The sequence below is a fragment of the Papilio xuthus genome, unplaced genomic scaffold, assembly GCF_000836235.2.
Source record: "Papilio xuthus unplaced genomic scaffold, Pxut_1.1 DF827597.1, whole genome shotgun sequence".
NCBI classification, from domain to species: Eukaryota; Metazoa; Arthropoda; class Insecta; order Lepidoptera; family Papilionidae; genus Papilio; species Papilio xuthus.
The window spans coordinates 1,053,264-1,196,951 of record NW_013531052.1 but is presented as its reverse complement, the minus strand read 5'-3'; the positions used below and the strand labels follow the sequence as shown (position 1 = coordinate 1,196,951).

General features: G+C 34.2%; 17 protein-coding genes and 1 long non-coding RNA gene across 20 annotated transcripts; 8 read left to right on the top strand and 10 right to left on the bottom strand.

Annotated features, from left to right (window-relative positions):
• Positions 1 to 29,246: 29,246 nt before the first annotated feature.
• On the bottom strand, positions 29,247 to 30,160 carry LOC106118190 (uncharacterized). The gene is made up of 2 exons (XM_013312753.1): positions 29,852 to 30,160; positions 29,247 to 29,479 (listed from the first exon to the last, which is right to left on the bottom strand). Exons 1-2 carry the CDS (start codon positions 30,085 to 30,087, stop codon positions 29,248 to 29,250), a joined length of 468 nt encoding a protein of 155 aa, XP_013168207.1. The 5' UTR covers positions 30,088 to 30,160; the 3' UTR covers position 29,247.
• Positions 30,161 to 34,291: 4,131 nt separating this feature from the next.
• Snx21 (Sorting nexin 21) lies at positions 34,292 to 37,121 on the bottom strand. The gene is made up of 4 exons (XM_013313049.1): positions 36,741 to 37,121; positions 36,303 to 36,524; positions 35,194 to 35,387; positions 34,292 to 34,850 (listed from the first exon to the last, which is right to left on the bottom strand). Exons 1-4 carry the CDS (start codon positions 36,963 to 36,965, stop codon positions 34,727 to 34,729), a joined length of 765 nt encoding a protein of 254 aa, XP_013168503.1. The 5' UTR covers positions 36,966 to 37,121; the 3' UTR covers positions 34,292 to 34,726.
• Positions 37,122 to 37,449: 328 nt separating this feature from the next.
• On the bottom strand, positions 37,450 to 38,962 carry LOC106118160 (NADH-ubiquinone oxidoreductase 49 kDa subunit). Its single transcript, XM_013312722.1, has one exon. It carries the CDS (start codon positions 38,949 to 38,951, stop codon positions 37,584 to 37,586), a length of 1,368 nt encoding a protein of 455 aa, XP_013168176.1. The 5' UTR covers positions 38,952 to 38,962; the 3' UTR covers positions 37,450 to 37,583.
• Positions 38,963 to 40,167: 1,205 nt separating this feature from the next.
• Positions 40,168 to 55,896, bottom strand: JhI-21 (Juvenile hormone Inducible-21). Its single transcript, XM_013313045.1, has 7 exons — positions 55,460 to 55,896; positions 53,355 to 53,653; positions 48,256 to 48,381; positions 47,604 to 47,745; positions 42,705 to 42,828; positions 41,473 to 41,673; positions 40,168 to 40,903 (listed from the first exon to the last, which is right to left on the bottom strand). Exons 1-7 carry the CDS (start codon positions 55,600 to 55,602, stop codon positions 40,502 to 40,504), a joined length of 1,437 nt encoding a protein of 478 aa, XP_013168499.1. The 5' UTR covers positions 55,603 to 55,896; the 3' UTR covers positions 40,168 to 40,501.
• A 1,758-nt stretch (positions 55,897 to 57,654) lies between these two features.
• LOC106118140 (homeobox protein TGIF2LX) lies at positions 57,655 to 60,543 on the top strand. Its single transcript, XM_013312698.1, has 4 exons — positions 57,655 to 57,825; positions 58,277 to 58,555; positions 58,746 to 58,905; positions 59,590 to 60,543. The coding sequence occupies exons 2-4, from the start codon at positions 58,443 to 58,445 to the stop codon at positions 60,145 to 60,147; spliced, it is 831 nt and encodes a 276-aa protein (XP_013168152.1). The 5' UTR covers positions 57,655 to 57,825; positions 58,277 to 58,442; the 3' UTR covers positions 60,148 to 60,543.
• A 252-nt stretch (positions 60,544 to 60,795) lies between these two features.
• On the bottom strand, positions 60,796 to 62,042 carry mRpL10 (mitochondrial ribosomal protein L10). The gene is made up of 3 exons (XM_013312980.1): positions 62,008 to 62,042; positions 61,429 to 61,935; positions 60,796 to 61,132 (listed from the first exon to the last, which is right to left on the bottom strand). The coding sequence occupies exons 1-3, from the start codon at positions 62,024 to 62,026 to the stop codon at positions 60,930 to 60,932; spliced, it is 729 nt and encodes a 242-aa protein (XP_013168434.1). The 5' UTR covers positions 62,027 to 62,042; the 3' UTR covers positions 60,796 to 60,929.
• Positions 62,043 to 62,358: 316 nt separating this feature from the next.
• LOC106118333 (angio-associated migratory cell protein) lies at positions 62,359 to 65,202 on the top strand. Its single transcript, XM_013312979.1, has 5 exons — positions 62,359 to 62,463; positions 62,782 to 63,371; positions 63,969 to 64,143; positions 64,547 to 64,660; positions 64,775 to 65,202. The coding sequence occupies exons 1-5, from the start codon at positions 62,424 to 62,426 to the stop codon at positions 65,092 to 65,094; spliced, it is 1,239 nt and encodes a 412-aa protein (XP_013168433.1). The 5' UTR covers positions 62,359 to 62,423; the 3' UTR covers positions 65,095 to 65,202.
• A 1,398-nt stretch (positions 65,203 to 66,600) lies between these two features.
• On the top strand, positions 66,601 to 75,604 carry mnd (L-type amino acid transporter minidiscs). Its single transcript, XM_013312983.1, has 5 exons — positions 66,601 to 67,393; positions 69,623 to 69,841; positions 73,585 to 73,855; positions 74,200 to 74,524; positions 75,024 to 75,604. Exons 1-5 carry the CDS (start codon positions 67,114 to 67,116, stop codon positions 75,414 to 75,416), a joined length of 1,488 nt encoding a protein of 495 aa, XP_013168437.1. The 5' UTR covers positions 66,601 to 67,113; the 3' UTR covers positions 75,417 to 75,604.
• A 6,541-nt stretch (positions 75,605 to 82,145) lies between these two features.
• On the top strand, positions 82,146 to 95,475 carry Zip71B (Zinc/iron regulated transporter-related protein 71B). Its single transcript, XM_013312988.1, has 5 exons — positions 82,146 to 82,186; positions 82,432 to 82,928; positions 88,034 to 88,175; positions 92,692 to 92,886; positions 93,122 to 95,475. The coding sequence occupies exons 2-5, from the start codon at positions 82,761 to 82,763 to the stop codon at positions 94,042 to 94,044; spliced, it is 1,428 nt and encodes a 475-aa protein (XP_013168442.1). The 5' UTR covers positions 82,146 to 82,186; positions 82,432 to 82,760; the 3' UTR covers positions 94,045 to 95,475.
• A 714-nt stretch (positions 95,476 to 96,189) lies between these two features.
• Positions 96,190 to 98,561, top strand: LOC106118314 (uncharacterized). The gene is made up of 3 exons (XR_001227915.1): positions 96,190 to 96,358; positions 97,338 to 97,391; positions 98,341 to 98,561. It is a non-coding gene; the product is annotated as an uncharacterized LOC106118314 (long non-coding RNA).
• EMC4 (ER membrane protein complex subunit 4) lies at positions 98,480 to 99,277 on the bottom strand. The gene is made up of 2 exons (XM_013312951.1): positions 99,109 to 99,277; positions 98,480 to 99,037 (listed from the first exon to the last, which is right to left on the bottom strand). The coding sequence occupies exons 1-2, from the start codon at positions 99,162 to 99,164 to the stop codon at positions 98,575 to 98,577; spliced, it is 519 nt and encodes a 172-aa protein (XP_013168405.1). The 5' UTR covers positions 99,165 to 99,277; the 3' UTR covers positions 98,480 to 98,574.
• A 544-nt stretch (positions 99,278 to 99,821) lies between these two features.
• Positions 99,822 to 104,250, bottom strand: Tat (Tyrosine aminotransferase). The gene is given in 5 exon segments (NM_001312469.1): positions 99,822 to 100,020; positions 100,110 to 100,292; positions 100,536 to 101,009; positions 102,144 to 102,472; positions 104,025 to 104,250. Coding segments are annotated over 5 exon segments (1,314 nt in total). The 5' UTR covers positions 104,170 to 104,250; the 3' UTR covers positions 99,822 to 99,837.
• Positions 104,251 to 104,328: 78 nt separating this feature from the next.
• sicily (NADH dehydrogenase (ubiquinone) complex I, assembly factor 6 homolog sicily) lies at positions 104,329 to 108,952 on the top strand (the record flags this gene model as incomplete). The annotated part of the gene is made up of 5 exons (XM_013312650.1): positions 104,329 to 104,458; positions 107,111 to 107,352; positions 107,687 to 107,919; positions 108,321 to 108,483; positions 108,773 to 108,952. Coding segments are annotated over 5 exons (948 nt in total), but the record flags the coding sequence as incomplete, so codon positions are not given.
• A 1,574-nt stretch (positions 108,953 to 110,526) lies between these two features.
• On the bottom strand, positions 110,527 to 111,778 carry Paf-AHalpha (Platelet-activating factor acetylhydrolase alpha). The gene is made up of 5 exons (XM_013312689.1): positions 111,739 to 111,778; positions 111,582 to 111,665; positions 111,207 to 111,413; positions 111,009 to 111,131; positions 110,527 to 110,944 (listed from the first exon to the last, which is right to left on the bottom strand). Exons 2-5 carry the CDS (start codon positions 111,645 to 111,647, stop codon positions 110,663 to 110,665), a joined length of 678 nt encoding a protein of 225 aa, XP_013168143.1. The 5' UTR covers positions 111,648 to 111,665; positions 111,739 to 111,778; the 3' UTR covers positions 110,527 to 110,662.
• Positions 111,779 to 112,045: 267 nt separating this feature from the next.
• LOC106118297 (OTU domain-containing protein 6B) lies at positions 112,046 to 113,248 on the top strand. Its single transcript, XM_013312926.1, has one exon. The coding sequence runs from the start codon at positions 112,221 to 112,223 to the stop codon at positions 113,085 to 113,087; it is 867 nt and encodes a 288-aa protein (XP_013168380.1). The 5' UTR covers positions 112,046 to 112,220; the 3' UTR covers positions 113,088 to 113,248.
• A 33-nt stretch (positions 113,249 to 113,281) lies between these two features.
• Positions 113,282 to 116,876, bottom strand: LysRS (Lysyl-tRNA synthetase). 2 transcript variants are annotated; one of them, XM_013312922.1, is made up of 8 exons: positions 116,587 to 116,710; positions 116,145 to 116,517; positions 115,787 to 116,038; positions 114,979 to 115,371; positions 114,449 to 114,631; positions 113,958 to 114,118; positions 113,598 to 113,838; positions 113,282 to 113,469 (listed from the first exon to the last, which is right to left on the bottom strand). In XM_013312922.1, exons 1-8 carry the CDS (start codon positions 116,688 to 116,690, stop codon positions 113,371 to 113,373), a joined length of 1,806 nt encoding a protein of 601 aa, XP_013168376.1. In that variant the 5' UTR covers positions 116,691 to 116,710; the 3' UTR covers positions 113,282 to 113,370. The 2 variants fall into 2 exon arrangements, with proteins under 2 accessions (XP_013168376.1, XP_013168377.1); XM_013312923.1 differs by lacking the exon at positions 116,587 to 116,710 and adding an exon at positions 116,717 to 116,876 and having other exon boundaries at positions 113,284 to 113,469.
• A 174-nt stretch (positions 116,877 to 117,050) lies between these two features.
• On the top strand, positions 117,051 to 121,320 carry Mo25 (calcium binding protein Mo25). 2 transcript variants are annotated; one of them, XM_013312925.1, is made up of 7 exons: positions 117,051 to 117,154; positions 117,380 to 117,564; positions 117,644 to 117,760; positions 117,843 to 117,985; positions 118,914 to 119,082; positions 119,766 to 120,035; positions 120,375 to 121,320. In XM_013312925.1, the coding sequence occupies exons 2-7, from the start codon at positions 117,436 to 117,438 to the stop codon at positions 120,552 to 120,554; spliced, it is 1,008 nt and encodes a 335-aa protein (XP_013168379.1). In that variant the 5' UTR covers positions 117,051 to 117,154; positions 117,380 to 117,435; the 3' UTR covers positions 120,555 to 121,320. The 2 variants fall into 2 exon arrangements, with proteins under 2 accessions (XP_013168379.1, XP_013168378.1); XM_013312924.1 differs by having other exon boundaries at positions 117,079 to 117,189.
• A 4,862-nt stretch (positions 121,321 to 126,182) lies between these two features.
• LOC106118094 (uncharacterized) lies at positions 126,183 to 137,668 on the bottom strand. The gene is made up of 13 exons (XM_013312649.1): positions 137,496 to 137,668; positions 136,586 to 136,782; positions 135,997 to 136,055; positions 135,231 to 135,417; positions 134,768 to 134,940; positions 134,001 to 134,415; positions 133,689 to 133,770; positions 132,988 to 133,108; positions 129,750 to 132,915; positions 129,234 to 129,516; positions 128,943 to 129,071; positions 128,486 to 128,677; positions 126,183 to 128,323 (listed from the first exon to the last, which is right to left on the bottom strand). Exons 2-13 carry the CDS (start codon positions 136,775 to 136,777, stop codon positions 128,169 to 128,171), a joined length of 5,154 nt encoding a protein of 1,717 aa, XP_013168103.1. The 5' UTR covers positions 136,778 to 136,782; positions 137,496 to 137,668; the 3' UTR covers positions 126,183 to 128,168.
• Between the last annotated feature and the right edge of the window lie 6,020 nt (positions 137,669 to 143,688).

The window sequence follows — 143,688 nt, the reverse complement described above, 5'->3', positions numbered from 1 at the left end:
TATCGACGTAAATTGATTCAATTTTAATCATTCGATGGCTTCGCGGGACGCAGGCTCAGGTTACCTGGGTAATAACCCGTCCGGTATCATTCTTGCTGTTTTTTTATATAGTCGTAAATGTTAAATGATCAATTTTAACATAAACTCCATTTGCAATAATGTAAAAATTATTATATTCAATGAGTTAGATGCTTGACATTCTCCATCATTGCGATCAATGTAAATATTTAAGAAACTGATTCTTTTAAGCGTATCAAATTTAGTAATAGTAAAGTCAAAGAAATATCCAATCGTATACTAGCAAGGTATCAATACAAATACAATAAAAAGAACGCTGCCGCAGCGAAACCAAAACAGACGGATTTAAGTAAAGGCGGGGGTAAGCGGCGGGCGTGCGGGGAGCGGAGTGCAGGGGGTGAGATAGCGCAACCCGAGAGCCCCGCGCCCATCTGATAGCGAGCACTACGACGACAATTCGCAACCTCCCGCTTCACTGATACAAAACGAACAGAAGTACAACCGCTCCCTCTATGCACGCCTGGTAGTTACAATCTGTTTTGTTAAAGAACCATTTTATAGTAACAAGCTAACAAGTATTAGGTACCAATAACCAGTATATGAAGAAGAGTTACACTAAAAAATTAGGTAATGGATTGGGAATTTCATCTTATTCTTCAAACGGTCACGCAACGCGCTCTTTTCTCAAACCTACATAATATTAACCTACTGTTTTTGTAATCTCGCGTAATAATTCCATTTGTTTCAAAATATTAATAATCGTAGGTACAAAACTTAAACATACAATATCTTTAAAATATGAGTAAACGATGTAACAAACTGATACCAAAAGTGCATTAACCAACTTTGTGTAACGACAACATCAAACAATAATTTAGAGAAAAGCAATTATCATTATACAGATAGAAGGGTCGGAGTTGGAGGCGATCGCGTTAACATCATAAAAGGGGGGCGAAGTTGTCTGCGCCCCGGGGACAGCCGCCGCGGCCGAGACAGTTACATATTACGCAATAAAGAGCTGTTCTCGCGAAAGGAAGTGTGAAAATGAACAACATCAAGGGGTTATCTTGAATTACTCACTAAAAACTTATTGCCTGAACTCGTCGGGCCTTCCGGGGTATGTGCGGGGTGCGAGCAGGGGGTCCCGGGGTGGCGGATTTGCCGCGAACAGATAAGGGCGCGCTATTGGGATCGCGTCGTTCTCATCCAATTACACGGTCGAGCGAGCTCCGCGGCGCGCAGATAAAAAGCGAACTCGCCCCGCTGTCTCCGCCGGGATTGTCGCGCGCCTAACGTTTTCACCTACGAACCCCTCGACTACGGTCATGCTGTTTTCCCTTTCGACTTTTTAATACAAACTTGATATGAGTACTATCAACACACTGCTTTTTTTCTGGGTTGACAACAGCTTCGAATTTGATCACTACTGAAAGGAACCATGCTAAACGTATATGTTAGTCCCTACGTATACAGTAACTTACTTTTGTGTTATAAACTTCGTCTCTAGTTGCCATATATCTTTATGAATGGATGGGCATTCTTCAATCTTGATTTTTATGATTGACTCTACAGTAACAAGTTTTCTACCCAACTCTATTTCCTTTCATTTCAACTATTCTTTTCTTACTTTATTAATTGTAATCATAATAATTTTGAACACCACGTAGCTTGTCGAGTAAATTCCATCTATAAGTGTTAATCTAGTTAGCGCAGAAATCCCGCTGTGCTATTTAACGTAATGATTGACGTCAAATAAAGTCACGGTTATAATTATTTCGCTGTAGCATATCATTATTATCTCCGTTACAAGATAACAGAGACACAATTTTCAAATGACTGCGAAAAGCAATCTAAGTCGAGGTGCTAAGGGAATTACCAACCGCGGGCGAGAGTAGGAGCGCCAGCGCGCGAGCTTCCGATTCAATTAGAACGATCGTCACGGGAATCCGTCTGCACTGAGGCAGCGACTATCTCCTTATAACAACGAGTTATCCATCGCGCTTGAAAATGCAAGCCGTGGTGAATAGATAAAAAATACAATTCGTTTTCCATTCCAACTTTGATCTAAACGCCGGACCATAATTCTCGTCTTAGGCTTAATAGTAGTGTAACCTAATAAATAACGGCGACATTTGTTTTGGGTAGCAAGCCCCACCCTCTGTGGCGCGGAACCCAATCCGACCGCGCGGCCGCCGGCGTATGTAAATAGTTTACCGAAAGTCGCCGCTCGTCCATCACGCGTTGTCACATAAATTATGCCGCGGCGAATCCGCGCCCGAATCATTGTTTGACTTTTATCTTATTACGTATCTCTCCCGATTTTGTTCGCGTCATATTTCTTCCGACTTATCGGCTTTTATCTATCGTTTTGTGGCGAGTAACGCTATCGATCACGCGGCGCGCTCGCAGCCGACAAATGTGTCCCCGTATGTTTTGAGTGGATTAGGCGGTCTGCCGCTGCGCCCGGTACTGCGCCCGGTACTGTGCCCAGCACTGCACCCGCCGCAGTGACTGATGCCCCTTCTGGCTTATTTGGAGCGCGTATCTACTTATTGTCGCTTATCAGATGATGAGTCTCCACTCGCGCTCTGTGGTCATCGAGACGCGAAGTCCGCATCGCGAGCCGTCCCAGTATGACGGATAGCCGATCACGAGAAACCTCACAGAAATATTCCCCGCTGATCGCTGCAATAAATTAAGTCACGCGTTTGACTTCTAAGAAATGGTTTTAGATTTAATATGTAAATCCTCATGACGTATCCATATTCCAAAACGTTGCACATATTTTCTAAATGTCAAAATGTATCTGACAAAACATTCATTAATTTGTAAACTAGAAAAATGTCCAAAAAAAGTTATAAAAATGTTGTCAAGAAATGTAAACGGTAGTAGCGATAAACACGCGTTCCTATCGGGAGATCTAGTAGGTGCACACACCCGCAACAGACACCATGGTGGCATCACCGAATCCAAGTTAAATTAATGAAAACATCCATCCATAAACAGCCGAACGCCTCTACCTTCTTATGAATGAAATACCAACCTGCGCACCTTGGAATCCTTTTTTATTATGATCATAAATTAAACGACCAATTTCCAGCGAGTGTCACAGCGCGGATAAAGGAATCATTTTTATAATGCCCTCGGCGCTTAACAAGGGTACAAATAATGCCCACGCGTATTCACGCGCCCATAACTCTGGATCGGGCGAAGTGGCCACTGACTGCTAAACTGTTAATATAAATAATGAACTGCCTTACGAGCGGACTACCTACGTCGTCCGTTGACTAACTGGCTTTTTGTTGGCGATCATAATGTGGTCCCGCCATTGTGCCCAGTCCGACTCCGAGACGTCCGGACTCTGGAGAACTCCGTGCGCGGATTATCCGCCACTTCCCTTCACTCACGACGCTGATAAATCTCGATGCCTTGAAGATACCATATCACATATCAAAATCCTTAAAAATAATCCTTTATTCAATAAAAAATTTAAACCCAAATTCATCAAAGCTTTCTTTTTATTTTGTTTTATTATACATAAATGACATTTAGTAAAGGTATAAAAAATATAAATCTACCGCTTCTTTTTAATTAACATAATTATGTTTACTTCTGTACGTGTGTTTATACTGTTACAGTTAAAATCATTTATAAACCATAATTGACATTAATTTAATGGATATTATTTATTATTCAATTGACGTGTAAAATTATTTGTCAATTTGATACCACTTGAACAAAACTTGACTTTTCTGATGGAAGGTCAAGTGGTATAAAAGCATAAATAAAAAAAACAATCACCGACAGATAATAAGCAACTCTAATAAATATAATTCAAATAATTCGTGTGACAGATTGTAGACAATTCAAGGAGGATTAAATAGGGAAAATATTTCCATTTAAAACGCAAATCGATTTTAGTGATTGCAAAAATGTTGTCAATCAATTGAAGATTTATATTTGTGCTTTAACACCATCAATAGCAGTTTTTTAATTCAATTAGTCACTGTTTACTTATTATTACATGTTGATCGTTAGTATAATTATATTTCTAGAAATGTGTTACCACTAACAAACCATGAAATTAAATTTGACATAAACCAAAACAAATTTTGACACATGTCATTCAAAACTAACTTAAAAGAATACGTGTATTTAAAAGGATCTTTTCGACAGATTTATAACACGCGAGATGTAACGCAATACAGGAGCGAGAAAAGTCTAGATCAGAGATTCTCAAACTTTTCTCTTGAAGACCTATTTAAAAATTTTACCTCGTTCTCAGCTTACAAATGTCCTAACCGAAGGGCTCAGAGCCTACCCAAGTTAGTGGTGATTAGGCTTTCGTCAACCTTATTGCCCCAGAGCGGATTGGTTGACTTCGGCATATTTTTGAATTTCTGCGCAGATTGCATCACGAGGTTTTCCTTCACAGTAAAAACGTCAGATAAATTGTAAAACATATGAAATTTAAAAATTGAAAAACACACCCGGCGAAGATCGAAGCTGGACGTGTAGGACGTTTGGTTCAGTTAGATATCGCTTCTAGAAACGTGTAAAATCAGCCACGTTATGTCCAAACAAGTGATAAAAAATACTGTTAGTTCCATAGACTTTTGCTTTTCGATTTAGGACATCGCTAATGGTATGTATGTTTAGGGGGTCTGGACCACTTTGGGAATCTTTGGTCTAGACTGTCGGGTCTCCGGCTCCCGGGCTACACGAGGCGGTCGCGACCGGCCTGACTACACTGCAATTTATTACCGCACCTCCGTCAGCTGGCTGACTTATGCCCACTCCCGCACTGCCACTGTCCTTTGCCCATTTATGTATTTACATTTCAATGTTAACCCTTTATCATTTTGCGGTAGACCATAAACATAAATGTTACGTTATTTATTTAAAATTATTAATTTATTATTTTTCAAATAAAGTAAAAAGTTCAGTGGCATGTTTAGAAATGTGAAATATTAATGAATCATTACAACAGTTGATACTGGCTGATATAGTATCAACTTATTACTAACTTAAGGTATTTTGCTTTAAAACAATTCAGAAGTTATTATACTAAAGAATATTGATTATTCGTGACATAGTCTGTCAAACTATAAGTTAAAAAAATTCTAGCAGATAAAGCAATAAAATGGTAAAATTTTACTGTCATTCAATACCCTGGAATTTACCATGACTTTCATAGCATCTGCCTGAAAGTACAACCAAAATTATAGAGCTGGCAACAATTTCCATTTACAGTCTATATATTATTCCGGGGGACATTATGAGCGACAGGGAATAGTAAGGCCTACCCTGTAGGACACTATAAAATGTCCGGGAAAATGATTAAGTGCTAAGTTACGAGAGTGTGTGCGCCCGCGCAGCGTGGCTCCAGACGGCCCATTGACTGCACCGGATAACATTACCGGCCGCCGAAAATATCAAATCGACAGGCCGAGATGTTATCTCAACGAAAATGTTATAAAATTGAATATTTTCATATACTTTAAGTACATCAAACTGTTGGTGTTTCCGACGCGGACGCGAGCCCACCGAACATTTTTATGACAAAGTTTTATTATGAATAGAGATGTTATTTAATATCGTTGTTAACGTTCCTAAGAAATTCGAACAGGTTTTTTTTTTGCTGAGTGCGTTTACCTTGTGCGAGTTTATGAGCCACTATAAATAGTGAACAATAAGAAAAACATAACACTGTGCGTCACTATTTTATACCGCAGCCTGCGGTTACGCTGCCCTGGCTTTGGACAATCATAAATTTTCAAATAACTCGTTAAAATTCGTTACCGTAAAATTCAACACTAGAACTATTTACAAAAATATAGTAATACTTTATTTTCTTCTGACATTTTAACAACAGCTGTTGGGACGTAAAATTTTGTCACTGATACAACAAAATTGACAAATATATGTACGAACATTATCTTTCAAATATTATAAATGCTAATAATAAGATGGATGGATGGATCTTTGAAGGTATCTCCGGAACAGCTGCATGAATTTAGCTGAAATTTGGAATAGAGTTAGAACATAGTTTGGAAGAACACATTGGCTACGTATTAAGTTTATTTTTGATTCCGCGAGGATACAGTCGCGAGCGACACCTAGTATTATATAAGTTACTTAGGTATTAAGATTTTATGCATCAAGTAAATTAAATAAAACATAAAAGACATACTTAAAAATCATTATCTAAAATCCTAAGTCTGATAAAATTATAAAGCGTTGTGCACCCTGTAGATGACGGTACGAGCGAGCTCACTAATTTGCTGTAAACAAAAAAAAACTTACCTACTGATTCGATTCAAAGCGTAGTATCAAAGTATCTGGACAAACCCGCAATGGGTTTATAGACACTTTAATTTTTAATTTGTATATTGTTCCTAGTTTATATAAATATTTTTTTTTTTTGTAATTCTTAAGAAAACCCGATTGACAAGTCATCAATATTTATATATTGTATATTCGGCCATCAGTACTGCGATGCATTACAAAACATATAAGTAAGGTTAACACACTGTTAAATGTCTGACGGGATGTTGTTAATATAAACGTCAAGAGGCTGTAACAATATTTGAACATTTTATAAATTCACAAATTATTACGGTATTGGATGTCACCACTAAAACCGTTCGGAGTTTCGAAAATAAGGAGTTCTTTAAATCTGTTATTTATTCATAAAAAAATTGTAGTATTCATTCAAGTACAGTGTGGAGCTAATCTTACTAATATTATAAATACGAATGTTTGGATGGATGGATACATGTTTGTTTAAAGGTATGTATCTCCAGAATGTCTAAACGAAACTTGATGAAATTTGACTCAGATGTACATCATAGTCTGGAAGAACACATAGGCTACTAATTAAGTTTTCTTTTAATATCGCGCGAACGGAGTCTCGGGCGACAGATAGTTAAATATATTTAGAATAAAATAAAACGTAGTTTTTAGCTATTTCAGCAATTTGTTATTAAAAACAAAACTGACTACTTAGAAAATAAAACAACTTAGTAAGATAATAAGACTCACTACATTAATTCCCAATCACAGCTGAATGTTAATTAAGACATTTCAAATCGTAATTCTAGTATCCAAAAATAGGTAAAAACTCAAAGTTCGCGTTTATTACGTTGTAAACGTCGTGCAACGATTTACCGGCGCAGCATGACCGTGTGAAAAAGGAATCACAAATTGATAGAACAGTTAATTGCAGACATTTATAAGACAGCGTCTAGCGGGTAGCGGGCGAATAGGCGCCATAAAGCTGAATTGTAGGCGCGTCGGAATCATTATCGCCACAGGAGACGAGGTAGTTAGCATGCTTAATTGATTCCGGCGCCTACGTACGGATAGACTCGCTTTTAACACAATAAAGCGCGAATGTGTCGTACGATTTTATTCGCGCAAAGGGTTATATGAATGGGTGTGTGCGTGTCGCGGCGAATATCAATTAATAGTCAGCGGAGCGCGATGCGCTGTAAAAGTGTAAAGTGCAGTGAGGCGGGGGGCGTTATGTAAATCAACCGGCGACCGCGCCCGCGCTTTCGATAGTGCATCGCGCTTTTATCATACAAACCGATATACTCCGACCATACGAACTTTATACTCTGATCCGTATGCATACATAAAGTATCTTGAAAAGAACAAAAAACAAAGGAACGTTGAACTAGTGTGTTGTTACGACTGACAATTAAAATCATGTGGTCAAACATTGGTATATTTTATTAAAAATCACTACAGAGAATAAGCTTTGCTGTAACCTACATTCAACTTTCAAAGAAAACAAGGGATTTCATTTAAAGGAGTTTTACGGCACACTACTCGTAAATACACTATCGAATATTTCAGGTAACTTTTGCGATATCCCAAGGAATACCGAATAAACCTCTAGGATAACAAAAAAAGAAATCTAAAAATGGAGCAACTGCATTTGGCACTGGCCGGCGTGAAAAAGTGCCGTAGTACGGACACGACGTAAAGAACACCGCGGGCGAGAGCCGGCACCCACGCGCCCATCGCGCCCCTCGCGCCCTCGCGCCCATAGCGCAGCACGGCGCATGGCACTTGAAAATTATTGCCGTTCGAATTTTTCGAAAGCATTAATGCAAATTTATCGAGCCGCGCAGCGCTAATTGCGAGCGACGCGCTCTCGCTGATTGTTTTCTCGTCCGATTTATGGCAACACCTATTGCAGATTTAAAGCTTTAATTGTATACGATTCACGTGTTTTATTGGATAGTCGGCTGCCAGTATTTATTCGAGCGGCCGCATTTGGTGTGGTTTCCTTTATTGATTTTACAATGGCAGTTTGTGTGCGTATCTCTATATGAACAATCACATTATTACAGATTTTATTATTGAAAAATACCACTATGCAAAACAATTGTGAAATCAACAGATACAGAATCATCTACATATATGTTCCTCTCGCCGAAGCTTAATAGACGCAGAGGTCGTATGGTTAGAGTACGGTCTGTGAGACCACTAAGGTCGACAACTTAAGCCAATAATTAATCACATAGTATAACTTAAAACTTTTTAAGTTTGTATTTTAGATAATTAAAGATTAAAACTAAATAAATTAAGTACAAAAATATAAGTAAAGCGGAGAGAAATCTGAAAAAGTGTCGTTTAGAGGTGAAATTATTCTCTCAGCGATGTTAGGGAGGTGTTAATAAATTAAGTGACGTCACATCCCGCAGGTTAAGCAAAGTGCGACTACGGGAGACGGGCGACGGGCGAGCGGAGATTTTTTTCTGAAAGTTCCCGCGCCTCCGGCACCGGAAGTTCCGCCATTATTATTTGACGCGGGCAACAAGCGGCGCGATAATATCCCGCGCCCGCTACCGTGCGCCTTTAATGGCCGAACGTGTCTTCTTACTTTCCGTTTAATAGGTGTAATAACTTAGGCAAAAAACGTAAGATCTCAAATTAAAGTCGGGCCCGTTTCGCATCCGTGACTGGTCGGAATTAAGGCGAAATTTATCTCAGATTATCTCTACCTCCTCAAAACCTTCGAAACGACTATAATTGGCGTTATCGTTCCTTTATTTTAACTAATGAATTGTAAAATAATACGAATTATAGCATCGATAAACGAGTTACGACAATTTCTTGGTTATTTAACCTTCAAATTCGGCATCACGAAATCCAATCCGGAACAATGCAAGTTAATTAGAATTTTTCCTTAAACGGTCAACACTAAAGTAAAGTAAAATATAAACTCGACAATTAAATATATTTATTCGTTTTAGCAATTTAAGTAGGAGTAGAGTTTCAATTGTTATTATTGTAAAACATTTAGCGCGATTTGGACATGTTATGCAGAAGGATGATGATGAAATAAGCAACGTGGATGGTTACAAAGGTAGAGGAAGACCCAAGAAAGTATGCATGGATTATGTGAAAGAGGTTATGCGTAGGAAGGGGGTAGATTCAGATATGACGGTTGATAGAGATGTATGGAGGAGTACATACTGTGCCGACCCTCCGTAGGGACAAGGGCAGGTTGATAATTATTATAAAATAGTTAAAAAAATACAATAAGTCGTTATATTAAAAATTATTACATACTGTTTTTTTTGTCTTTCATATTTTTATGATATCTATCTTTAATATTACTCTATGTTGTCTATTACTTGACTCTACATATTTGTCTTCTTAAATACTAACCCAACGAACTTGCCCTTTTGAAAAATTTAATTCCACGTCAAAGTAAACGAAGTATTTAATTTCCATCATCAATAACTTTTGTAAATAATATTAGTTAACAGAATAAGTTATTACTTATAACTCATTGTTAGAGAAAGAATAAAAGTTAATTATGTGTAAAATTGACCTACGAGTACACCTGACCTAAATGTTACAATGGTTGATCATTTCCGTTCTCGATGTCTTTTTATTTTAAAACACACTCCATTCATTATATTAAAGAACGACATTAATTTTTGAGAGGAAAATATTGAGTTATTAATATATTTAGCCTCTCGAACTCTAATTATTGAAAAATCCAATAACTATGAACAAAGAAACTTTTTATAATCAAATATATAACTAATCAGCAAAGGCAAATTAAAGCATTACAAATGTATTTCTTTAGTATTTCCTCCTAATTTCGAGTGCATCTCAATTAGAAAAAATCTGCAAAAAAATAGTAAAATGTGAATCAGTGGTCTCTCTCTATCCCTTTTAGGTTAAGAGCGTTGCTGTTCTTGTTTACATATTATATATAAAATGGAAAATGTCAATAAGAATTTACTTCGTCTTTTCAAAAACGGAGCATTTAAACAACAATCTAAAAGCAATTAGGTTGGCCAAACGACGCCATGTCGTGGCAGCTATACTGTAATAGAATAAAATAGTTGACAGTCCATTGTCCGTTAAATTATTCACGAATATAACTCGTCTGCTACAAATCTACGATGAGAACGTGCGATATGGGGCATTACGCACCACTTGCCGTTGTTTCCACTGCTGCAAAATTCATACAAAAATACTTTGTCATCCCTTTCATTCTTTTCGATAAAACAGAGATAACGAGATTTTTTTCTATTGATGCTTTGACAGTGTAAATCTACGGTTACATTTTACATAGCGAGTGAAATCACCCCGATGACAATCGTGACAACATTGTATCGAGTTTTGTTCTTTATTTAACTTTAATGATACCAATATGAATATGTTACATAAATTAAAAAAAGTAGGGATACTGCTTTCGTTTCCACTAGAAAAATAGCTGAGTAATTACATCGTCTTAAGGTAACATGTCTAAGTATGAAAGTAAGGTTCGTCTTAAGCAAGGAAACGTACGTCTTCCAAAGTAATATTGTATGTTTAGGTCGCGAGTACTCGATACCACGCACTCCTTACACTCAACGTTGAATTGTCGACCGGAGTCGTCTATTTGGCGACTACTTTTCTCACCACATCCTTGACACAAAATTAACAAACAGGTAGCAAGCGATTTGCTTTGGCGACGAAATAACAATATTTTGACGAACCTGATTGCCTGTGTACGCTTAGCGAATAAAATCACTAAATTTCGAAGATTTACATACTATTTGTTACAATGCTATTATAAATATTATCATTCTATATTTGGCTCTACTTGAGAATGTTTCTTAGTAGAGCGAAAGTTATCCGCAAGAGTTTGGAATAGACCAAGTAGTTACATATTAACGAATACCGTAATTATGGTCAATAATAACAGATAATTTTCATTATAAACTGTGTGCGGACATCTGCGATTCAGAGCATACATTAAAGGCGAGTCTCATTTGTAGTAATTATTCAAATGTACGATCAACAATCAAAAAAACTGTTATTACTCGAATGCCTATAGATTTGTGTCTACAAAGTTACGGAGCAATTACAGTAGCTTGAAGGCAGCGGGGGCGTGCAGGGAAGCGGGGGCTATTAAAAATTAATCGCACGCTTTCATTGATATGTAGATAATTCAAGAGCTCGCATCCGCCGCGGCCGAACTCACTCATTACGACACCGACAATTCAATTCGACACATCTTCGGGGTTTCACCTCGCCCAATAATTACTCAGCACTATCATTAAGCGAGCACAACAAAACGTAATAATGTTGCAATTAGACGGTGGCCGTCATTAGAACGTAATAGAGTTTCGTACAACGATTTGTGAGCGGAATCGTCAAGCGTGTCACATTACCCCGCGCCCATTAGGCCGTTTACACAACGGAATTGAAACCGAGCGGGCGGCGTGGCGCGGCGGCGTAGCTACAGATTATCCTGATAGACAAACAGACCGCTTTGTCTCGATAATAACCACAGCTACAGGATGCTCCCACATACACACATCTTTGGGTACTATTCTCACAAATGACAACTTACAATGCCGACAATTGCTGACATAATACAAACATTCTTTTCGATTTTACGATAAATCGTAACAAACTTTTCTTAAAAATTACGATACATTATAAAAACCTTCAAACTAGTTGAATATTTAAAATAAAACTATGAGTTTTAATTAGTAATTAATCAGTTGTTTTAAACACGCTGTATAAGAGAATAGTAAAGGCGAACATATGCCGGCTATCCGCGTATCCGGCCGATTTCGGCAGGTAGCACGATAATATCCACACATCGGGAATTAGGATCGGTGCGATAAGATCGTATCGCCCCGACATTAAATAACATGTTTCCTGCAATCAACGCGGTCATTTTAATATAATAATCACTATTTTCGTGCGTCGGCTTTTCAGCGCCTGTAATAATGTACGCCGACGCAAACAGACCAACAATTAGGACAATAAGCTGTAACTAATGATAATTGTACTGCTTACAATTTGTTCTTTGTTAACATGCAAGCTTACACGTGAGAGTATTTAAGACAAACCTGCTCATTTCTATGTATATGTCGGTTGATAACATACTTTTTAGAAATTGTAATTAAAACACATAAATGCTTTTTTGCTCGTATAAAACATAAGTTATTTTTTAAAAGTGATTTATATTTAAAACTAGCTGTCAACCGCGACTCCGTCCGCGTTTAATTAAAAAAAAATATTAGTTCCCGGCAATTATTCCAAAGTTTCTCACCTTTTAAACCTTCCCTAGAACATTTCAAGACCAAGATAAGATAAATTCGTTCAGCTGTTCTCGAGTCTTAGCGAGACTAACGAACAGCAATTGATTTTTATATATATATAGATAAATAGATGTACGTACTTTAATAATTATTTTAAGTTCAAACGGTTCAATTCTATGTAATCAAAACCATTGACTTAATTTAATTCATATTTATACTTAAACTAGCTGTGGTCCGGGACTCCGTTCGCGCTGAATTAAAAAAACCTAATTAGTGGCCTGTATTATTCCAGACTATGATCCATGCCGCCGTTCTCGGCATACCCTGTAACAACCATTCAACCATCCAAATTCGCATTTTAAACATTAGTAAGATATATAATAGAACCTCCTTTTAAAATAAATCTCTTTTAAAATCAGAAACAATTTTGAAATCCTCTCAAAATTTTATCTGAACGCGTTAGTAACGGCAACTGAGCACATAACTAACTTGAAAATTATTAATTAACTATTTGATTGCCGGTTTAATTTTTTTAAACGTTCTTGCATATGGTGTTATAATGATTAAGCTCCGTGGTAAATTCTATCGTTAATTTTTATTATACATAATGTTGAATCCACGAAATTGGTAATTATATTTCTTTTTATAATTTGGAAGAACTCATTAGGCTAAAATTAATTTTAAATTCTATATAACTATAGTATTTTATCTTAGTATATAATCGTAATCTTATTACTTTATTAATATTATAAACGCGAAAGTTTAAATGGATGGATGTTTGTTACAAGATGTTTGTTATCTCCAAAACGGCTGAACAAATCTCCATGAAACTTTGCATAGATGTTGAACATAGTCTGGTAATAATATCTTAAGGCCAGAGTCGCAGGCGACAGCTAGTCTATTATAAAAAGTTTAAATTATTGTAAACTCCTTGACAATATTGGGTATCAAATTTTAAAATACTTAAGCATAAATATCATTAACAGCAGTTTATAAAGGATCTTGGTGGTATAAACATGCAATATCCTTTAAAACTTTGTCTTGTCTAGCTTTTATATCCAGCTGCAAAGCATTGTATCTTGCATACTACAAGGATATTTTTATACAAGCAGCTATAAAAATAAATTACATATTTTATGTTAACCGCTGTACGTGTTACCTAGCTCTAATTGCACGTTATCTGGCCGCTCAATCTGTGTAGTAATAAACATCGTAATATCGTCACATTAAGAAGGTAAAACCGGTAATACGCAACCGACGCGCCGACGTTGCCTAATGACGGTATCAACTTATTGTTTTAAATCGTTGCCGCCCTCTAATTCTGTGCATCGTTTGTAATTAAGGTCTAACGTGCCGATGAAAAAAAAACATCAAATTCACCCCTTCGTGCTTCATCTGCGGCTGATGGACGGAGCAAAATAACGGTTTTCGGAATACAAATTAAGAGCTACTCTAATTTGTTCGCGCACAGATCCTAGTAACTTCACAGATGTGACTTGAATTAAAATTTCTTTTTCTTTATCGACGTTGCGTAAACGGTCAGAGGGAAACTTCGTAACGACCAATTAGTTTAAGAATCTACACAGAAGCGCTCTTCTTCGACCCTAAATTTTTCCGCAATTAAATGCAAAACTCTAGTCGACGCACCGCCCGGCGGTTATATAAAAATTTAAAGTCCACACAATTCGCGCTACACAAATTTTTATTACCTACGCCCTATGAGTAAGTAAACAAAAGGAACAAATTAGCCGGAGCGTCGGGAGTGGCGAGCGCAAGACGCGGCTACATCCCGTCGAGACACAAGGGTGTAAAAAGTAAAACAATAAGGATTCCGCGCGGCTGCGGGGGGATATTTATTGTTAATGAAAATGGCGGGATTTGAACTAACGTCTTGTAACTAAATACCCTCTCACGGTTAAAGCGAGCACTAATTTGGTTTTTATAGCGCGTCCTTAATTTGATTTGGCGGCATCGCGCGCGCCACTATTGCCAGTAGGAGCAATTAATTCGGTCGGATTATATTTTTTCAGGGCTGCGTCGCGGGGACGCGCGGCCGCTAGCGCTCTCGCGCCGACCGACGGGGAAAAAATAAAATAAAACTTAAGCCCCGTTTAATTTGAAGGGTGGTTCTGGGCTATTAAAGTAACACGCTTATGTATTGCAAATTATATTGAAATTTGTCTTCCATTACCGAGCGCCTTCCTCACACAAATGTTGCCCGCATTACGAGCGGTAGATTTTTATTCCGCGCCGCGCCCACCCTTGTCTCCCGCTTTTTTACGTCGAAACTTTTGTGGTGCCTTTTTTCTCGCTAATTAAAACTCTTCCGCGCTGTTTCCTCCGGGAAACGAGATCCAATCAATTAATTTTTTGGGCGGCGTAAGCCGTTCCGAAATTTACTGGCCGAGTAAAACGATGTACTTCAAAAAAGAATCGGTTAGGGTAATTGATTGAAAAAAGTTTACGCCACTTTCAGGTAGCCCTTTGACGTGAAATAGAAGTATCCAATCTGTAATTTTATAATCAAATTAAACTAAAGTTTCGTAACGGCGATGTAACTGCGATATAATGGCTTTTTCTGAACAAAATTGAATTGTATTAAGTCCGTTAAGTTGTGGGTAGCGGTGGCGATGCTGGCAAGACTCGCGGGCGCTGGCGGGGCTCGAGAGCGCTCGGGTGCTCGGGGCGGACACCTCTCCATTGTGATAGAGTCACGCGCCGCATTGTCTCCGCGTCCAACCACTCGCCTTCTATTACAATTCTTAAGCACGAAGACAATTACTAATGGTTATTCATATTACTACTGTTCCAATCTTACGTCTTATTTTCAGTAGTCACAAAACAATAACTGATTATGATTACTGTATGATTATTACTACGTGATTCCCAGTCTAGATTATACTAATGTCATACAGTTTTTATTATTTAAGAAATTAATATCGAAACGCCAGACTACACTTTTTAAAACGGAATGTAGGTAGAGTAGGTAGGTAGAGGTAGGTAGTAGGTATATGTAGGTGAGAAGCGATACAACTATGTTCTTCTTTAATTTTGATTAACCAAACGAAGTATAACAATCGTAAAGGATTGTTTGGCTTCGTCTTTATACGGCATCTTTCTAATCTTAAAAAACAAAGATGGCGGCGGAAGCGGATTGGACGGCAACAGAGATGTGTTGTCGACAGCACGCGCCGAGTTAAATGGAAATCGATAGGAATGGAGCGCGTGACCCACGAGCCCTCGACCCCTACGCTAGTCTCAGATGTATTAACCACTTACATTCATCAGTAGAGAAAGCAAATATATCTCGTTCCAATTAAAAGTCTAAACCTTGGTTTCTGAGAATAAAATATCTTTGACAAAACAAAGAAGACAAGATGTTTAAAACAGGATTTTGGTCTCAGAAACACGCGGTAAATGAATTATAGAAATGTCAAAGTCCATATTCGGTCACAACGTTATTTCAGTTTTTTAGTTAGTTTGTGAAATTGACAGATATATTGACGTCAAATTATAAAATGTAAATCGATCACCCAAACACTATATGGAAGAAAAATAATATTATTAAATAATTTAAAAATTATTGAATCTACCAACAACATTGTATAACATTTAAAATTACAAAACTCCGCATCGGAAAATTGATTGTCGGTTCCATATTGTTTCTTGTACAAATTACAGATAAATAAAATGTTATTCCGTACTGTTGGTGGGTTTAAATTACTATGTGCGCATTAAGTCGTCCGCGCGGCGAGCGGTGAGTACGGGAGTCCGAACATAGAAACAATTCCTGTTGAAATCACCACTCTCCATCACAATGACGGAATCAATCCAAATCGCCGACGATTACTTCTAGTCATAGATTAATAGAATAACCAGACATGCAATGATCTCTTTTTTCAGATTTAGACTCACAAGTTTAACCTTTAAATAAAACATTTATTAAAGTACTTATCATACTATGTGCGAAGTTCATAGAATAAGTTATTGTCTCATGGAACTTGGATATCCGTAACAAAGTTTAAAGTTTCTCTTGCAAAAAACTGTTCCATTAATTGGGGTTAAGACAGTTTCTACAATTATACGTATAAGCTCATACATCATTGTTATAGTTATAAAAAAGAATTCACTGTAGAATACATTAATAAAGTCGCTTCTGCAATATTTAGTCTTTGCGACAGTAGCAGAGTGTTGGGTACCACCGCACACGTCCGCAGACAATGCGCCCCCGCCTCAGATATAGGGCTGACAATTTACAATCCACGTAGACCACTGGCAGAGAAAAAGAGACTACAAGCGTATTTATTACTCAGTAACTCAGACCCATAGATATCGATGTCTAAACACACATGCTTGTGCCGAAAAATTCAGGTCAAACCCGAAGTGGTGGTAGCCCTAGCGGAGAATAGCACTTCCTTCGAATGTCGGTGATCTATGATTGATCATTGCATTAGAAAGGCGACCTTAATTGTACCAATTTGCTGCATTTATTTAGACTGGTCACAGGACCAGCAGTCTTAGGTAAGTATGCTCCTAATTCTAACATAATATAATACATAATATGGGTTTAAGTAAATTTCCCCAATTTAACACAACACATTTTGGATGTTGGCTGAAACATGGGAATGTTTGGCTTTGTGTGGACCAATCCAACAATTATCAAGAATCGAATACGTACGAGTATATTAAGTTATATTTCCACATCTAGTTCCTTAAAAAAATGAATTAATTAAATACTCTATGGTGGTTCCATACATGTTGTAAATGATATGGAAATAGGCTGTTCAAAATGACAACTCGACGTAGCTAAACGGGCACCATCCAGTACATTCATAGATTTATAGAACCAAACTGCCCTTATAGTCAAATTATATAAAAACAAGGCATCCTTACTTAGAGTAGGGTTAGTTCCTATCATTCTTCACCAAACTGCATTTATATTCGACCGCTTACGTCTGACCTAAAGCAATATCCGCAAAAGGACAAAATATCGCTGCAAATAAACATTTAACTTTATGGACTCGAAAGATATTACCGATTCGTGATCTTCTTTTTCTTTAGTTTCGAGTTGGGAGCGAGCAGCCATCTTGGCGACATGTGGCGGGAGATTTAGGCGGGAAACGTGTCCCGCCATATTAGATTATGTTGAAATGAATTGAGCGCTACTATTGGATATGTTATTGACGTAGATTTGCGATCGTAGCAACGAACTGATATTTGGTATTGTTATTAAAGGCGCGCCTCCGCCGGACGTGCGCCGCCTGCCAAGCGCCTTCGCCCCGCGCCCACCCGATCCACCGTAGCCGTATGCCGCCCTCATGGACCTATCGTTTAGGCTTTTTATATTTTTCTTATGTAAATACATTCTCATATCCGATGAGCTTTATTTATGTGGGAATCGTTTTAGCGAGATAAGTCTTTCTCTCGTACCGACGGCCACGTTCATATATTGTAACGAATGTAGCTTTCTATTCTTGTTTTTATTTATTTTCACTTCTTTATCTAACGACTATTTTCATCTTAAAACTTCATTCTAATATGTATATAAAATTACAAAGTTATTCGTTCCTTTTTGGTAGAGAAAGCGGTTAAAATTATACAGATTATTGATTTTTCCTTTATCGCTCCGCTCTACTTTTTCACTACTTTAACTTATGAATCAATACAGATGTTAGAATTTGAAAATTACAATTTCGTCTAATGTTAAAATTATCTACAAAAATCACTAAACAATAAAATAACTTAAGTATTTAAAGTGGTGTATGTAAAATAATTTTTCATAGAAGCAAGTGTCTTTTTTATAAAAAGCAATACACTACGGCGGGTCCCAGTTCAAAGAACTGGATATATGAAGTGTCGCTCGACATCAAAGATGTGCGCCTGCGCCGGAGTGCTGTTCAAACGTCTTCAAGGGTTTCAGCGCGGTAAACAGTAGCCAAATGTTTGGTGTAAATCATAACATGGTAGCGATAAACAATTGTCAAAGAGTTTTCTAAGAAATACAATGTTGTTTGTATTAGAATAATACCAAATAGATATCATGGAGTCGGAATGGAACACATAAACAAGCTTTAACGGAAAGTGGCCACCGAATAAAGTACGTCATAAAATAAAATCACGTACATATTTTTTGTTTCACTATTTCAGCGTCTACGAATAATATTACTCTACTTGACATAATCAATATCATAATAAGTGTGTCTAATTTTATTAAGATGGAGCAAAAAATAACAGATATTCGTAATATAATTAAAGTTTATAACTTGTACCACGCTGTTAGAGAGGCGCACGCGCATGGCGGTCTCCTTTGATGTTGCGAGGGTAGTTATGAAAATTAATAAAGCAACGTGTAATTGCTTCCGATAAGATGCTACGCGCAGTGAGGCAGCGCACGCTTTTTTGTCAAACGCATTTAAGATTTAACAGGAACCAAGAGCCCTGTTAGTTTAGATTGTTACTGTACTTTCAAGGACTCGAAGTATCTTCTAATGCATATCTAACCGCATTTTATATAATTTAAAAGTCAATCTTGCAACAGTTTTTTCTACAGAAATAATATATTGATGTGAAAATGAAGCATTGTTGGAGAATTAGCCTTTTGACAGGACGATTTAAAGAGCTGCGACCGTGATAAGGTAGGAGTTTATTAAAATTTCCACTAAAGGTACGCGTCCATTAGCCGTACCGCACGCATGTATTCAACGGATTTTCTTTATCTTTTCTGCCGGCGCAGATGATGGACCCAGCGCTATGTTATCATAGAAATCAAACTAAAATCCATTGCGGGTTTTGCGTGCGGTGCGTTCGGCGTGGGCCAATGGACGCGTACTTTAAATAGCACAATCGAACTATAAACATAAAGTTAGTTATGAATGTACAACCAGATTACGTAATACTCTACATATGTTGTAGACATTAAGCTACTGTAAATCTCAGTAGCTTATGTGCTGTATTTAAATAGTTTAAATTAAGAACTCAAATATGAAGCGCCACCTGTCGATATACGATAGCATTATCTGTCAGTGTACAACGCAAGTCGCGTCGGCGGCACCATTAAAGTTGCGCCCACACTTAGCTACCTTACTTAGTTAAGCGTCGCTCACTTAGCCTGGCGCCACACTCACCGCACCAGCTCTACTGTCTATTATTAGAACTTTATCACTTTAAAAACACTGTTTAAACAAGTGTATACTGCTACTTAAAAATTAATAAAAGTTAAAGTTCTCAGCAATACAAACATTAAACGCAAGGGCTGTTCTTAAAATGGAATGGCCAGAGAAGAAAAACTTATTCAAATCACCAATATAAACTTTATATTAGCAATAGAATTGAAAAATACGCGATGAAAAAGAAATTTATCGCGATGCAATCAACCAGTAATGCCATCTAGTAAACCATTTTAAAACAAATATAGCTAAGACTATCCCTAATATATCTATTCCTATAAATCTGCAAAGCCCTTATAGGTTAGTGGTCCCTTGAGAGAGTATTTGACCTTGTATCATCCTTTAATCTAAACCATCGTGAGAAATGTATTTTTCCTGTATAAAATAAAAGCAATGTTCGAAATGATTACGAATAATTCTCAGGCGTTGCACAAAGACGGCTGACATGCCAACACGCCAATCACATTCAGATGAATCATTACGTATTCCCTCAGAACACTTCGACCCGTCTCCAGAATAATATTAAAAGGAGCCTATCAATAAAACCGAACTTAACGTGTCCCGAAATAAAACACTTTGTTATTAAGTTGACAAGCAACCGTAAAAATGTTCCTTTAAAATGTAAAATAAACAGATCAATCATGTTAAAGCGATCCCACCGGGCTCGAGCGATCCCCGAAAAGAAGCCTACGTAAGCGTCTATTATAACGCACAGATGTTGCCATAAGACCGATTCAGTGCTGCGTCCCTGTCACACGCATTACATATGTTACATGAAAAGGGACAGAAAATAAAAGTGATACGTATTTTTTTTATTCTTTTTCGAAATAAGAATTGTTCTACATTCGAGAGAGTGATTGACACGCGGTCGCCGGCGGCTCCACCTCCCCATGACGCCACAAGATGGCTCTAACAGCATTATCATTTTATAATTTATTACATTAATTACGGAAAGTCCGTATTAAAAATGAAACAAAAGTCCATTTCTGCGCTTAAAAAGTCCGCGGACGTATCGCCATACCGTTTCAGGCAAATAAATCTAGGAAGGCGCATCAATCAAGTTGTCGGACGGACGGAAGTCCCGCGTCGTGTTATTATGTAGATCCCTGATTAAAGCTGTTTAAAAAGTAACACACGCGGCTCGCGGCTTTAATATTAACAGAACGGTATATGTGACACCAAGTCGGGGTTAACATGTCCCCCTTTTTAACAGACGTTATATCGATATTTTATTCTCATTTAAACACCCCTTACTTTTATCAAACTGATTCTATTCGCACAGTTTCTAAAAAAATCTATCTGAAAAGCCGTAGCAAAGAAATTATAATTAACAGATAATTTTAGTCGTAAAGTTATTAAAGTTTTATCTAGTCTTTGATAACATTAAACGTCTTGAAGAAAAAGAAGTTATAACAACTGTAAATATATCAATATTTTGACATCCCTATATCTCTAGGGTTGTCAAACGTGTTCACTTATGTATTCATGTGAGGCAATATAGCAATAACATGTATCGGTGCGTTGTAATTGAACCCCGCGCGGGACGACGTGAGAAGACTGGACATCTGCTAATCTTCAGACCTTGCTTCGCCCGCATACAATACGATGTTTCACGAGATAACACTAACCAATTAAAGACTACCATGTAAAACAAAGACCCACATAAATCTAATATCAATACGGGATCATAATTCAATTATCATATGAATAAGATTTAAATAGATTTATAACACATTTGTTACTTTAAATATATTATATGATTTAGGACAATAATGTTAGTCCACTCGGAACGATCCCTTCTGTCAGGACTAGGGTAGAATCATAAGAAAACAAACAACAAAATTTAAATTTAATAACTGTAGTTAGTTTCAGTGGTTCTCAAAAACCCAAAAGAACAAAGATTCTTGCATTAATAACCGGCCATAAATCGTATGTATCACATCAAAATAATAGCGTCTAATGTACTACGTACATAAGTATAACAAAGCAAGTAACATCTAAGTTACTAAGCCACATTATCTCTTATTGCTAATCGAATAAGGGATTATCGTGGCTAACTTAGGCTCGTTCTCCAAACTCGGCCCATTTGGATCCATCGAGCGTGTGAATTTACAACCAACTTAACAAATATACTAAGGCAACATCCGTCGACTATCCTCCCCGGGAAACTTGAATGACTCTTGCCGAACAAACTTACTGCCACAGATCGCTCTCGACGTATACAAACGTTACGCCAGTTCAACAGTAGATAAGCTGGATTCTTCGGATTGAATTAGTCTGTGACGATCTTCGAGTTAAAGGTTGAACGCTCGGATATACCTATAGATCTGAGGATAAGTGAAATGGGGATTTGACGCGTATTTCGACGCGTTTCCTCGCGCTTCACTCGTGACAGTAATCCGTCGGCGTACTCGCAATTGAAACAAAGCCGACTCTAAAACATTGGCTTAGCGCTTCGCGCGTCGAACTCGAAAACCCCGTCTCTAACTTGTAATTTAAGACTTAGGCGCTGAAATAAGGCAAATTCTCGACTCGAATAGAAATCGACGAAGTTAACAAATCTACAGTTGTATAAAATTCGTGAAATTTTTCGAAGCCAAATTTGAACCTGTATGTTCGAGGGATATCACGATCAGTGTTTGAAGGATCGACGTCCTTCAACTGCCTCCTAAGGACGTGGTCACCGACGTAATCCTTATTTATGGTAAGACGCCTCACGACGCCGACGCCGTGCCGGACTGTCTATTTGTCAGCCGGCAGCGCACGAGCCGGTATCAATCTCCGGCCGAGCTTAGCGCGCCTCGACCGCCGCTCCCAACCGGCCATCCATTACACAACTCATACATCGTGCTTCCTTTATCGTTACAATTATTCTCTTTACATTACGACCGGCCCATACATCTGTAATAAAAGCACAATAACATTCGGACCATAAACTGACCACACGTAAACAAAACGGCCACCCCTCGAGTTTACACAAAACGATATCATTCGATGAACGATAGCCAGTTTGTCCGTTACGAGATCGCTCTAAATGCCGAATGACAATCGGCCATCTTTCATTATTACGACTCTATTTTGGCAAGTCATAACGAGGCGGGTGTGATCGTTACGGGCGGTCAGCGGTGACCATTATATGTCTATTACGCCCCTGGTCTTTTTTTCATCGGTCAGTACAGGCCGGCCCTCATGCGGGGTGTCGCGAGATAATATCGTAAATTATAACCCAATTCCGTGGCTGTTACAACTTGACAGATGAAAAGGCTTCAAGAGGAGATAGACCGCATGTCGTTAATATTACTTTAAATGAAACCCACTTAATATGAGGACATTTCAGTATATGACATTGCTTTCTATTAACTAATACATTTTAAAGGGGAATTTTAATTTAATGAGCTTTATAAATCATTAAGAATATGACATACAGGTTCTGTTCCGTTATAACTGTGTCTTTTACCATTGCGATATTAAAATTTCTAAAGATTAATAGGAAAGAGAAGTTAGAATACTGAATTTCAATTATATTAATCGTAAAATACTTCATTTCTACCTGATAACATGTAATTCTTATAAAAAGTTAGAAAAATAAACGTCGTATGAAAAATTCAGACAACTTATTTAAATTCGGCGCCAATAGTACAGGATGCTCAAAAACAAAAACTAAATATAACATCTCACGGCTTAAAACACGCCTTATCTTTCTTTAATTTGCATTCAGATTTCGAAAGCTTCTGTTGACAAATATTAACTATACTTTTGATTTTAAATCGCATTGAAATTTATCTAGTCCGTTTAAATGACGATTATTAAATTTAAGCAGACGCAGGGTGTCGCGCGCCGACCGCCCGCCGCGGCCATTCTCTACCCACAGCCTTTGTGACGTCAATAGTCTTGATATTTTATAATGTTAAAACCTTGTGTCACTACACGGAAGATTCATCAAATTAAAATACAGTTCACACCGTGAAATTGTTGACTATTTAGCAACCAAATTCTGAATTCATTTATCATATTTTGAGTATAGTGCCTACAATATAAAGCCTATGGTCTAAAAAGGCACTTTAAAAATCTTATATATAAAATTCTAGTGTCACAATTTTCGTTCCCATACTCCTCCGAAACGGCTTAACCGATTCTCATGAAATTTTGTGAGCATATTGAGTAGGTCTGAGAATCGGCCAACATCTATTTTTAATCCCGCGCGGACGGAGTCGCGGGCGACAGATAGTATTCTATAAAATCGTAAACTAATTAAAACGTTCAACTTAAGAACATAAGGTGTTTTGTAATATAGATCTATAGATCAAAATATGTCGGTCCTAGTATATTAGGGTGATAAGAAAACGTTTAACAACGGGCAGCGCCATCGTCAGTGGTCAAACAGTGCGTCACAATGCAGATGACCCTTTACTGTAACGTTCATCTGAATATGCAAATTAAAACTATTTTATACTTTTATTGTTTAAATCGTACAAAATGGTACAATTTATTTAAGAATCTCACTGTACTAATATTTTAGTTGCTTAATAAGACATGTTTTATTGTATTTTAAATTGTATAAATCAAATTAAAAAAAATAATAATGATAAAATAATTTTACTAATATTATAAATGCAAATATTCGATTAGATGGATGGATGGATGTTTGTAAGAATGTATCACTAGAACGGCTATATTAATCTCGCTGTAATTTGGCATAGATGTAGAACACAGCCTAAATAAACACCTAAGCTACTAATTAAGTTTAATTTTAATTCCGCATTAACAAAGTCACATGACGCAAAAACTATCAATTACTGGGTAATTTATATACTTATCGAAATTATTAGCGACACATGTAAATCTACATATGTAATAACATAAATACATTGTCGTCAAATTATACTTGACCAACAGTTGTCAGGAATAAATAATAGTGTAGTTAGAAATGGAAGTGAACCGATACCGTAACCTTAATACGTTTAGATAAAACCAGACGTCTGTGAGACTGAGCTGCGATATGCAAATTGCATTGCAAATTGCACTCTAATACGATCTTCGGCTTTCTCGACGCCATTTTTCTCTACAGCCGTTAATACATGAACGTTACAGCTATGAACAAGTAAGCTGCGAATGATTTATGTAAGAAATTACTTAGTGAGAAAAAATCGTACTATACCTACACATATACCTTATTTTTATGCATAACTAGCTATCGCCCGCAGCTCCGTACGCGCGGAATTAAAAAAAAAAAACTTAATAAGTAGCCTATGTGTTCCTCCAGATTATGTTCTACATGTGCGTCAAATTTCATAAAGATCCGTTTAGGTGTACCGTAGTTACCTTGTAAGAAACATCCATCCATCTAAACAATCGCATTTATAATATTAGTAAGAAGTAAGATTATAATATTAGTAAGATTTCTTTCTGTTATTTAAGTATTATAATTATTTTTCAAATAGAAAGGATTAAAACAGTTTAATTTTAAATGTATCCTCTCATCTAAGTTACCTTTACCAATACAAATCATTTTATTATTTAATCAATCAATCAAGTTCTTCGTAGAATCATTCGAGTGATAAATCACAAGCAAACATTGATTTTACGAGCTATGACAAATCCGAATTACAATCATAAGCTTTGTCCAGCGCATTCTCGACGCATTCGGCCCAATAAAATAACTCATGTCCAATTTATGTTAATACAATAAATAGACACATAAATAATTCTGAGTGAAGGCATAGCGGAAGGTTAAAATTTATGTTGATAATAGTATCTTAGACGGTAATGTAATAAGCTCTTTGAATAAGTTTAATATACGTACATATACAGTACAGTATCCGGCACAAAGTACATACAATTAGGAACATATTACAACATTGCTTTCTTATAATCTTTTATTCAAACACGAGGATTTGTTATATATAAAATTCTCGTGACAATTTTAGTTAACATACTCCTACGAAACGGCTTGACCGATTCTCATGAAATTTTGTGAGCATATTGAGTAGGTTTGAGAATCGGCCAACATCTATTTTCAATCCCGCGCTGACGGAGTCGCAGGCGACTGCTAGTGTTATGTATAAAATTCTCGTGACGCAATTTTAGTTAACATACTCCTGCGAAATGGCTTGATCGATTTTTATAAAATTTTAAATGTATATTCAGTAGGTCAGAGAATCGGCTACTAAATATTTTTTAATCCCGCGCGGACGGAATCGCAGATGACAGTTTGTATATAATATATACTATATAATGCATTTTATTTGAACCACAATTCTTGGGACTTCAAAATTCTTTGTGAAGAAAAACATATTGTGGTATTAAATTAAATAAGTAAAAATATGTCGCAATAATTCCCAACAATTTACATAACTCGAGGCGTCTTCGTTCGGAACGAAAGTGTTCCCCGGACAAACCCCGACCACAACAATAATGCAAATAATTGTATCAAAGTAGGGTTATTTGGAAGGAAAGAGCGACAAACCGACAGATGCTCGCGGCATCTTGCGGCGAGGAGCGTCGCGTGTGACGCTTCTGGGACGCTTTCGTGACGCTCCCGTGACGGTTTCGTCTTTCTGCGGTTGCAGTACCTCTTAAAATCAAATTTCGATTGAGGATGTCATACATGAAATTACAGAGTACATGTTCTGAAAGCTATAACTTACGTAGCACAAAGGTGCCAACGGATTAATAAGGGCGGGATAACAATGGCTCTCGCGTTCTTGTGGTTGAGAAATGCCATATAATTTGTCCCGTAACTTTCATCCACTATTTATTATTGGATTGTATCATTGGTTGGTTGTATATAAAATCAATACTTTAATACTACTTAGGATTGTTCATTAAAATAAGAACCTATAGAAGATGTAGATAAGTTAATCGTCATTCATCGCAATTTTACAGTGGCAGAGCCCGCTTTAACATCTTCGCACATATTGGCCCGGCTCGCCCGGTGAAATACCGCGACCACACAGAAGACAGGCGTCAAGTGGAAGTAATTCCGCGTTACGTTTGATGAGTGTGCGTCCCGGAGGCCTTATTTAGTCCTCTTTCCTACTTCCCACCCTTTTTCTTATACAGAAAGGATGGGAAGTGGAAGTGGACTTTCCGGGTGAGCGGATGCATGGAAAGGGAAAATATTTTCTTTCTGTGTATCCTCTCTTCCGTCGATTAAAGGTAGGCAACGCATATGCAATTGCGTATGTCTATGGGCAACGGTCGCTTCGCGATTTCAGGTGACCGCTCGCTAGTTTGCCACCTTATGATATAAAAAAAAATCTGTCACATCACTGTATGTCTGAGGATCAATATACTCTACATAATCAGTATTCTGAGTAGACCTTATGCCATAATCTAGAAAAAACATAATGGTTGCATCACAATGTTTTTCTTCATCGTAAGAACGTCGGATAAATGTACATATGCAAATCGGAAATCGAAAAACACATTTGTACATGGCGGGATTCGAACCCATGTCCTGCAGATTGCAAGTCAAATGCTTGACCCCTGAGCCACCGACGCTCTTAATATCATTCTAAATTGTAATTAATTTAAGAGTATCTTGCACGATGTTATTTCCGTATTAAAAATACAATCTCATTATTATGCGGAGTATACACTTATTAAAAAAAATGTTGTTCATTTATTACACGGTCTGTACAAGAAACAGCTGATGCCTTGTTTTTCAGTTTGAAAACAATCACTGAGTCCAATTTCTTTGCAGATAGGCGTTTTAACTTCGGATTGTAGGCGGAGCAGCGGAGTTTATTAATAGGGTATATTTCTGTGAGCATTTTTCTCGAAGGATGTCACCTCCATTAGTTTCCGGAGCGTCGTGATGAGGAATTAATCCGGGGTGGGCAGGTGCCAGCGCAGGTGGCGCGCCGATCTCGCAACGATCGACCTCGCCTAATACCCTAGTGCACGGTTGACAAAAGAAATGTTTTTAAAAGTCTTCAATGTCTATAACAATCATAACTTTGTAATGTTATAATATGTACTAACTGTTGCTAACTACTTCGGCCACGTGATGTAAATATAATATATTTATTTCATTACGTAAAAATTAAAAACAATACTATATCTCAATCTATACTAATATTATAAAGCGGAAGAGTTTGTTTGTTTGTTTAAACGCGCTAATCTCAGGAACTACTGGTCCGATATGAAAAATTCTTTTTTTGTGGAATAGTCCACTTATAGAAGAAGGTTTTAGGTTATATAACATTACGCTACAACTAATAGTTTTTTTTTATTCCTCGCGGACGGAGTCGCGGTCGACAGCTAGTTTTCTCTAAATTAAGTTACTTTTAAGTAAACACAATTGAATGTAGACGCAGGCGTAGGCATAGACGTTAACTTAAGCGCAACACTTATCCGTTTGGAAACATTTATGAATTACATATATTTAATAAGAAAAATGTTTTTATTAACTTAGATGTTACTTGCAAGAAATGTATTGGCCACATTAAATGCTGTAAGTCTTTGTACAGTATCTAGGAAGGTTCCGTATTGTTCATTGTGACAATTTCAAATTGTCATCTTGTTTATGTAAAGTGGTTTCAGCTGTGAAAGTCTGTAGAAGCGTCTGAGTCGGGCGACGGCGGCGGGCGGGCGGCGTGCGGTGGGCGGGCGAGCACCTAATCCGGACATATCTCGGTACATCGCTAGCGCGCCGCGGCGGGACTTAGCAGAAGCCCCGCGCAGATGCTTATCTCAATAACAGTTTTATTTATTTTTGCGACCGCCTGATCCTCTCTCGCTGCGAGATGAGAATGGAGGAAGACGCGCGGCAAACGGGAGCGCCGGCTGAGCGCGATCCACGTGTCAACTTGTATATCTTGAAATACCAGCTTAAACGAAAAAAAAAGATTCTGCAGTAAAAAAAGTATTAAATTTCTGTAATAAATACAGTAATAAAAAGAGAAATTTGTGCAACCCCATCTATGGTACAATTTAACTATGAAAGAAGTGCGATACCGTTCAATTTCGTAAGACTGGAAACGACTCGAGCGCACTGCACCGACATCTAATTAGGTCATTTGGCGTAATTGCCGGCTCTAGATTGGTTTTTTCGCGTCAACAACGTCCCACGAGGCAACGGAGACGTTTGGTCTAATGAACACGTCTGGCTCGAGGTTGAAATAAAAATTTTGCGGCCCGCTTCTCGCCCGCGCCCCCGCAGACCTCTTAATTACCTTTTGTGCCTTTTTACACTGATACACCAGGCGTAATTAACTAGAGGGTCGCAACAATGTCACCATTTAATTGGTGAAATAAAAGCACATGTTTTATCCGAAATTAACAAAAAAAACATGATCCAATTTTATGATCGAAACGGTTATCTTAGGCAAGAGATTCATAAAAAGATAAGAATCAAATGTAACTTAAATGAAGCATACGGAGAATCGTGTCAGAAGACATCTTGAAATGTAATTCGAATTTCAATTCAAATCGCCACAATTTTGGCTATTAATGAAAAAGGAATTAATAATATTTTTTTATTTTCAAAAATTAATTTCACTGGATTCGAGTTCTATAATGGGTGGATGATCCCGTCTCCTGTCTCTCTGTCTCAGCTCATCGTACAGAAGCACGAGGTTCTCGTAGTGATCACTGGAGGCGTCGAGCAGCTCCGCACAGGCCCTGATGGTGGCTGCCTGCCGATCGTTCTCCGCTTCCATCGTCCGGATGGTCGCCTGACGTACTGCGAACACTTCTTCAGTCATAGCGTCTAATCTGATGTCGAAAAGTAGAGTTTACGTTATTATAAGTACATACTTGTATCCACAAAGTATTTTTATATTATTTCCTTTTTTACGTATTATAAGATGTGTGTCTGTGAATGACGAACTTGGCTTTCATATCTAATAATATGGAAAATTATGTAAAACCAGAAACTTAATTGTCCATGTACAATAGTAAGACTGAAGTCAAACTGAATTTTAATACAGAAGATAAAGCACGCTATACACTAATAATCCCCACCTCCCATTTCTACAAAGATATAACTTCCCTTTAATAATTGGTCCCGTTAAATAAGTCCACGACTTTATGACGTTGACTTAGGTTTTATGTAATTCCACTTTATAAGATTGTTGAATTGCTTACATTCGTTTACGAAACTCCAGATAAAGACAGAACAGAACAACCACAGTGATAATCACAGCGCCATTGAGCACTGACCAAGTCAGATGTTGGCTTAGCAAGTGGAAACGTTGCACCCGGATCTTGGGAACTACGTCCCAGATCGAGAAGCCAGGGATGAGCAGTGCTAGAGGCAAACCGAACACCACTGCGGTGCACAGAATCACCGTGTAGTCGAACTCGGAAGTGCTGTTCGACATTCTTTGTTGTCTTATATCACATTGTACAAATTTTGAACCAACATCACACAACAAATGTCACAGATATGATTGACGCAAGTCAAATTGCGTAAATAATTCTTCTATCAAATGCAATAGATTATGTTAGTTTTCGCAGTCAAATAGAGTATCAAGATTTTACTTAAAAATTCAGAAAGGTCGACGCAGATTATGTGATATTAGGCGACGAAGAGGTGTAGAATAATAAGGGACGAGAAAATTAATAAGAACTAAGAGAAATTGAAAAATATACTTTTTAAGTTTTTGTTTCTACATAATATTATTACCCATAGGGTGTGGGTGTGAGTGTCCGAGTGTCCGTCACATGTGACGTAAGCACGGCCACTCGCGCGGCATATCAATTTCAACTCCGGTACACACAATAAAATCGTACGGTCTCCGGAGAGGGCTTAAACGATTCGCCGTTTTGTCTCGGCCCCAGCTGCGTAATGGCCGAAGCGGGAAAAAATTGTCAGCAAGAAAACGCGAGGGTAGTCCGGGTTTATGTGCGCGCGCCAGATGGCGGCACAAGCGACGCGCTCCTAACGGCCTCTGCTTACCTCGCAAAAGCCGCGCCAATTTTATTTATCGAAAATATAAAGCGATTTGCGGAGCGGCCTCGTAAAGTCCGCGCTCGATTTATGACCAGCGCAAGACGCGCTGTTACAACCTCGCCTCTCCTTAAAACTTGTCATCGTAGTCACTTTTGCTGCTTTAGTGTCGCTTGAAAGGTACGTTCCCATATATAAAATCTCATCGTCTTAAGAACTCACACCTTATGTACTAACCTAAAGGTTGATTTCTACAGCGACGTCTGTAGAAAAACGATAGACCAGCATAAAAAAAACTTTTGATATTCCTAGATATCGCTTAGTTAATAACTTAATAACAAGCTATAATAACTCAACGTAAAACGATGCCCTGAGGATTGTATAAAGTGCACCCACGTAGGTGATTCGAGGGCCGCGACATTGCGTGTCGAGGTTCGTTGCCCGTTGTTCGCGACTCTTAAGTATCAATCACTTTAGATAATTTGAACAATCAAATCATGTTGTTACCCTTGTCTAGACCTTTTACTTAAACATTACGGGTAATTTGCTTGTAAATAATTATAAAGCACGACACGTGCCAAAACTAAATGACCATTGGTTACAATGGAGAAAAAATCGACGATGGAAAGAGAGAAATAGAGTCAACTTCATTCGCAAAAACATAATTGGGACAAGTTCTTTTACTGCTTTTTCTCTAATTAGTTACATTTTACCTTTACGTTATACCCATAATGTGAAATCATTATCATCAGCTTACTATACGTCCCAACTAAGGAGCTCGGATCCTAACATAAAGTCTGAAGTGGCCATGCCAGTTTTGATACTGCGGTATAAATATGTATAAGGAAATTTGCCTGCTACATACTACGTGATAAAACTGCTCATAATGCTCTAATAAAGCCAATCGATTACCGCGTTAAGTAGCAACGAAATTAATTAGGTAATTACTAACCATATACCGATAAAAATTCAACGCAATCAACTGACAGTAGCCATATTAAGAAAACGCGATAGTTTCGATTCCATTATTGACGTAATTGGCGTCGAATTCATTACGTTTATGAAGGGCAAATTGTTTTGGTGAATCCCATATCAATTTACTTAATAGATTGCTTTTATGTTATCGACATACTTTTATGAGATTGCGCTCGTGTTTTTGTTGACTCAAATAAGCTAACGTTTGTTTAATGATGATTGAAAATTCGATTAAAGATTTGAGCAGTTAAAAATGTATTTGAAAAAGTATTGTTTAAATTAGGTTACTGCTGAATGTTGCTAGAAAGACGATTAAATCAAAGGTAAAAGAAATTAATCCTAATAATATTATAATAGCTAATGTTTGTTTGTATGGATGGACGGACGGACGTTTCTAGAAGGTATTTTCTGGATCTTGATGAAATTGGGCATAGATGTAGAATATAGTGTGGAAGATCACAGAGGCTTATAATTATTTTTTAATAACATAGGGTAAAGTAAAATGAAACAAGAACTAAAGTTATAAATATATTTATTTTCTAATATAATCTATAAATTTATAAATTATCAGTCACCATAATATATTCGCTGATAAATAATATCATAGAAGAGTCATCATAGCAACTACGTTAAATAAATAAACGTTGAAAGTTACTAAAGATATCCACTTTAGTAACAATTGTAATAAACATATTATATGTCATAGAAAAATAACGAGAAGAACGGAGGGGTTAGACAAAATTCATTCGCTTCAAAGCGATTCTATAGCGAACTTCAAAAATGTATGGAATTGACGCGAACGATCACGTGACTTATCGAAAGTTATCAGTTCCATGCATAATTGAAGTTCGCTATAGAATCGCTTCGAAGCGAATTTATTTTGTATATCTCTCCCGCTATATGTATAGTCGATATTCAATGGAATATACCCATTACACTGTTAGGACCTTACTTGAAAAAAATCGTCAATATTTAAAATTCATTTTATCTAACGTAAACCCTTATATATGTCTCTCGCAACCGTCGCGGATGTTTGACAAGTTCTGGATATTGAAATATTATTTATACGAAGGAGAAATTCAATCTTGACCAATAAATGAAGAACTTATACCAAAAGCAGTGTGGTGATACAATCATATAGCCACGTTGAAGTTCATATTATAATATCAACCAAAGAATTAAACACGTGTTTAACTAAACAGTCTATTATATTCTTAGGGGCAATACTGTCCGTGTTTAAATTGATAACACAAACATGTCTGTTTTTAATAAGTCTATGGTTACAGTTATAAAGGTCTTAGTTAACATTGAATTCGACTATAAATCTGTCTCGCCGGTGAGATTCCATAGTACGTTTTCCCATGTTATGCTATACGTGAGCAACGTCAAATATTACGTAGCTGTCAAAATATACAAATAAAACTATATAATTTTAATATTTTTGTGACCATAAATCCATAGCCTGATTATGTCGAACTAAATATTTGTTCTGATTTATTATTCAATTTTATTGTACGTAATATCACTAAATAAATCGAGGCTCATTAAAATATTTAATATTTTTTTTATATTTATACATGCGACAAAAGTTACATGTACAGTCGCTGAAATCAGAGGTGTTTCATTAACAGAAAAATTACCTTGTTTCTTGCAACAGAAGAAACTCCGCCTCTTCTTACAAATAACCAGTAAGACAGCAGTGAGTTGGGCAAACATGATAATAATAAAAAAGTGGCACACGAATACTGATCTTTTTTTGTCCAGACACATTTTAAATCTGCATTCTATTGGTTCAAACAACTGTAACTTTTACGGTTGAACACCGCCAAATACCCCGATTGTACATCTTATTTAACACAATTATTGCCATACTATTTATTTATAATATGAAAGGGGAATCTCATAGATTTTGCTAACATCAAACATATCTTTTATTATAGCTGCGTTTATAAGTCATTGCATTATTAAAAAATATTATGCATTTAAAGTGTACTTTTCTATGTTTCAAGTAAAGTTTTTTGATTAATCGCTCTAAATATACTTTTATGTGATTATTATTTTCGTATACATACAGTAAAGCGCAAGAAATCAGATCTAATTTGGAAAATTTAAGGGCGAGTTTTTTTTTAAACGAATACAAAAAAAAACTTATACCCATTTCACTGAATCTAAGAGATCTTTAAAATATACTTTTCTATACATATGTCAAACAAAAGTTCAACTAGAATACAATATACATTCAAATATTTTAAAAATAAAGCTTCACTTTATATACACAAAAAATTCAAACACACAAAAAAAGAGATTTCGCTATTAAAAAAAAAAATACATATATATATATATTTATCTGACTATTTTTAGGCGTACAGATATTTCCAAAATACTTCGATACAGCGTAGCGTTTTCTTTACATTTAAATTGCGCCATTAAAATTATATAGAAAACAATATAGTTTATGGTATTTTTATACTCCTATTTCATCTAGTTAATATAATTATTACTGATTAAGTCAAATTAATATAATTATTTCTGAGAAGATAATCTGTGGTGACGACTAGATATTTAATTAATAAAATAAGCAAATGTAACCAATTTTAAATTATCATACCTATTTTTTTTGGAGCAAAACTACTGGCAACACACACAGAAGGATTTTTTTTAAATAAGAAATCCTATAATACTAAAAAGATCATATATCAAATAGTTTTTAATATATCTATCCTTATATGTTAATTACTACGTAAGATGTAAAGTTTAGGCACACATAATAAGCATTGTGAACTTCTTTAGTTGCATATCAATGGTTAAATAGGCTGAAAATGGCTCATTTTAAAATCTACCTATTAAAAGCTGTCAATAACTTTTTTTTTAATTATAGAGGCTCAAAAAATATAAATACTAGAAATAAAATATAATTATTTAAAGCATTAAAAGTAATATAAAACCCAAAAATGTTGGATTACGATAATTGACTATTTTAGGTTAGAAATAGAATGTCTTAAATACTAAGCAGTTCCTAAATATCACATTATTATTATATATTAATTTGATTTGATTATATACATATAAAGCGATTTGACTTACGAATAATTACATTAAATAATAATTAAATTATCAACTGCCTCCATGAGACTCGGAACCGAGTCCACTTTCATGCCACGTTTGCGAAGACCATTTAATTCTTCAATTAATTTAGATTTATCTTTTCCCAATGTGTCCCTGGAATTGAAAATAAAATACTATAAGTAAATTTCTCTACTTTTATTTCTACAGGAAAAAAATATTAAGCAAACATGCAATTTGTATATTAAAAACTAGCTGCATCCTCTGATCCAGAAAGTCCAATTCCACTTCCCATCTTTTCCTTACAAGAAAAAGGGTAGGAAGGAAAAGAGGACTAGATTAGGCCACCGGCCTAACATCCATCTATCCAAATTTATCCTCCAATGTAATCCCACATAGAAAATTATTCCACCATTAAGTGCCTTAAACTCCCGAGTGCTAGTTAATAGAAAAAATGTAACTAAATTAAAAGTATCCAAAATTAATGTATTATACTAACCAAATAGATATACAAGTATGTAACAGTGGTACATAAATAAGCAATAGATCCGAGTCACTGACAGCTTCATATCGTTTCAATGCAAGCTGAGCCCAACGCTCCACCGGGCCGGCCAGCACACCACCACTCGCCCCAGCACATGCTACTATACGACATAAAACGCTCAGAACCACCCGAGATCTGTCAGTATACACCTGGAATTATAAGACAAATATCAACATCACGAACTTATTAATTTACTTGTTTATTATGTTTTTCATAGTGGTCACTGCACTATTTTTAGAGAAATTGGCACTAAAGGATGGCTACCATGGGGGTTTAGTGGGTAAAACCCCACTTAACCTTATTCTTTATCTTATTATATCTCAGGAGTAGGAAGGTACCTTTAGATTCCCTGATACTTAAAGAAAAATATTAATAATCTTATCTTATACATATATAAATATCAATTGCTGTTTGTTAGTCTTGCTAAAACTTGAGAACAGCTGAAAAGATTTATCTTATCTTGGTCTTGACATGTTCATGGTGGTCGAGGGAAGGTTTAAAAGGTGAGAATAATTGGCGGGAACTAAGTTTAATTAAGTTTGTTTTTATATAACACAGATGTGACCTATGTACATGAATAAAAACAAAATCCTTCCAAAAAATAAAGATCAAAACATTTTATTGCACTGTTATGCGTGAAACAGCTTTCCAATCATATCAGACATGTCCTGTTATTCATTGGGAAAACATATTTAATTGTTATCTCAATAAATAAAGCCAGCAAGTTAAACATGCTTTATCTACTCATGTGACCACTGTGATCATACCTAACATTTGTAACACTCTCAATTATGACATTATTTATCAATTGTCAAGCGAAAATATCTATACATTGTCACATCAACCACAAGTAACAATTCAATACATTTTTAATCCATTTTATCATGAAAGTAGTACAGATTTGATGATCATTCTATCACTCTACAGGCTTCACCAATCTAAAACATACTATTTCTCATGAAATATTTGTCAAAAAACTTGCAAATTATTTATTCGATGCCATGTACCATTCATGTCAGCGATATACTAAATTAAACATGGTATAAATTATAAATAAAAATTACCTTATTCAATAATTTAAAACTGCTCTCCAAGACAGACAGTGCCTGATCAAACTTGCCTTCATCTATCAGTCTTTTAGCTTCCTTCAGCTCCACCTCTTGAAAAAATGCAATTGACGCAGGTGAATCCCTGAGCCGTGACTCATTGGCTATCAAACTCAACAATGACTCAAATGCAGTACATCTGGTTGATATTAAATTTGGGTCAAAATTACCCATTAAAATCTGTGAATATAAATTACAAAAGCTTTAATTTAAAAGACATTCTTAATTTATTAAAAAACAAAACAGTATACAGGTATACCTAAGAACAGCTACAGACAAAGAGCTATAGAGAAAAATGCGATTTCAAAATCTAATTAATCATTGATAAAAATATAATTATAGCGATGATACATTGATTCTAATAAACAAAGGATTAGTAAAGAACAAGCGACAAACCTTTCTTGGAAATGTTACATTATTCAATAAAGCTGGAAAATCCTTCTTCAATCCATTGTAAAGACACAAAAAGTCTGTATATCTTCGCTCCACATTAGCAGGATCAGGATCAAATGCCATTGAATCTGAAACATCTTGTCGCACTTGTAACATATAAGCTACAAACTTTTTTTCTTTATCTTCGCCTTCCACTGTTCTTGATGAGACAATTTCAAATCTCAACATATTTTATAACTCTTATGAAACTTGTAAGACACAAAAATTTTGGTGGTTTAATTATAAAAATTAGAACTTAATTAGCACATTCAACATGTAGCATTGTACTTGTAACAATCATAAATAAAGAAGTTATTGAATATGATTTGAAGTTTTTGAAGCAATGACATTGAGTGACAATGACAGATAACACTGACAGTAAAAATCAAAATTATTGCCGTTCGAAAAAAAAATTGATTATAGTTTTATAATTTTCGTTTTCGTTTTTCCAACATCCGTACGTAATAAGCTATCTCGGTATTGCAATCCTCTAATTATAAAGAATAAACGAATGTATAAACCGACAAAAATCCGTGTTCTATTGTTTCTACTAACTTGACATGACATGACATAGGTAACAAGTGAAATATTTGCTCTGATAACTATCCACCACTATCACAGCTTGATTAATACCGCCAAAGTTATCAGCGTAAATAAAAATAAAACTACATGATCTCTTTGAGAATGTAATAAACAGTAACATTCATCGAAAATAACAATAAGTATTTCATATTCCACTATGGTCTTCTTTTTTCGATAGCTATGTCGAGTAAACGCCTTTATTTGGAAAATATTGAGGTCTATTACTTAGCGATCTATATCACCAAACACTATGTCTATTGTAGCTATAATAATAGCAATGTCAGCAAGCATCATCTTCTTACCCATTATAGCCAAACCTGCTAAATGATTATATGAACATGGTCGCAAATGAACACGATACGGCTTCGACGTGCCATCTGCTACCATGTATAGTCCTAATTCTCCTTTAGGACATTCAACGGACGTATAAGTAGCCCCGGGAGGAACTACATATCCCTCAGTGCATAGCTTGAAATGATGTATCAGTGCTTCCATCGAGGTTTTCATTTCCTGTCTCAGAGGTAGTGATATTTTTGAATCATCGGTTCGCACTTCTCCCTCTGGAATAGTATCAATGACTTGGTTTATAATTCTCAGTGACTCGCGCATTTCATATAATCTCAGTAGGTGTCTATCGTAGCTGTCTCCAAAGGTACCAACGGGCACATCGAAATCGTATAGATCGTATCCATCGTAAGGATGAGAGATTCGTAAATCCCACTTCACTCCAGTAGACCGTAACATTGGGCCCGTAAAGCCTAAATTTATTGCATCGTGAGCATTCACAGAGCCTATACCAGCGGTGCGAGCATAGTACAACCTATTGCCAGTGACAAGATCCTCAGTTTCGTCATACCGCTCCCCGAGCTTGCTGCAAAACTCGTATACATCGTCTAAAAAGCCTACGGGTATGTCCATTGTTACCCCTCCTGGCTTAAAATAAGCATTATGCACTCGAGCGCCACACACTCTTTCGAACAGTTCGTAAATTTTTTCTCGTTCCTCGCACATCCAGAAAAATGGAGTTATACCTCCAGCATCTAGCACCGTGCCCGATACGTTCAACAAATGATTTGCTATTCGTGATAATTCGGCGCACATAACTCGAATAGCTTTTGCTCTCGGAGGAGCTTCAATATTTAGTAACTTTTCAACTGCTAAAACGAATCCTTGTTCATTCGCCATCGTGGATACGTAATCTAAGCGATCCATGAAGGGTAAGCTTTGATTATAATGTTTGTTTTCCATTAATTTTTCTGTAGCTCGATGCAAGAAACCAATATGAGGGTCTGCACGAACGACAGTTTCACCTTCCAACTCTAAAATAAGCCGTAGCACTCCGTGGGCGGCGGGATGTTGCGGACCAAAATTAATCCACATATTTTGAAGTTTTCTTTCTACCGGTCGTACGAGTGAATTGTAAATTACATTGTAGTATTTGTCCGAGGCTTCGTTTCTGAATATAGTTGGCCCGGATATTCCTTTTATGAATTCCAAGTCGGGATACCAACGGGGGCCACATGATGGTGTATTTAATTTTATATGTCGAACATGTTGTAAATTGTAAGCTGAAAATAATTTAAGTAATCGCATATTTACCAATATTAAATTACCAATAACATTTACAACATTTTAAAATCAATATGTCAAATATGACATTATTATTCATAAATAAATTTTCTTTTTTATACTTCTTATTTCATTAATTGCCAGTATTCTATGAAAAGCGTAAGTGCTTCAACTTTATGTCGTCTTCTATGTGGTTACGAAGTAGTTACATACTCTTTGGTGGTCACGGTATTTCCCTGGTCGAGCCAGCAAATTCTTTCAACAAATATTATTGCTGGCTCTACCACTATCTTACTAATATTATAAATGCGATTGTTTGAATGAATGTTTGTTTGTAGGTATCTCCATAACGGCTGCATGGATCTCGCTGAAATTTGGCATAGATGTAAAGTATAGTCTGTAAAAACACATAGGCTACTACATCGTCATCAGCTCACTGTACATCCCCACTGAGGGGCTCGTAGCCTACCTTATTTTAGGAATAGGATACTTATTAAGTCATTTTTTTAATGCCATGCGGACGGATTCGCGAACGACAGCTTGTTAAATACAAATACTTAATAAGTCCATTAACAAATATAGATAGTTAAACTTTAAAGTAAAGATAATACTGTAATTGTTAGTACATACTTATATAGTTTTGTTATTGGAAGTGGTTGGAAAAATGATAACTTTATTAAGGTATATTAAGTTTATTTTCATAAAGATATATTATGAATGATATTAAGTTTATTATAAATTAAAATTAAATATGTAAAAAACTAAAAACTAATTTTATAAATAGTAAAACGAATAAAGCAATCACGTAGTAAAAGTTATTTTCTATCAGATATTAAAAATAGATAGTGTCCCATTATATTTATAAAAAGGCAACAAATAATTCAGTCTGTTGTATAACATAAGTAGTAACAGTAAACTACAAAATGCTCAGAAATATTAAATATAACTTTCATAATATTATATGGGTTATGCAGATATTTCGCGCGTATGGAATGAGATATCATTTTTCTATGTAGAAGCACCTTTATACATTTTACATACAACATACCATTTTGGTATAGTTCTTTTCAAATATTCTGAGAGCCCCCTCATCCCGCTTCAAAAAAATTGTGTTTTTTTATATCATAAGGTGACAAATGCCCATAGACATACGCAGTTGCATATGCGTTGCCTACCTTTAATCGACGGAGGAGGGGATGCACAGATAGAAAATATTTTCCATTCCCATGCATCCTCTCATCCGGAAAGTCCACTTCCACTTCCCATCCTTTCCTTATAAGATAAGGGATGGGAAGGGAAAGAGAACTAAATTAGGTCACCGGGACGCAAATTCTGCGCATGTTTTGCATAGCGACTCGCGCGAAGTTAAGAGCTGTCAAGATATCTGAAAACAACTATACTTATGATATGGATTATTTGCTCGCTTAACTTATAAAAATGTAAAAACAAATATTACATTAATTATCTATATTAAAAATCCATAATATAATGGAAACATACATTCTCAGCAAATTTCATACAATAAATACATAATCTAGTCCGCAGTAGTTTGGTTCATCTTGTACTGAATATATTTAGCTGGTCATCTTCTCTGCTGCCTCCACGTAGACACAGGAGCACAGCCTCTGCATAAACCTCAATATACATCCTGAGAAAACATGGTAACTTTCCGGTTTGTTTTTCCATTTAACGCACAAAAAGTATACAGGAATCCCTGATAACATAATAGCTATACCAATAGCTGTATCCCTAGGATTGGTTATAGCTGGAATGATGACCAGACAGCCGATAGCAATTAAGAAAACATAGGGTATCATAATGTTCACTTTAATCGGTCGTGGTATATTTGGTTTCGCACGTCTTAACCAAAGCATTCCAATAACCGATACTCCGACGGATAACCACAAAGTTTGAGAGAAGTAATTTATTAAATCGAATACGTTGCTTGTTGTCAGCATCAGGAGAGACATTACACACTGGAAATTAAAAAAAAACGTAATTAACAATAATAAGTTGAAACGTGTACTCCAAAATTAAGGTATGGTAGCTTGATTTCTTATTTTTGCATTACTTATGATGAATAAGATACCGAAGGACTTTCCTTTTAGGGTTCCGTACCTTAAAAAGAAAAAAACAGAACCCTTATAGGATCACTTTGTTGTCCATCCGTCTGTCTGTCTGTCAAGACCCTTTTTCTCAGGAACGCGTGGATGTATCAAGCTAGAATTTATTTATTTCTTTCTCTTTATTTACTGTTTTCACACCACTATCCAACATAAAACTTAACAAAGCATGCATCATATAATTTTTTTTTACTGTAGTAACACTCATTCACATAATTATGTAGGAGGCTTGACTCCTGAAGTAGGACTAAGCCATGTGTTTATTGCCAATCCCTTCCTCTTTTCATTAATTCGATTTTACATTTAGTGCCAAAAAAACTGATCTGGTTGTTTCAACGTCCTTCCATATTCATAACAGCAAATATCTGCAGCCGCTATTTAGTAGCAATTGTACGTAACTAACTAGTAATCAAAATACTCACAGTGAAGAACAAGGACGGTATCGGCGTCTGTCTTTCTATATGGAACAAGGAGAAGAAAGCAGGCATGTGTCCTTCCTGCGCGCCTGTCGCGAACAACCTCGCGGAGGTGAAGAGCACACCGTTGACACCGCCGAAGGTAGACAGAGCCACGAACACTGGAATCACCCAGCTCCAGCTTCCGAACAGCCGGTCACCGAACACCTGAAAGAATAAAAAGACCAAATTAACATATGCAGCATACAGATGACAGTATCAATTTTCAATGGATGAATGAGTCAGTAAGTCAAACAGTAAGCAAAATTGTGAAACAAGACAATAGTCCCATTTAGGAGGGTATGTGTATTTCTGTGTAGAAATCTATAAAAATACATAATTTTTTTCGTTTATATACCACTAGCTGTCGCCCGCGACTCCGTCCGCTTGGATATATAGAAAAAATTAGTGTAGCCCACCCATCCATCCACATCACATCCATCAAAACATTCGCATTTATAATATTAGTAAGTTAAATTAATGGCAACTCTTCAAGGCATGAATTCGAAAAAAAATGAATAAACAGTATCCTATCTCCTGGCCCTAAGCTACCTCCTCACCAATTTTCAGCCACATCGGTAAAGCCGTTCTTGAGTTATAAATAGTGTAACTAACACGACTTTCTTATATATATATATATATATATATATATATATATATATATATATATATATATATATATATATATATATATATATATATATATATATATATATATATATATATATATATATATATATATATATATATAGATGTAAAGATCTTTAAGCTTATGGTGAATATGCACAATACTAAATTAGCACGTATCATACTTGGATCACATCACCACTTAGCATCATGTAGGATTGTGGTCACACGCTGGTTTACCGTAATCACTGGAGCTCAGAAAAACATATTCATAACTCTTCTCTTTTCTAACCTTGTACCTTTATCAAATTAGGCTGAATCCGAATATAAATTCAATGTAACTGTTTAACTATAATTCAATGAGATAATTAAGATGTTTTGTTAAAGATAATGATTGTCATTGTCCAAAAACATGCGATTACAAGATATCTAATACTTTTAGGTCGCAGGTTAGGCCACGTCACATAAACAATTGCTGATTAAACTAATACTGTATGAAGAAAGAGGCCAATGTAATATAACCAAAATGTAAATAAGATTTTAAATAGAAACAATTTAGACAAAATACTTACAGCGGCAACAGCGGGATTCGACATCATCTCCATCTTAGAGACGACTGCGAAGTACGCGAGGTTTGCCATCACATAAATTATAGTCACCATGGGCATTGCAATCCAAATTGCACGAGGCAGATTTCTGAAACGCAAAAACCAATCTTTATAATTAAGTTAAGTTTACGCTGTTAGGTAGTTATGGGTCCTAGTTTCATCATCATCAACTCACTATATGTCTCCAATGAGAAGCTCGGAGCATACTCTAAATTAGCAGTGATTAGGCCAACCACACAGGCCAAGTGCGGATTAGTTGACTTCATACATATCTTTGAATTTCATCACTATGAGGACGTTAGATAAATGTATATACATTTAGGAATCGGAAATCGATAACCACATTGATACATAGCGGGATTCGAACCCATGGCTTGCAGATTACATGTCAAGTGCTTATTCCCTGAAACATCGACGCTGCGGCTACGGTCCTAACTTGCATAGTGACAACTGCTTTATTATGCTTTCTATGCTTGAGTTTATGTGAAACAATATATTTTATCAATAGATCTAAAACACACTCCGATATAAATAATGTATTTCCTTTTATCATATGGGTCCCTTACACTGAGATTCTTGTAGAGCACAAGTAATAGTCTTTCGCGGGCATATAAATAATTCATGCAATAGTCGTAATGGTGTCAAAGATAAAACCGACCCACATATCTTTCTAACGCAAGTGCTTTAACCACCCCTTTTTCATACATTATAGGATGGAATGGTTGTTTGTATTTTGTTAACCACAGAACAACGATCGTGACAGCGCAAAAGTTGAACACATTGCGCATTACTTCAATGCTATATGTTAAATTTCGATCAATCGATTTGAATATTTCATTTTGATATTCAGCTGAATAAGGTCAGTCACAAATACGTTTATTTATAATGACAAACTTTAAAAATATCTTATTCAAAACAGCAAACATTTTTATTTTTCCCATAATGATATTCTCGCAAGGGAATTGAATGAGGATTTCTAAATAAAGCACTGATAGCCTACTTTCTCATAGCGTAAATAAAAAGCCTTTATACGAAGAGTGTTTGTAAGTCTCAAGAGGGCTCTTGTAGAAAATGAAAAGATTCGATAGAAAGATTTCCATTACTTAGCTTCTAAAGATACACAAGTATTAATTACGTTCGATTCTTTTCTTCGTTATAAAGAATATTTAAAAGTATTAATTTTATCACACTTGAAAGAACTTTCATTAGCGGATCAAAGGGAAATTACAAGTAGCCTATAGATGTATGAATGTGGAAGAGGTACCAAAACCGCGTCTATTGGAAAACCATAATCTCTGCCTTTCCATTGTTACGACCTTGACTTGAGATGTTTTGTAGCTATGTTGCTTAGTATAAGTAAGTAATTCTTTGTTCATTATGCTATTACAAAAAGGAAGGTCAGATTCAATTAGTAAAAAATAAAGGAAGAATTCAGAGAATGTTTAACGAACATTATATGAAGTATTGTATCACCATTGGCAATAATACTATTCCTATATTTATCTTAAACGACCATAGATATTTCCCGTCACTGTCTTTTAAAAGATAAGCTTCCTTTTCTTTCATAAACTAATTACTAAAGAAGAATGTAATATAACTAAAACTAAGAACCGAAAATACTTGAATAACAGTGAGTTGCAATAGTCATCATCATCAGTTCACTATACGTCCCCATTGAGGGAGTCATATAAAATAAAATAAGCCTTTATTCGGGTCTCAGAGCTTCCCGTAAGTTAGGGGTGACAAGGCCATAATTAACCATGCTAGCCCAGTGCGGGTTGACTTGACATATATTTGAATTTTCTTCGCAGATACGTGCAGGTTGCATCACGATGTTTTCCTTCATGGTAAGAACGTTGGAATATTATTTAAAGTTATTTCCCCTTTCTGTCGTAAATTGAGTCATGTTTCACATTCATGCTGACACAAAGGAAGATTAAAAGAAAATGAGTCCAATCTCAACAACATAAACAATCTTGACAAGTATTTGTGCCATCAATTGCTTTCTATTGCAGGGCTACGCCACTATTGGCTATCTGTTAAAATCTCATCTTGCTTTCACTGACCCTGATGTAATTTTCATACTCTTTATCTCTATTCCTATGTACCTACTACCTTTAATTTTAAAGTCTAACTAATATTATAAATGCTAATGTTTTGATGTACGGATGTAGATGTAGAACATAGCCTGGAAGAACACATAGGCTAATGTAGTGTTTTTTTTTTAAATTCCGCGCGGACGGAATCGCGGGCGACAGCTAGTAGTACATAACGAAGTATTGATATTAAATTTCTATTGATCCTAAGTATACAATTAAAAATAATGTAAGACAGACAACTGAAGATTTAAAAATGTAATTAAAAAGTTTCGTCACTTTTAACGTATATTGCACAAAGATGGTGAGTCAATCTATGAAGCTTGTATTGGATTAACCGGGAGCGACCGGGTTAATCCAATTCCCAGGCTTACTGGGAACTCATTATACCAGCTTGGCTTTAATAAGGAACAGAGGTTTAAGAGCAAAACTTAGTTAACTCAACAAGCCAGCTGACAGCTCTATAAATATATAGAGACAGTGACAACTGACAACAAACAGCAACCGACAAGTTGCCAGTGATAAAAGAAAAATGGAATGTATTCTATTTTTAAAGATCTTTCGTACATATCATTATCATTACCAACAAGTGAATGTGGTAAAACAAATTCATTTCAGATGCCATCTACATCTAATCTTACTAATATTTTACTTCTTACTAATACCTTACTAATATTATAAATGCGAATGTTTTGATAGATGGATGGACGGCGTCATGGATCTCGCTATAATTTGGTACTGATATAGAAAATAGTCTGGAAGAACACGAAAAATGAAAAAAAAATGGGACCCACATGCAAGCAAAACCTTTCGAATAAGTTTTTTTTTCAAAATCGGAGCACCAGGGGCGGTGTTACGCGGTAACACATATAGAAAAGAACATACAGACGAATTGATAACCTCCTTCTTTTTGAAGTCGGCTAAAAAGCTACTAATCAAGTTTTTTTTTTAATTCCGGAGTTAGAGTCTAAGACGGAGTCGCGTGCGACAGCTAGTTAAATTATATAGCGACTATGCAAAATCAAAGTCAACTGTCGTAACTCTATCTTTGAGATAGATCAAATGGCAATTCAAGCCACAATTTGAATTAACCACGCTTTCTCAATAATAAAACACGTTCACTGTTCACTTTCATACAAAGAAAACGTGGCATGGAACGTGTTAATCACTATTTCTATTGCTAGACACATTAAACATCTAATGTAATTGCAAAGCCAATTCCTATTTGTCGCCAAAATCTCTACATTGTCATTACCCACGTGTAAAGTTCTAATTACACAATTTATAGCAATACAAAGTATAAGAATATAGAAATGGTAATGTCATTTTTTCTATAAATAATATACGCGCATATAAAAAATGTAAGCTGTAATAGCTCAGTGACATAAGGTCAACTTGTCATCTGTGGGTCCTAGGTTCGATGTACATAAACAAAAATAGGTTTGTTAAATAAAATATTGCAAAAAACACACTCTAAAATAATTTACATTGCACTACAATTCATGTCTTATTGGTGTTTATAATAATTACGTTAACGATTGCAAATTTTTTCTAGTCATAATACATAATAGGTACATAAGAGTTATATAATTTGAACTATCATAATCAGAAATTTTATAAAAATAACGTCCATGTATCAAGCAGTATTAAAATATAAATAAGTATCTTTTAACAGTATCGCAAGATACGTGCCGTCGTTATAATGAGGCTTGTTAAAAGAACAAACTCAGTATCAGCTTTGAAACGATCTCTTTTACGTTCATCTTTGACATAAAATAAGTATTCTTGATATTCAATAGATGTAATATTTTATATGAAGTAACTTAAAAAAACCTTTATGTAGTAATGTTATAACTATAAACTTTCTAAAGCTATAAACTTAAGTTGATCAAGTATCACAGAAGCTAACAGAGAGATTTGTTATTTAGTTTATAGTAATAAATTGCGAATTGTTATTCCTTCTTTCTTTCTCCCTATTAAAATGGCAATATTAAAATAAAATTGATAACTGGGTTTACTCAACGTTATTTAAACGAAATTATTTTTAAATTTAATAGTAGGTACTGCATTTTCATTATAAGGCGGCTTGTCTTATCATGGCATAGACAGGGACCTATATTCCGAGCACTATTAACATTAAGCCTTTGACAAAATAATTTTTGATATTACGATAAGCTTGTGAGTGTCGGTAGATACGATTGCACTTGACCGAGTTCCGCACAAACAGATCCCTCGGCCTCGAGATGTCGGTCCGTGCGTAATACGGAAATTACTCAGAAATAATTTACTAGGAAAATTAACGAGGCTGAAAAACCTCAATAAGGTTTAGTAAGTATATAATGCAGCTAATGACATGTCAGAGGTGAACATATTAAACATGCGTATTGTCTTAGTTGTTAACTACAACTAACTAGGTCGTAACATGACCCGCTAATTTTAATTCCTATAAGAATATTGTATAGTTTGCATAAGACATCTTTACGTTCTACATTTTTTTGACAAAGATATATGGAAAGATGCAATATCTTCTTTCCATTCTATTTTTATTAACCCCCAAAATTGTAACAGTTTTAATTTAAGTATACGTCATTAATTTTTTAAGTGTTTAATCTGCTCTTTTCATCCTTTTACACATTTGTGTAATCATGTTGTGTACATTTACTTTACCTTATAACCTAGTTTCCTAAAATTACTTCATTTACTTGTAAACATGTAAATGGTTTGAAGCTGTACTGTGTCATAGTTTGGAAATTCCATATCAACTTACTTGTAAGGATCCTGAAGTTCTTCAGTGACAAAATTAAGATAATTCCAACCTCCGAATGCGAAGAGACCGGAGTAAAATGCCAGCGCAATACTTCCAGCATCGTATTTACCTTCGAAAGGCTTTTGGAAGTTTTCAGTGTTTCCTAAAACAAAAAATAAAATAAGTCTTATAAATTAAATGAAGATGAAAATGTACTTAAAAGTACTATCGAATTTGTTTTCAATTCGATTTATCTTAGTAGATTAATTTGGTCCTTCGAGTCCATTTTAAATGAATGCACTTTTATTTCTACAAAATTTTCAAATATAATTTGAAGTCAAAGTACCAGGAACAAGTTCACATTCGAAGACCCTGACATTTAACTATCAGTTATCAATATAAAACGTACCGAATGTTTTTATAACAAATACGATAAATGGTTGATATCAAAATGACAAGAATTTGTCGTTGTTTAATAAGGAATACTCTTTTTCGAAGCAGATAAAGATAATTGTCATGAAACTTTGTTTTTTATTATAAATTATCAAACGATACTAAAAATAGGACCTCATGTCAAGATTACGTTAACTGTTTAAAAGGCAGCAGACAGGCAATTTGAACGTGATGCCTAGATGTAATAGATTTACGACTATGTTGATGAATTATCACTTACCTATACAGATATAGTACAAGCCAGCAATGATGATGATTACTAAAGCCAGCAGCTTGGAAGATGTGAACACATCCTGGATGCGCATAGTCCATCTCACGCTGATGCAATTGATCGCAGTCAGGACACCTTCAAAGAAAATTATTTATACAGTCATCCAATACTTTAGCGATATCTTACTTCTTACTAATATTATAAATGCGAATGTTTTGATGTATGGATGTATGTTTGTTAGAATGTATCTCTCGAAATGCTGCATGGATCTTGCTGTGTCATATCTAAATACATCCGTCTGAGCGAGAATGCTGCAGGCGGAGTCATCAACAGCTATAATACACTTTCTCTGATCCATAATCTCTACCATCACTTTAAGTTAAGACCATAATTGCTTATTTATGTATAACATTTTTATAAATGTTTATGATTTGTTCCAGGTATCCACGTCTTAGTCAACAATGTGACCGAATAAACTGAATAAAATCTAAAAAAAGGTCGAGTGACATTTTCTAGATTGTAAAGAATTACAATGTATTAAAACCAGTTTTAAATTACATATTATATTTTTATTCAGTCAGAGTATGTATTGTGTATAAGTAATAAATAGGAAGCATATGACAAATAATATCCATCAACAGAATGGATTTTAAATCATCATTTGATTGCTGTAAGATGATGTAACAAATGTAATAAGTTCTGTGATTGAAGATATGAAAGCGTCTACAAAATAATGTCACCATATACAAGAAAGAAATCGGATTTATCATTATGTTTTACAGCAATAGTTTATAGATTACTAGCTGTCGCCCGCGACTCCGTCCCCGCGGGAATAAAAATAGATGTTGGCCGAATCTCAGATCTATTCAATATGCTCACAAAATTTCATGAGAATCGGTCAAGCCGTTTCGGAGGAGTATGGGAACGAAAATTGTGACACGAGAATTTTATATATAAAATTTTACTGTAATTACAATATTTTTGTAATTTTAATGAATAAAACATATAATTTATATGATAGTTAAATTGCATAGTATAAAATAATTTGCCAATTGTAGTAGTTAATCTGGTAATTTATTATTAATGAGAATTGCGAAGTACGTATGCTAGTCTAACCATTTACTTATTAATATGCTCGTTTAATCGATCTGAGCTTTTCATAAAAGTACGTAGAAACATGAAGCAATATCATACATTGAATGTATTGACCGCAAATTAGACTATTCGTACGCTAAATGAAAGGCTTAATTGATATTCAAGTGCTGTAGCTAGAAGTTGCGAAAAGCGAAACTGTATTCGACGAGTTTAGATGTGTTAATGTTCATGGTTTTAAAGAAATCTATTTGCATTAAAATAAAAATTACATGACCAAAAAGAGTACAATTCTGTCATTCACCCAAAATATGTAGTTCGCCATCTTTGATCAACAGATTGATTTAAACACATTCATTAAAATCGGTGATAACAACAATTTTCTCCAGCCAGGATCATGGTGATTTTAATACCCTTATTAAAATTAAAGAAACTAAAAACTCGCTTTTGTACATAACTAGATTGTTTATCACTTAGTTTTTGCTATCTAGAATGTTAAGTTTGATATAAAAGTATGTATAGTAATTACTAGTGTTTATCGAGCATAGTGGTCAGATGACTAATAATAAGGTTAGGAGGAAGTTCTGCAATTGAAGTAAATGGAGGCAGATCAATCGAATAATTGGGCCTCTATGTCAATTTGCTTCTATTAGTCTTTAAAGTGATACATTTTGTAGTGGACTTCGAGTATATTAATGTGGATAGTCAAACGTTTTACTTACATACACATATAGCCGCATACGAAAACGTGTATACTATATGCACGTTTTCGTATGCGGCTATATTTATTACTAGTTGTGCCCGCGGCTTCGTCCACGCATTTTAATTATTAAAGCTATTTATTTTACTAACACTTATAGTATTATATTATACATAACAACAAAACGTTTTAAACTCACAAAACATTCACATATTCTAACACAAACTTTCATCCCCTATTGTTGATTTACACCCTTGAGGGTAACATTTTTACAAACATTGAATATCATATTTATTTCTAACAAATTAACAGCCTAAAAAATAACTTTCAAGATTATAAAGCCTTTCTCAGGCTAATTTAAAAAAAAGGTTTAAAGGTCGATGACAAGTTGTATGTACGTGGGGTAATTTTTAGAGCGAAGATACTTATTTTTTAGGTCGTTGATTCGATATTGATAGGATAAGTTTTTTATAGTGTAATTTCATACGTGCTTTACACATAAATACAAGTACATTCGTTACCTATTTAGGTAAATAATTCATATATATTTTAGTGTTATTATTATTATTGACAATTAATTATTATACATTTTTTATAAATTAATAATGCATTAAATACTTTTTAATTTAAAAACATAGCACTGTCATTTTGTAAGGAAATATTACCATAGAGATAAAAGTAACCTAACTTGTAAATGGGAATTCCCGTAATACGTAATAGTCAATGGGACTGTAGGTACGTTAAATTTTTCCTACATAACTTGTTTGCCCATTGACATGTATGCAAAACTTCCTTAAGATGTGTATTATTCAATTTTTGCAGTCACTATGAGATATTAAGACTTTTTTTTCCAGAGAGGAATGCTTTATGCATACTCCGCGCCCCGGGGGGGACGTGTTAGTTATGTGGGATTCTCCTCCATATCGGAGGCATACCCACTAAACTTCTCTGTTCCTCCAACGCATCGGGACGGGGCCACGGGCACGATTTCGCTCTCCTCCGCGGCCCGAGGTATTAAGACTTGCCAAATATAACGAATTAGATAGCTAATGAGGACAGATAGGAAGCCAAATAATTACTGTCCAATTTTGCAAAAAAAAAAAAAATTTATTTGTAAGTTTAAATGAATCGGACCCTGTTCCAAGTATACATTCAAAACAACATTGTTACTGACCGGTAACAAAATCGCAATCATTCCGAATAAACTGTAAACAAGTCTATTTAGCCTGCCATTGTATTACAGTTGTCAACAAAATGCTTCCATATCAAATGTCTGATTCCCAATGACATTTTAAATAGGATGATTCGTATGAAAATAAAAACGTCAATAAAACGAATCGTTTTTTTTTGTTAACCCGCATAATTTTTCACGGCACATCCCTAAAATGCACCTGTCAAATCAAAATAACATCTATAACGAAGTCCGTATTATGGCATATTAAAACCCACGTAGTAAACAGCATAATAAAGGAATATTTAGTGTATTATAATATAAGTGAACTAAGAATTTATATGGCCTTATTATTAAAAGATCTGATTAGAGAGCTACATTAAATTCAATCTAGAATAGTCAAGAACCCATCAGAACTTAAAAATAATATTTTATTACCTTTGGTACTTCCACTTTACTAGTTCGAATGCTAAGTTAAATTTAAATGCTACGAGTAAATTGCTAACGCGTATAATTTAAATCGTTAAAATTCCAGTGACGAAAACTTTCCGTTCGCTGGGACATAAAATAATTATAAGTGACTGGAATGAACTATTGAATCATCACTACTGTACTTGATAGTTTAAGCAATCAAATAGAAACAATAACAAAAGTTTTTCATCTTGTTACGACCTTATTAAATAAATATAAATCCTCACGACCAAAATTGCTGAAATAGGCAAATATATTTGAATAAAATTAATACTCATTTAAAATTGTCAATTTGCATTCTTCTATGATTTATTACACCGAAGGGAATCTGTTATTTGTAAACAATAGTTATTTTGTTCGAGGTGAAAAGGTTAACTCGAGTTTTAATATATTTATTTCGTCAATAGAACAACTTCTCGTTTTTTTTATTATGTTTACCTATGTCAAAGGAAATGCTTACATCAATCGCCTCCACTCATTTTACAGCAGAAAAGTGAATGTGTATCTAAATATGGCAACTCATCCCTTTCAATCTCCTTAGAAAAGACAGAGAAAACAATGTGTTTTCTCTCGCAATATTTGAAAAGTTTTAGTGTTTAAATTAATTACATAAAATATATGTCTTTAAGTCTATAGTTACAGCCTTATAAAGTTAAAAGGTTTGTAAGTCCTTGAGTGGCGGCCGCGGACGGGTCGACGCAGCGTAGGTAGGCATCCCGCACGATGGACTGATGACCTGGTCAAGGTTGCGAGAGTGCACTGGATGCGGGCGGCACAGGACCGGGCATTGTGGTAATCGATGGGCGACGGCTACGTCCAGCAGTGGACAAATTTAGGCTGATTATGATGATGATGATGAAAGGTAAAAATATTTAGATAGGTTTATTATAATTTCTTATTTCGATTGAATTCGACTATAGATATTTAAGTTACAATTCAATAAATAATAATTGTCCATCATAATTTAATACAAACAGTTTAAAGTATTCGAAACCAAATCACGGCATATTTATGAATGCTGATAAGCATAATTCGATAATCGATAGTCATAAGTGCTTCAAAGAGATTGAGATAAAGTGCATATTGTAAGGGGATTTAATATCACATAGTGGATAAGAAAACTATGCTGGTAATGAGAGAATGGCCGTCTAATGATATCTTAACGACTTGGACAGACGTGACTCGCGCACAACTTTTACAGCGACAACTCGGCGCCGAAATCATGATTCTGCTCTTTAAGATGCTTATTCAAATCGTTCTAGAAAGTCAATTAAGTAGTGATAAATTAGTTTAATACTTATTAGTACTATGTAGTCATTATTGTTGGCTCTTGTACTATAAATATGGTCCTTCAAGCACGGATATAAATCAAAGTCACATTATTTAACCCTTAATTATAAATCAAATTCAATTAAAATCATTTTTTAATTCGTTTCCGTGTTATTTCTCAACATACAATGGTAAGAAATAAGTATGTTCAGTCGCCTCTTGCTAATAATTGGGGTCAAATGACATGCCAACCTACTCCAAAATTTGCCGCTATCAGTATGTGATCAATGTGAACATTTATATCCATAGATATACATTATACCAATTTACTTGACAATCAGCCATGTCATCTGTTGTGAAAGAGTCTTTATTTTGAGTAAATACGGCAATATATGAAAAACTTACACAAACAAACAGCAGCAAGCAGCTTAACAGCATCTTGTGGGGGATCACATTCTGGGAAAAATGGCTTCACCACATAATGTCCGAAAGTCAATGCCACTATTGCCTGTGTCGTCGGCCTGATGATAAGCAGTGCAATCCAGATCCTCAAGAACGCCGGCAGAGGACCGAACGCCGTGTAAATGTAAGCATAATCACCACCAGACCTCATGATCGAAGTCCCGAGTTCGGCGTAACACAGTGCTCCTAAAGTCGATAGCAAACCACAGGCTAGCCATATTATCAATGATGCTGCTACCGATCTGAAACAATTGTTATTTATTTATAATCTTAACTTATTATGAATGAAATTTTAAAAGCATTACCATACTAAGCGCAGGCGGAGTATGAAAGGGCCTTTGCAGAAATTAGTAAGACCTTAAATTCAATTTGAATTTATGGAACGTACAATTGATCGCAAGTACTTGCGAATAGGAAATCCTTATTCTGCCTGTGTGTGTTTTTATTTAAGTCGTTAATCGGAGTATTTTATCGAAATAGTGTGATTATGGTGACTACATATTAGTGAAGACTAAATATACATTTTTAAGACAAAATGTATCCAAAATATTCCACTTGAAATAGCGTGCAAATACAATAAATATTAGTGTCAATACAGCAAACTTAAAGGAGTTGCAGATATAAGCAAAATATGTGTAGATATAAGTTTTATTTGTGGCAGTATCAACCTTGGCCTTATAAGTAACTTGTTCGGAGTACGGCTGCCGTTCAACTTAAAAGGAGCACGCTAACTTAACGATGATCACTTAGGTCTAAGTGATTAATATTTATAGACATAAACAATTGAAAAACAAACAAAAAAATATTTCTTCATGGAAAGTTAAGACAAACACTATTAGACGTTAAACACAAAAAGATTATACCATGAATTAATGTACTAAATTATTAATAGTCACGCTATTCTTTAGGTGACAAGAAGTATTATAATCATTATATGAATAAAAAAACAAAATTGGCTGCTATCCTTCAAGATTCTTTGGAATTGACCAGATTTCCATTGTTATTTTCAATAAGGAAAGTATGTTTTTTTCCGGCTGATGTTATTGCCCATGTTACTTCGTGGAATACATCTTTACGGATATTTCTAAATAAACTCGTTTAGCACCGTTTGCCTATAGTTTAGAGTTGAGTTACATTACAGAGAGGAAAGTAAATTAATGCCACCCTTTAGTAGGAGTTTGGTAGATGTAGTTGATTTTAGCGTAACGTACCAACATTTATCCGATGTAGGAATCTTAAGCGTGAAGGAAAACATTGAAGAAATTCAAAGATATTTGTTAAAATGAATCAAAACGCACTGGGTCACAGTGATTGGCTGTGGCCTAGTCACCCCTAACTTAGGCAGGCTTTGAGCCCCTCGGTGGGGACGAAACCGAAGATTTGATCTCTTCAAGAGGAGTAGGTCAAGATTGCAGTATTGATGATATCCACGAAGAATTAATATTAAGCTCCGTATTACCCTTAAACATAGACTACCATAGATTCTTAATTCATGAACAATGAAAGCAAGAATTATTGCACAAGGGCAACTGATGGTTGGCCCATGGCCGAAATCACGACTTCATCCCAGCGATATTAAAATAGATTGGCTATACTAAAACCTACTGAATATGAATATAAATCTTCATAAAAATTAGTCAGGCTGCGGCTAGTATTAGTATAGATAAATCAAACAAGCGACAGAATGGACTAATTTAGCGTACCGTTCGAGAAACACAAGGATGTAAATTGAAATCTGTTATTGAACTTCCTGTTACTCTGTCTGTGTCGTCATAATATTTTAGGTGATTACAATTGTAGTTATAAGTTTTTAACGGTTCGATCTAAACATGTGACCTTAAGGGAGGATCGGTGAAAAAACTACAAATTGGGTTTCGCAAAAAAAGGGTCGGATGAGAAGATAGAATTTTTTACATGAATATTGTTATCATTTATCAAACAACATATTAGCTTTACTTTTTTTACGTCCATAGAATTCATATCAGGCCATAAAACAAAAATATTTCGCTAAATATAAAAAGGCGGGAAAATATGTTAGGTATACTTACTCTGTGTATTTGAAGACTCCAGTCGGCGATATAAAAATTCCAGAGCCGATAATTGTTCCAATTATAATACCGACACCATTGAATAGGGTTATTTTTCGCTTTAAAACTACTTTCGTGTCCCCGTTTGGTATTTCTTCACCCATAACGTAAAAAATCAATCAGTTAAACACCGGTAAACACAACGCACGTGGATTTTACGAGAAATGTGTTTTACTATCGACCAAAGTACGTGATTGCTGTGCTTGACTTGTTGTGACCACTATGATATTTTCTATTTAACTAACACACTTTGGTTGAACATTTTTATATTTAACAGTGGTTGTTAAGGTAAAATAGTAACCAAGTTCACGTCAAACTGTGAAACACGCGAGCGCTCGCCGCAAGTCATACAAACGAACCGAGGGACGACCGCGGCGCATGTGTGCTAGTGTGATTTTATGTAGCTTGCACGCGATGCCGTCAGGCCAGCTGTGCGCGGTTAGAAAAAGAAACATATATCATTTATCACAGGAGCAAAAGAGACGGCTCTATAAGTGACAAGGTACCTGTTTTATACTGACGTTCTGTCTCAACGGATATCGCCCGGGAAAATTAAATAAAATTTAACTACAACTTGAACAATATTTTGGCCCCCATTTTTGTTGCAGTTTAAACTTGTGTTTATTGAAATCCTTTCGTACATATTACAGTTTGATTCATTGAAAGTATTATCTACTCTACTTGTTAGATGACGAAGTTCAATGATGTCACTCACACTTTTGTTGCGTCATTTGTAGTAACTAGCGGTAATGCGGATCGTTTACAGTAGAGACTGTTTTCTTGACAGGAAACCTTGGCGTAGTTTATTCTTATACATACTTTTACGTAGGCATAAAAATGCCTAAACGTGAGCAATCCGATACGAAGGCGTCAACAAAAAGAGAGACTCAAAACCTCACATAAGCAAGAGAAATAAAACTGTTGCGTGTGCGTTAGGGTCCCAAATTTTAATGGCATTAATATTCGCCAAGCTTGCTAAAATATGCATGCTTTTTAGACTGACACCAAAGTTGAAACAAATAGGATAATTTTAGCACATTCCCATTAGAAATTAAATTATGTTTACCTATTAAAAAACGTAACATTTGCGTTATTAATCGTTTAAAATAAAGACAAAATTTTTACTGATACGGCAATAAAATGGAACGTGTGTACAACTACAATGCTAAGAATTGCGATGTGATGTTTTCCACACGTGTTTCCTGACACCGCATTATTATTCATTAATTTGATTTATATGACGACTTACCATTTTTCTACTATTTTACTATCAATAACAACTATACGATCTAAATTATAAATCTATTATTATTTAATTCATCCAATTTAACTTTAATCTGCGGATAAAATTTAAAATAACAAAAAAATACAAAATAATATTATCGCCTAACGAGTATTAAAATAAAGACAATATAAAAAAACGATGTTTTTTTTTGATAATCAATAATAGAGAATGGTAAAAAAGCCAACTGGAACAGATTAGCTTAGCTTGGGTCGTCCGTACAAAAAACAAAACAAAAATATTATAACAAAATATTTGTTTCGTAAAAATATAATTTAATTATTTATGAGCAAGTGTTAAAGCATTACAAATAACTCATAAATATAAAACGAGTTATTTATTTACAAACAAGGAAGACTGTCTGTCAAAATTGGTTGGGCACATCCATTAAAATATGACCTTCCTACTCCTAAGTTCTACGCAAGAACAATAATATTAGGACGATTATATTCATTTACGTATGCACATATGTAAATAAATACCTCTACGAAGGTATGTCTAGCGCTTTTTTTATTTTAATCGTGCAGTGCCCAGAATCCATTATTAATTGGATGAGCATTTTGTTTTATACGATTCGCAATAATAAAGAAATAAACATCAGTCAGCCACACCTAGAAAATAATAAAATAATTTTAACTCTTTTGCTATTATAACACTGTTGATAAAAATAACTTGGTACAATCCCTTCTCTTTTAATGCTTTAAAAACAAGTCGCGAATCAGTGATATCCCTTCAACGGTATCAAATTACAAACATCGAACTGTTTATACATATGATCTAAAAAAAAGTAAGGTATGAAATAAAGTAACTAATCATTTTCTATTATTTTGTATCATTTTACTACAACTGTGTGTCATTTGTGCGAGTTAAATAAAAAACATGATCACTGTTTTTGTTTGAACGGTGTTTGAAGACATCGCGGGAGACATCCTGAAATAACATGAATTTGCAGCAAAATGTAGCGCCCGCGCCGCGGCGCTGCCGTCGCTCTCGCCCGTTTATCCGACGCCATTTTCACACAGCCCGCGAGCTTTCCCGCAAACAGGTTCGTACATTTAAATAATAATTATTAATAAAGTGTTATATTAATACCTTTAATACGTTTTCTCGTTGTGAACATACTTCTGATATAGCCATCGAGTGAAAATATTAAACGTGAACAAGCCAGAACATTGACCTCGATAGTACACGTAACAGTTAGCATGTTTTTTGTTTTTAATGATGATTACTGAATACAATTACTCGAAACAAAGGTATTTGATTAAAGTCCATTATGTGCTCTGTAATAAAAGTTGCAAATATATTGAATTTAAATACGGTAAAACGTGCACTAACAAATAACACCCAAAAACGTTTTGTGGAATGTGACCATCGTGTTTTATTACATCGGTACATAGATATCAGATCAACAATCGATTACATCTCACGTTCGATTCGATTAAACGCATGCCTTAAACAGATTCTATTTGTGTCTTGATGTCTTTATTTTTTAATAGATCAGTAAGCATCCCCCACGGCGACAACATCTCGGGCCACGAGTCGTGTCGCAAGCTACGGGCCCATCGCACGTGCTTGCATCGCACATAGCTGAACACAACTAATTATTGTTTTTTGAATCCGTCGTATTATATTTTGTGAAGAAGACGGGAAAATTGTAACCCGATGACACTTATCCAAAGAGATCTGGAAGCGAAAGAGGCAAACATGGATGGATCGCCGTCTAAAGAAGACAGCGGAAAGTCCTTGAGGCCGGTGCGAAACAGGAGATATACTCGGTTAGTCGATGACTCATTACTTTCATATTCTAGTACTGATGTATTATTTTCTTTGTGCGTCACACTCGAATTAAGTACTTATTTATATGTAACTGACCTTTCATTCGCTCATCACGAACAATACGACACAATACGAACACTTGCATAATTTTTTTACAGCAAAAATTACATTTTAATTTCATGTTTATAGGAGAAGCTTAGTCGCAGGTCAGCGACCACAGAAGAGGCTGTTCACACCAGAAATAAAACGATATCTGAAAGATTGGCTCGTTCGTCGAAGAGACAATCCTTACCCAAACCGAGAAGAGAAGAAATATCTTTCGAGAGAAACAGGGCTCACTTATATACAGGTATTGTAGATTTATGTATTCAGTAACACAAAGTTTTTAACAATACATGTTTTCAAGTAGATATGTTTGTACCTACATGCAACCTAATTGGATTTATGCCAAGAATTACCGTTTGTACATAAATAGGCACTATTTTTGTCACTGCTTGGTTAGACACAACCGAAGATGCGATCTTGATTTGCAAATAATAAGTTAGCGCGCACTTAAACGTTATGACATAGCTTGGACTGCAAATAATAAGTATAATAAACAAGAAAGCGAATAATTTACAACATTTTATAACGTTCATCATTGCTGATTTATTTCAAAGCAACATTTTGTTTTCGGGTAATATTAAACCGATGAAATGGAATATTGTTTGAAATATTTTAAAGGAACAGTACTTTATTTCATTATCGTGAGTTCACAGCCAAGTCATGTACAAAAACATGCTGTTATCCCTTTCTCATTGAAAAAAATGGGTAAACGACTCTATTCAGTACGGATCTATAACATATGTAAAAACTATTTACTCGCATCCCGTGGGCGATAGGCTTAACCGCAACAACGTCGTTAGACTTTTGTTTTCATGACAATTCTATAAACTTCCATAAAAGTACAAGCATGAATAATATTTTAAGGGAAAGAAAGAAGTTAATAATTTCGTTTCTAGACTAGAATAATGAACTCTTGTTTTGATTCCAGATTTGCAACTGGTTTGCCAATTGGAGAAGAAAGTTAAAAAATGTTAACGCAGATCGAAACCAACAAACATGGGGCCATCTGATTCGTACTTACAACGATCGAGCACAAGGCAACGTCGAACAATTCAGCATCTGCTCAGACGACAGCATTTGGAGCGAACCCGAGCCTCATCCTGATGATGCTCTGGACATCGATGCTCGACTCGAAAGTAGTCCAGAATCTAATGAAGAGTACAATCATCCAGACACCGATTCGTCGCTGTCCACTGAGAAATGCGAAAGCTTCAATAATAACTCCAATGAGATCGATCTGAGTGGAAAAATTGAAAACTCAAAGAACATTACGAGTCCCCTTCTTCTAAGCAAATGGTTAGAAAGCGCTGCACGGTTTCAACCTAGTGAGTCTAACTATTCGTGGTGGGGTGAAGGTAGACGACGGAAGATTGATTCAAAATCACAGATGTCAATGAACAGTTTGCGTCACGACCGGGATGAAGTGGAAGCAGCAGTTGCACTGACCGCACTAGCATCCGCCACGAGCCGTGTGACAGCACCTTAACTTTTCTGTACAACAGACACCAAAATTATCATAATATTCCAAAACAATTATAGGACCTATTGAATTTGGCACGCGGCGAATAAGTTTACTCGTCTGACCGACGTGCCAACTCAATCGACAAACTATTCTAGTGTAGTTTTCCAAAAAAAATATCAAATTGTTTCGTAAGGTTTTTCACAGATGTTGTTTGAGATGTGTCTTGATACAATTTTGCATTTTTTTACATTGCTCAAGTTAAAAACAAATAGAATATCGTTTTAAGGTAGCCATAATGTTTTGATCTCTTTTAGACTGGTCATAAGTTTAAATCATATATGCCAAAGATTGTGTTACATGCAAATTATAATAATTTTAAGCATATCCGTCTTTTATTTTCTATATAAATTTCGTCAATATATTATGCTAACAATCGTCTGCGACTCCATCCGCACGGGATTAAAAAATTGATAGTAGCAGATTCTCAGACCTACGGAATATATTTATAAAATTTCATAAAGATTGTAGTCAAAGCGTTTCGAATGAGTATGGTAACAAATATGACAGGAGAATTTTATATATAAAATTAATTAATATAAATGATAGGCAACAAAAAAGGTAATGTGTAACAATTTTGCATATAACTTCTGGGCACTTTATGAAACGCCCAAATCAAATTATAAACATATATTTTCCTTGAGTCATCGCATTCATTCCGGAATAGAAGAAAATAAATAAACTTATGAATTAACAAATTGTTAGCTACTAGGAATTTATATTTTATTTTACATAACTTTTAAAAAACATTATGATTCACTATTTTTAATTTCTACATGTTTTTCAAGATGAGACACCAAGGTTTGTTGGCTCTGATTGAGTTGGCCCACAAGACAAGATGCAGCACTCTGTAGAACTCCACACAATTGACTTCTTGCCATATCAAGGTTCGGCAGTTTGCTAAATTCAACCAGTTCATTTTTAGACATCAAACGATCTTCAATTATGCCCGCTGAAAATCAAACAATTTTAATTCTGTGAATATTTTATCTTTTATATTTCTTGATGACTTACATCAATTACTATAAAATGAATAAAATTTCATCATTTAGATTCCAATAATCAAGTTTCTAATTATGGTTGAGGTCTAAAGGTTTGATTATATGTAGTTGGATTTACTTAAGGCTTCCATAGTCATCAACAAGAGTATTTTTCAAAAATTGAGGTCGGAAACATTTCTATGGATGCAAAGAACTTTAAACAATAAAAAGTTTGTTAAAAGGATGCATTAAGAATTTTTGTACCTACCCAATACAACAAGCTGTGGTGCTTTCTTCAAAATTTTAAACATTTTGTCAGCACTTTCCGGGTGACCAAATATAATATTTTGATGGGAATTAAATAAACAGTTGACAACTTCATACCGGGTTCCAGTTGTAGCCATCTTAACAATTTTCTTACCATATACTCTCAAATGCATGTTATTTTTTTTGAGGGCAGCAAAAATTGGCGTTTTATCTTCCATGCTTATGGAATTTAGGTGTAAAAAAACAACCATTTTTGAAGTGTTAAACCAGTCCAGACATTCTTTTGCCAGTATACGTTCAAAAGGATTGTCAATTTCTTTTTTCTGCTCAGTTTTAGCTTTATCACAAAGAACAATATCAGGTAAAGTGTATTTAGGTGGTCCATAATAAGGCTTTGTTAGGTCTATCAAGAGCTGTCTCTCAAAATGTGGTTTGCGCGGCTTTTGTATGTTTATTTTACCACGAAATCTTCGAGCAATTAGAAAGCTGCAAGGAGCTTGCAATAGTGCTGGAAGTAAATAAAAAGGTATAGAATGTTTTCATAAAGATCAAAAGGAATTATAACTGAAATTAAATGTACCATTTTTTATTGAGGCCATATTTGAAATTAACTTATTTTCTTTGTTTGTGAATATTATTGTTTTAGAAATACTTTTTTTCCTAAATTCAGTAATAAAATACTCACAAATTACAAGTTATAATTATTTCTAACCTAACTCATCGTATGAAAGATGACATTGACAGCTTGACAGTTTCTATTTGAAAGAAATATTTATAGCTGTATCGCTCACTCTCGAAAGAATTACTATAGTTTTTCTCACTTGCACAAAATACCACCAGTGCCTAGAGTACTCTGTGGAAACACTACTATTTTTTAGCAAAGAGTACGTAGTATGTACTGCAAAACACCGCAACCCCAAGTTAATATTAATTTGTATGTAATTGTATTATTCGTAAATTATATCATAATCGGTGAGAAAATATTTAAATAGAACAATGGAAAACGTGAATTTAAGTCGACCGATCGTGTATATAGGTATTGATTTTGAGAAATAATTATCATATACTAACTTACAACACTGAATTTTGCTATATAATTTCGAATCTTATTTTGATTGTTATGACATTTTTACATTTTGTAAAATCATACAATTTCATCGCATTGTGGTGTGTTATATATCTGATTAAATATATTGGGAAATGTTATCGAAGTAATTTATGTTAACTTTTAACTTATGAAAAATTACAAATAAATAATCAGCTAAAATAGCAGATCTAGATAGCATTGCAGAACATTCAGGTTATAGTTTTCCACATTTTCCTTTTGTTTCAAAAATGAATTTGCTTGAGGAAGATACACCACCGTCGTCGATCAGTGGGGATGAGATCAATGGAATGGAAGACTTATTGTTCCTAGAAGAAGTGGCGGATTTTGAGGAAGTCGTAGATAACTTGGACGAATTGTCAGACCAAGAGGAAGAAGATGTTGATATGGAAGTTCCCGCGGATCAGTCAATTTTAGCATTTAATAAACACCAAGGGTCAGTGTTCTGCTGTAATTTACATCCTGACGGTAAATTTGCTGTAACTGGTGGCGAAGACGATAAAGCGTATGTATGGTCGACGGAAACAGGTGAAATTGTAACTGAATGTACGGGTCATAAAGATTCTGTCATATTCGTTGGGTTCAGTTTTGATGGGGCATTTTTAGCCTCGGTTGACATGAGTGGAGTAATAAAAGTTTGGAAATGTAACTTTGAGAGTACACAAGAATGGCCAGTGGCATTTGAATATGAAGCTGGCGATTTAATTTGGGGTCTTTGGCATTTTGGAACAAGAGTACTCATTTGTGGTGCCGTCTCTGGTGATATTTTTGTGTTCAAAATACCTTCGGGAGATACAAAAATATTACCTGGACATAATGTGAAAACTGAGTGTGGCAAGGTAATTTTTTTATAATTTGAATTAGAACAGTAAAAATATTTAAACTAAGAACAATATTGATAAATATGGAAGTACATTTATTAGTATTAACACGTTAGCTGCCAGAATGATTTTTCGAAAAAAATTGACCCGCTGTTTATAAGCTTTATGGGGCCATGCATATCATGCTGTATACGACAATTCGATTAAAAACCTCCGACAAGCCACTGCGAGGTGTTGAATGGAAGTATGGCTTGTCGGACATATAGTCCAACACACCCTGATTGAAACATTAGGTTGTCAGACATGGCAGCTAACATGTTAACATTATTAGTAGACCTCAATGAAATACATTTAGTATTTTAGGAGGAACATTAGTAGAATAATAATGTGTAAGACATTATATGCATACACACAATTAATGTATTATATTATACAATGCAAAAAGTTGTAGGTAACTAGCAAATTCTTAACATTTTTGTCTTTGGTTCCATTTGATTTACAATAGATTATAGAATTTGTCACTAAATGTAATTTATTATAGTACACATTTGCATATACCTGTTAAATGTTTAACTATAAAAATAATTATGCTAATTGTGTAAAACCATTTTTCAGCTGTTCTCAGATGGGGTTCGTTTAGTATCTGGCTATGAAGATGGTACTGTAAAAGTTTGGGATCTGAAGACAAATTCCGTTCTACACCAAGTACCACCTAATGTTCACCACATGAGGGTTACAGATGTTGATACACACCCTGAAAATAATATTATGGCCTCTATTTCTACAGATGGTAATGCTTTGTTCTTTTGTAAAAAAAAAAGTTTTAATAATAATTGACAGTTGCATACAGATTTAATGGAATATCTATTTGTTCATATATAATATAAGTTTTTACTACAAGTGACAAGTTATTATTTTTGGACATTATTAGCTAGAATCCTTTAGAGCGAATGGCGCACTTACAAAGTCAAGTGTCACAATGATTAGTGAGGGGACATATACATCGACATTTTAGTAAGGCTAGTGTTTTGACAGTACACCGGCACATTGTCGAATTTTCTTTCTAACATTATTTACACAGTTAAACTATCATAATGGATACAATTTGTAGTATAAATTGGTTGTTATAATATAATGTTTTAACAGTAATAAATACTACAAAAAATTATGTGTGAAATATTTTTTTTTTCCAGGAAAAGCTGTATTGACAACATCAATGAATGGAAAAGTTGTTGCCCAATTGGAAACTGATGATGATTTGGAAACTGTAGCATTTTCAAATCCACAATTAGGATTTTTGGCATTAGGTAAAGAATAAATATTAATTTAAAAAATAAAGTTGACAAAATATGTCTACTATAACTTGAATAAAATAAATTACACTGTAGACACAATGATTATAACTTTTTATCTAATTTTAGGAACATTAAATGGTTCAGTATCAATTTGGGATGCTGGGAGACAAATGATGCGTCATTATTGTTCAAAGAAAGAAGACGGTGTTTCCGCTGGGGTGACTAAAATATTTTGGATTAATGACCAGCTTGTCACTGGCTGCCTGGATGGATCAATCAGAATATATGATGGAAGGTCTGGAGAAAGAATTCTAATGCTAACAGGCCACTGGCTGGAAATATTTGATATGTGTTACAATGAAAAGCAAAACATTTTATTGTCTACATCAGATGATGGAACAGCAAGAGTATTTAAATATGAAGCAAGAAGTGAAAATGTTCAATAAATTACTTTGTTATTTATGTTGAAGTGTAAAATATTCATTTGCGGCCTAAGGCTGTATTTCCATATTATCTATGATATTAATAAATATTTTCTGTACTGAAAATTTAAATTTATGATTTTTTTGTGGTTGTTGTTTCTTGTTTATGGCTCGCCCTTCGCGGATTGGGCTAGTATCGAGTGTTTACGGTTTTGTTCTTAGTTTTGGAGAGAATGTTAATGATACTTTGCTTTGGAGTATTTTTTATTTATAATGATTTTTGATTGAACCATTGACACGAAAACAAATAATGTGCCGATAGATGGCGCGCAAGCTAAATCATGTTTAGAATAAGTTATTATTAAATGTTCATGTTACCATGAATTTAGAATGTAGTGATAATTGAATGTTGTATGGGAATATAATTTTTATCTCCGTTTCTGTCATAGAGAATGTGAGGGATGGCAACATTATTGTATAACATGTTTTACGACAATGAATACTCACCATTAGTAGCTAGAAGTATTTCTTAGCCCTAACTCTACATTTGTAGTCATTGTAATATGATATTAGTAGTTGCGTTCTAACTTAAATATTGAAACAATATTAAATAATAAATTCGCAAATCTTACTGGAGTTTTTACTGATAAGTTTCTAATTTGAATTACAACTAATATTAAACAAAGTTAGACATAAACTGAAGGACACAGGTTTGGTTTTTCCATTTTCCTGTTTTATTTATAAAGATGTATGTCATATGTGTTTCCCAGTTTCTTGATAACACAAAAAAAAATAGAAATAATGTTCTATTTTTTTGTGCAGATAAGGGGGACGTTTTTATATAAGTACTAGCTATGACCGCGACTTTCTCCGCGTGAAATGCTGTCTTTTTCGCGTTAAAAGCCTATGTTCTATTTCAGGGTCTAGCTCTAGACTGTGTACCAAATTTCCGTTGGTTCAGTAGTTTTTGCGTGAAAGAAGGACAGACAGAGGGAGTTACGTTCACATTTATAATATTAGTAAGGAAGTAAGGACTTTGGCAATGGAAATCCACAATTAGACTGATCCTTTATGTACGGATTGTTATACACTTTATTGATCCATAAATAAAACAATATGGTATTGCTTCAAACTTTACAAATACTGTCATTGACCCAAAGAGAGCGGCCATTGTTACAAACGAATTACTCATATCCTGTGTCAAGAAACTTCATCTGATCAAGCTATCAATGATCTAGCGGTTATCAATAGCTAAGCTGAGTATTATCACCGCGTGTATGTTGACTGTATATAATTAGTTTCGGGGGAAAAGTATGCCAAATACACACGTGCTTTAAAAGAACGAGACGGATATCTATAAACCGGTTATTCAAACTTGGCAGTGAATTCACATGGTTAATGACGAATGTATATTATACTTTGTTCCATGGCGATAAAGTCTATTATTTAATGGCGTGATGTTTACATTGACGACGTTTCAGAGATGCAAACATATGATGGCAGTAGACAGTCGTGGTTAACTTGGTGAAGTATAGTGAATTGTAAAGTGGGGTCGCGTCACATTGAACGTGTCCAGAACGTGCTGTGTATCAACCAAGTTCCGATCGTATTCTCCAATTTCCAAACAATATTTTTCGTATAGTTGTATTCTAATCGGATTTTTTTTTAAATAATTTATTGAATACCAGTAATTTAATCGAAACATATGTTTGAATAATTTAACCTGATAAAGTTATGTGACCATATTCGTAGTGCGTTTATTTAAGTTGCGTGTTATCGGCAAATGTGTAGCGGTTAATCATTATTAGACATTATTATCAGTATCCTATGGTTATTTTATGTTGTTCCACCTAGCACGTGGTGTATTCAGTGGCATACTGAACGATATGATGCAATGTCCGCATAGCGGAGGCTCAGATTTTCGGCTGTTGAATTTTAATATGACTGATATCGCATTTTCGAGCTAATAATTAAAATTATTACTCGATTCGAAATATTAAATAACTTATTGATTTAATTTATAAAAATAATTAAGTAATAAAAATGGCAAAAGTATCAGCAAGCGAAAGTTTGCAACCGAAAGCGATTGATGTTGGAGATGATGTAAATGATGAAAAAGGATCAAGTGAACGGGTTCGTTTGAAAAAGGAGTTAAGTTTATTGAACGGGGTAGCTATTATAGTGGGAGTGATAGTTGGCTCTGGTATCTTCGTGTCTCCCAGCCTGGCTCTAAAGAATGCAGGCTCAAAAGGTATGGCCCTCATCGTCTGGGTGCTGTCAGGATTCCTGTCAATGATTGGAGCTCTGTGCTATGCTGAACTAGGTAAGTTCAATAATTAACACGATCCTAACTAATGATTAACAATGTTAATTAACCACTTCGGTTTTTTGCCGCCAAAATTCGATTCGGTGGCTTAACTTTCGATGTGATGATGAAATATTATATTATTTAACATTTTGATATAATTTACATAGATTTAAAAGCATCGATAATTTTATTTTTTTTAATTTACAGAATATTACATGTTAGCGGGCTGACCTTATATTTAGTTTCTTTAATAATGTACCGACTCAATTTCTCAGGACCAATAATGTACAAAATGTTTTTATAAATAGAAAATATGTTACGCTAACAATCGCTATGCAACATTGATAACTTTCTTTTACTCGCTTCGAGTAATGCGCTCATAATTCGCAATGGTACTACGACATAAAAGTTGAAAAATTGAGTAAAAATTATTAAAAAAAAAACTTTTTTATATATTAGGAATCATCCTGTAACTTCATAAATGATAAGTTTATATCACAAATTCTTTTCTTATTGTTATGTTTGTTATTGTTTATGACAGTTTAATTGAAGTAGATAATAATTAAAAACAATTAATTAGGAATTAAATATTATCACCGCTAATCGGGTCATTATGTTAAAAAGGTCGTAGACATATGTATTTCACTAATATCCATAAATAAAGATATGGCCACACCGACCGCATTTTCCCGCCGCTGATTGCATTATCGCATAATTAATTCAAACTTTTAACCCGTTAGCTACTCTTTAACCTATATCCTTTTATGAAATTACCACTAGAAAAACTTCGGATGAATGACTGACATTTGCTTTTTTTATGTGGTTAACATCACTTAAGAGGTCGGATCGTGGTCAAACATGGCTTATCGTTTATTAAAAAAAAACTAAATATTGTATCAATATAGTAAGTGCATAACTTTATCCTTCTCTACCAGAGACCCACTTGATTGTCACATACACGCTACGAATTATTTAGGCGTAGATTTTTACTACAGAAAAAATGGTACAAGAACACTAAATTGCTATGATTATATATTTTAAATAGCTTTTGCCCGCAATCGTGTACGCGCGTAAAAAAACTTAAGAGCATATGTATTCTCTCAGACAGTTACAGATACCTAATTTCATTCGGATTTCAAATCCATCCATCCAAATATTCACATTTTCAATATTAATAAGAACAATATGATAGTGATTACTCCAATTACGTCATTTGTTAATTCTTAACATTTTTGTCATGTTACATATGCGTCAATGCCGTAAAACCTTGATGTATATTTAAATTGTTTATTTAAAACAGTGAGGTTCATGTAGCTGTTACTTACCCATTGATAGAATTATCACGTTTGACGTTATTACATAAAAATGCAAAGTTTTACATAATTTTATATTATACTATTATAATTGATTGTTCCGTGCCTTTTGAATTTTTTAACCCAATTAAAATTAATTAATTTTTCATTTTAATTTATATTATTGGAAAATAATACAGTAATTTTGCATCGATGAAAAGAATCTGGTTACCTTTTTCCAGGAACCGATATTCAGCCAAACAAAAACTATACCATGTGTGATTTAAAGCTAAAAATCTAATTAAAAAAAGAAAAAAGCTGAAAATAATATTATATTATAATTAACTACAATTTTTGTATTTATGTTGAATAGTTTTAACGTATGTCTATAGGATATATACGTGTAGCAATAAAATCTTATCAGTAAGTAAAACCGAACGACAGAATGTTTTGATGAGACGGCGTTATTAATATTTTGCCTATCTGTTTATGACTGGCTTAAGCCATACTCAATATGAATACGACATATTAATTTTGACGATAGATACGAGCTTTTAGGCGGATTTCCCCTTGAAAGTAAAACGACTCTATCTATTATTTTGAATAGTTAGTTAAAGGAATTTTAGTATTTAACTAATTATTTTCATCCCATAAAATTAAATAGCGCGTATCTTTTACAATGACATGCAATTGACCAAATTTGATTTGCAAAATCCACTTCAAATCAACATATCACATTCGTTTTTCGTCGGCTACGACTTTCGTCGTGCATTGAATTTATCGAAGATTTTTTTGACCCGTAAATTCATCAAAGGATGTTAAACTCTGCACGTGCAATAAATCAACGCAAACGAACATATATACAGAGTTTAGCTAGCATAAGAGATATTCAGAAAAGCTTTATTAAATGCAACACTAAATAAAAGTACGATATGTGTTTAATTATTTTCAGGTACAATGATTCCAAAGTCTGGTGGAGATTACGCGTACATAGGGGAAGCGTTCGGACCACTACCAGCGTTTCTCTACCTTTGGGTAGCGCTTTTCATCCTCGTGCCCACCGGTAACGCGATCACAGCATTGACTTTCGCACAGAACATTCTACAGCCGCTGTGGCCTGCTTGCCAACCACCCACAGACGCTGTCAGTTTAATAGCAGCCGTTGTCACCTGTAAGTACTTCTTAACTTTTCACCGAATTCACAAATTGCTTGTTTCTTTTATTTGCTACAGAGAGTGAAAGTAATAAATAAACGTAACTTAAGCTAGTGTTAAGTAAGTCAAGGTGAAACAGGTCTTGATTAACTAAGTATAAATAATATCGAATTAATAAGTTGCATTGAAAAAGTGAATTTTGATACTAATAGTCAGAGATATTGTAGACTTGACACGTTATAAAGTGACATTTTTATATTATTTCTGTTTAAACGACTAATGTATTGTGCCAACGCAATAATGTTCACCTTCGGAATTAGACAGGTGTTCAGGCCCACGTTATTTGCACAAAGAGATAGTTTGACGTGTATATTTCGCCGTATGATATCAAAATGTAACATATTTATTGTTTACTCTACATTTCTATATTTAAAGACGAGTCTATACTATCATGACACTTGTATTGCGATAAAATTAACATCCCTTTCTTTCTGTTGGAAAGGAACAGAGAGATTTTAAATTCAGAGGAAGATATTTAAAAACATCGAAAAATTGTTTATCATATTTTCTGTTGTAAACTGATTTGTTTTAAATTTTTCGAATATTATATTAAACAAAATGTACAATTTATATCATAATTTTATATATAAAATTATCTTTGCTCGTGTTCGTATAAGGAGTGTAATTATTTATTTTTTACTTTGGTAAATTAAAATTTCAATGCATTGCTTTTCTGGACAAACCGCATTGAAATGCATCACCCCATGTTGGGAGCCGGTTTCTTTTCCAGGAATCGAGTTTCGGTTATTTATTTCCTACAGCACAACTTCCCAGAACAGTTTCTCAAGTATTTTGGCAATGAAAAAAAGCTTTTTGATTTATGTTTTATGCAATCATACAACTGACTGGTTCAAAAAGTTTCGTCTTTTTGCAAAATGTATATTCAATGCTGCTATATTAAGAAAGTTATTAATCACGCACAGCATCTGAAATGAAAAAGGGCAACTCAAGCATAACTTCTTACGATTATTAATTATCTTCAGTGAAATAATAAAGTGATTCCAATTCTTATTTATTGTCCCAGCGAAAGTGTTGCTACAGGTTGCCGACGCGTATGTTTAATCCACCCTTAAAAAGGCTTCCAAACCCTATTCGTACGGAGGCGTAAAAAGCGCTCAAATAGAACTAATTAATTTCTAAGTATCTGCCGCAGCGTTTTTAAATCGCACATTTTGACCGCTAGGCGAATGGAACAAGAGATAAAGCGTTCGTCGCTCGAGAGCCGCAAACGCCGAATTTTAACGCAACGTTATAAAAGCGCTCGTGCGAATGAGCGCTTAATAAACTAATACGTACTAATTTTCGTCAAAAAGATTGTGGGTCATTCAGATAAATGACAAGGCTCCTTTATCGTACATAACTAAGTGTAATCAAATGAAATGAATTCGCGAAAACGTAGTTATCTATAAATAAATATCGTAGTAAAATATTTGTACGAGAAAATAGCCGAGATGTTCAAATTGTTTTCTCAAGATTTTAATTAGCTGGAAATGGAAATCTTATCTGTAATATAAGTTTAATATCAACAACGTTTTTTTTGTTATAAAAATTAGCCTTGTCACAATTGTAAAGCCTCATTTAAACTTTTGTCAGACATACTGGTACTTGTAAAATGAAAAAATATATATATTTTCATCGTTATCGTAAGCAATTCTTTACTTCAAATATTGGTATTTCAAAACCTTACTACTATTCTGTAAATAGTTTCAGCAAACTAAAATAACATGCGGAAGTAAGAACATAACCTCTATGTTAATTTTTGTTTTTTTTTTTTGCTTTTTAAGAATGATCGTTGTATAATGGATTATGGATAAATAACTAGATGCCATAATAAATGTTCGTTTCCAGCATCATGGTGTTAAGATAATAAACTGGCCAGCGGCCACCTGAATTCACCAAAACGCATGTCTTTTGTGTGGTCGTGGCATTTCACCGGGCGAGCCGGCCAATTCGTGCAATAAATGTTGAAACAGTTCCGAGACTACCACTGGTATTTCTTTAATACAAAACCAAAGTAAATTGTTGTTACTTTTGTCAATCTTTTACTTTTGGATCATAAGTTACTAATATGCGGGAGTGTATGTTTGAGCCATCGAAGACAATGGATTGTGTCGTCTTAGCGCGACACGAGGCGGCGCGGTCGATTGCCGCTGACAGGATAATGAGGGCTTCCTCCCGCACCGTGTTGCGAGCTGTTAACTGTTACACTCTTACGAGGAATTATTCGATTCTACGGCGTAAGGGCACTTAAGATCGGACCACATTGCCTGCCCCTGATTCGTTAGTTCAGATTCAACGACCATTTTGTTCAACTCTTTTGACTATAAGTCTTGCCTTTATTAATTGCGAACATCAAGAGAATAAGAGAAATTACTAAAAGTAGAGCCAACGTCATCATACCTTTGCATTAATAGTCGGGCTCGATTGTTCAAATAATAATCTCTTACAGACAGGCTAAAAACTTTACGTCTAGGTCTAGATTGTGAGGTGCTAAAGCACTCAGTTTATTCAAAAATAAGCTTCTTCTTCTTCTTTTATAAAGAAATTCTTGCGAATATTACAATACCACCCAATGTGTCCCAATGTGTTAGATGTCGGACCGGAAACCCACTGATTCTCCAGTTTAAAATTGAATCCTAACAATTCTTAGCCTTGTTAGAGTTTGAATAGGGAGCGTTTGTTATTGAGTCACGCGCAATTCGCTAGGGCTTTAGGCTATTGTGTCCTCTTTAAACTAAAATGCTTAAGACTCGTTGACCTTGAGTATGTTTAGGGTGAAGTCAAGTCAATGAAGTAGGCAGTTGTTTAATATGAAGGCCATGCACAACAACGCTAAAATACATTTATTAGTGCACATTTAACGGCACTATGACTATATTTCATAGTACATATTTCCTTACTATCTTAAATGTTTAAATTACGTCAATCATTTCTTAAGATTAAAATATAGTACAATTTGCATTTCTTTATGATTCTAAAAAATCTGTTGATTGTGTCTATTTGTCTTGAATCGACTAGAATTAAACATAAATATCATATCCCTTATCTACCAGATATTAAAAAAGCTTTATGGAGACAACTAATCGCTTACGAGTATTATAATATCTTATATTAGTAATCTCTCCTTCGTACATAAAAATAACAAACTGACTACGATGCAGCGGAGATAAAATTCGAAAAATTATTTATAACCTTTTTGTGCCGTCTCGAATTGAATTTGATGTAAGCTTCAAACAAGGGACTTACCAACATGACGGACGTGCTTCGTTAAATGGTTTTATTTTATTATAATCACAATGCATTCCTTTACTTTTGTTTCTTATTGGGAAAATATTGCACAAGGAATCGAATATTCAAAAAGTAATCAAGAATGTTTATACGTTTTTAATATTTAAATGATAATTTATTTGTTAATAAATCTAACGAAACTATATCTAAACAAACACAGGAAGTATTAATGCCGCTTTCTGATTATATTAGAAGTGTTTATTATAAATTTTGGCACTTTTAAACCAAAAAAAAAATCGCGATATTTTTAGTAAGTCCAGATATCCAATTGAGAGCTTACTGTTATATTGAATATTATTTTTCGTTTTATTCAAACTGCTGTTTTAAACCTTTGCCTTATTTTGGAAGATAATGTGTTAATTTTCTCAATCTCAATCAATTGATTATATCATCGTTACTTCCAATGTTCCAGGTTTTCTCACAGCAATAAATTGTTACAACGTGAAATGGGTGACCAGGGTACAAGATACCTTCACAGCTGCTAAAATCCTCGCACTACTCGTCACATTTTTCGCCAGTCTCTGGTACCTATTTTCCGGCCACACGGAAAACCTTGAGAATATGATGGAAGGTACTAAAACGGCACCGGGGGACATTGCTATTGCATTCTACACTGGCCTTTTCTCGTACTCCGGCTGGAATTATCTAAACTTCGTCACTGAAGAACTTAAGGAACCATATAAGTAAGTGATGTTTTGATGCGACTATTTTTTATATCAAAGGAGCGAACCGCAACCTGAATTCGCTAAAGTAGCGAAGCGATCGCTGTCCACACTCATCCGCAATTGCAACGTTTGCTAGCTTTAAACGACGGAGGAGCAGACGCACAGAAAGATAATGTTTCCCTTCTTATGCATCCCCTCCTACGTTATATCCACTTCCCCTTCTCATTCTTTCCTTGTAAAAAAGGGTGGGAAAAAGAAATTTATGGCTTAATTTACTATTTGATTTATATTGTTCCTTCTGTGAGTCCTCCTTTGTACAATATTCCTCACAGTGTTCTTTTAAATTAATCTTTTCATTTCAGAAATTTACCACGAGCTATCTGCATATCGATGCCTGTAGTTACAGTTGTATACGCGCTTACCAATGTGGCGTATTTCGCGGTGTTAACCAACGCAGAGATACACGCATCTGAAGCCGTCGCGGTCACATTTAGTGAGAAGATCCTGGGCGTCGTATCCTGGATAATGCCACTGTTCGTAGCCCTGTGTACGTTCGGTTCACTGAACGGCGCTATCTACGCGTCCTCACGATTGTTCTTCGTCGGCGCTCGGAATGGTCATCTACCACTAGTTATATCTCTGATAGATGTTAGGAGGCTGACCCCTGTGCCGTCGTTATTATTTATGGTAAGATAACATAATGTTTTTGATAGTTTTCGTCCACACTGCTGAAACATTCACATGTTCAACAATCTTAGTTTGTTTAAAACAAAATTGATAAGATGTTTAATTTGTATGTTACAATATTTCGAATTAATGATTTGAGAAACATATACTAAGCTCAAAAATATTGCCCGTTTTGTGTAAGTTTTTAATATTGAAATGGCAAACATGTAGCATCTCTACCAGGTCAACCCATTGTACTAGCTAGATGAACTAAAGAATCGACAATGCGACGGAAAGATGAATGTACGAGAATTTAAAATGATTCCAATGACATATAATCTACTTACAGATATATAAAACTGTGCACAGAGACCCAAAACGTCGTATCTGACTGCTCTAGTTAATGTTATCCTTTTTATTTAAATTTAACCGATACTTGAAATGGTAAATCGATCTGGAGACGATATCTGTTGTGTTCACCCCACAAAATCTGCTGATTGGTTATATTATTTTGTTTCAGTGTTTGGTGACTCTGGTGCTACTGATGTACAACAACGTGGAATCTCTGATGATCTACGTCACAGCGGTGGAGGCCATCTTTATCCTATGTTCAGTCGCCGGTTTGCTTTGGATGCGGTACACGAGGCCGGAGTTAGACCGTCCAATACGAGTCAGTCTTATTTTCCCGATGATCTTCCTCGTTGTATGCACATTCCTTGTTGTCTTCTCTTGTTTTAATAACCCAATGGAAGTCGGCATTGGTGTCGCATTCATCGCTATTGGCGTACCTTTCTTTTACGTATTTATTGTATGGAAAGATAAATTAACTTGGATGCAGTCAGCTTGTAATTCTTTTAATCTTACATGCTCCAAGTTGTTCCTTTGCCTTCCAGAAGATTCTAAGGAATTATGATCGTGAACGAGTGAGAAATGATCTGATATTTTGTTATATGCGCTGTGTTTTTATAAGCGTGATAATTTTGATCTGCATCGCATTATGTTAGTGGTCGATATTGATTCCTATACATGCTTAGGTTAAGTTTATTATTGACTTAGATTATTTTAATTGTAATAAATTTCGTATTTGAACATTCCTAATGATTTAATTTCTTTTATTTCAATCATTATCCACATGTTGAATGGCTATTTATTATATTCCGAAAAGACTTTTAGCGTTGGGAATATTTCCCGTTGGGCCGATCGGCCAATTGGAACACATCGCGTGTGATAATATTGAAAAATTTAAGGAACATTTAACTAGATGGCGCTTTTCTCAACCTTAAGTCTTTTCAACCGATGCTCGCCTAGAGTTTACAATTTTTTTCAAAAATTATGATATCAACTCAGAAATGTATATCTCCAATTTATTACGAATATTACAGAACGAATCAATTTATAGGGAAGATCGTATTTAGATTGCGCCTGTTACTTTTATCATAGCAAAAACATGTAGCAGTTAATCATTAGCAAATTTACGGAGAATTAAATTTATTATTTTTTTTATCAAAAAGTCGACTCCAAATCAACACAACGATAGTACACCACATCTTGCTTTTAGAAGCAAAAGGGACTACTTTGTCAGTTAAATAAAGATTTAAAAATTAAAGAATTTTAACAGAAACATCAAGCAAGCAAAAGTTGCCAACATTTTTGAAACCGAGCAAAGAAGCGCCAATCATAGTCCGCCAGTAAAATAATGCTACTTAAATATTTAGCTGGAACTGCTAGGTTGAAACAGATCTTATCTCTAGGTTGTTATGTAATTTAAATAAAATTTCAAGTATATTTGAATCGCTGAAGCGTATCCGGATCGAAGTTGGCACAATCGTCACGTATTCAAAGTTTTACGTGCCAGGCACGATGTATTTTTTTTATGTTCTATTTTCTAAGGAAATCATGAACAAACAATTCATCCATTGTAACGGAAGTCTTAAAAGTGCTTTATTTCATAAATAATTTAGGTTTTAATAAAAAATAAATAAACAGAAGAAGATGAAGGAAGTCAAATATTGAAAAAAAATGTGTAGATTAAAAAGACAATTTTAGTAACGACGTCTTTTGATAACATTAAAAATAGGGAATTATAAATAGCATCCGTCGATAAGTTTTTGGTAGAATATAACCAGCTTGCTACATCTTTAATTAAAACATAGGAAGAACTAAAAAAGTTTACTATGCGGTTAACGAAAACGTCATTTCCTAAAAAAAAAACAAGTGTTATTTCACGTAAGTACTTAAATTTGATAGTACAAAAAAAGTATACAATAAAGGGAAGGTTAACAGGATAAAATATATCCGCATATGGTTCTTTTCAGTTGGAAAATCCGTTTTAAACATTAAAAAAAACAACAAATCAATATGTATTGCCGATTGGAAAAACATATTTACGTAGTTTTATATTGACATTAGTTATCAGCGGACGGTAAGGGCGACTGGGAATATTTGTGTTTAGTTGTAATCAGTAAATAATGTACAGTCTCACGCAACTGATCGAGTAAACTGATTGTAGAGCAAACAGTTTGTTGTACGACTTTGATACTAACTTAACAATTATATTTATGTGTCTCTATCTTTGTAACTACATTATTAAAGATTGTTTGTCCGTAGAAAGGTACAAATGCAGTCGTGCGTTTCCACTGCTGAAAGATATGTACAGAAATATATAGTCGTCTCTTGCAAACTCTCTGATTTAAGATCAGATTAAGACTAAGATTAAGATTTTTAAGGACATTTCCAAAAAATTAATCTACATCACAGGGGACCGAAGAGCTGGCAGCTACCTCGGTCAAAGAATTAGTTTAGCTGTCCAAATGGGGAACGCTGCCAGTAACTTCGGGACCTTGCCTAAAGGGGGAGTCCCTTTTTCCTCCCTTTTTAATAACATATTTTAGTAAATTATTAGTTTTTTAATATTTTATTTTATATCATAGATCAGATAATAAATTGTTTTTGTATGTTTCAACACATAATATGACGGATCACCACCAAGCGTATACAACTTATTACTTATTAGCCTGATTGTAATAAAAACTTGTTAGTGAAATATTATTTATATCATATCGTTACGGATTTTACGTAACTTCTTTTTTTATTTTGTATGCCTTCTCCAAGGGAAAACTACCCCGAATCATCAAAGAAAAGGCAAATAGAAAATTACTCAAACCCTTCTGTCTTTTAAAAAAGTCGCAGACACAGCGGCGGATTATGTGACTTATCCAATCAAAGTCTATTTTAATTAATTCTCTTTGAAGGTAACTTGTAATTAAGGTCGGAAACACACTGGCTCAATCTGTTCAATTTGATTAGGTCAGTTTTGAGTACAAGATTTCGTTCATCGTAGGTAAGTACGAGATGTTCCGTACGACTCATTCTCATTTAGATTCTTTTTTTCTAATCACTACACCATTAGCGCGTAAATAAAGCAAAATAAAATTACATTAAAATCAAAATCAAGTTTATATAATAAGACGGAACCTTGTAACAAAATAATTTAAACAATATTTTTTTTTAAAACAAAACATTGACATTGCACGAATTTATCTAAGTCATGGCCATGGATTTATACCTTAATATCTATAAAAAAGATTATAAAATTGATTACAGATTTACTGTTGATAATGTTTTATGTAAAAAACAATATTGTATTGATACCATATCATAACAAAGTAAAACAATTGAAGATTCATTAATTAAAAATCAAATCGATGGATATTACTTACAATAATAAATTATTTGATGTTATTTTTTTTTACCAAACGGTGGTACAACGAGATGCCACGTGAATTCACCGAAATAGTGATACGACTGCTGCCCATAGACATGCGCAGTTGCAGATGCGTTACCTACCTAAAATCGACAGCAGAGGCGAGAGAGGGAGTAAAAAGGACTAAAATTAGACCTCAAGCAAATATTCAAGCTTAGGAATGGCAGATATTTTCTTTCTGCGCGTGCCTTCACCGATTAAACACCGGAGACGCATATGCAACTGCGGATGTATATGAGCAGCGGTCGCTTCGCTATTTTGTCGAATCTACGTATCCCCTAGCTCGTTCATCACCATACAAGAAAATTAAGGGAAAGTTACTTATTGAAACCGCTCGATAGTTAGTGGAAACTTTCCAATCCAATATTATCCATTACATAATCCGTTTGTAAGATAAAAATAAATGGAAATAATTTAAATGTATACAGATTTATAACGCTATGCCATTTTAAAATGCTATAAATTAAAGTAAAATAATATAGCATGCGTATGTCTATGGGCAACGGTCACTTCGCTATTTCAGCGATTTCATGAGGCCGTTCGCTCGTTTGCTACCTTATGATTAATAAAAAAAAAAGAATTTGATACAAGATACTGATTGCAGATAGTGAACGTTTGCCGCACTTGATCCATTCTAACTTATTTTTTTTACTAGTTCTGAAACGTACTAGATAAGCCTATCACAGTACACCGGATATAATTTTAGAGAGCCATAGTATACCGTAAAATTCCACTACCGAAGTTTGTATCAAAACAAACTGTTGTCTCAATTTTCTCAGAGTGAGAGAGATGAAAATATGTATTCAAGTGTTTCTAACAGTGGAAATTCAACCTCATTTATAGCTAATATAACGGTTTATTTGCATACAGATAGCCTTTTTAGTCGTATTTTTTTTATATTTGCCTGTGAAATCATTAAAAATCATAATTATGAATTACTACGTAAAAACTAAGGGTCTTGGTATGTACTACGGGTGGTCACCGAGGGGAGGGAGGGGTCGAAAAAACTAAAAAATATAGGTTATGTAGTATGGGTATGTTCCCTAAGATTCTGAGACCAAAATCTGTGCATAAAACATATCGTTTTCCCTTTCATTATCTCTGACAAAACAGAGATAACAATTAGTTTTAAACGGGGAATTTGGTCTCAGAAAGTCACGGTTAGATTGTATATCGGACGGGTCGTAAAGTATAAAAGTGACAGCTCAATATTTCTTATTTGTTATACTTAATTGAAGAATTATCCGATTGCATACCGTCGATGAGAATAAAAAAAATATTGTGGGAGAAAATGTTATGTTTAAAAATGATTACAAAATACGACATAGACATGGGAAGTTATGTAAGTATCATAAAGGTTAAATAGCAACGTATTTTATTATTATATAAAATAATATCTTTTGTGAAGAAACAATATGAATGTAACCGAATATGAATTGGTTTCAATAGTTTGACGAAAATGAATAAATAAATTGCCTATTATTAAATTATTATTAATAAATACTTTGTCGCAAATGGAAAAATCCGTAACCAAAGATTATAAGTAATGTCCTTAAAGAGTTGTATTTTTTTGTAAATATTTATCGAGTTTGATTTATATAAGGTCATATCCACTTATTCCTCGAGAGCAAATAAAACTGTAGTCTGTAATCTTATCGATAATAACCTAACAGATTTTTTTAAATACGTGTAGTGTAATTTATAAATATAATAATATAATATAATTATGATGTACGGTTATAATATAAAAATGGAAGTTAATTCAGATATGACGGCTAATTTTAGTAACATTATTAATGCGAATGTTTAGATGGCTGGTTTTAGTAGGTATTTCCAGAACCACGATCTCGCTGAAATTTGTCATAGATGTAGAACATAGTCTAAAGGAACAGATAGGCTAATAATTGTTTTTTTTTAATTACGCGCTAAAAGGTATACACTCTGTGCTGACCTTTGATAGGAAAAAGGTCAAAGAGATGATGAGATCAAGCATGCCATCTACCACTCACGTTGGCAACATTGTCTTCCCTCTCTTTCTCTCTCTCACACTCTTCGTTTTTTGAGTTTACTAATGGCATGTTATTAAAAAAAATTATTTTGTTATTTCATTGTAGTTTTGCTTTTTATTTATTTATAATGTTTTGTGTCCTTGTTGCATTTAATGCAAAGGTCGTTAGATAAAGATCAAAAAGCCGTCTATTGTAGTTACTTTAACCTATTTCGTATTTTTAAAAGCATTTTAAGAATGCTAAACGATATTTTAACTTTGTTGTTGTATTTCGCAGTCGTCCATTTGAATCAGAAAGGTACGTCTACTACGTCTTTTATTGTTATTCATGTAGATATCAAAGAAATATTCCCCTTATTTTTAAAGGATACGCTCTTAGATAAGTTTTTGAAAAGTTGACATAGATTTTCATATTCAAAATTGAACCCGAAAATCCGGGCCATTGTTTGACAAACCTAATTATAAAAGTTTTTTTTTTAATCTAAAATAGTACGTTTCAAATTCAAATTTAAAATTGATTAAAATTGATTACATTTGTTATGTTTGTAAGAGTGTTATCCGTAACTTATATTTGTTCAAAATGTTATATTTTTAATACAAATACAGATTATGTCACGATCTTTCGTTCAGTTGTCAAGCACGTAATCAGTAATTAAATTGCAATTAACACTTTTACACTCCTCTGAAACGAAATTACAATCGAACACTTATTTTTTACTACACTTCACACCACGAGGCCAAAGTATACAACAGTAAATTTAAGCTATTTATTGAAAAAAGTAGATAAAACTACAAAATAAAGATTAGGATAGCCCTAACCTATCCAATAGGAATTTCTAATATTTAATTTTTATATTTTATCTGTATTGATTACCTATTGATGTTGTTTATGGCTAAATAAGTCGTAATCGCGGGCATATTTGTATGTCCATTTTATTTTCCAATACCATTCAAATTATAAATAACTTATTTGAAAACAAAATATAACAAAAAAGAAAGCTTGTATGTTTATCTTTCTGTCTGTATGTAAGAAACGTCACGTATTATGTATCATTGGAATTTCTTTTCATTGACTACTTTATAAAATCTCAATAGAAAACATTGGTTAGTTTCTTCATGTTGGTAGAATGATATACCGAAAGACCTTGAACTCGTATCAATATTATTCTGTAGTAGCGTAAAAAATCAGACACTGCAACAACCAGGATCATAAGAGCAGACCAGTGTTTCCTAAAGTGGCCCTGTGGTCCCTGCTGGGATTTTAAATCTAGAGCCCAGACCCAACCTAGATGTACGAGAAGTGCAGTTAGGCATTTTAAATTCATATTTCATTCATTCATCAAGTTTACTAGAAAAAGATTTAATATAATAAAATCTATTCTGTGCGTTAAGTCGCAATAAGAAAATCTTTAAATCAAATAGTTATTAATTTGCTCAAGCAATAATGTGACAAAGTGTACCATCGGTATGTCTGCGAGAATTATAATTGCATATGTGTGATGTACGTGCCGGGACTGACAAGTGGCGAACACTTTGGCACGAAACAAAAAACGAATAGCACAACGCATTGTACGCGCATCGCTTATCCCACGCATTGATTATCTTATTGTCAAAACACTACACCCTCAATTATACTATAGTTTTTTCTTTAAACAGGATGACGTACTACTTTAATTAGATGACTCGCTGTTCACTCACGATGTGGTAGATATCATAGCAAAGATTATGGAAATCTATAGTATTGACAATTCCTATAATCAACCCTTTCTCGGCAGAGTAGCGATTTAACTTAATAAAATTTGTCACATCTGTGGAAAATGTGTATTTTCTGCTAAATCGATTTCTTTGCAACTTTGTATTTCAGGACCTTAGCATTTGGGAGATGTTGATGCCAGCGTCAATGACTCATTACGTTAAGTAATAATATGTTTATTATCATGAATCAATAACGTAACTGTATACTTATCTGTTTACCACTCCACCCTGTGAAATGATCACAAAGGACAATTACTTGAAACAACACAGAGCAATGTCATCGAAATCTAAAAAAAGAGAATCTTTTTTAACGAGGAAACCTGAATAATAGAGAACGTAACGCCCTCAGATTAGTCCTTGGAAAAAAATAGACACTTTCGCATAATAGATTTAATTTTCCAGTCGCCAGACAACCAGTCAGCGAGTTAATGCCACCTTTTTATCAATAACGGTGTTCGAGCCGGCCTCGGATACATCAGCCGGCGGCCGGTGAAAGTCTCAGACGCACGCCGAGCTTCGATCGATGAAGACGTCGGCGCGGGCGCAGTGATTCGTGATCTAATGGTGATAATGGTGTGAGGGGGAACAAACAAACAAACACGGTGCGCGTAAACAACGCGGCGTGATAGCTCAACGCTCGGCTGATATTGGGTGGTGCGCACTCCTACTTTAGCTAGACACTAGCTCATTCGCTACTGCCAGTCACCAGTTGCCAGTCGCCATTTGGCACCATGCTGACGGCAAGCGCCCTCGTAGTGCTGTCTTCGCTGGCCCTTGCGGCGCCGGACTTGCAGGCCATCGCGCCTCTACCAGATGTCAACAACACGCTGCCCGCCGAGCAATATTTCATTGACAAGATCTTCGATAAATATGGATATAAAGGTGTTATCACATTCGAGGTAAGTTTAAATTTTATTTATACTACTAAAGATTAAAAATAAAACAACTAAGTTTAATTATAATTAAATTATTAGTTAAAAAGAAAAAAATAAAAAATCAGAGAATTGAACTTAGGTCTTCTTCTATTTTTCGCGCCATTTCAGGCGTAACGAACGCCATTACCCGACGAAAATTAAAACTATTTTTCTGTACCACCTTTTTCAGTTTTCTAAACGGAAGTTCATTGAACTTAATCGTCTCTTAATAAAGTGTATTTTAATCGAACACTTATCGCCATCGAAAAACATTTTTCCTTATCTTTATTTGGTTACTACTACAGATATAAAATTTAGGGCTAAGTTATACAAACTAATAAAACGGTGTGTGTCAATTTGATTACATTTTCATACGTCGAGCGATTGACCATTGTCCGTTTCATTCAATCCTTGATTTGTTTTTAAAAAATGCATTCACGATAGCGTGTTAGGACACCGAGCAGAATGCCACATTACGAACCGGCAGCCGTGTCAAATATTTTAAAACAATACAAAGCAATTCGACATGTTTACCAGTAGAGTTATATTTAAAATTGTATACGGTCGTCTGAGCGTAGATTGCGGAAAAGGAAGTAGCAAATTTGATTCTCGACAGCGGACATAGCGAATTTATAAGAACAACGATCGTTTGCTATGAATATTGTCTAGACAACTATTTACATTTTTTATTTTATTAAAAAAAAATACTAGTGTCTATTGCATTTTCACGTTCTAACAACCAATTGTTTTAGCGTAGCTATGCGTTAATATTTCAATGAGTCAGATTCCTTTATATAAATAGATATTTTAAAGTCAACGAGGTGAGTTTCACCTCAAGTAAAAGCCGCCCACGAACATAGTTAACATCAGACAAGATGCGGTTTATCGGCCTTTAATAATTCGAATCTACAAACGTACAATTTGCACATTTTGACCAACATTTGACTGACTTCGTCGCTGTAAATATTTTTCTCTATTTGAATTGTAACTTATTATTTTTTCATAATCATCAGCTACTATACGTCCCCACCGCGAGGCTCGGAGCCTACCTTAAGTTAGGGGTGACTAGGTCATAGTCAATCTCACTGGCCCAGTGCGGGTTGGTTAACTTCACACATACCTTTGAAATTCGATTAAATGAAATTCCTTTACCATAAAAACGTCGGATAAATGTACATATGTAAATCGGTAACCGAAAAACACATTGGTACATTGTGGGATACGAACCCAGGACCTGTGGATTGCAAGTCAAGTGATTGAGCCACGGACGCTCTTATTATTACTGTTTATTATCTTTAAAATTCTATAAAATAAGACATCGTGTCGCGAAACAGAAGTGCGATACGTTTCAATTGAATCGAAACAATCGATGATTACTAATGTTTACATTTTAATTTACTCTCAGTAATATAATTACTATTGTTATGGCTTAATTGGAATATTTTTTACATGAGTCGATTATTAGAACTAGATTTTAGTAGACAAATGTGTCAAATCCATTCACCAAACACGAAATAAAATATTTTTCTTCGTAGCGTTACTTTAACTTGATTTAAACTATTTATTCTTCTGTTATCTGTAATTAATGTTATAATTATCGGATATCGATTTATAGCAGTATTCAATTGACATTACACGAGACAAAAACTCGTTTAACTTTTTTTTTTAAATAAATAGTAAAAGGCGCGAAGCCATTCTTCATTTAAAAATCCTACTAACCGCTGCGGTTTCTAAGACTAAAATCTCTGTATAAAATATATCGTCATCCTTGTCATTCTCTTTGAGAAAACAGAGATGACAATATGTTTTAAAGTGAAATATTTCTAAGCGTTTATTTTCCTATATCACCTTTCTTTAGATAAATATTTTTCAAATTTAATTAGTTCTTAGTCGTTAAGCATGTAAGTATTAACTGTTTTATGTTGTTTTGACTACTTATTTTATTGTTAAATACATAATACCTTTGTCTGTATAATTTATAAATTAATTACGGTATTTAGAATAATAACTTCAAGATGGCATTCATAATTAATCATCAAGATGGATTATTTTAGCAGTCTACTAAAATTTATGCGTAAACAAATTTGGTTTGATAATGGTTATTGTTAATCATATTTCGATTGTCAATTTTTTTAAATATTCTTGTCGCCGGTAAATTTATTTCTTGCGAACGACGTGGTACTGTTTATATACGTAACAGGTGCGTGCAGGCTAACGTTTTTATTTATTTTTAAAATTTCTATTAGCTTGGAAGAAAAAACGCTAAAATCAAGCCTAGATAATGGGCATTGTTCTGAACTGTTTGCAGTCGTGGATTAGGTCTCGTAATGCCTTCTTGTTAATTTTACACTACGTGTTAAAGACTTCGTAGTCTAGATATAAAAGTGCCAAGCGGTTATATGAATCCTGGGTTCGAAAAAATCGAATCAAAAAAATCAGATAAATAATATAGCTATATTACATCTATTTTACGCCTATATTTAGAAATCTTCTTAAAACAGAAGAGTTTTAAATATTATTTAAGTTAAACGAATGGGTATTCTAATCATCCGCTTACATGGATATCTGGCAATATGATTTCAAAAAGTCTAACAGTAAAATTACATGATTGTGTAAAAGACACGGACGAATCACCACCCACACTCATGAAATCTTAAAAATACCCATTACACATATTTTCACAGCGCCGTTGCCGTTGCCAGAAGCCGCGCCGCTATAACGAGACGAAACGTATTTTCGTTAATATTAGCGACTATTCTATTCGTGTTCGTTACCGCCTGGGAATTTCATGTTACACTGTCATCCAAACTTTACGGCCGCTCTCTCGTATGAGACGACACGTATATCAACTTTCAGCATCAGAAATACATAAAACGTTGCGGGGGCAGTTTGTCCAGAATTTCTTTACGTCATCATTAACTAATATTTTTAGATAAATTATTTTTATTGCAATATCTTACTTCTTACTTATTACTAATATTATAAATGAAAATGTTTGGATTGATGTTTGTTTGAAGTTATCTCGTGAACGGTTGTATGGATCTCGCTGAAATTTGGCATAGATGTAAAACATAGTTTGGAAGAACATATAGGCTACTAATTAAGTTTAACACCACATGTACGGAATCGTGGGCGACAGTTAGTAACAAATAGAGATTTAATTTTACGGCTCGTTTTTCAATTAGTATAAGTCTTGATTAATTTTCTACAAGACCGGTATTTATCATAGTTGATAATTCTAAATATGGTCGTAGAAAGTAATTCAGGGCTTCTTCTATTGAACACAACAAAAAACATACAATACAACAAAGTGTTAAAGGAGTTTGTAAACATTGTCACGTTTACGTCTTGTGTGTAAACACATTGTTGACGAAAGAGAAATGTCTGATGTTCATGAATGATTTATCAAGAATAGATTGACGTGACGTTACTGAGGAAAATAAACAACTTGAAAGTATACTATGCCTACTTCTAGATGTTCCTAAACCATTACTTACTTACTCCGCTGGCGCATCGACCCAAAGTGGGTGGGCAAGAGATCGCCCAAGTCGCCTTTCTTGAGCCTTCTCCTGCCAGTCCATCGCTTGTAGCTCCCGCAGATCCAGCTCCACTAAACCATTGGTTTTTTTAATTATAATAGTAGATGTTCTGTAGTTAGTGCCTTAAAATACAGACAAATTGATAGCCTCTTTTTTTTTAAATCATCTAAAAATACTAAATCAACATGTTTTCCGTCACCTCGTTCCTTCGTAAATGTAATTTAATATTACTGCGCAATATGAGAATTAAAAAAAAGATAAGTATCATTCCTTCTATAGCTTCTACTCATTTTATAGTATTTGGATAATCGTTATCATTACAAATATATTTATCGCTTCCGGTGTTTAAAGTAGATCTCATTCATACGATGAATTTGGGGATAATTTTGAAATCATGAGTATAAATATTTATTAAGATATGTACATTCAAATAAGGTAAAGAAAAATTACACATTTGCAACACCGTATACAATTATGTGCAATTTAAAATTGAAGTAATCTGTATTCAACTCAGCTTTAGTTCTGTCAAAAATTACAAAGCCGGCAAAATCGCTCTGGCAACGTGTATTCGACTGTGTAATGACCAAATGTCGACACGCATGACAAAAGACAGACAAACCGACGATCTTTCAATTGTTATAGTAATTATCATAGAATTACTATAAGCTTTTTGGTTTATATACTAAACGAACGATAGAGGATTTATTTTTATGACAATATGATCGCGTTTGTTACAATTATTCGTGCTAGGCCCACTGATAGTAATAATCACACAAGCATTTAATAATTTGCAACTAAAATAGTTAAATGACAAAGCATTTAACTATTTGTAATCTCTATTACAATTTTTTTTATCTATGTCGCCAAATATATCGCTCTAAGAAATTAGTTCTATGCTATTAATAAGAACGCAATTATTATTCAAACCTATTATGTAACAATAATAATTAATTACTATTTACGATTTAAAAAAAATGTAATTTCGATAAGTAATTGCTATAAAATAATTATGATAACCAATTATTCTTTCAAATGAAAATCAATAATCTTCATAAATAAACGACTTCTGATTTTCAGCGCAGTAAAAAGAAGACATCAAGACTTTGTTCAAACTTATTAGTAAAAATATTTTATTACATTTTATTTATTATTTTATTTGGAGACCATACTTTGGTTTGTTGTTAATGGCTTTGAAAACAACTTTATTGACGTTACCATTGCGACTTACTTTATAACATTAGCAATATATTTAATATTTATTTATTCTCACTACAAGATTCACAAAAAAATACAAACATATAAGTACAAACACAACTTTGTTGGTACATATTCGTGATTTATATGACCCTAAGTTATGTAAGTATTAAGCAGAGCTATTATAAAATACAAAGCAATAATTTTATTTGTAAATAAGTAGTCTGATATGCAAAATTATGCTTCTTTACATTATAAAGCTATAACATGTATATATAAAAAAAGAAATTAAAATTACAAGTTATTTTACCACTATTACGTATACATCTAAATTGTTCCCTTTTTTATATATTTCAGGGTTTCGAACATTTGCTGGACAGCCTTGGTCTCGGCGGGCGGGTGTTCACATCACCACATGATCTGGCCATCCACCGTGTGAACGGCACCTTCCGACAGCTGCACGATACACAACACAGGCACAAACGATCGCCTGCTATTGGTTAGTTATCTTATACTATAATACGACAGCTTATAAGTAAATCTAGGCTCTATCATCATCATCAGCTCTCTATACGTCTTCACGAAGGGCTCGGAGTCTACCCTGAATTAGGGGTGACTAGGCCGTAGTCAATCACGCTGGCCTAATGCGAGTTGGTGAACTTCACAAATATGTTTCAATTACTTTGCAGTTATGTGCAGATTGCATCACTATGTTTTCCTTCACCTTAAATACGTAGGATTGGTACCTGGTGTTATTAGAACCTAGAACTTGCAGATAACAAATCAAGTGCTCAAGTGCTGAGCTACCGACCCTCTATGGGTCTTGTCTTTATATATTCTGTAATCTTATATCATACATACATGTCGAAACAAATGTACAAAAACATGTTCTGTTGAAAATAAAAACAGAACAATAATGTATTTGAACATATGTTTTGGCAGTTGAAACTTGTAACCCACGTGAGGTTAGACCTCCACAATAAAATAATTAAAAACGTGCGTACTAATTTCGTGTTAAGTTTAAGTATCAAGCAATAAAGGCCTCGTCCTTGAATCGTGCAACTAGTTAGGTGAATTGCGGAAAACTAAAAAACGTTGAAAATCGGCAACTAATATAAAAACACGTCATTGAACATTGACTGTCCTTGTAAATGATCACCGTACTGCATATCCGCTAGCCTTTATTTAGTTACACTAACCATAGAGTAGGAACTATGGTTATCCGATAACCAATTATTTTCATCAATTCTCTATCATTTTATGCCTCAAGTAGACATTGATTAGGAATTGCCATAAACCGTTAATATAGATTTCTGTCTCTAGATTTTGCTATCTCTGATTTTTAAAAGTAAATGAAAGAGAGAGTATGTTATTATGAGTATCTTCGTAGTGTTACCTTATTCAAATGTCAACTTTTATGTCCCCTCACTAATCAATTTGACACTTGACTTGGTTACGAAAGCGCGCCATTCGAGCCAAATGATTGTTAGTACATAATAATGTCTAAAAGTAGTTATAAATACGAATAAAGCATCCTATATCTGCAATAACTGAGTGATACAGTATGTTTCATATACGTTACATAACGCCGACAAATAGGGCGTTATTCACCTTGAATGAGTACAGCTTATTGTTTCGTTAGTGATAATAAACGAGTTAATCGTCAATATAATAATAATTAAACAATACCTAGAGACAGTGAGACAAACATGAAAAATGACGTCTGACTTTTTTGCGTTTTTCCAAAATAGAATGGTTTTCCTGGCCCTTTTTCGTATTTTGTACGAGTTGTAAGAAAACACGTTTTTTTTTATAAACTGTGAAAGTTATTTTATGAGGTGAAGATACAGAATAATTTGAGGATTTAACCATCGTTATCGTCTTGTCACTGTAAACCACGATTGATCTGAATGCAAACAATGTTCATTCAAAAATTATTATCGATAGGCCGTTGTCGAGGGCAGCGACACCTGCAGTGAAATACAAATAACTAATATAAAACACAATAGTGACTAATAGTAGTGCTTACATAATAACTTATATAATTTTGATCTCAACATTGATGAGCTAGAGAGATCTCAATTTTTATTATTATACAATCGAAAGAATAGGAATCTGTTGATAAATCGGCACCTGCCTATGTCAATACAATGTTAAACATTATTTTGAAACACTTAATCCTGCGTTTTCAATCATCTTACATCTTATTAATAATAATATACTAGTTTTCGCCAGCGACTCTGACCGCACGGAATTAAAAAAAATCTTAATAAGTAGCTTATATGTTCTTCCAGACTATGTTTTACGTGTGTGCTAAATTTCATCAAGATCCATTGAACCGTTCCGGAGATACCTTCAAACAAACATCCATCTATAAGAATATCGTAATATAATAATAATCATAATATTCCTAGTCGAGTAAAAGCACTTTATTATTATATATACCTAAAGTAAATAACACTAAACATAGAATATTTTAACCATACGCTTTATTTTCTGCTATATTTTTAACATTAATTTATAATGGTGTGTAAAAAATAATTAACTATGTACAAATAACACTGGCAGTCTAAATAATGCAAGTATTTTGACAGCTGGTTTCCGGGCAGTCGAGCAAAAACGTTCCACATTATCTATTCAGTGTACAAATATCTGTGTTTGTTGTTTCTATTGACAAAAGACTTCGCAAATTAGTTTTCAATACATTTCGTGCCAGGGAGTATAATCAAACTAAAAACGTTTGAATATAATAAACTATTTTTGGTGGCGTTCGTCGTGAATTCTTACTAACGCAAGGTGCAAGTCTTTTGGCAGTTGAAAGGCAAGTTAATAAATTTATTTATGATCCAAATGGCGGTCGATGTTCCTATTTTTTCTTTGTAAGTACGTGATATTATAATGTCTAGAAATTTCGTCGTTCTCAACGTCCATAATCGTCTGTTTTTGCTGTTTATTTAACCGCGATACGGTAGATAAAGATTACTGGTGTTACATGAATCGACCGTGTCTGTCCGAAAAGAAACACAACAAAAAATAACGTCTTTCATTGGACGTTAGAAAAGTTCCATTAAATACCATTTCAATAACAAGTACTAGCTACCAGTGCAGTCTCTCTACCTTTTCTATCTTTCACCATAAATGTCAAAATAGCACACGCAATTTCTCTAATATTCTCCAACAGTTGTTTCCCGCAACTTCGTGTGTGCAGAATTTTGATATAATAGGGCGAAAATCACATGTGTTACTCGAGACTATGTCATATCTGTGCCAAATTTCAATAAGATATGTAAAATTTTTTCAGTTATCGAATAATTTGAACCAAACGTATCCTACGGGAACCATATACATTTCCATGATCATAGCCTATATCTTCTTTCAGACCATGTTCTACATCTATACTAAATTTCATACAGAACTATGCCGTCGTTCTGGACATACGTACCTTCTACGTAATAGACAAAACACAACTTTGAAGGGTGTGTTTTAATTAGAAGTATAAACTATCAATTATTTATTAACAAGATTTAACTTTAAAATCTCTATCCGTTGATATGGAAAGTAATTATATCGGATAGAAAGTAAATGTGGTGCAAGATGGCAGTACTTAATAGAAAGCGCCATTGGTGTCATTTTAACTGCTTTCTCGTCATGACACGTGTTATGGAAAATACCAAGAATTGTTTATGGTTAACTAATTGATGTCACACATTGTAAATCTCTAATGTTACATAACAAGGGCGGATATTAATTTCACATAGATTCTTTAACCTTAAAAATATTTTCGAGGTTATATTAGATTTGAGACTAGGCATAAGGAAGAGTTTTACAACATTTATTAGTCGTTGATTTGGCGATGATTAATATATAAAGGTACAATAAAATGTTGTTTTGAGTTTGGTTCTAGTTAGTCATGTAAAAATGTTTAGATTTGACAGCGTACGTAGGTGATTCATCATCCACTAAAACTATGTTTTTAAATACTTAGGTAACTTTCAAAACAGTTTTTAGTAGACACATGCAAGTCTCTGCCGAGGGATTTAAGCTTCTTTTAGGGGCGTCTTAGCCTTCTCTACCCCACTGGCGCAATGCGTATTGGTTGACTACGTACACACATCGTTGAAGGTATTTGCAGGTTGCATCACGCTGTTTTCTATCGCCGTAAAAAAATCGGACAATTATAAACACATTGGTTTATGGGGTTCTAACCAGGACCTGTAGATTACAAGTCCAATAGACCTACCTCTAATAGACTAGGCCGTAAAAAGAGAACAAGAACTTTGTTTTAAAGTGTATAAACGTGCGTAAACTACTATCAGTTGTAATATATAGTAGTACTGCAAGCAAAACTCCAGACGGATGGTCTGTGCTGTTGTAAACCGATTATCCTATTATTGTCCCGTGGGTGAGACGGACGCTCCATTAAACATACATCGACCCTACGGACCCGACCTCACACCGAATGAACAATCCACTTCGTACTTATAACTTGCAACTCTAACCAGCCGGACTCATCTGCGAGTTGTGGAATTAAAAGAAATATTATTACTGCCTAATAAAATATAGAATATCCATGAATTTTCTACTTAGAAAAAAATAAACAAGGAATTTTGTTTTTTTTAAATATTTAATACTTTGTTGTAATCTAAGCTTCATTATAAAATACGGCTAGCTGTAAATTGTTACCTTCCAAAACAACTTAAGCAAAAAAAATATTTTCCTCTCAGGCTCTTATTAAGGTGAGTTGGAATAACTGACTAAAAAAAACTAACTATAACCGTAACCAGCGCCTTCGGTTAAATCTACGGTTGGGCATAATATTCGTAGCACCATTTTAGTGCTGTTTTAAGCAACGTCATAATTAAGTCTAACCATAACAAACAAATAACAAAATATTTTATATAGATGTTTCCGCAGTGAAACCTAACAACCAGTAAAGCTATCAAAGCTTAATAAACAAGAAAAATAGGGTAGAGTAGGGTAATCTTCGTCATTTTATACGGTTTAATTACTTTCAGCGGAACCGATTTTAAAGAAATCATGCCTGTCGCCAAAGGAAATACTCGAAGTTTACGGAATGGAGAACGAGCCAGGTGTCATCACTATCAACCCGAAGACATTCCTCGAAATGTGTCCAGCCCTGGTGTACCAGCTCGACCAACGCTCCTGCTACAAGACTGAGGCCCCGCCGCCCAAACAAGAAAGATATTTGAGTAAGTTAAGTAGTAGTAAAGTTAGTTTTGAATGTATAAGCTATCCACACTTAGTACCTTCATCTAATATGAAAAAAGAAGAACGACTATATAAGGAGGCAGAGGAATACGAGAATATTTAAATTCAAGTATTTAATTGCTGTAGAGGAGCAGAATAACTTATCATTGACCATAAATTCCATCAGATCATTTTTGGCTTTCATTGTCATAATCCTTCTATTTTTATCTGTTTCAGCATGGATATACGCAAGCTTAAGCATCTTAGTGATCAGCGCAACCGGTCTCTTTGGAGTCGCAATAGTACCTTTATTAAAATCAGCGATATTCAGTCACGTTTTACACTTTCTAATCGCGGTAGCTGTGGGAACTTTATGTGGTGATGCTTTGCTACACTTGCTGCCTCATGCCCTCAAGTCTCACGGGCCGACCTCCGAGCCTCAAGAAGAAACTGAAGTCATACTCAAATGCAGCGTCACCTTTTTAACAATACTGTTTTTCTATTCGGTTGAAGCTATCATGCAAACGCTTAATGGTGGGCACGCGCATTCGCATGATGCCCCCCAAGGGAAGGCTGTCGAAGAAGTTAAGGTGGATTCTGGCAAACAGACGGAACCGATCGAGCTCGGGGCTATGATGCCTGGGTCACCTCCACCGCCGGTAGAGAGGCCCATGACGTCAACAGCCCTCATGGTGATCGTCGGCGATGGTCTGCACAACTTGACTGACGGTCTCGCGATAGGCGCCGCCTTTAGTGGAGATCCAGTGACAGGTTTTGCAACGGCCCTTGCGGTGTTTTGCCATGAATTGCCGCACGAATTAGGAGATTTCGCAGTTCTGTTGCGTTCGGGCATGAGTATTAGACGCGCTCTTTATTATAATCTTTTGTCTTCGGTGTTGAGTTTTATGGGAATGGCTGGCGGCATCTGGCTAGCGGAAGACCACGAATCAGCATCGCAATGGATATACGCGGCTACAGCGGGAACATTCTTCTATATAGCCCTTGCCGACTTAGTTCCTGAAATTAACGAAAACAATCATGGAAAAGCTTTAAACTTATTCTTTGCGGTACTCGGCATACTCACCGGAGGTATTATTATGCTCATGATAGCTCTGCACGAAGATTCCATACAGTATCTATTTAGAAGTTCGGAACAATGAACAAAATAACAAGTAAAGTACATTCGTATTGTGATATTTCTATTAAGGTACCTACTCATGGTTGTTCAATTTGTATATTGTTAGTTCAAATATAGTTAAGTTCCGAATATTATTCAATAAGTTAGGTTATGTTTTGATTTTAATTGGTGATACAAAGTAGACACAGGGCATTAAATTTCGCGACTATCCAACTGGAAACTGAAAAAAAAGCAAGATCTTTTGAATACATTATTTTATCATTGTTCCAAACTTACTACTTATTCTGAAATCAAATAAATATTATTAATAAAAAAAATTATAATAATTTAATGAAAGATAAAGCTTACGTTGCATTAGATGAGTGAATCATTAGTTGTATAATCATTATTGCAATAAGAAATTGCATAATTTATATGAGAAACACATTCCATATATTATATTATTAAATTATATTTAATAATATTAATATTCCAACGATATTTTTAAACATTTATATGAACGTTATTACTGTAGTAATAAGTCTCCTGGTAGTTTATAAGGTACTTTATTAAGTGATACAATTCTCGCTAATGATAAATTTCATTACAATCAATGGAATACATCGTTTTCCTATTTTTTTTATAATATACTAGAAGGTGTCCACACTGTCCATAGACATCCGAAAGTGCGCGTGCGTTGCCTACGTTTAATCGACGGAAAAGGGGATGCACAGAAAGATAATAATACACCTTCTTATGTCCACTCCGTCATAAAATCTACTTTTCCTTTGAAAAGGTTGGGAAGGGAAAGGGGACTAAAATTAAGCCTACGGCACACACCCGCTTCAGACGAAACGCCGTATTGCTTTCACTTGATGCCTATCTTTTGTTTGATCGTGGTAGTATACCGGGCGAGGTGGCCAATTCGTGCAATTCATATTGTTGTGGCGTCTACCACAGATTAAATCTTTGTGAGTTATCTTACTATTATTTGTTTTGTTCTAAAGAAAAACTCGCAATAAACTTCGAATTAATAATTGTTAAAAGTGTCTTAAGATAGAAAATTAGAAATAGGATGCATATCTGCGTAGTGATGGTTGAAAAATATTTTAGATTATGAACATATTCATTTATTTGTATTGAAACATTTTGTTTTTAACTTTATGATACAGCTCAGAGAATAGCGAAACAGTTAAAGGTAAACCGCAGGATTAAAAATCAATATTATTCTGTATACAAAGTGTTATGTTTTGATATGTTCAAGTATTTAATTCTGTATTTGTACCTTTTTCAATGTATTTTCTTTCAAAATAGCTTACTCTCCGCGGTATTTGACCTAGTCAATTTTTTCCATTTGCATATCTTGCGATATCTTACTACCTACATTATACTTTTCAGTATATTTGTTTAACCACAACATTTATTGTAAATAATTATTTTATATTTTTTTAATTTCTTATATTTTGTATTTATAAAATGCATGCAAGTAAAAGAATTATGAAAGGATTTTATTTGTAGTTGTTAAATTTAAATTTGTAATAAAATGTTTCGAAAAATACAAATACTTGTTTTCCTATAACCTACTTGCAAATAAATATCGATCGACATATCGAGAAAGACAACGCCTTATATATTTACTAAATAGGTTTACTGGTCCGATACTATAATACCCTTCTCTTAAGTACCTGAATAATCCTCATGAAAATTTAATTCCACACATTCTATAATGGATAAATGGTTAGGAATTACCTTCTATACGTTAGTTCCTAAACTAAATGTACTTATAAACAGTCTATGGTCCTACTAAGCGGCAGCTTCACTGCACCAGTCTCTCCCAAACAAGTTAAACTTACATCGTTTCCAATCAGCAAAGGAAGCACTATAATCAATCAATAGAATTAATCAAGTTCAATCTGTTGGTCATTGGTATTGAACAAAATTAGTTGAACATATCACTATCTGTTGATCTGAAAATTAATATTTCTTTTATCAACAATATTATATATTCCCTCACCACAATATTACGAAATCATTTTAACTGGATTATTTATAATTAATTGAAAACTTATCTTTAAAGTGTTTGAAAAGTTTACTTGTAAGTACATATTTAATATGGCAGCACATATCCACTTGTGTTGCCATACTTTTCAAAGATATTTATTTTTATTTTTGCATCCGGTAGGCTACTGTCAATGTCAAACTATCAATGTCAATATGTAAAAGGTAAAACTTCAAAATTTACTTTCGCTGCAGTTTAAAATATTATTGTTATCTAGAGACATCAAATATCTCTTTTGATATTGAAAGTAATCAAATAAACTGCTATATATCTGAAATATAAAATGTTGAAAGGAGTGGTGAGTAACGTTTATAGTTATTGGTACACAAAGGTTTTTTTTGGTGCCTACATTGTTACGGAATCTACATAAATATTGCTTGTATTTCACTCGTTTTGTTCTAAATAAAGATAAAGTTGACATCTTAGGCAGCTAAATTGCATTATAGTTCTTATAAAATTTTAATCTGACTTACGAATTTTGTTATAAAAACTCTTTTGTTGTTGTGTAAGTTCTTTCAATTTTTTAAAAATAGAAAACCTCAAAATGACAGTTTCATTATCATTATGTTGCTTAAGATGTAACTATTAGGTTGTCTATTTTTTAAAAGTTTGCTTGGTAGAATTAAACCAAGCAAACTTTTTATAATTATAGCAATACAATATAAAGTGATAGTACATAAATTAATTCATTTATCATCATGTCAATTTTCGTAAAATTATGGCTATCAAAAGGATAGCCTGTTACTGGTCTCTATTTAAAACTACTGTAAGTCTAAATTACTCAATAATTAATTATGTTTCACATTTTAGATGTTTTAAAATATTATCTAAAGTTTTGTGTAATTTCTGAAAGTTTAAAATGACATCAATGTTAATTGCTTACTCTCATTATTACTATGGTATAACATTCTTAAAAGTAATTTGTAAAATAATCAGCAAAGCAATGTACTTATTTGACATTTGATCACTAGATCACCTTTTGTTATTAATACCTCTCTGTACCAACCTACTAAATGAACTTTAGCTCATGTAACAACAAACAAAGTATCAGATATGTTAAGCTATAAAATCAAACAACATATTTTTAAAGTGAAGTTGGGATATGAACACTGTCAATTTAAAAATTAGTCTTGGAGTTCATATAACAAGCCAGTTTTGTCCATAATCTTTATATCAGACAACTATCTATCATTCATTTTATCTTTTATTATTGTGTTGTCAGAAGCTAAATAATGGGCAGTTGTTTACTTATTTCATTTGTACAATATTTTTTTCAGGTTATTTTTGGCACCGGTGTCTACGCCGGTGTATATATAGCACAAAATTATCAGGTAAACCTTAGTTTTGTTACCATATCAAGATTACTATCATTGTCTCGCAATTGTATTGTCTAAAACTTTAGTACTGGCCATATTAATTTTTTTAACACAAGGTCAGCTGATTTAAAAATGTAAAGAACATCTTTAGGTCTATGAAAATTGAAATTAATTTAAAACCTCTATGAAAAAAAAAATTAATGACTTCTTTCACTACTAAATTAAAGCTGTAGGCTACAGGTAATAATAGTGAAATGGAGAAACATATCCACGGTATTCATTGTGCTTCAGTTGGTCAATAAATCAAAACTGCTTAAGAAATTTTATTTCTGCACAGATTTTCCTTTCAAAATTGAAATGATTGTTAAAAGTGATCGCATAAGAGGTCATGCCTTTTGTATGTATATAGAAATCAATGTTTTGTAAAATGTATGAAACTTTATAATTAATTTGCATTGTTCCTGGTTCAATGTGCTAAAAAACTTCATGGTGTGGCCTCTTCTGTTAAATTCTTCTGAAAATAACATACTAATACCTCCTTGCAATAATTTTCTGAACACAGGGTGCAGTTTCATTTGTTTGTAAGAAAGCCATAAAAGATTGTGGAAAGGCTCTTGGCAAAAAAGATGGTTTGTTTTATTGATTTATTCCAACAGTAGAACTAGTGTTGGTTGTAACATTTAACCAGGAACTATTGGTTCACACAGTTTTTCTGTGTTTTATTTCTCCAAATTTTTGTAGTGTAGTGTTATCTATAATTTTGATTTAAATAAAAACAATTAAATTCTCTATTATAATGTTTCCAATAAACCTTTTTTAAAGTATTCAAAACCGTCATACGGAAATGTATGCAACACATATTAACATGTTTTTCAAATCACTCTTGTTTGCCAACTGTTAAGAATAGGAAATATTCTTTATCATATAGAAATGATTTAATAATTATAATTTACTTTGTTCTCAGATTGACAAAGTAGAAAATCCTAAGGTATTATTGGACAAAGCACAAGACTTCATCAAATCCAAACTAGGAGATTTGTCTGACACCAAAAAAGACAAATGATTGAAACAGGTTGAGGCAATAAAATGTAATAGACAATGAATTAAATTAAACATTTTATTATTGTAAATACCGCTTACCCTAATAGTCCTAGTTAACAATAATTTAAATAAACAATATGTTTACATAGTCTATTTTTTAAATCATAGAAATACCACCTCCAATATGTTCTACTCTTGTTAGTGGTTCCTCAAAAGCCAACCAATCACTGGAATGTGTTGGTAATAATCCCATACTCTGACATTTATAAAGAGCAAGTAATATATTCACAACATTGCCGATAAAATAAACAAACTTTTGACCGGCTGCTTGTGTTCCTTCAACCATCTTGAAAGTGCTTTGTGTGCTAAACAAAGCTTTTATAGGACGAACAATCAACATCCCTACCATCATTATAGGAAATATAGAGATGGAGTTCCCAGCCATATACATTATGAATAGATTCATAGGCACCTGCTTCAAAGGCCCAAGGGCTACATCCCAAAGTTTTTTGATGAGTAATAAATTAGAATCCGTTTCTTTGGATGATTCCGTGTAATTGGCATTTGTGGACTGGCTGTAACCAGGAGGTGAGGGCAGATCGCTCGCTGAAGTACGAGATCTGTGAAGACATTAGTAAACTTAATATCGATTTGCAAATTATCACTATACTATTCAAAATTAGTAACTTACTTTGGATTGAAGTCAAGTGCCCATTTGAATTTTTTGTTTGATTTTGTTAGCGACATTTTAAGTGGAATATATTATTTATTTTAAATGGAAAAAAATCGTGACTACAAATACCACAAATCGAAATGGAGCAAACGCAATTGTCAATGTCAAATAACAGCAAGTAAAAAAGACAGTGTTGCCATTTGTCACAAAGAATCACAGAATAGGTAAAAAAAACTTAAACTTTTTGGGAATAGTCCATCTATTACTCTCGAAATTCTTACAACTGTTTAGGTACAAATCGCGTAGATAACAATTATTAATAAGAAGATATACGTATTAATAAGCTAATACTTTGTACATGTATTTGTTTAACAAATCGTGCAAATGTCTGTTGCACACCTGGGCAGGCTTGCCCGGTGCCACGACCACACAGAAAGCAGGCGTGAAGTGGGAGTAATTCTGCGTTTCGTCTGATGAGTGTGCATTTCGGAGGCCTAATTTTAGTCCCCTTGTCCTTTTTTTATACGGAATAGATGGGAAGGGGAAGTTAATATGATAGAGAAGGGACACTTAGGTAAGAGAAATATCCGATTTCTGTGCCTCCGTCGAATAAAGATAGGCAATGGATCTACAATTGCAGACATCGGCGAATTGAGGTGGCCACTTACTCATTTCAATGTTATTAAAAAAAAACTGTAATTTATTAATGTTTTATTAACAAATTGATTAAAAGAAACTTGTATAAATCTAATTATCACAAATAAATTCGGTTTCGTTAGTCACTGGTATGATATTGTTGTCTATCTCCTTGCATTTTTCTCCTATATCAATATGTTCTTTACAAAATATCACCAATCTCTGACATGCTTCGCGGAGTATATCTTCCGGCACAGTTAATACTATCCGCATAAAATTGGGATACTCGAAACACTGCGAAAAAGAAATATCATTATTCAAATAGCACTCAATTATTATTTCTTAGATATTCGGAACCTCTTTATTAATAAAATAAAACATACCCTGCCAGGTAAACAGAACACGGATTGTTCAGATACCATTCGCTCTACAAATTGCAATTCATTCTTGAATTCAGGGAAATGCGATATTTTGATTTCTATCATCATATACATTGCTCCTTGTGGCATAATGGGGCGCAGTCCTGGCGCCCGAAGGAGTTCTTCGTATGCCATTTTCGCTTGATTCTAAAAAAAAATAGTGAAATATGAATAATTTATATAAAGATAATCATCTCGTTGTTCCCTCGTTTGCCCTAATCTTATTTCTATCAACGTTATAAAAGTAAGTAAAACATAATAAAAGTGACATCATAACTAAACAAAATAAAATCTATATACATAAAACTATTTTATATATAAACCAATAATACAATGTCATGTTATCACTTTACATACCGGAATAGTTGTCTCATGGAACCTTCCACTCACCTCAATAAATAGAATCACTTCATCGAAGAAACTTTGCGGCGTATATTTCAATATGGCCGGCAGAGCGCGCTGTATTAGTGTACTGGGGCCGAGTATCCTCGTAGCCAGGTTAGCCAAGCCATTTCGCACCTCTTTCCCTAAGATATTATGTCTATCGTGTATTATAATCCATCCTAATCGCCAACCGGGCACCAAAAACCGCTTTGTAAGTCCGCTACAAGTTAAAACAGGGACATCTTTCGATAGTGAAGCTATAGCTGTGAATTCATTGCCCGAAAACACAAAATGCTCGTATATTTCATCTGCTATAATAGGCACACGATTTCTGGATGCTATATCTAATATGTCATTTAAATGATCCTTATTATATACGGAACCGCAAGGATTCGATGGATTTATAACTATAATAGCGGCTGTGTCCTCGTCGATTTGATTTTCCAAGTCATCCAAATCAACCATCCACTGCTTATCTGGCTGTAAGAAATAGGTCAACTTTACATAATTTCTATGCGAGGTTTTGCGTAGTTCAGAATCAAATTATAATAACCAATATGCAAATATATGTCACAAGAAACTGGAAACTCGTTCTGTTTCTAGAAACTTGTTCATAACTTTAACACATCGAATAACTGAGACACATGTAAGAGGACATTTAATATCATAAGAAAAAGAACTCCTAATAAAATAATTTGTTTTCCAACATTCAAATATGGTTACGATCTAAAAGTACTTTTATTGATCGAAAAAATACATTTTTAATTTTATTTTAAATTTAAACTTAACTCCTAAGATTCTAAATATAACCCTAAACTGACTTCGAGCCTCGACGAAACCCTGGATTTTAAAATAAATAAAATAATTACCTAAACATCTCCTTTTTTTTTTAATTATTCAACGCATGAAAGAAAAACTCATAACTTCCATCAGATCATGGTTAAATAACTTTTTTGTTACAAATAAAACAAAAAGCAAAAGTTTTCATTAAAAATATAACACGACTGTGAATATACTTAGTTGTTGAATACTTATTAAATCATAATAAACATTTGAAAATATGAATCATGTAAACAACTCAAGTACTGATCACATGAATAGACAAACAACAAAAACATAACATGTTTTTGTTTACACACATTTATAAATTTATTCAGATCTCTTGTTTTTTAGTGTTAGGAAAATATGTAGCTTTTTAAAAGTTAAGTGTGCTTTATGTTATTTCCTTAATATTATGGGAGCGTCCGCACAAACATAAACGAAAGTGTATGAATGACGTAAATATTTTGATTTACATCTCCATAAAATAGGAATAAGAAAAAAAAGGTGTTCAAATAAATAAACACTTGTATTGGGCCTTCCGCAAAAACAAACTTGACCTAATGTTTCCTTATTTTGGAACATTGCTACCCAACATTACACTTCAAATGCATTTTTTTAGGAATATTCCAACGGTCAAGAGCTTTTAACATTGTCGACAAATAGAAACTAAAGTTTGAATCTAGCTCGAATATACGACCTTATCACCTTGTGATTATTGTCTATGGTAACACTTTACTTCAACTGTTTCATCTCTACTTTATGTGTAATAATAGAAAAATAAAATATTCTTACCAGTAAATTGTAATATTTTATAACTATTCCTAATCCTTCAGCTAGTGTTTTATAAATCATAAACCCCGGTTTTGGTACAAGAATGTTCTGTCCCGAGTCTGCGAGTACTGATATCACCAATTCGATGGCATGAGAACATCCGCTGCAGAGTATCACATCTTCTGCGGTCACATTGCCCTGGTGTGCGCTGTACTCTGCCACTGCTTCTCTAGCCTCCTGGTGACCCTTAGCGGGACCATAGCCCCGACTTGTATGAAGTTCGATACTCTCACGTACCGCTTGCAACACTTGTTCCGGTGGATTCAAATTGCCAAAAGTCGTCGGATCGCCTGATAAAACCAGATATTATTTACATATACATTTGCGCAGTCACTAATTCTGAGACCCGTTTAGTAGCTTTTGAATGTTATAATTAAAGGAGGATCAAATGATATGATTTTATTGATTGTAACGCTTGAAGATGTAATTAAACATCTTCACAAATATATCCTTTAAGGGTCTATGCATCAATCTGTTCAAATATTTTCTAATATATGTATTAAAAATAGAATACGATGTTTTACTTGTAGTAAGCTACGAGAACATTTTGCTTTCTGTGAACCTTAATGCCATGGAGATCGAAATTGCTTTTTTAACGATCTCATTATTAAAATGACGCAAAAATTACACTCAGGCTAGATTCTAGCATGAAGATTATTTATAATTTTCAATAATGAGAATGTAGTACCACTTTGCAGGCTGGCTAGATGCCTCATAAATGATATGATAAATCGTTGCTGAAACAATCTCAGTTTTGTCTCAGTTTTAAAAAAAAAAACATAATGTCTACGCCATGGACTACGAGAAATAGCCATTTTTCTCGTAGTCTATGGAACGAATATAATGGCTATTTCGTTGAAATATTTTTTTATCGAAGAATGTTGCAATAATGGAAACCTAGAATAGGAATATTCCTCTTTGCTTGCTTTGTTTTCCAGGTTGTTATCTATTTTAACATGTTTATTATATAATTATGTTAGCGTAAAAGAAAAATAGTGTGTCAGTTGTGAATAGTCTAAAAAGTCATTTGATTACAGTAAGAAACTCACATATTCATATGCAACTTTTGATTTTAATCTTATATTAATTTGGGGTATTAAAAGGTTTTTTTTTTAAATTGTCAATTACAGCTAACAAATTAAAAAATGTTTTTTCTTCGATACTAGTTTTGTTTATTGTAATCGCGAATTAATTCTGGTTTACGTAATATTTTCATGAAAAAGAATGACAAAAATATAATTTTCCTTCGATTAGTTTCTAAAAGCACTATCCTACATATAAAAAAGTAAAGTAGAAAGCCGACGTATTATTGCAAAAGGTGCATAAAATGCAATACCAAACAAGTTTAGACGACAAAACAAACAGGTATGCAATAGTTGTAAACAAAAATAACGCATTCAAAAACAAGACATATTTTGTTATCACTGGATCGTTCTAGCCAGTTTTGCAATAGCAATAGACTATATCAATTTTTTTTAATTTCTTTTACCTTATAATGTGTATATTAACTGATTTTATTTATTTTTATTAATTTATTATGTTAAACTTTAATTTTTTCACTTAAGAAAATATTGCGACATCTAAATCCAGTTGACCTTGACTTAATTACCAGTTCGTATTTAAAATAATATCTTGTTTCATTAAATAAAAAACCACGAGCAATTGAGAGAAACGATCATTATCGCTGAAATTAAAATTTAGCTTGTACGTAGATAATATTCTATTTAATTTTAAAATCATTCAAACAACACCCATACAAAACTAAAAATTAAAAAAAAAACGTCAATTTTCACTTCTAATAAAATTTTCAAACTTGTTTTGTAAATACCAAGTGAAACTTACCAACAGAAAGAGCGATGAATGGCTTGCTAGGATTGGGTTCCACTGTAAGGTTCTCCACGATACTTCTGATCAGGTTATGGGTATTGCGAGCCAGCGTCGAAGCGCGCACATCCCATTCTTGAGTCCGTCGTCCACGTTGCGACATGGGCACAAATCTAGCGGAATATTGAATGCTGTGACAATACTTAAACTTGAATCGAGAATACCGCTCGCCTTTCGATACGCAGCAGTTTTGTACGGAAACTAACGTTTGACGATCTGGCTCTAGAGCCGTGGAACTGGTTTTAAAATGTATATGAGATGACGACAGTGGAACAACTTATTTAGACATTCCACCCTTGCGAATAACACCACATACGTCGTAGTATTTATTGAAGTTTACAATACATCTCATTATGCACCATATAGACAAGACATCACCCACAAAATTCCATGTAAGCCTCTAATGAATGTGTGTATTTTGTTGAAGAAAAATTGTTTATTAATTTTAAATCAAACTTATATACTTTAAACATTTCATAATTTATTTAAGCACTAAATTTACAGTTCAATAATTCAATTCTCACTAAAGTAGCCAAACGTTAATTCCTCCATGAAAACAGATCGATTTCTTCGACCCTTTGCGTCGCGGTTTCTGGAACACTCTCGCAAATCGTATGCTAAAGCGGTTATACACATGAGGTAATCTCTATCGAGCCGATTTATTTTAGTACACTTAAATATTCATTGGTTCATTGGTTAGTTATAATAACTTTTTGCTTGCTTGCATTTTCTAAAACTGCGTATACAATTTTGTCATGAGACGGACGGACGGAGATGAAAATCTTTTCTAAAAGTGGAAGCGAGCCAGAAAATTAGCGTAAGATAACTGCTTGTTTTGATTAAGATTGCAAATATTTTGGTACCATTTACACAAAGAAATTTAAATGTTATTGTGGGTTTTCACATATGTATGTCCCGCATTAACCTATCAGACGTAATCTGTGATAAATGATACAGCCAGGCGTCTATATATTTGTAATTCTTTTTCAAGAACCATATTTTTCTAACAACTTATAAATACAGTTTGACCTATTTGTTTTAAACTTATTTTTTATATAAACCGCTTATCCAAAAGTTAATTAATACGCGTGGTAATAATTTTGGTAATCATGGTAATTTTACGATATGCAATAAGTTAGTGATAAGCACTGTAGTGAAGGTAACTTAGTGAATTAAAATTCACTTAGTTTACAATCCGTCGGTGAAAATTATCTTAAAGAGTTTTTACGTGTATTTTTAGATACTTTTGTATTTTTCCTATGAAACATAAAGGTTAATTTTGTAATTAACTGGATAAAAAAATTGCTAAGATTGCGTAACCCCGTATGTAACTATTTATTTTGGACTTGAAAATCTGTTACTTATGTGCAAATCCGACCACTATAATCTGTTCCATATTCCTTTAATTTTTAGTAATAAATAAATAGGTACTTACATCCCCATAGCTACGATCACTGTTATTTAAATAGTCACACAAATTCTATATTCACTTGCATTTTATTAAATTGATTTATTTCGAAGAGTTACTTTATTTTTATTTTATGTTGTTTGCTCGCGAGATTAAGAAAGAGGAGAATATTTTTTTAGTATGTTAGTAGAATTTTTAGTTATCTTCAAAAACCGGTATTCAGGCGGTGAAGGTCGGCGCGACCCAATTTCAAATTACTGACTACATTCATACGTTTCATTTAACATTGGTAGAGCCAGCAACAATAATTGTTGCACGAATTGGCCGGCTCGCCCAGTGCAACACTGCGATCACACAGCGTGTCTTCTGTGTGTGGTCAAGTCGAAGCAAGTCCTTCTTTCCAAAGAAAGTCGCCCACACTCATCCATGAGTGTGTGTTCCGGAAGCCCCATACTGTCTTCTTACTCTTCCCACCGTCTTCTTGTAATGAAGGGATGGGAAAAGAAGGTCGCAGAAGAAGTGGAAATATTCACTTGTTGTTCATCCCATACTATGTAGTTTAAAAGTGGGCAACGCATCTGCAAATATGAAAGTCTGTGGGCAGCGGCGACTTCGCTGTTTTGGCGAATTCAGATACACGCTTGCCATTTTCAATTGCTGCAAACAAACTTTATAATTGTTATTAAATGTACTACTGCAATAAAATTTCTCTTATAGATACATTTTTTCTACGTATTTAATTGGCTGCAGTAGAATTGGCAAACTTGGCTGCCTCAGACCTTGTAATAAATACCGTCTCTACTTCTTTTTCATTATGTACTACTACTTTTCATCGACAACTCGCACATATCCACGTGTGTTCATTGAGTGGCTAGTGTCTACCCTATATTAGAGGTGACTAGGCCTTGTTTACTGATAACTTATTTACTGTCCAGTGTCGATTTGTATCACTGTAAGAAGGTGGTGTAATTAGTACCGTATTATATAATATTAAAAAAAATACTTTACTAAAAAAAATATGAAGTATATTACGACATGCGTATGTTCGTAAATTTTCTAGGTTTTTTGGCAGAACTCTGAAATTCGTCCTGACCACATCGTCGTCCTGACATGACCTGAGTTCTCGTAGTTATTCCTATCTGTATAAAGGATACATTAGCAAATTAAGAAACACGTAGCATCTTGCGTGATCTTTTTACGGAATTTAAAAATTATGAAAATGGCAATATTAAACCGTGCACCTGCCGCTCTCTCATTGGTCAAACGAAATCGTGTATTCGTATAAGCTTGTTCGGTTTCAAATATGGCAATAGTCAGTTTAAAACGTCATAGTCACTGTCAATGTCAGAAATGTTATGTCATAGTAGTAAAAGAGCGAATGTTTAATTTTCAAACAATATAATTTATTGGATAAATTCAAAACAGTAACGTTTGCTTGCAAAAAAATGTTTAAGCATTTCAAGTATACGTTCAGAATAGTGTCTGGATTTACACGAAGCAATAGTAGTGACGTAGCAGCAAGTAAAAATGGCTTAATTTATTGCAGCAATGTTGTAAAGTAAATTTCTGTTAAACCTTTTAACATTTATGTGTGCACATCTTAGATTACGTTCTGGTACTTTGTATTTTTTTACAGGTAGGCAGCACGACTATGAAAACTTTTTGGCAACTCTGCTTATGACAAAAGCAATTCGCACACCTGCATTAGTTGTAAGAGCATTTAATGTTGAAGTGGCAAGAGTTCAGGATCAAACGAGTGATCCACAGACGGCAGCTTTCAGAGTTCATTTCTGGCTGGATATACTAAATGACATCTATAAAAAGGAACAGAATATTAGCAATATACCTGCCAATCCTGTTGCAAAAGAATTGTTTAAGGTATAAAACCTAAATTTTATATAGTAGTAGACCAAAGTAATATTCGCAATTGGGCCAGTTTGATCCTTGTAATACCATAATCCCATATAAGATAGTTCTTAATCATAATATTTTGCATTTCATTCATACGTGAGATGTCACCAAAGGCTAAGACGGGGAACTGGATTATAACATAGAAAAGATCTTTCAACTTCTATATAAATGAATTCAATACTAAAAAGAATAAAAAGAAAAAGCTTTTATTAAGTGCAAAAAACATACAATCAAAATCAATAATCTTAAGTAACATAACATAATTGAACTGAAAATGAAAACAATATACATAAAATTTCAGATATGTAAATGTTATAATCTACCAAAGAGACATTTAGAGAAGCTAGTGTTATCAAGAAGCAGTTTATTAAAATCAAGGTACTTTAGAACATTAGAAGACATTGAAAAATATGCTGATGATACAGTGTCCTCAATATATCACCTGCTGCTTGCCGTTGCCGGAGTAACTGATATACATGCAGACCATGCTGCATCACACTTGGGAAAATCACAAGGGTTAACTAATATACTAAGGTATTTATTGTAATTTAACCATCTTAAAACATACAATTTTATCTCTTGCAGCTTTTCTTGGCTAGACATGCTATCTGAATATTTATTTTTTAACCTTTTATAAAATCATTAAATACAGGCTGTATTTTCGTATAATTTACCATTCCATTAATAGAGAAATATGTATATCTTTCCACTTTATAATATTAGTGTAGATAGGTAAAATGTATTTATACTAAGAGTTTGAACATGTTTATACTTACATGTCACTGTTCCATCAGTTCAAACTGGTTAAACTTGCTCGACATGATGCTAAAATTGTGAGCTTTGTTGCTAGACACATGTGACCGCTTTCATATAACTTCATATGTTTGAAATTGTTGCCACTGCATTTTTAATATAAACACTCTCTTTGTTTTCAGATCAGTCCATGTTTCAAATCATCATAAAATGGTAACTCTACCTATGGATATTCTGATGAAGAACAAACTCAGTCAGGAAGAGGTGTTGAGGGAGAAAGACAGTGAAGAGATGAGAAATGTTGTATTTGAAGTTGCCAGTAGAGCTTATAGTCATTTAGAAAAGGTAACACTTTCTAAGGAATTAAAAAAAAGAAAGATAACTTCCATTAAATATATGACCTAATTTTATTTAACTACTAGCTGTCGCCCGCAACTCCGTCCGCGCGGAATTAAAAGGAAACCTAATTAGTAGCCTATGTGTTCTTCCAGACTCTGTTCCTACATCTATGCCCAATTTCAGTGAGATCCATACAGCCGTTCTGGAGATACCTTCAAACAAAAATTCATTCATCCATCTAAACATTCGCATTTATAACATTTTTAAATTTGCCCATATTTTTTTTTAATTTTAGGCAAGAAAAATTCAAACACCAAAAATAACAAATCAAATATTTCTACCAGCAACTGCTGTTGACTTTTACTTGAACAAACTGCAGAAGAATAATTTCAATATATTTGACAAATCATTACATCAAGGTAATGCGACTTTACCTTTCAAACTCTACTATAATAGATTGGTTAATAAATATTAATTGTAAATATAATTATTCCATAATAAATTAATATATATATAAAACCTTTTTTTAATTTACCTAAATAAACTAGAATAGGTAAAAAGATCCAGTTATTTAAAAAATAAGAAACTACCTTAAAGAAAAATTCGCAACTGTAGGAATTGAGGATCTGTTTGTTACAATAGTGGGTACATTAGTGATATTTACTGAACTAAATAAGCCTTATTATTGGGACTTTTATATAGAAATAGCTGTCGTTCACATCTCAAAGAAAAAACTTAATTAGTAGCCTATGTTCAATGATTATGCCAAATTTCAGCAAAATATGTTCAGTTTAACATCCATCCGTTCATTTATCAAAATTTCCGCATTTATAATATTAGAAAAATTATTTAATAGCCTATGTGTTCTTCCATACTGTGATCTACATCTATACCAAATTTCAGCGAGATCCATGCAACCATTCTGGAGATACCTACTAACAAACAATCGTCGGTCTAAACTTATGCATTTATAAGTTAGTAAGATTTAAATAAAACAACTTCAAAGAAACAATTGCACTGTTTACTCACAAGCTTTTTTTTATGCAAATAAATAATCACATCAGAGATTCAAGCAACATGTTTGGCAACCTGAGTACATTATATCAACTAATATTAAAATACTAGTTAGAAAATAATATGCATTTAATTGCTACTTTGAGAAGACCGTTACACAATTCTCCTGTAATTATAAAGCCTTATGTACTAACAATTTTATTGAAAATTCACCGTAAGTAATCTTGATTGACAAATAAATATTATAGTATACAAAATAATGTTAAAACTAGTCTAATGTAAGTGTATTTTCACTTAGAAACTTTGGCTAAATTATAATAAAAATCTTTGGCGATACCAAATTTCAATGTGATGTGCAAATTTAATAATACAAGTGTTACTGCACTCTTTACATGTTGCACCATTAAATAATAAATACTAAATATTTAAGCAATAATTTCTTAATATTAATGAGCAATTTGAAATCAAAATAAATTCGGATGCTTATCCCTTGATTAAATGAAGCCTTCTATTCAAAGAAATGAGAGGATTTGCCCTACCACAGGGATATTTCACCGTCTTATCCTTTTCTGGGACAAATGAATGCAATTTCCCATCCTTTTCCAAGAAGAAAAAGACTAGAATTGTGCCTCAATAATCCTCTAAAACTTTATTATCATGAATAGTTGTAAGTTCACTGTATGTAATGTAAATAAGAAAGCGCCATCTATTATATTAATAAAAAAGTCTTCAGTTCACCTTTAAGCACAATTTGTTATTATTGGGACACAGCCAAATAATTTACATTAACCAAAGATATAAATATATAGATAATAGGTCCTTAGCATGTGTATATTAGAATTTTTACACTTATATAAATGCTTCTAAGCATTTTATAAATAAATAATAGCACAAGAGCATGTTACAATGCAGCTTATTATAAAAGTTTCGATATGTTTTCAATAGAACATGATTTTATATCATTAAAAATATGTCCCAGATTTGTTTTAACAAGGCTCAATTCTTATATTTATATCTTTGATGTTAACTTATTAAATTTGGAATGTTTTAAATTAATGCAAGATTACAACTAAAGTTCATTAGATGCTTAAGCCTAAGGTAAAAAAAGCTAAAAGTAAGTACTACAATTCCATCACAATGAGCTTAATAAAAAAACAGAACTGGAATCTTCTCATTCCGAAGGTGTTAAGTCCTTTTCCGGTTCACTCTCTGATAGAATTTGTTGGAGCAGATCATATATAGGCTCAAATGCCTTCCGACAAGCTGTGTTAGTTGGTATTAAATAGTCATGCATGTCATGGTGGCTTATACTTCCATCACTTTGAATAAAACCTTTGTTTATAAATACCATTTCCACTTTATTCATGTTCATGACTTTTTCACGTAAAAGTTGATTAATTTTGGAATTTTTTTCTCTTAAACAATTTGGATATTGTCCCCGAGGTAACAGGCTCTGAAATAAACAATATTTTAAGTTTTTTTTTAACACAATTTGTTTTATAATTTTTTATACTCACTGGTAAGACAATATATGCATTTGGATGTTTCTCTCGGATTGTTCTTACAATTTCAAGGATTCCTTCACAGATTTGTTCAGCAGAATGATCAACATTATTTGTGCCAACATGCAATACTACAACCTGAAATTTACACAATATAACAATCAAACATTATTTCTATAGTCAGCACTTCACCTAAGAAATTCCTATACATACTTTTGGATCAACATGATCAAGCTCTCCATTTTTGATGCGCCATAAAACATTTTGAGTTTGATCTCTATGGATACTAAAATTAAGGCAATGGAGAGGAGCAAACCATTGGTTCCATACTTCAGTGTGTTCCAAAGCTTGCAATATAGAATCACCTATAAATACTACATCAGCTTCTTTCCCCTTTGCATCAGACAAAAACCTATTATGCTGGAATGTGAAAAATTACGATTCATTAAAATTTTATTCTGTAACACTTTTTCAAATCATTAAAAATAGACTTTATTATGCTTCGTTGCACTTTAGACATATATTTAATTAAAAGAAATCCCACGGAAGTTTTATAATAAAGCTGTGATAAACATTAGAGAAACTTACAATACTGTTCCATCGACCATCACCCTCATTATCATGTTGAGGAGCAGCATCAGAACACGGATTCATGCTATCACTTTCAAATATCTGTAAATTAGAATATTTTAACTATGCGTGTCTGTAAACGAAAATTACATTTTACGAAATTTAAGATACATACCGTGATTGATATCGTTAAAATCTATTTTTTCTTCGTTACTACAAAAAATAATTGAACACTTTACGGTATAAACAAAACTATACGCATAAAAAATCATATAAAATCGCCTAAAATATAGCACATTCAAGATTTCAGACATTCAATTTTTTTATCTGTTAAAATCCAAAGATTATGTACTAGTGATGTGATGTCCCAGGTCAAAATGTTTCCGTTTAAAATTCAGTTCTATTCGATTCTGCTGGTTATCGATTGTGATTGTGAACGAAAACGAAATCGTTCTTTCCATTCAACAAAAACTGACAGTTGGCTACAGTTCTCGGATCTCGTGTTACGTGAACTAAAAAAAAGTCACTCTAAAGTCTCTACAACTGTCATTGACTTATTGACAGTAATGTCAAATTGTCAAACTCAATATTCAATTAATCCCTATATTTCGAAAACTATGAACATTCCTTTTTTCACCAGCTAGATTTGATAACTAGATGATGGCAGATTACATTGAAGAAAACAACGAAGTTGAAATGCTAGAAAACAAACATAAGAAAGAAAAAAAAGAATTACAAGCACATATTCAAGCACTAAAAAAAGTTGCAAAAAATGATAAAACAAAGAAAAAAGAGCTCACCGCAGAAATTGTAAGGTTAGAATTAGAACTTGAAGATCGCCAAAAGAAAGAAATCGAAGAGGTTTCGAAAGAACTTTCCATCGAAAATGGATTTGAACAAACAGACGAAAATGAAGAGATAAAGGTTAAGTTATCGAAAGCTCAAAAACGACGAGTTAAAAAAGAACAACAAGAAAGAGAACGCGAGCAAGAAATAAAGTTACAAGAAAAAGAGAACATCAATGGACCGAGAAATTTAGAAAATCAGGCAATTTGTAATAGATTAAAAGAAATGAATTTGAAGGTATATCCGATTTCTTCAGATGGAGATTGTTTATATAAAGCTGTTTCACATCAGTTACTTGTTAAGAGAAAGCAATCATTATCAGTAGAGGAACTAAGGAAACAAACCTCTAATTACATAAGAGAAAATAAAGAAGATTTTATGCCATTTCTGAGCCACCCAGAAACATGTGATATGCTTACAGATGGTGAATTTGAGGAATATTGTGAAAAAATAGTAAATAGTAAGGTATGGGGTGGCCAAATAGAAATTAGAGCATTGTCAAATAATTTGAAATGTCCTATCAGTATAATACAAGCAACAGGACCATCTTCTATAGAGCAAGGTGAAGAGTTTGAGGGACCTTCTTTAGTTATCACTTATCACAGACATATGTACAGATTAGGCGCACATTACAATTCTACATTAGTCATTGCAGATGAAGAACATATAGAAAATTAATTTATTTCTAAGATTGTACATTGAAAATATATAAATGTCTATAGCTATTACAATTTTAGTTATGTACTTTAAGTATATAATTCAAGTAAATGTTGCGTAAAGTATGAATATGCTTAAATCTAAATAGTTTAATAAAAGTTTTCTTCTTTTTAAGCCATTGATATTCAATATTTATTTATATTGTTATTATAAGACAATTAATAATACAGTTGTTTCTTTTGATATTTTATTAATGCAAAGTACATGGTTTAGTTAAACAAACTTCAGAACATCAATATAAATACTATTGGGTCCCATTTTGAACGGAAGACCCTTCAGGTTCGTTTTCATTGTGATGCTTGTTAGGATCATCTGGTTTCATGGCTGGGAACAGCAACACTTCCTGTAACATGATCAATATGTGAGGCTTATAAGTTTAAAAATATTTATTCTGCGGTAAATGTTAACCATTCCATATTTGAAGTTTAGAATTAAATTATTAAAACCCTTAAAAGCAAAGCTTATACTCACTTTTATGTTATTGGAGTCAGTCATAAACATCGTGAACCTATCTACACCAAGGCCCCAGCCGGCGGTTGGCGGCAGGCCATATTCGAGCGCGGTACAGAACGCCTCATCGGTGGGCGGGGTCTCATCGTCGCCGGCAGCGCGGTCCTTGGCCTGCTGCTCAAAACGCTCCCGCTGCGTCGCCGGATCGTTCAACTCAGTGTATGCATTGCATATCTCTTTTTTCATTACAAACAACTCAAATCTGTAATTTCATAAAATTAATTTTAGTAAAACATAAAAAATTCTAAGGTCATCATGTTTTGTATAAAGCTATTTAATTTTATTGATTTGTAACTAGATTTTGTGGAAATATTAGCATACCTTTCAGTAAGTCCTGGTATTTCCCTGTGGTACTTGGACAGTGGACTCATAATTTGTGGATGATCTAATATGAAGGTTGGATTAATGCATTTGTCTTCAAGGAACTCGCCAACTAGTTTGTCTAGTAGCCTGGCTGTAGTCCTGGGCGGAGGACATTCAACCTGTTTAAAATTAAGTAACATTTAAATACTAACAACCAATTAACCCTTAAATGGACAATGTTGTTTTTAAACAACATACTAAACATCACAGATAAAATTATCTTTATTTTATTTTTTTGTTAATTTTGACAACTAGTTCTTATTTCTGAACGAATTTTGTACTTTTTTTAATGTTGGCACTATCCAATATTTTTATGCATTAAAAATAAATGATTACACAAATATATTTTTTTAAAACGTAAAAAAAAAATCGTCCATTTAAGGGTTAATGAAAATAAATAACTTAGTAATATTCTATAATGAGAATAAATATGTATACAAATAATTTACCTCATGTTTAACACACAATTCACTAAGAAGGGCATTAGCTTCTGGAGTATCCAGCTTATCAGCTGGGGGTAGTTTGACACCAAGTACCTTCTCCAACGTTGCAATCATAGGCATTCGGGCAAACGGTGGGGTAAAATCAATTTCAACCTCATTGCCTTCAGGGCCATCCGGATGATAGGTAACCTAATATTTAAAAAAAATCTTAATTTCTGCTGGCAATATGAAATTATACCTAAAAATAATGTATATTAACGATTGTTAATTAAATCTTACTAATATTATAAATGCGAATGTTTAGATGGATGGTAGTGTGAAGGTATCTCCGGAACAGCTCAAGGTATCTCGCTGAAATTTGGCATAGTTGTAGAACATAGTCTGGAAGAAGATATAGGATACTAATTATGTTTTTTTATTAATTTCACAGCTGGTCATTTTATCAAGGTTTCTACAAATTGTGAGTTTGTTATTATAAGTCTCAGCTACTAACAAAGTTCATAAAGGTTGATGACAGTATTGTTGAGAATAATTACCTTATAACTACCATGAATACTCTTAACCATTCCAGAAATCATAGTTTCCGTTATGGTGATAAGATCGTTGTAATCTGCATACGCCATATAAAATTCACATGTTGTGAATTCCGGGTTATGTGTTAAATCAATGCCTTCATTCCTGAATTGTCTACCTATTTCGTACACCCGATCCAAGCCACCAACAACTAACATCTTATGATACAATTCAGGTGCTATCCTCATGTATAGATCCATGTTAAGATCATTGTGATGGGTGACAAAAGGTTTGGCAGTAGCTCCTCCGGCTATCATATTCATCATTGGTGTTTCAATTTCCAAGAAACCCATAGTGTCCAAGAATCGTCTGATATACGATATGATTTTTGCTCTTGTGTAGAAAGTTTGTCTCACCTAAAAGAACTTTCAATATGTAACAAAAATATTGGTTCGGAATATCATTAATATTACAATAGCTTTATAAACTATGCAGTCTATTTTAAGGTCGGTTTAAGCTGATTATTACAAATGAAGTATGCATTTATCTATGAGAATGGAATTAATAATAGGATTTATAATCATTACTTCATTTGATATGAATAATCTGTTGCAGGCAATTATGTCATTATCTAATAATGGGAATTAATATTGTATATTAAACAGATAACATTCACATCTTTTGTCTTATAAGATTTGTACAGTCATGGATATTAATTATTTTAATCAATGAAAGTTCAAAAGTTCCCACAATCATTATTTATAATAAGAAAACAAAGTATAATTTTTGGAACTAAAAATACATTATTTAGTAAACTCTTCTGTGACTCACCTTATCATTCAAAATTAGATCTAAATACCTCTTTCGAAACCTTGTTTCTTTGTCTTTAAGACCAAAATGTAAGTGAGGTAACATATGCAGGCATGGTGATAAAAGCTTAATGGTTTTAGGTATGATAGATAATTCCCCTTTCTTGGTCTTGCCTGGATGACCAACACAACCAATGATATCTCCTCTTCCTAATTTGTCAGTGTCCTTCACAAACTTCTCTTCAGATTCATACATTTTAGCATTAGCCATGACCTAAAAATATACATGATTTTTTAAAAATAATTTACATTAAAAGACACCTTTAGAAAAAGGGTATAAAAATTTATCAAACTTCTTGTTAATGTACATAAGTTTATACCTGTATTTTGACACCTTCAGCTCTCAAGTCATAAAAAATTAATTTGGCTCCAGATTCACGAATTGAATGAATTCTGCCAGCAACAGATACGGTAACATTTTCTAATATTTCTCCACTATTCAAGGAATTGTACTTATCAATAAAGCCTTCTAATGATGTTGTCACTGTAAATTTATGTGGATAGGGATGATCTTCTCTTTCACCACTTTTGAGTGCAGCAACAGCCGCTGATCGTATTTTATAGTACTCATTCGGGCTTATTTCTTCATCAGGTTTTGTGGATTTCTTTTCTACAGTCGGAGCTGGTTGCTGCGCAGCCTTTTCAGCCTTCTCTTTTAATTTTTGCTCAGCTTTCATTCGACGTTTCAACTCACTGTAACAAATGATAAAAATAAACATGTAAGTTTATTTTTGCTGCTACGTTTATATTAATTAGACTAACCGTTTGCTAATTGCTGTAGAAAAATTTGTGAATCGATTGATGGCAAATGCGTTTCTTGAAGCCCAAATACCACCAAAGATAGTCAACGTCTTCGAAGTCAACATTTTTATGGATATCACACAATACTCACTTCTTTGATAGTTTTTCACTGGGAGCTTCAGCCATTATTAGACAAAATACTCTATAATGTAAATAATCGAGTGCCTTAAACTCCTAACCTAAATCTATTTAAAAAGTTATTCCTCTTGACATATGCGACACGTTCACAATTCCCATCATTACCATATTTTTTGACGAAAGTGTTACTACACCTAGTGTCTCCATTTATTAAAATAATCACGTTTACACAAGCAAGCATTTAAAGCTGCGTGTTAAATTTTTTTGCAAAGTCTTGCAGCAAATCGTTTATTAAACTTTATCGAACAAATACAATGAGTTGATGGATAGGAATGGAAAATGTGTCATACGCTTATTTATACTGGCAAGTATGCATTGACATCACAGCTGTTCGTTTCGTCTGGCTATGGTCTATCTCGCTAGAGTATACCTAAATTTTAATTATCATAAAGTGAGTGAGGTTTAGTATAATTAGAGTACTTTAAGGTAAATAAAATAAAAAAATAAGGAACACCCTACTTGTCATAACAATTTGTAAGATTCACCCTCGTTTGTCATCCTAATCTTATCGTTATTTTTATTCCTCTTGCATTCTCTTGAATATCAAGTGCAAGTACATTGTGTTACAATCTATTGGTCGTCTGTTTTTGTTATTGTATCAAAAAACACATTGCAGGTGTAATCTTATGTGGACAGGGTTTTCGAATCATCGGTAAAAATTATTGTAATAACATGCCTCTTTTTGGTAAGTCTCAAAAGAGCCCTGCGGAGCTCGTGAGATCCCTAAAAGATGCCGTTACGGCCTTAGAGAGAGGTGATAAGAAAGCTGAAAAGGCTCAAGAAGATGTTAGCAAAAACTTGGTGAGTTATATGTCAATTTACCACCTATGTTTTATTAATGTTTAAATTAATTATGCATTGAAAAATTAATATCTTGCAGGTTTTAATAAAAAACATGTTATATGGGACGTCTGATGCAGAGCCACAGACGGACATCATAGTAGCCCAGCTAGCTCAGGAATTGTACAACACCAATCTTCTTCTCTTGCTGATACAAGTATGTTCTAACCTAAAATATATTGATTAAATTCAATACTGCTTGATTTCTTCCAAGCTTTTAAATGTTATATTTTCTTTAGAATTTGAACCGAATCGACTTCGAAGGGAAGAAAGATGTAGCTCAAGTGTTCAATAATGTTTTAAGACGTCAAATTGGGACCCGCTCACCGACAGTTGAGTACATATGTACTAAGCCAGAAATATTGTTCACCTTGATGTCTGGGTAAATAATGCTATTGATAATTACATAGAGTGGCATATTTCTTGCCCTAACCTGTTTTAGTTGGATTTTCTATCAGTGTGTTTGAATAACAAGTGTCTCTTTTAAATAATTATTTAATATTTTTCATATATTATTTCACACTTCCTGTTACTAGCTTATATAAGTAACATAAATTTATTAAAGAAAACTTTGTTAATCTTGGAATCTGTATGCTGCATCATGCTTGTTATAGTATTAAAATTCATCAGCCATTCAAGTTTAAGTAATAAAAATAATGTTAATTACATTTATTTTATGCCACATATATTGATATATTGCATGAGATATATTTATTTATTATTAAAAAAAAACCATTCATCATTTCTATCTAACCAGTGATAATATGTAATTATATTTACGTTTATAGATTATTTTACAGCATATTATTTTTATTTTGTATTGAAGTGTTGAATGAAAATGTTTTTATATTTTTATTTTATGTTTTTTATACAATAACATTCCAAAGCAGTTTGTTATATCTAAATAACATTTTTAAATGTCTTTGAACTAATTGTTGAAGCAATTAACGGATCATTATGTTTACTAGAGGTTGACATAATTTCATAAAAAAAAATTAAGCATCAAACATAATTTTTCTTTGAATAAGGTTTGTTCCAAATTTCATTTCAAAAGAGTAAGAGCAATTTCTTTTATATATGTGTTTTAACACAATTGTTTCACGTAATTGTATGAGTTATCATTAGGGTCTAGTTCAGTACTGTTCAATACAAGATTATGAGACAGTGGGAGTCTAATACAAGATAAATTAAATATTGTCCTGCCAATGATTTCTGAAAAGTACATATTTTTTTCAATTGCACAGAATTTATGAGCTATCTAGGATTACTTTTTATGTTTTTTTGAATAAATATAATTTTTTATTTTATAGGTATGAACATCAAGAAATTGCATCGAACTGTGGCACAATGTTACGAGAATGTGCCAGATACGAGGCCTTAGCAAAGATTATGTTATATTCAGATGACTTTTATAATTTCTTCCGTTATGTAGAAGTTTCAACTTTTGATATCGCATCGGATGCCTTTTCTACTTTTAAGGTAGGTTTTTTAAATATTTAATTTGTATGTAATCTATGAATTATATATCAAATTAAGTTTTACTATTTGAGTGTTGTTATAGAATATATTTAAAACTACAAATAAAATACATTTTATATTTGCTTTTCTTTTTATCTTTCTTTTATTATTAGGCGTGTTGCCTAAAATGACTATGTTTTCAATGTTTGATAGTGTTTACATAAGTTAAATTCTTATTTGATTGTGTCATAAATTACATAAGTACATATTTACTAAGAGATACTGCGGTTTGTATTCATAGTATTGTACACAGTATTGTGTGATATGTGATAAATAATGGTAATTGATGACCATTGCTATGAATTTGACACTTTTGTATATCAATGTATTGTAAACAACTCCAATTTATTATAGATAACATAGTTACAAAGACCTTTTGAAATTACAGAGATGTACTTAATTTTTCTTATATAAAGATTCCAATGATTTATATTATATAAAAATGGTTAATATTTGCATTTTGCTTTGTTGCATGTTACACTTTCCATTGTCAAAATTTTTACTTATTGTAGAGAATGAGGAAAATAGAAAAGAAAAATGGACATTTTGACACTGAAAAATCATCTTAGTTAGAACCTAGCTTTATTATGATTATAAATATTGTTTGATACATTTTATAACTTGAGTTTTTGTTTTTATTTAAGGAATTGCTAACAAGACATAAGATGTTATGTGCCGAATTTTTAGAAGCAAACTACGATAAGGTGTTTAGTCACTATCAGCGGTTGTTAAATTCTGAGAACTACGTGACACGACGGCAGAGCCTCAAGCTGCTCGGGGAGCTGCTGCTGGACCGACACAACTTCTCCATAATGACTCGCTACATCACCAACCCAGACAATCTCAAGCTTATGATGAACATGCTTAAAGAAAAGTCACGTAATATACAATTTGAGGCCTTTCATGTTTTTAAGGTAAGCTTGTGCATATCTTACTATAATAAATGCATATATTTGGATGTTGGAGGATGAAGTATCTTCAGATTGGCTGCATGTATCTCGCTGAAATTTGACATAGATGTAGAACATAGCCTGGTAGAACACATAGGCTACTAATTAAGTTTTTTTTATTCTGCGCAAAGGGAGAAGCAAGTGATAGCTAGTATAAAAATAATTTCTGATTAGAACAAAATAATAAATTCTTACGGTAAGCTTTTTGAACAAAGAACAAAGTTTTTGAATGTTAAACATTTTTATGTGTTAATTTATTTATGTTTCAAATGACGTAAATTTTATGTCTTCTGCTTATTTCAGGTATTTGTAGCAAACCCCAATAAGCCGAAGCCAATATTGGATATACTGTTAAGGAATCAAGACAAGCTAGTAGATTTCCTAACAAAATTCCACACGGATCGTTCTGAAGACGAGCAATTCAACGACGAGAAGGCTTACCTTATAAAGCAAATCAAAGAGCTTAAACCGTTAGAGCACTAACATTTACTGCATTTTATTATTGCCACTTCCTCCTCAGAAAGAAGTTAGTTATAGATGCTAATATATTTAAACGCTTCTAAGTCAGGGGGGTGCGCGGCGCGAGGATACCACCCCTCAAATAACTTTGCTATTCTGATGGATTCAACATTCGATCTGTGATGACTCAGAGAAAGTATATTTGTGCTACGAGCAAAATTAACATTTTTTTAAAAAAAGGAAAATATTTGTAGGGATTAGAGTTATTTAAATGGTTTCACTTATGTCTTTTGTAAGTTGTTAAAACCATTTATTTTTTTTTAGTTTTTATGACGTGTTTAGTGACATCCCTGAAGTCATGTTACAAATAATAATTATATCACAATTACTTTCAACCATAATATTATTTAGGTTTTTTTTTATTTAATATAAAATCCAGTATATTCAATATTAAAGTACTATTTCTGAGGTACTTGTGGTGTGACTAGATTTTTTGTATGTTATGTTAAATGCTGATGTAGGTAATAAAATGTTAAAAATAGCTATATTTTATATATTGCAATATTGTCAGTATTGGTTATTTACTGAGTAAAAATATTTTTTCACGCATTAGTAAAAAGGTAATTCAGTAATCTGATGTTTGTCAACATTTTTTTTATAAAATTGTCCAATTTTTTTTTGTTTAAATTAATTTATCAGTCTCTAAATTATCGTATCAATTATTTAATGTTTAAAGTTTTATATTTTTTCTTTAAAGGATTTTTTTTTATTTGACACAGCCTCATTTATGCGATCACATTCTATGAAAACTGAATAAAATAAGATATTTATACACGTTTCTTTTATTTTAATATTTTATAAATGACCTTGAGCTTTTGATTTTTAAAATAATAACTCATAAATATCTTAAAAGATCTATTACAAAATGCATTTATACCTCATCATAACATCATAAAAACATTAGTGCATCTTAAAGTATAGGAAAAACCATGGGTTTCTGAATTCAAAATCTCTGTATAAAATATATCGTCATCTCTGTCATTACCTTTGAGAACACAGAGATAAAAATATGTTTTAAACGTAGATTTTAATCTCGGAAACCCACGGTAAATGAAACAATTTTTGCAATTATTAAATTTTATTAGACACAAGCGTAACATTCACTGTACATTTTTTCTTATTCAATATCTGTACATTTTCAAAATAAATGGTTATCACAAACTATCCGAAGAGGGATAAATATTTACATTTTAAATAAAAACCTTAATTATATACCGTTTAAAATTAAAAAAAATGGCTTCTTATAAATGTGAAAGAAACAAAAAAGGAACATATTAAGGATTTGTTGCATTTAAAATTAATTTTCTTCAGTAACGTTTCAAATTCGAAAGGAACGAAATTCTCAATCACATTGTAAAAGAGTATCCGAATATATTTATGTAAAAACAGAAAGTGGATCCGCTTTCTATTAGTTAAATGATGTATGGATTATAAGGAATCTCCAGAATTAAACAATTATCTAAAATAATAGATAAAATAAACTGATAAAATCAGCTCGTCAAACAAACAAGGTATGGATATTGGCTGTGGCGTGACACGTGGCATTTGTGTATCGAGAAATTTTAACGTTCGTTTTGAACGTAAACTTTTTATACTTGCCAGTTGTCAATTGCTAAATGTCATTATGACGCCACTAAATTTAACATATGAATTGTTTTAGATACATAAAGTATAAAAAACGCCGATTTTTCTGTGTTCATGTAACATATCATAATTATTAAACCCAGAGTAAAACTGTTAGGTAAATATCAGATCCTATAGTATGTTCAAATTTTTAACAAAATTTAAAAACTGACAATTAAGTTTGTTTTGTATAAAAAGGTGAACAATATAGCATATTAAATAATTTTTATAAAATACTGTCAAATTAGTCATGTGGAATTACTATAAAATTTAGGAAAATTAGGCTAAAAATGACCAATAAATGCTCGCCTACCTTAATAGCATAATGTATTATTAAATAGTTTAAAAATTGAACTAGCCTAATTAGAATAAAACATTGAATAGCATGAGACCGATTAAAAGATATCCACTATCTAGTATAGTGCTATAAAACGTGGATTTCAACTGGAGTAACACTTATGGGAACATTCCCTTTCCTTTTTTCTCAAAGAGAATGAAAGAAACAGCGATATCGTTGTCACGTGTTACTACAGTGGAGACTCACCATAATCAGCAAAGGCCTAAGTCTTACACAAAGCTGCGTATATAAATATGAAGCGATATATGCACTAACATTTACAATTCCACAATTTAATGGCCGTCATCACAATACTGATAAATTTTTAAATCATAGGCTCTTGGACTATGTTTCGCTGGTGTCATATTTAACGAGAATCAATAATTGGGACGAATTAGAATAGAGTAAGGAGTGAAAGAAAGGTACTGACTTGATACTTGTTTAATTAGCGATGATAGATATATAAATTAGACTTTTAACAATTCGGAGTCAAAGACCTCGTGACCATGTTAATGGAAGACAAGCAATGCGTCTTCAATGGAAGTTTTAGGATGCAGAGTTGATATTGCACTTTTGAAATCTTTGCAATACTTTAACAGGTCAATTAAGTTAGGATAGTTATAAATGAAAATAAATAAGCTATCCAGAGCAAATTCGAAGGACGATGATTGTCAACATATAAAAAAATTACAGACAAAACTCTTTGAAGTCGGCTAAAAAGTACTGATGACGACCCTTATATTAAATTTTTACAATTAATTATTAAGACGAAAAAACATTAACTCTAATATCTATGGATTTAAAGATTCTAAAGATTATCGTGTATTTGTGATCATCTATATAAAACTGCTGTACTACATCTATTACATAAACATGTATATAAGATAAAAGATATACAAGAAAATGTATATTTCAATCCAAACTACGATAAGAGTTATATAACTTAAAAGGTAATATAAGAGTTATAACTGTTTTCGTCGCATTGATCGATTTTATTATTGATAAGTTAAAATTAAAATGATTCCAATAATTATGCAAATTGAAGAATTTTTTGACAGAATTTTTTAGTCCAATTGCTTATAAATTTGAATAATAGAATTTTTTATTTAATTTATATATTGCTGCAATATTTAGTATATCCCTCTTCAGAAGGTTTTAACAAAATATAGTAAACAAGAAAAAGTAAATTATATTTCCTTCAAAGATTGAACAGTAAAAATTAATCAATGGCGAAAATAATGTTGTAAATAAAATGAACAAGATATCGCTATGATTGTTTCTTAGCTTGCAATGAAAAATGTATTTTGTTTTGTAAAATCCCACAATTGTCGTGTGTCTATTTAAGATAGATTAGTTTCACAACTGACGCCTATAAAATATCGAAATAATTTTGTGTAATTAATGTGGTACTATGTAAAACAGTCTTTCCCAAAGTGAGCGATAACGTCCCCTTGTGGGCGCTGCAGGTTTCAAGTTGCTGGTTGTAGTAAAAGTTTCGTTTAGAATTCTCCGTTAATATACATATATAGGTCACAATAATTAATTAATTTAATTTGAAGTTATAGTGGTTTTTAAATATGTGAAAATATGGGGGCGCTAAAAAAATATTTGATCTCAAAGTTGTTAGTAGACAAAATAAGTTTGGGAACCACTGATGTAAATGGACGGTTGTCATAGTGTCGAACCGTCGCGCACAACGAATAACTGTGAACTATCGGTTATCTTTCTTGTAATAAAATTAATTAAACAAATGGTTACTATAATTTAAGTATTTTATAACTTTTTGAATTTACTACAGTTATTTGGATATGTATTGCACGATTAATTAAAAAAAAATTGTTAGTTCGTCAACACCGCAATTTTTGGTTTGATATCTTATTTCTTTATGTAGTTATGAAGGATAGAGTAGGAATGAAAAGAAATAATTTTAATTATATTGTAATTCAAAAACAATAATTACGTATTCTCGATTTCAAATTCTATGAGAACAACCATCGAAAATCGAGAAAATTCTTAATCGATTTTACTCAACCCTTATCTAGTGAATTGTCAAACTAAACTATCTTAAATAGACACACTATAATGGGAAAGAACTGAATTAACTAAGTTGTAAAGACAAATTATTTTAAAATTACCAATTTATGTTGAATATAACAAAATGTAAGAACAATATTGTAATTTTGTACGATGCTGAGATTCATTACTGTAATTCGAAAAGTATTATTTTGTTAATTTATCAAACATATTATTTATTATTGTATTGTTAATGAGATTATAATTCAAAAAGCGAAAAATAAAATTTATACTCTCAAATAGGTTTTAATTGTTTCATAAGTATCCAAAGTAATCAAAATCATATAGAACTTTTTTCATTTATTAAAACTTTCGTGAAACAATATACTATAGTCCGTTCGTGTTAAGAAAATAGTGAATTATCGTTGTCCACAGGCCTGGCCACGCCCCGCAGTGATTTAAAATACAAGAAATTAGAAAGTCGAGTTCACAGTGACCTGTTCCTTCGAACAAAACGGTTGTGTATTTTGCGCGTTACTCGTTCAACATTAAATTTTGAAAATGAATACCTCACATATTCGAAAGAACAAAAGTGGATCAATAATTCATAGCGGAGAGAGACGCGTAATTTACAATGTTTATACTTATTATAATTTTTACTCCACTGTGAACCTTTTGCCCTGTAGTTGCACTGATAACTCACTATTTTCTTAACGCTAACAGACTATAGTACAAGAAAGTTACTAATTGTATAATAACATAAGTAGAACCATCATTCTAAAGAATTGCCTTGTTTTATTATGTTTTTGCAAAAATGTTAAAAATACAGTGACACATGGTTAAGACTTTTATTGCCATATACAAAAAAAAATAATGTCTTTGAATTTTCGTAGTATTTTATTATTACGTGTTGTTAAAGTATTATGTGGAAACACTATTTTTAAATATTTTAATTCAATTACAAAAGATCTCAAATTTACCATAAAAGAAACGGGGCCAATCAACCTTTATAATAATAACCTAATTTTAAATTGCACAATTATATTAAATTCAAAACAATCTTCACACATTTATGGCAAAAGATAAGTTTTTAAATATTTCATTTTTGATTACTTTGGATATTTAACTTTATTACACTTTAACGGTACGTATAAAAGTTTTTTTTATTAATTTTAAGATATAGTGATGACTTAAAATAAGTGACAATGCATAAAATGATGTACAGTCAAACCTAGATAACTGAGAGTCTGAGGGACCATAATATTTTTCTCGCTACTAGAGGTTGCCCAGTTTCTTGCAAATGGAGGTCGTCAGTTACATAGGATCAAACAATGACTCTAGCTTATAAAGGTTTCTCGCTTATCCAAATTTGACTGTATATGTAACGTATATGTATTTATATCTATATGAGTGCTTTTTAATGAATATATTATTAACCAACGATTTTTGAATTTATATAATCGAAAGAATATACAAATTTAAAAGGTATGAAACTGTCCGAAAATCTTAATTTTGTTTACATTGAAATTTATTATAAATTACTAATTTTTAGATATAGAGATCAAAAAGATCTTAAAATAAATTTAATGAAAGACATAGACCTATTTAAAACTATTTCTATACATATAATAACCTTAAAATTTGAAACATTGACTATATCGAAATATTTTATAGGTAATTATAAAATATCGATGTTGTGTTTCATCATAATCGTAACATCGATTTTATGAACACATAAAAATGCCTTCGGATATCAAATGGCACTAGTGAAAGAAATTAAATCAATTTAAATGTAATTGTGTAAATCAGTGTTTTTCATCTTTATTCACTACACGACCAACAAACAAACAAACCACTTATTCGAGACCCGAGATGACAGAAAAGTGGTTATTGATTGTTCCACTTATTTCCGCATAGCTGATTATGCCGTCGTTCCGAGACAATAATCCCCGTTAAAAACATATTGTCATCTGTTTTGTCAAAGATAACCGGAAGACAATATGTTTTAAACGGTTTGGTATCGGAAACTCACGGTTAGTTAACCACGCTGTGTAGGTGACGGCAATATAAATTACCACAATTTTTCGAGGCATTTCGACCTATCTACGATTTGCGACCCGAACTTTGAAAAACACTGTACACTAAAAGGATAAATTTTTATTGATTAACCACATTGCTGTGGGTTTCTCTCGTGACTACCATAGACAACTATGTGCGATAATAGAACTTCACTGTAGTCGATTCCACAGTTATGGTTTGACGCAATCCTACATGATTACAGTATTTTGCATTTCAAAGACAACATAATTATTGCAAAAGTCCAACTTTATAAATGAACTTGACTCCACTGCTTCTTGATAAAACATCGATACATTTTCAACATCGATATTCCTAATTACTCACATTACACCTATTTGACATTTTTTTAATATGCAATAATTCCCAGTATACTCCTAACCTCTGATTTAAATAAATCAAAAAATCAATATGGCATTTTTTGAGGTTACTTTTTAAAACAAAACAATCAGTCATTGTGTCCACGTTGCATTGGCATTGATTCCTTTTTGACATTTGCAATGAACTGTCATTTTAGTGCACATCGACGCGGAACAAACCAAATATATCGGATAAACGAACACTAGGCGAACTGTTTTTTGTACACTGCATAAACATAATCAGAACAAATACATAAACATTCAAGCCAATCTTGCATTCTAAACATTCAAACATCCATACATTTCTCTTAAATACAACCTCAATAGACATACATTTGGCTCAATTTCTCAACTCTACCGTTCATTCGACGGTAATATTTTACCATTTGGTGATTAAATTACGAAGAATCGTTATTTAGTCATGTCTATACTTGTTTTTATTCCATATCTATGGCTCCAATACAGATTATGTATAGCCAGGTCATTGACACATTCCGGGATATTCCATTTTCTTTATTAAATCTACCATCTGTTAACACACAGGCCATGTATCCATTTCAAAAGTTTCCTTTGCTCCTCCTTTCTCTCATTCAAGTCATAAAAGTTATATGTCACAATTCGGATAGAATTTTCTATATTATATTAAAAATGGGAATATTCTAGTATTTTAACTAGAGCGTCCAAATATTATTGTTACTAGTTCAGTGATTGTCTTTTTTAAGTTTGATAAGTAAAGTCTTGTCAGAAGTTTGTTGTCATTTCTGTTATAATTGAGTGATAATTTAGAAATACAGAGTATTCAACTAAATTTAATCGTCTTACAAGCCATGAGTTACTTAGATTGTTTGCTAGATATATGAAACTCATTACTCGAGTTTATTGTTGAGCCAATGACGAAATGATTCAGAAATACGTTATCAATGGAATACCTTGTTCCAAATTAATGCCTAAATTTTATAAATACGCATTATCATTGGCCAATTCAAACCATTTTTTCTTAATTACTAAAAAACTACAAAATTTTAGATAAAATGGCCGCCGTGGTTGGAATTTTATGTTTGTATGTTTTAACATGGTCTATGTTCAGCAGAGGACAAAGGTGGATGATGATGATTTACAATATTTAGGCGTTGATCTGGTATGGGTATGGTATACAGTTGTTTTGTGCACTTAGCTCATGATGATGAGCTGGCCGGTGTTGTTGGCGTAGACGAGTCCCTGTCCGGGCTGCGGCGCCCAGCGCAGACAGTTGAGGCTGGTGAAGCCGTGCTCCCAGTTCTGCTCCAACTCCTTGATCGGCGCCAGACCGGTCCTGCTCGTATTTTCTGAAAAGTCAACAACATAACCTTTTTAATATTAAGTCATATGTTCAATGCTAAAATTTATGTATCATTAACTTTCCTCTGAACATTATTAGTATAGACGCCGGTGTTAAATATATGTCAATCATTTTAAAAAAGATGGCTAAATTAGTAACAAGGTAATACCGGGTGGATCGAGGCGATAGAGTTGTGCGAAGACGTTGTTCCTGGCGTGCGGCGTGGTGGTGAAGCGGCGCGACCCGAGGCCGACGGCGAGGTGCCGCGAGGTGGGCGACAGCGCCACCGACACCGGACTCTGCTCCAGCACAGCTGTGTGCAGGCAGTGGCCCAGCCGCGACCATTCCAGCGAATACACGCCTAAGTGAAACAATACACCACATATCTTATTAGCTCTGAATCGGTTCAGTAACTAAATTGACTCGAGGAACCGCGACCTGCGTGGTGACTAGCAATTCGCGACTCAAAACTCAAATCGTAACTGTAAGCAGGCACAAATTGAGCTAAACCCAGAACCGGGTCACTGATCTGCTTCGCACACTTGAACCGTTAGCTGATCTATAGGTCATCAATTCTAGCACAGTTACTCATACTACTTAATTTACATTGTGTCTTTATAAGTTACCTAGCAAATGATTGGTGTTTCTAAATCTCGGCACCGGCAGCAGCGCCACGAGAAGTCTGCCGTCCTTGGATATGTCGATACTTGCGTCGTTGTGGATCCTACACCGTCGCACCACCACGTTCTTGTTACCTGGACATACATTTTTAAACATAGTTTGAAAACTTTTAAACAATTTTGCAATTTTCTTTTCTAAAATCCTTATTTATTAATGGGGGTGCGCTTTTTTGACAACAGTTTAGGTACAGTTTGATCGAAGTGTCCGTGAGATAGGAAATGGGAGATTATACGCACTGTCAGCGATGTCGGGCGCGGCGCCGGCGGTGAAGTCCCAGGCCTGCACGCGGTGCGCGGGCGCCGGCATCGTCTCCGAGATGATGCCCGCGTCCAGCAGGCCCGCCATGCCACCCATGGCTCCCATGCCCCCCATGCCGCCCACGCGCCGCGCGCCCACCAGCCGCACGCCTGCCTCGCCGCCTCCCCCGCCTGCAGCGCCCCCCGCACCGCCGCCAGCACCGCCGCCCGCACCACCGCCGCCGTTCATCGCGTTAGCCTCTTCCTCCACCAACATTGCATTCTGAAATTGAAAATGAACAAATTATTTTTTTATTATTTGTACAACTGTCGTTAAATGAATTTGAATAATTGCCCTAATTAAAATTATTAACATACTCAATATACGAACCTATTTATGACAATAACTAAATGAGTAGGAAAATAAGAATTCGCAATAATTATTCTTAAGCAAGTAAAGGACAGTTTTATTTATGATGTTTTGATTAGTAATGCTGAATAATTATCACTTCTCACCTGCGCTAGAATAATCGGCTGCAGATATTCGTGTATCCTCGGCAGTCTCTGCGCCGGGTTGCCGGAGGCGTCGTATGGCAGTTCGCGGAATTGCACTATGGGTATTGAGGCGCTGTTCGGAAGGTAGCGTTCCTGATAGTATATAGGGTCGCTGTCGCCGTAGTAGGAGGGCGGCGGCGGCAGGTACTCGGGGAATGGGCGCCGCCTGATCTCCGGGGACGGAGCCGGGGCCGGGGTCGTCGTAGCGGAAGCGGAAGCCGAAGCCAGAACCGAAGCGAGAGCCGGTGCCGGAGCCGAAGCCGAAGCTGGAGTTGGTGCCGGAGCCGAAGCCGGAGCCGAAGCGGGAGCCGGTGCCGGGGCCGGTGCCGGAGCCGGGACCGCGGGCGGAGGTGGTGCCGGCGCCGACGCCAGTGTCGGAAAGCTGGCTTGCATCGCGATCCGCTGGTCCCGCGGCAAGATCTCGCTGTTGCCAAACGGACGAGAGACGATGTCGCGCCCCGAGCTGGGCGCGTACACCCTTATCATTTCCATGTGCCTCCGCGCTTGACGCATCCTCATGGTTTGTAAGTGCGCCAATCTTATTAAATTTACTCTGTTCTCCAAATCGACTAATAATTCGTTTCTGGGCGTCTCCTGACTCGTAGACTCGGCGCCCGGCGCCAGGCTGGAGGGGCCCGGGATCGGGTCGGTATTCGACGATTGGTTTCTGTTCGGATTGTACCTGAAACCGGTCTTAGGTTTCCGCGGCATAGAGCGTAGAGCGGGAATTCTGTGATTGGACACCGGCGGAAGAAGTTTTTTCTTTTGTAGCGGATGAGCCGAAGGATTCGTCCTGTGCAACGCTTTTTGTCGCTTGCGCTCCAAATATATTTTTCTTCGATTGATCGCTGTAATCGAGTTATTTCGGTTCGCCGCTGAAATTTGAACGGCGAGTCGGTTGCTCCATTTTTGAGCGGAGGAGCTCGCGGCGGAGGACGCCGGTGAGTTTTCTTGCATCTGTTCACTCCTTCTATTCGATGAATTCGCGTTCTGTCTCTGCGCGTCGCGAGATTTGCGCGATGGTTGTTGAGAAGTTAAATAAAGATCGCGCTGGTGTTGATCGTCATCGGAGCCGCTGGACAAGGAATTAGGCGATTCGTCGACGTTGATCGGGCCCGCGTGGTCGATGTGCTCGATTCGCACCACGTTGAGAGCCTCCATGCGCACGGCCTGCTGCGCCGGATTATCATGATGTCGAGCGTTGCGTCTGTTCGACATAAGCATCAGACAAGTGAGCGCCAAAGCTTTCTTCAAGGTTCTCAGCATTGTAATGATAACATTACTCAGGCCGCGCTCCTCCAGACACATCATCATCATGTTGAACATCACCGAGAGGACCTGCATGGCTCTCATACGGATTTCGTGTTTGGTCGCACTGATTTCGAGAGCCCTAGCGAATTCCCTGCGAGGTCTGCTGCCGTACCTTTCAGTTAGACGGTGTAATGTAGGATTCCTGAGTCTTCGTCTCACTTCATCCTCGACCGTCCACCTGCGATGAGACATCAGTCTTTGCCTGAGATGAGGCGGGTACCGGGGGGACGGCGAGGACCTTCTCTGATTGGATCTCGCAGCGGATGACGGCCTGGCTCTATAGTTCTGCGGCGGTGGATCTTGTCCGCTAGAAGCGGTCGCACCCCCACTTTGCCCACTTTGGCCGGTTGTTTCGTTGTTATCGGTCCTCTGCCTGGTAGCGAAGGTGCCGGTAGTTCGGAGATTTTCTGACATTTGCGTCAGTATCATGCAGCGCTCGAGCAGGGTGCGCGTGTACTGAGTGGGCACATCCTGGTGGCCGGTCTGCCGCTGCAGCACGAGCACGCGCCGGCGCAGGTTGTCCCACGTATTGCGCAGCTGGTTCATAGTGATCCGGTGACCGTGTAACCACAAGTTCGTCAGTATCACGGTATGTTTCTGTAGGGCGTTTACAGCGGATTTTACCTTCCTATAAATTTCACTAGGAGGAACGACATTACCTCGGGTGCGAGACGTATCGCGACTTGTGGATGACACATTATGTCGAAATACATTGGGCTGAGGGCGAGATCCAGACGTCCCAGACGTTCCAGACGTTCCGGAGGTTCCGGATGCACCGGACGTGCCGGAGGTTCCGGATGCACCGGACGTGCCGGACGTGCCGGGGCGATCTTCGGTGGACGTGCTCGGTTCCCCTTCGTCGGCTTCGAACTTATGAGTACGAATATGAAATCGACTACCGCTAGCCGACAGGTTAATGCCATTCGTTCCGGTCTCGTCGGGCAAGTTGACGTTTAATTCAAACGTCATCCTGTCGGTGGGTAGTTGAGAGCCATCGTTGGAAGTGGCGGCCGCCTCATCGTCCGAGACATCATCATCCTCTCTGAAGTTCGAATTGGGCGTTCTAAATATATTTAGTTCCATAGACTGATCGCTGTCGGAATCGGAGGAGGAGGAGAGCGGATCCCTGTTGTCGCGGGAGGCGCGGCCGCTCAACGCGGCGCCGGCGGTGAGGCGTTGAGCGGGGCCGTTACCTCCGCGTAGGGGATTATTAGGATTATTTCTTTCCATGTTAGCCAACGTCGCCAAGGACATGTTGGTGATCAAATTCAGCAGCCTGGTACCGGAATCTCGAAGTATGTCACGAATTAAATCTAAACTCTCATTTATAGTCCGCGCCTCCATCGGCATGGAGACGGGGCTCATTTGAGTGGAAGAGTTGGTCATGGTGGGCCTTTGAGAGCCGCTCCTGAAGGTCCTGTAGGGAGGCGGAGGCGGCCAGCGGCTGATGGGAGACGCGAGCGCTTCGAGTATTATGGGCACGCGATCTCGGCGCGAGGCGGGTGGTGGTTGCGAGGCGTCTCTCTGCGGTCCGCGTTGCGTTTCGTTTGCATTTGCAGATCTTTCGGTCTCCGGCCGGGAGGAGATAAATATGCTCGTGCGCGAAGAATTAGTCGAGTTGTCCTCGAGCTGGGAATCTCTGTTGCTAGATGTGGGAGGGCCGCCCGCGGATGAGAACGGATTGATCAACATCCTCGACAGATGAGTACTGAATGTAGGTCTATTCAAGGGCCGGCCGGCGAAATCGTTCAGAGGTTGAAACGCTGAGGATACGGATCCGAAGATAGACTGTTCCTCTTGAGATGGAGGTTGATCCCTTAAAAGATAAATTATGATTGGAACAAAAAAAACTTACGAATATTTTGTAAGAAATATGTCATAACATTACCTGGGTGAGCTGTTTCCCAATGTCAAAGAATTAAAATTAGGGAATCGAATGCTAGCGCCCGGGACCTCGACATTTTCACCCTCGTTTTGTGCACGCGAGGTGCTCGCACCAGAGTTGCCTGCTGGAAAACACTCGCATACTAATTATTGAATTTAAATCAAATCGAACTTCTTTATATAGAATAGCAACTGATTTGAATTTGAAACATCGTCACTCTACATTTTAAATATCATTGGCAGACTAACGACCATTTTTTTTTAATTAAAAATATTAGCAGATTTTTTTTGTTCGATTTTTGGTCCGATTCGAACCCTCGACCTCGTGTTCGGAAATCCGTACTCTTAACCATTAGGCTATTGACGCTTAAATAATGTTTTTCAGTAATATATTTGCTCACTAAAAGTCTAGACCGTCGCGTTATTATACAGGAGCATAATAGGGGTCTCAATTGGTCTTATTTTTTTAATTAATTAATTTAACTGATAAAAGTTATGTAATATAACAGGTTAAAAGTAGTTTTAGACATTATAATTTAGAATCATTTGTCGCGAATGAAGTGGTTTCGTTACAAAGTCCAGTGTCAGAATGAATAGTGAGGGGACACAAACGTCGACATTTCAGCATGGCCAGTGCTGGGACAATACACCGCCACGTTTTAGGATCTTCTTCCTAACAAAATGAGTTTTATTTATTAATGTTACCATCTTGTGGAGTGGGTCTGGCGATGCGGGTGATGCCGCCGGGCGAAGGGTCCGTCTCCATGGGGTCTGTCCCGCGATCCATCTATAAATTATTTTACCTCTTAACATATATATGAAGAATTACATACAGAAAGCAGCTAAATCATAATCTTCACAACTACAATTAACTTAATTATTTATCAAATGTTGATGTGAAAGTCATAAAAATATAATCAAAAATATTATAATAAATAAAACAAAATAATAATATTTTATCGAATTCATTCTGTTAGTTGTAAATTAGTAAGATTGGAGAGTAAAAGATTGTGTTACCGTATTCGGTGGCGATGGAGTTCTGCCGAGTCGGTGCCTGACCATGTACAATCTTTGGTAATTCCTCACTAAGCTGTCGTATCGTTGAACTAGACTTTGGTAGGAGTTCACTATCATATCTTGCGGAGTGCCATCCGGCGGTCGTCTGTACGTTTCATCGTCAGAGTCATCTCCACCATTGTTGGCAATGGCTGCAGCAAGAGTTCCACTAACATTCAAAGTGCTGTTAACATTTGGAGGGGGATTCGGAGGAGCATTGTTGAAATCATCTGTATCTCCTCGTCTGAATTGACTAATATTTTGCAACGGCGGGCTCGTTGATCCTTGTGGTGGCAGAGAAGTGGGTGTTGCCACGCCCACCCATTGCGATATTCCAGTTATTAGTTTGTATCCTAAAGCATCAAATGCCACATATCTGGAAATTAAGAATTAAATTAACAAAATTGTGTTAAATATAACAGTAGAAGCATATGAGCCTTAACCTCGTTTAATTTTAATTAAGATTATAAAAAGGAGATATTTGTATTTTTATTATTTGGACTTATTTATAAAATTCTTTTACCATTATAAAGCTACTTTAGCAATGTGTAAGATAGTAAATAAATATTACTAGATTTTTTAAATTTCACGAACGAAGCCACGGGCAAAAGCTAATAGTATTTAAACTAATAGAACTGTAATTAAATTACTTATATAGAATTATATTCGTAGTATTCAGCTTATTTGAATACATACATAAATATGCATTTGACAACTTAAGAAAATACCTTATTTTTTCATTGGCATTGTTAGTGGTTACTTTGGTAAAAGGAGCAGGTTTGTTCCAGTCCCAGAAATAGAGTTCATTGAATGTAGCTATCACCAGCAGCTGTTCCCGTGGATGGAATGCTATTGAAGCTATGACAGTCTCGGTGCGGACATTCCATACTTCGCTTCCACCCTACAAAGTTATATAATATTGAAAACAAAGAAAAGTAAAACCCACAAAAATAATAACTTTCATAAACAATTTACTAATATATGTGAAATTATTTAATCATATTAACAAAAACCACAAACACCACAAATTACAAATATTAAATATAGCACAAAACCAAAAACTTGATAGGAAACAAATTAATTGAATATTTATAATTAAATAACATAATAAAATATAAAATCATAAAATTTTATTAATTTATAAAATTAAATACTATAGAAAAATAATTTATTAAGTATGTTGGTACTTACACTAGAGATATCCCAAACTCGTACTTGACCTCCGAGACACCCACTGCCAATCAGTTGGGGATGTGACGGATGAAATGCAATACACCATGGTGTACGTGGGTGACCTTTAAGTATGCGCACATGTTTGCCACTTGCCAACTCAGACACATAAATATTATGGTTCCCATGAGTAGATGCAACTTTCGTTCTAAAAAGAAACAAATAAAATAGTAATGTGTGGAGTAAATTACATATATAAAACACCCACGAGTTATGGAGAAGATATGTCACATAATATTTGGTGACACAAGAAAGATGTCTATAACTGACATAAAACTTGTTGATTATATACAACTGTATGTCTCAACAATTTTATCACCAACTGGATAAGAACTTGTCTGATTCTATTAATATCTGTAGCATAAGTTATCTATATGTAGTATAAGTAACCAATGAGTTAGGCACACATTATATAATATGAAACTAAGCTATGTAGTCTTACATTGTATTATATATTTTTAACATTACATAACCAACTCATGAAATCATTCTATAAAAACTAAGAACATGGCAATCAACAGGTGTAGTAGATTTCCAACTTATAAGAGACATGGTCTTGCGAAAATAAGATATATAACCTATTTCATCCGGAGAGTCTAGCTTCTCAGCAGTGAAAGAATTTTTCAAACCAGTTCAGTACTTTAGAAGCATATTCAATGCAAAGAAACAAACAATTCTTTCCTCTTAATAATATTAGTATAGCATATAACATGAATATGTTACTTACCCATCAGGACTAAATACCATAAGAAAGGTGGATCTTGGGTAACCTGGCAGCTCACAGCGCTGTAAAAAAATGTATTTTCCTCACTAAATACTCTTGTAGTACTATATTCATTATGTTTGGATTGTGGGTGTTCGGTTATATAACATAGATAACAACAGTTTCAAACAATAATGTTACAATGCAAAATTATATTTCAAGTAATGCAATTAAGTAAACACCAAATTCATATTAGTTAATATTGGTGAACACCAAATAACCACAAAATTAATCCATATTATCAAGTCAAATATCATAACGGGCACCATGTATACAATTTGTTGTTACTGTGATTACTAGACTTTGGCTTTGAATAGAAACCAAGAATAGACCCTGACCTTACATAACTATTTTTATTAACAATTTATGTATCACTTCTATGGTGTAGCCACGCCTAATAGACAAAGCAGTAGTATGCGGTTGAGTTTCAAAGTTCTTTGCTTATTGGAAAGGGGCTCTAAAACGGGCATTTATCTTATCCTTGGTATTTTTCTTTATGTTGACATATTATATTAAACACCAGTTGGAAGTACACAAATATAAAATAGCTTACCCGAATCTTGAGAGGTTTTTGAACAAGAATATCTTCTGCAGCATTTTCAAGCACTGTTTTATTGCTGGGATAGTTGAATGGTTCTATGCCTTGTTCCCTCCATTGCCAACTGCGGGCTACATTGCCAATGTTTGGTGCCTCCTCTATTTGATCATTTTTATATCCAAGCCAATCATTATCAATTGGATCCATTACTTCTGTGGAATAAAATAGTTAGATGTTTTGTTCCCTGTTATTATCAGTAAAATTATAAAGTAATAAAAACATATTGAGCATTGGTTTATCTAAATGAACCTTACCAAATGGGGATGTGCCGACAATGGTGTGAGCGGCTTATACAAAGATAGTTATATATTGCTTTGACAATAATTTCTACTTAGCCTTCAGTCAGAAAATCAAGTAATTATTTTTATCAATAAAGCATATATTTTCCAAAATCTTTACTTAAAAGAGTAATTTTAAGTGACTATTTCAAATCAGCCATTTTCTTATTGGATACAAAGTACACAAGGGTCAAATGCGACGTAAGATTTGTTGTTCAAATTAAATCGTAATAAAAGTGTCATGTATGAATAAGAGCAATAAAATATTTAAACAATGGAAACACTAAAATATTGAATGAATGTTTGGTGTAATCCAAATGGGACAACTTCGACATTTCTAGATAAAATTTTCAGACACATTATTTAAGGGTTACAACTCCCTACAAAAAAATGAAGTAGGTACTAAAATAAATGTCGTTTCTGTTAACAGAATCAGCGGTCCCTTAATATTTAAATAGGAAAAAGTTACCAACAAAACACGAGTGCTAAAATATTTTTGAGGTTGTTAAAAAATTAATCGATTAAATCAATGAAAAAGGTTTGTTGTACAATCTAGACGTCGCATGTATCTAGAAAATGGTATTTACCTTGATCATGTTGTAAAATGCACTTTTTGTCACTAAATGTTTAACCGAACTAGAGTTTATTTATGTTTCTTTGTGTAATAACTGTTTATACCGTTTAATAATTCTACTACGACACAAAATCCATAAAGGAATTCTTGGTTTTACGGCATATATACAGCCAGCTGCGAATTGTCAAAAATTAGGGCTGCTGCGACTGCGTATAGATGAAAATTAACCATACGTTCTGTTTTACGCAGAAGAAAAGTAAGCTGTTATGACAAAATTGTTTTAAATATCATCCCAATCATCCTTCTTTTAAATTGCAAAAATTGTCCTATCTCATAAATAATCAATCAGAAAGCAAATTATTATTTTATTAGTACATTCGGCAACACTTTGAATTTTCAATAAACTAAACTATTATATATAAATATAGAAATCATACACATAAATAACTATATTATATAGCGTAAAATACCGCGTTACCAATTTATTGTAATACTATTAATATTTGCTATTCTACATAAGACAAATTCTGTTAATAAATATTATTAAGTCGTGGTTAAGCTATTAAGTTACTTTGGAATGGAATGGTGAAGTGCTCAACAGTGCAAGCTGTAGCTGCGTTTCAGAGAAACTTGGTTATGCACAAAGGCTTAAAACAGAGAGACTGTTAGTTTTCTAAATTATTATCGATACATAAAGCATGTATTAATATAAATTAAATGTATATCTTGCTCCATAAAAAGAGCATTAAAATAGTGACCAACGCAAATAAATCTTTTTAACAATCTTAGAGAATACGAATATGTCAATAATCTTGTTATAAATACAAAATAGAATAAAATAAATGCTCACTGCATAACAACAGCGCGCTGTCACAGTGATTTTGTTGAAAGAATTCAAGGGACCATAACGCTCTGATTTTGACAAGCCGCCGAAATTACTCTCATTTATTCAGCCTTTTCACTTAATTTAAAAATAGATTCAAGACTTTGTTTCACTTTATTGTAAAAGCCATTTTAAAATATTTGATATCTAGTTTTTACCTGCGATTTCGTCCGGGTGAAATACAAAAAACGAATAAGTAGCCTATGCGTTCTTTCAGACTATGTGTATTTGGGACAGATGTACTGTCTCAAATTTAATCGACGTTTAAAAGATACGTCATAACAAACATCCATCAATCTAACTCGGGTAACATTTACCTGAAATCGAAACATTATCACGCAGAATGAGGTAACGAGATTTTTCCTTAAAATCACATTTTTCCTCAATTTAGCTGGTGGCTGAAGTTATTTTCTACAGGTTTTCACGTTCTAAGCGTTTAAAACATTCATCAACCAGTCAAACTAAGAATTTATGTCATCTTTCACAATAAACAGTGAAATAACTACCGATTTATGACACAATCAGCAAAGTACAACGTTAAAAAAAGTTTTTTTTGAACATTATGGCTTGAGACCAAACAGAAAACTTATCAAGAAAACGTGTCAATTAGTAAGAGAAATCAAAAGAATTAAGCCTTTGGTGATCATGATTCAGGGCCGGCACGTATTTGATGAGAATAATTGTAAGCATTAGTACTACCTAGCTAGTGAGCTACCTTATTTATTGCCAAGTCTTTAAACACTCGACTATTATATTTGACTAGTTAATATAAAATGCCTTTACGTTTTTAGCCACGTAAGCAATTTACGAGGTCCAATAAGAGTGGCGCGTGCTTCTGTCAAGTCGAGCGTTTTGGTGCAGTCTGTCGGAGGGTGTCTGAGGACGTGCGCTGTGCATTAATTGCCAGCCAAGGACCCTGCAGCCCTAAGACGCCTTTGTTTTAACTTCAAATCAATTATGAAGTCGGTTCTTTATGTACTCCGTTCCTGTGGACATCCCTAGCTAAGCTTAAAACACCTACCTGCTTGGTTCTAAAACAAAATGTACAAGATGTTTGATAAAGTATGAACAGAACACCACACAGAAGACAGGCGTGAAGTGAAACAGTTTGTTAGCCCATAGTTTTGATATTCATTTCAACTATTTATAAGTGGTCAAACGTGCGAGCAAATATAATTAAAACATTGTTAGTTTGGTAGGTATTCAAAATTGCAGATAGTAAAAAACAGGCGCGTTTTAAGAATTAAAGCGAGAGCGCTCGCTCGGTTGTCTGTTTATTTTTTATATGTGTAAAAATAAAAAGCTATCTCCAATACGTTATTTTCTTTATGCTAACAATATGCTTATATTTGCTACGATAAAGTTGTCATTTGCAACCATAATTACGTTGTAAAAGCAAATGACACAATCAAAGGACTAGCAATATACCCGGGATGCATTGCGGTGACGAAAGGAATTGTTTCCTTTCAAGCATTCGCCGCTCATTTCTCTATTGAAGCCTATGTCGAGAAAATTAATTGACTCCGTAAACGGTAATAAAAACCCACTGTGAAATGACATTGCAATGACTTTAAATAACAACTGTAGTTTGTACTATTTTAACTTCATTTTAACTGTTTTTTTCCTTCGTGAATAAAGGAATAAATATAGATATGGACAAATAATTCGTTCCGTTTCTAATATTGTAGAAGCCTTAACCCAACTGAATTATTTATTTGCTCTAATAATATTGGGAGTGAAGATCTCAGTCCAGTATCCGATAATAGAACAAGAGTTAACATCATTTCTTGATCTAATCTTAGAAGAATAGAATTAAGAATAGAAAATATTTTTAAAACGTGTACTCGTATGTAACATGCCTGTTAGGAGATTTGTCATTATCTGTTTCTAGCTGTCGCCCGCGACTCCGTTCGCATAGGATTAAAACATAGACACTATCCAATTGACAGACGTACTGAATATGTATATACAATTTCATGAAAATCAGTCAAGCCGTTTTACAGGTGTATGGTGCACATTGTGGCACGAGAATTTAATGTAATTTTACAATTAATTTCCGTGTTAGTTTTTTGTGTTTAACATAAATACAAGCCATTAAATAAAGGTGAACATGTGGCTTGTTATTAAACTTTTGCACACATTTTGCATCTAAATAATTCCACCGCGTAATAATTATGGCTGTGATTTGTTTGCTCGAGGGTGCTTTTGTGAAGGTGGTATTTTAAAAGGATCCCGTCTGTCCGTTGTAGGGGTGGCAATGAACATTGCTTTTTACAAGCATACGTTTACGACATTGTTGTTTTATTAAACGCTCGACATAAAAATCTGCTTCGTTGTTTTTGTAATCAAGTAAAGGCGCTAACACTTGAATGTAAAAAATGGTTTTATTGTAAGTGAAATTAGGATTATCAACATTTTATTATGATTTAAGTTGTACTTAAGTTAGTTTAGAATTTTATTGCTATATTATTAATTATATAACGTTATTTGAGGCCTTATTAAGTGGTCATTTTTTACTTCATTTCATAATTAGAATAAGATATTCTCTCTAATATCCTAATACCAAACACGAATGTCAGACTGTCATACAATTTCCTAAGGTACCGCAATGTAAGTGTTTCGTTACGTTATTTGACGTTAAAATTAATTGTTTCTTCCCTATAACGTAAAGTCTTTATGTAACGAGTTTAAAGATATGAAATTGCGAATGCAAGCACGCGTGAAATGGCCTCTCTAACCCTTTTTCGAATAAATCCTTAAGCTTCATTCACAACCGCGGTCCCTCCGCGAGACCAATCTTACAGGATTATAGCGTTCAGATCTATTTGACCCTTAGTTATTTACCCAAAACAAACCTTCGACTTTCATTTTTTTCTCAGAAGCACTGTATGTTATTATTTGAGAATTTAAAGTTGATTTTCTTATCGCAAATATGAAATACCAAAAACAGTTTGGAAATAAAAGATAAATCTATTAAAAACCGCGTCAACAACTTATGCTGTCTCTGTGTTTTAAATATAAATTTAAAAGTTTCACAACTTTTTACAACTGGCAACATGAATATTAAATGTCAGTATAGATGTCGACCCGTTGACTTATTTCTGCGAGCCCGCAATACATTCATATTGAGGTTTTGATCAATACGAATACGACAATCCTTTATGTTTTATGTTTTACAACATTGTGTCGCATTCGTCTGAACGTACTTTATCAGAACAAAGGAAGCGATTTCCACGAGCGGGAAATTGTATGAGTTTTCAATTAAATTTATTAACTTAGTACGTAATGTTTATTATAATGAGATTAATTAGATAATTAGTTTACACCTAAAATCTAACACAATAAGACGTCGTCGTAACCTAGTAGCTTGGTTTTGATTGCATATTAGGAAATTTATAACAAGAGATAGCGTCGGTGGCTCAGGGGTTTAAGCACTTGACTTGTAATCTGCAGGTCCTAGGTTCGAACCCTGCCATGTACCAATGTTTTTTCGATTTTAGATTTACATATGTATATTTGTCCCACGATCTTACTGTGAAGAAAAACAACGTGATGGAATCTGCACATATCTGAGAAGAAATTCAAAGATATGTGTGAAGTCAACCAACCCGCACTGGGCCGGCGTGGTTGACTATGGCCTAGTCACCCCTAACCTAGGGTAGGCTCCGAACCCCCCTCAGTGGGGAGGTATAATAAGCCGATGATGAATGTATGAACAAGATGAAAATTCTTAGATTAAAAATTATTACGAATGAAGTATAAACTTACGCTTTTCTACTTTTTATTTGCAATACACTTACGGCTAAAACTAACACCCAGACTTGAGACCCCTTTTTATATTAGGCTAATTTTCATACAATTTAATCCAGACTCAGCAATTTTTTTTTATTTACAGCGCTCTTTTCCCTTCAAACCTCTTTACACAGGAACCCCAGTCATTATCTCAAATTATACATTTTTCTTAGCGTCTCAGTAAAGCGGTCAAGTGTAATGACCTACGGGCAATTAGAATACTGTAGCAGTCTCAAGACTTAACATGAGAACTCTTATTAGAACTTTTGTGGTTTAAAAAAGGTTTTAGACCTTTTTATACTATTTGCAACAAAATAATATAAGTTATATTTTTATGACATGCATTTTTTATTCAATCGTGTGGCACAGAAAGAAGGAATATAGTGACCTATATTTTTACGAGTTTTGACTTATTATGACCAGTTTATGGATAGAATCCATTTTAATTAATACCATAGTAGTTATCGAAATTACTAGAATTATTTTCGTTTAAAAAGTGTTAAGACTCAATTAAAGTCACTTCGAAAAAATCAATGCGTCGCCTAAATAAAATTTTTCCTTTCCTATCCACTCTTTATCTTTTCATCTCTATTGGTAGAGATGACAGTTCAATCTGCAAAGTCGCTCTACGAACTGACGCCGACAATCCTGTAACTAGATTATCACTTTGCTAATCGAATAATGAGTTGAAACAAAGTCGAATAGCTGAAGAATTTAAATCCAGTGCTTTCGAAAATTTCCCACTATTTTTGCTGCTTCTTTTTTGATCGCTTCTTTGTCATATTGAAGGAGAGCTTAAAAAAGCATAACGTTAGTCAAAAATTAAATATTATTTAATTACAATAAAGTTGCGTAAACAATTTATGCATACATTCTTGCGAAAATGTTACACATTTTAAAACGTTTAGGGTGGAAAAATATGTTCGAAGCTATATACTTCTCAGGAAGGGTTCGTAAAAGTGGAAAAAGTATGAAGGGTCCCTCAAACAACCCTCTCATCGCGTTTTCATTTTTCGTTACCTCTTCGACCTTTATAAGCTGCTAAGGTCAGCTTCTCTTCTCGCCTTCCTTTTGCCACATTTTGCGTTCACAGATGGGGTGAAATATGTACATTTGTTTGAATTGAGCTTTTACGTTAGTTAGGATTAATCAACAAACTTTTTAATTTATAATTTCTAAAATGTCAAAGTACTTTCCTTGTATTTGAAGCTGGAATGTGATAAGAAGACATCAATTTATGACTTTTTAAAATCTTTACAGTGCATGACGCATAAACTACGCATTATTACATATCGCCTTAGTGATTGTAGTTGTAATTAAAAAGAAATCGTAATATAATATGCTAACATATTTCAGCACTTAAGTTAGAAAAAAAATTACCTGACATAAATGTATTGCTATGATACGAAATGATTAAATGCGAGCACGCGTGAAATGGCTTCTCTGATCCTTTTTCGAAATAAACCCATAAGCCCTTTTGAATTTTGCGGTTACACGCAACGAATAGCCGAAATCATAACATTATAATTAA

Excerpts from the sequence above, each read along its gene's own strand:
- LOC106118140 (XM_013312698.1), top strand. The coding sequence starts at position 58,443 with ATGACACTTATCCAAAGAGATCTGGAAGCGAAAGAGGCAAACATGGAT. Across the intron at positions 58,556-58,745 it reads CGAAACAGGAGATATACTCG|GAGAAGCTTAGTCGCAGGTC; the intron begins GTTAGTCGATGA and ends TCATGTTTATAG. Across the intron at positions 58,906-59,589 it reads CAGGGCTCACTTATATACAG|ATTTGCAACTGGTTTGCCAA; the intron begins GTATTGTAGATT and ends TTTTGATTCCAG.
- LOC106118094 (XM_013312649.1), bottom strand. The coding sequence starts at position 136,777 with ATGGATCCAATTGATAATGATTGGCTTGGATATAAAAATGATCAAATA. Across the intron at positions 134,416-134,767 it reads AATGCCAATGAAAAAATAAG|ATATGTGGCATTTGATGCTT; the intron begins GTATTTTCTTAA and ends CTTAATTTCCAG. Across the intron at positions 128,324-128,485 it reads CTATCGCCTCGATCCACCCG|AAAATACGAGCAGGACCGGT; the intron begins GTATTACCTTGT and ends TTGACTTTTCAG.
- mRpL10 (XM_013312980.1), bottom strand. Across the intron at positions 61,133-61,428 it reads ACCACAGCTTGTTGTATTGG|CGGGCATAATTGAAGATCGT; the intron begins GTAGGTACAAAA and ends TTTGATTTTCAG.
- LOC106118160 (XM_013312722.1), bottom strand. The coding sequence starts at position 38,951 with ATGCGATTACTTAAATTATTTTCAGCTTACAATTTACAACATGTTCGA.
- EMC4 (XM_013312951.1), bottom strand. The coding sequence starts at position 99,164 with ATGTCGCTAACAAAATCAAACAAAAAATTCAAATGGGCACTTGACTTC. Across the intron at positions 99,038-99,108 it reads GCACTTGACTTCAATCCAAA|ATCTCGTACTTCAGCGAGCG; the intron begins GTAAGTTACTAA and ends ATGTCTTCACAG.
- LOC106118190 (XM_013312753.1), bottom strand. The coding sequence starts at position 30,087 with ATGTCGAACAGCACTTCCGAGTTCGACTACACGGTGATTCTGTGCACC. Across the intron at positions 29,480-29,851 it reads CTGGAGTTTCGTAAACGAAT|ATTAGACGCTATGACTGAAG; the intron begins GTAAGCAATTCA and ends TTTCGACATCAG.
- JhI-21 (XM_013313045.1), bottom strand. The coding sequence starts at position 55,602 with ATGGGTGAAGAAATACCAAACGGGGACACGAAAGTAGTTTTAAAGCGA. Across the intron at positions 48,382-53,354 it reads GCTTGCTGCTGTTTGTTTGT|GTGTCCTGACTGCGATCAAT; the intron begins GTAAGTTTTTCA and ends TTTTCTTTGAAG. Across the intron at positions 47,746-48,255 it reads CTTGTACTATATCTGTATAG|GAAACACTGAAAACTTCCAA; the intron begins GTAAGTGATAAT and ends TTTTTGTTTTAG.
- Zip71B (XM_013312988.1), top strand. The coding sequence starts at position 82,761 with ATGCTGACGGCAAGCGCCCTCGTAGTGCTGTCTTCGCTGGCCCTTGCG. Across the intron at positions 82,929-88,033 it reads AAGGTGTTATCACATTCGAG|GGTTTCGAACATTTGCTGGA; the intron begins GTAAGTTTAAAT and ends TATATATTTCAG. Across the intron at positions 92,887-93,121 it reads CAAACAAGAAAGATATTTGA|CATGGATATACGCAAGCTTA; the intron begins GTAAGTTAAGTA and ends TATCTGTTTCAG.
- LOC106118333 (XM_013312979.1), top strand. The coding sequence starts at position 62,424 with ATGGAAAACGTGAATTTAAGTCGACCGATCGTGTATATAG. Across the intron at positions 63,372-63,968 it reads TGAAAACTGAGTGTGGCAAG|CTGTTCTCAGATGGGGTTCG; the intron begins GTAATTTTTTTA and ends ACCATTTTTCAG. Across the intron at positions 64,144-64,546 it reads GGCCTCTATTTCTACAGATG|GAAAAGCTGTATTGACAACA; the intron begins GTAATGCTTTGT and ends TTTTTTTTCCAG.
- Paf-AHalpha (XM_013312689.1), bottom strand. The coding sequence starts at position 111,647 with ATGAATCCGTGTTCTGATGCTGCTCCTCAACATGATAATGAGGGTGAT. Across the intron at positions 111,132-111,206 it reads TTGATCATGTTGATCCAAAA|GTTGTAGTATTGCATGTTGG; the intron begins GTATGTATAGGA and ends TGTAAATTTCAG. Across the intron at positions 110,945-111,008 it reads ATGCATATATTGTCTTACCA|AGCCTGTTACCTCGGGGACA; the intron begins GTGAGTATAAAA and ends TGTTTATTTCAG.
- LysRS (XM_013312922.1), bottom strand. The coding sequence starts at position 116,690 with ATGTTGACTTCGAAGACGTTGACTATCTTTGGTGGTATTTGGGCTTCA. Across the intron at positions 115,372-115,786 it reads ATCTAATTTTGAATGATAAG|GTGAGACAAACTTTCTACAC; the intron begins GTGAGTCACAGA and ends AAGTTCTTTTAG. Across the intron at positions 113,839-113,957 it reads ATACCAGGACTTACTGAAAG|ATTTGAGTTGTTTGTAATGA; the intron begins GTATGCTAATAT and ends ATGAAATTACAG.
- Mo25 (XM_013312925.1), top strand. The coding sequence starts at position 117,436 with ATGCCTCTTTTTGGTAAGTCTCAAAAGAGCCCTGCGGAGCTCGTGAGA. Across the intron at positions 117,986-118,913 it reads TTGTTCACCTTGATGTCTGG|GTATGAACATCAAGAAATTG; the intron begins GTAAATAATGCT and ends TTTATTTTATAG. Across the intron at positions 120,036-120,374 it reads AGGCCTTTCATGTTTTTAAG|GTATTTGTAGCAAACCCCAA; the intron begins GTAAGCTTGTGC and ends TGCTTATTTCAG.
- LOC106118297 (XM_013312926.1), top strand. The coding sequence starts at position 112,221 with ATGATGGCAGATTACATTGAAGAAAACAACGAAGTTGAAATGCTAGAA.
- Snx21 (XM_013313049.1), bottom strand. The coding sequence starts at position 36,965 with ATGTTGAGATTTGAAATTGTCTCATCAAGAACAGTGGAAGGCGAAGAT. Across the intron at positions 35,388-36,302 it reads GTTTTAAATTATTGAATAAG|GTGTATACTGACAGATCTCG; the intron begins GTAATTTTTATT and ends TTATAATTCCAG. Across the intron at positions 34,851-35,193 it reads CATACTTGTATATCTATTTG|GGACACATTGGGAAAAGATA; the intron begins GTTAGTATAATA and ends TTTCAATTCCAG.
- mnd (XM_013312983.1), top strand. The coding sequence starts at position 67,114 with ATGGCAAAAGTATCAGCAAGCGAAAGTTTGCAACCGAAAGCGATTGAT. Across the intron at positions 67,394-69,622 it reads TCTGTGCTATGCTGAACTAG|GTACAATGATTCCAAAGTCT; the intron begins GTAAGTTCAATA and ends AATTATTTTCAG. Across the intron at positions 73,856-74,199 it reads GAACTTAAGGAACCATATAA|AAATTTACCACGAGCTATCT; the intron begins GTAAGTGATGTT and ends TTTTCATTTCAG.